At 48.4% G+C, this 142820-nt stretch overlaps 2 protein-coding genes and 1 long non-coding RNA gene across 19 annotated transcripts; 2 read left to right on the top strand and 1 right to left on the bottom strand.

Moving 5' to 3' along the window:
* Positions 1-261: 261 nt before the first annotated feature.
* PDYN (prodynorphin) lies at positions 262-14316 on the top strand. Of its 3 annotated transcripts, none has more exons than XM_019733709.2 (4): positions 262-417; positions 1634-1705; positions 10575-10718; positions 12093-14316. In XM_019733709.2, the coding sequence occupies exons 3-4, from the start codon at positions 10590-10592 to the stop codon at positions 12732-12734; spliced, it is 771 nt and encodes a 256-aa protein (XP_019589268.2). In that variant the 5' UTR covers positions 262-417; positions 1634-1705; positions 10575-10589; the 3' UTR covers positions 12735-14316. The 3 variants fall into 3 exon arrangements, with proteins under 3 accessions (XP_019589268.2, XP_019589269.2, XP_074173802.1); XM_019733710.2 differs by having other exon boundaries at positions 282-417; positions 1598-1705; XM_074317701.1 differs by lacking the exon at positions 262-417 and adding an exon at positions 569-640.
* A 41242-nt stretch (positions 14317-55558) lies between these two features.
* LOC109448419 (tyrosine-protein phosphatase non-receptor type substrate 1) lies at positions 55559-95603 on the bottom strand. 13 transcript variants are annotated; one of them, XM_074318028.1, is made up of 9 exons: positions 95215-95603; positions 94126-94216; positions 75461-75826; positions 73086-73406; positions 72175-72504; positions 69953-70057; positions 66945-66969; positions 60663-60702; positions 55559-58155 (listed from the first exon to the last, which is right to left on the bottom strand). In XM_074318028.1, exons 2-9 carry the CDS (start codon positions 94205-94207, stop codon positions 57901-57903), a joined length of 1524 nt encoding a protein of 507 aa, XP_074174129.1. In that variant the 5' UTR covers positions 94208-94216; positions 95215-95603; the 3' UTR covers positions 55559-57900. The 13 variants fall into 13 exon arrangements, with proteins under 13 accessions (XP_074174129.1, XP_074174125.1, XP_074174124.1 ...); XM_074318024.1 differs by having other exon boundaries at positions 60651-60702; positions 95215-95586; XM_074318023.1 differs by lacking the exon at positions 95215-95603 and adding an exon at positions 94738-95192 and having other exon boundaries at positions 60651-60702.
* A 302-nt stretch (positions 95604-95905) lies between these two features.
* LOC141568279 (uncharacterized) lies at positions 95906-113358 on the top strand. 3 transcript variants are annotated; one of them, XR_012491401.1, is made up of 4 exons: positions 95906-99893; positions 109232-109346; positions 110515-110604; positions 112713-113358. It is a non-coding gene; the product is annotated as an uncharacterized LOC141568279 (long non-coding RNA). The 3 variants fall into 3 exon arrangements; XR_012491399.1 differs by lacking the exon at positions 109232-109346; XR_012491400.1 differs by lacking the exons at positions 95906-99893; positions 109232-109346 and adding an exon at positions 108161-108311.
* The last annotated feature ends 29462 nt before the right edge of the window (positions 113359-142820 follow it).

Raw genomic sequence — 142820 nt, 5'->3', positions numbered from 1 at the left:
GCCGGATTTCAAGTGACAAACAGCACTACACCCAGAATCCACCCCACCCCCCCTCCCAGCGTGGCTGCTTCCTCCTCCACATCCCCTGTCACGAAGCCTATTGTGTCGGGCCCAGGGAGTTCGAGTTGAAGGGCCCTGGGGTCTGCGCCTCTGACTGCTCAGAGCTACTTCCCCATTGGCTCCCAGCAGCTTGTGCTCAGCAAAGGCTGAGCAACAGGGGGAGGCTCTCGTCCATAAAAGGGGGGGCGAGGCACCAGAACTGCCATTCTAAGGGGCTTTGGTGGCGCTCACAGCCACCTCTTTGGCACCTCCTTCCAGACCGGAGTCAGAGTGGCCCTTGGGTCTTGGGCCAGCCGCTTGCTACCAACCCTCTGATCTACTCAGGCAGAAGCTGACCAGGGACAAAGAAGAATACAGGTAAATCCAGAGGGGCGCTGGGATGGGATCTCTCTCGGTTTTATTTGTTTTTCTTGGTCCTCTGGACGTGGAGGTGGTGGGAGCTCAGGCTAGGGCATTTCAGGTTTGGGTCTGATTACAGCAGACGTAGTTATAGTTAAGAGGCTAGTTTACAAAAGACAGAGCAGTGGAAGACGGACTGCGCTTCGGAATTTCCCTCTCTGTACAGCCCTGGCTTAAACAGGTGGGTTGCTCTCTCCCAGGAGGACCACTCCTCGGTTTTAGCCTCATGGTCTTCTTGGTCCTGCGACACCCTGGGTGGAAGAAGTGAGAGTTTGAGCTAATCAGGGTGATTTTAAAGGTCAGTGATTCTCACTGGACTTAGAGAACAACGGCTTGGGGACGTTAATGAGATTCAGGGCTCTGGCATTTACCGTGAATCATGTACATCAATGTACAACCAAGTTGAGCCTTTTCATTTTTTATGGATCGTGGTTAATTGCTGACAGAGTGCTGGTTTGAGTGGCTTCTTTTGATGTCATTCTACATAGAAATGAAGTTTGGGGCTGTTTTATTGGGAAGGGATGGGGAACGAGAGTGACAACATGCCAGGAGACCCAGGCTTAGCAGGGCTTTTCTTATCAATTTTACTTTGAAAGGACTTGTTGCTCTCATGTAAATTACAGCCAGAGGAGTCTAACAGGTAGGCAAGAAGCTCTCATGGGAACGCCATTTGCTGCCTGGTAAAGATATTCACATTCAAAGAAAGTATTATAGAATCTCAAAGTTTGACTCTAGCAAAAAGAGCCGGTGAGTTTCAGGGGAAAAAAGCCTGCCGACGACTCTGAGGTCGAATAGTAAATTCTGCCATCTCCTACTTTTTCCTGGGTATCCTTTATGTAGAATCTTTACAAACATTCACTAATTAAGCTTCCAAGCTTCTCAGGGGGAACAAGATCTTCAGGTTATTGGATCTGATTTTAAGTCCCTTGTCATAGATCGAAGGCTTCATTATCTTTCTTCCAAGGGTTGGTGAAATAGACAAGGCTTGTCTTTCTAATTTGACAGGCATTCCAGCCAAGATCCCCTGCAAAACGTTTCAGAATGTCAATCCTTTTCTCTTCATATTCTCCCCCGGGTCTCCCCTCCCACCGCTGCACCTTCTATCTCGTTTCTCCTCACCTTCTCCCCCACCCCCCAGCCCCACCTCTTCTTGCCTTTTGTTCTATTTTTGCAGGTCATTTACCTCCAGGCTTTGAGATCTGCGTGGGGAGCTGTTGGTGGGGAGCTGTTGCTGCAGCCCAAGCAGGTGAGTTACACTGCCTGGAGGAGGTTTGCGTTTGCTGAAGGGATCTCAAGCTCACTGTTTTGCACCAGATGGGCTAGAGGTGTGATGGGTGGCCTGCGAATCCTGCGATCCGCTGGCAGCTGGGAGTGGGATGTCGCAGTGGTTCCTGAGGAACCCAGAGCATCTTAGCAGAGCAGGCAAAGGGACCAACTCTGGGGCTGTTTGAGAAACTTGCAATCCCCTTAAAACACATGGAAAGGGATTAGGTTCTTGATGTAATTCCTGGGAGCCAGGGATGTTTCATCTATCATGTAAATGTGTGTCTCACAACACTCCAGACAGTGCTGGGTTCTAGTCCCATCACTCATTTGCTGTGTGATTTTGGGATAGTAGCTGTCCCTGTCTGAGCATTAATTTCCTCACCTGTATAATATGAATAATAATATTCACCTCCTGTTATTCTGAGGTTATTCTGAGACTCTTTTGGGATACTGTAATATACGTGGCATTTAGTAGGTACTCAATAAATACTAGTATGACTACTAAAGTTTTTAACTGTTCTGAGTGGCAGGCGGACCCCTTCCCTTCCTCCCAATCTATTGTAATATCCCTGATCATCTCATTCCATTATGCTGTGTGCAATATCCAGGAAATAGGATCTAACGTCCACTCTTTCTGTTTGTGGGGCAGACACCACTCTCCCCTCCCCACCCCATTCTCTCCACATAACAGAAGACTTTATATCTTCATTTGATCGATCCTCCCTGATTCCCCCTGACTGCCCACCTGCAAGGGTCATTCTCTCACAATTGTTGTATTTATTAGATGTCTTCCATCAATCTGAGCAGGATCAATAGCTGGTGGTTTGATTTCAAAGCGTGTCTGAGAAAGTGCCGTCCGCTAGCTGATTTCTCTCACTGTTTTCACGCGTCTCAGACCATACTCGCAAATGTTGGTTAATCTCACTGGTCTGAAAAAAGGCTAAAATGATATCACTGAGACAGAGCTGGCCATTGTGGCAGGCACTAAACCTTGCTGGAGACACCCAGGTTCACCCAGGATCAGGCCCTGGAGATGGAGAGGTGTGCCTAGGTCCTTTGAAGTTGGACCTCATGAATCCCTCCCAGGCTGGGTTCAAATCAGTGCTTCTGGCAGGAGGGTGAATGGCCCAGGTCCAGGAGGAACATCCCCTAGCTCAGCCACCCTGACACTGTCCAGCCACCCTAGTGGCCAGAGCAGTCAGCTACAAGCTGTAGGCCTATTCACCAGATGGCAATTTGTCCACTGTCGTTTGGATCCTTGACCTATTGTTGGGCAGTTCAGTTAAACGTGATAAGGGTTTACTGAGCAGTTGTTATGTGGTTGGGTGTCTGGCCCACTGGTAGGAGGAGAGAATTGGTACTTGTGATGCACAGAGTAGGTCAAGCTCCTGAATCAAAGTCCACTTCCTCTCTTACCTTCTCACTGTCATTTTGTTCCCTTCCCTCTTTTTCCTCCTCTCCTCTCTCTCCTCTTCGGTTTCTTCATACCTTCTCCTTCTTCTCATTCCCAGTCACCCTCTCTCCATCTCTATTTCTCATCTTTATTTTATTTTCCCACGTGGTCTATCATCTCTCTCATGCTCTGAGTTTCTAGGTATCATCTCTCTCTGAGATGGCAAGTCACATCTCTGCCTCCCCATTTAGTCCCCTGCCCATCCCCCCTTTCTCTTTCTCTTCACTGCCATCTCTCTCTGGGCCACCTTCCTTTGCTTTTCTCCCCATCCCATAATTGCATCAAGTAACAAAGGGTGGGCGTTCCATGTGAATCCTGCTCTTGAAATACATTCTTTTAGAAATGCCGTTGACGATGCCACCGTGACCATCAACTGCAAAACCATCGTTCACTCTGGTCTCAGCACAACAAATGGCCCCAGAGAGGTGGCTGACCCTGGCATGGGCCCTCGTCCTATGTTCTGGGATTTGATTCTTGCTGGACTAAATGGGGGCTTCACTTTCCTTTCAGACCTGGGCCCTCCATCCCCCTAAATTGGTAATCCATTCTCTGGTAAGGATGCTGAAGGCCTAAAAGATCACTCTTGCTCTAGTTTTTGGGATCTCCCTTTGTCAGCCCACTAGAGACCCACAAAGAACTTTATATATTTTTGGGTGAGGTAAAACTCTTGAAACAGTTTCCTTTTCAGGAATTTGAGAGTCTCGTGGGGGGATCTGATGGACATTTAGCGGGTACCCAGACCTCAGGGATGGTTTGTGGAGGGGAGTCACAGGCTGACTGTGACGTCCACTTCTGTGTCCTGGCCTCTTCACCTCGACCCAATCATTTTGCTTTTCTGAGTCTGTTTCCTCATCTAGACAATGGGGCTAAGAGTGCCCAGGCTACTGGATTCTCCTGAGGTGAAAATGCAATAATTGAGATAAAATGCATAGCAATGAGCTTGGTCCTGGAGCTGTGCCTTAAACAGTGGATGCTCTGGACTCAGAGAATATCAAATCTGCCACGTCTGTGCTTGGGAACTTGGGGGTGCTTTGTCACTTGGTTCTCACCCCTCCTACCTGGAAGGGGTTTGCTTTCCATCTCTCACTTGTAATTACAGCACCTGTCCTGTAAGCTTCATGGGAGACCCTGGGACCTGGCACAGAGCAGCAGTGCAGTGCTTGTTGGTTGTTGTGATGTGTGTTGTTGGCGGGTCATTGAAAGGACACCATCTCCTCAGTTCAATTCATACCTGGGTGTGGGAGGCCCCCAGCTCTGTCTCCATTTCCCTCCTGACTCATGATGTGACCTTAAACAAGTGACTTCATTTCTCCCTTTTCCCATTTCCTCTCTTATCAAATAGGGATAATCATATGCAATAAAGTGCTTGGAGAGATAATTGCGATGTTAAATCAAGCCATTATTATTCCATGCTGGCTTTTTAAATAAAAACGCTTGCTGCTCCTCCGAGTCCGCAGACTACAATGTAGAAATAGCATCAAGAGGAGATAATAGGGCAAGTGGTCTCTTCCCTTTCAAGGAGCTCTGGGCCCTGGGTGAAAAAAGGGCCTACTATGTGGTGGCCCTATATTGGATGCTGTCTTAGTCTGTTGTTATGGAGACCTGGCAGGAAGGTGACACCATCCCATTCACAGATGAGAAGACCGAGGCTTAGAGAGGAGAGTGATTGATTCCCCTCTGATTTTCCAAGATCAGCTTCAAGACTATTAGAATAATTAGAGTTATAAAACGATTATAAAAGTAACGAAGACAGGGTTCAGCAAACTTGTTCCTTAAAATGCCAGGTAGTAAGCATGTTTGGCATTCTGGCCCTGACACTCCCTGTTTCAACACTCTGCTCTGCTTTCGTAGCGTGAAGGCAGCCGCAGACAGTACGTGAACAAATGGGATGGGTGTTGTGTGAGTCAGGGCTCTCCAGAGAAACGGGAACAATAGAATATGTACATGTAGAGAAAGAGATTAATTATAAGGAATGGGATCTCGTGATTATGGAGGCTGGTGAGTCCAAAATTTCCTTTCCTCTGAGGGGAGACTCACCCACCCTCCTCCACCAGCCCATGCTTCCCTCACGGGGCTGTCACAAAGCACCATAAGGCAGTGGCTGAGGAAATGCTTCAGAAACTTGCAAATGTGGAGGGTTTTTCTTAGGGGGAGCCATTGGGAGGCCCCCTGGCCTGCCAAGTCCATGAAAGAAGCCCCTCCACTGGGGTCTGTGTGCTGCTGCCGCCCTTCTAGCTCACTAAGGGGTTTGCTTTCCACCTCTCACATCGATGAATGGCCAAGTTCCTCTTCTCAGCTCATCCCAAATCAGAAATGACAAGAAGTCATGGCTACCTCTGATGTATGACTTCCAAGCAAATCCTCACAGCAAAAGAGAAAATGCTCCCCCTGGGTCCCATCTCAATAATCTGCTCAGTAATTTGTTTATTTTACAAAAGGAAGGAAGTAGGCTTTCTCAGGAAAATCTCAGAGCTGATGTGTCTCTATTAGAGTCACCTTTTAACCCAGAGACATCTGGTAGGAAGCCTAGCTCTCATTTAAAAGCCAAGTGAACTTCTCCCCCAGTCTCAGTCTTGTCCCCTTCACATTGGGTATAAAGACACTCCCTCTGGGTTGTTGTGAGGATTAGAATAATATGTGTGAAGTGATAGCACACAGCCTGGCACCTAGAAAGCTCTTGAGAAGTGGTGGCTGTTACTGGATTGATATGACCATGAATAAGGAACACTTGGCTCCACCTGGCACATAGTAGGCCCTCTGCATATGGCAGCTAATTCATTCAACAGTTTGTTTGTAGTTCCCCCTCTTGTTTTCCCATCTCCTGTAGCCCCAGTACTATTGGAATGGAGCCTTCATACTCTACTATTTAAAGCACCTACTATGTGCCAGGCATTCCATACATGATCGCTTATTTAATTACTACACCAACCTTCTGAAGCATTATTATTAGTCCCATTTTATAGCTGAGAAAACTGAGGCACAACAGAGTTAAGTAATTTTCCCAAACTGGTGATAAGTGGTGGGATTTGAATCCACATTACAAAACACTTGTTGACCTTGCTTCTGGGTCAGAAAGAAATTGGAGGTCTCACTTCTCCTTTCTCACCATCTGTACCTCCCACCCCATACCACTTCTCCAGGTTGTTAGAGTTATTGGGCAATCCAGGGGTTGCAAACCCAAATGTCTATCAGGTGCTCTGCAGGGGCAGACATGAGGGAAGCCACAGGGTGGGGACAATGATGACAAGGTCACATGTGTCCCCTCTGTGACTGATTAGAATGCAGGCCTCATGTCTCCAAGGCTCTTGATTTTTAAAGATATTTGGAAATTGAGACTTTTAAAATGTAAAACTTTCCCAATTTAAAAATGCTGGCAGCAAAAATTTAAAAATTTTTAAAAAAATTAAAAAAATTTTTTTTAAATCCCTGTACAAGTCAGAATACCCTCTGCCTATTTGCTGAGTTTGTCCTGCAAGCAGCCAGTTTGCACCTCTGGACACTTGCCATGTGCTAGGCTGGGAGGAGGAAGCCAGACGCCTCAGCCCCACCTGACCCTGCACAACCCCCAATGTCTCCATCTCTGTCCTTGAGAAAAAGGTAATTATGTGATAGAGCCAGCACAGGTGATTGTGGGAGCTCAGAGGAGGGGCCTAATCCAGACAGACTTCCTGGAAGAGGCAACTGAGACTGAGTTTTGAAGGACAAATAAGAGTCAGTCAGGTCAGAAGGAGATGGGAGTGGATGGGTGGGGTGAGAAACATGTTCCAGGCAGATGGAACCCCATGTGCAAAAGCTTGGCAGATGGGGCGCTTGGGGAATTCTTTGGAATTAGAGATGGTGTGGTCAGGCTCAGGTCAGATGGAGCTCATACCCAGTCTGGGTGCTGTGCATTTGTTGGCTTATGTTAGACAGGTGGTGCAATCTCTCTGTACCTCTGTTTCCTCATCTGTAGAATGGGGGAAATATTAGTCCCAGACTTATAAGGTTGTTATAAAGACCCCTTGCATTAAGATGCACATGGGACTCAGCACAAGGCCTGGCATACCATGAGCCCTGGTCAATTTCCTTCTCAGTAGGAAAGCCCTTGAGGCCCCAGCTATGGGGTGCACTTCCTCTCAAAAGCCATGGAGAGCTGGGATACAAAGCAGGGCGGCAGTCAGATTGCCGTTTCAGAATTGTCCTCTGACTGCTGTGTGGAGGGTATCTTAGAGGCAACATGAGGTTCAGGAGCCAGGAGGAGGCTGATACGGACCCCTGGAGGGAGAAGCAGGAGGCTGGGGAGGGGTGGATTGGAGGGACCTGGGCCATGCACCCTGGTGAAGAAGGTGGGCTCTGGAGGCAGACTGCCTGGGTACAAATCCCACCTTGGCCACTTACTAGCCTTAGAATCTTGGCAGGTGTCTTAATTCATTTTCCTCATCTATAAAATGGGCATGACAATAGTTCTCACCCCATGGAGTTGCTATGAGTATAAATGAGTTCATCCTGAGAGTTGCTGAGAATATTTGAAATGCTTAACAACCATTGGACCAGCTAGAATTGTTATTATTAAATATAAAGGTAATGGATGAAAGGAAAGGATGTTGGCACTATTTTTGCCCAGGACAAAGCGGTCTCAAAAAGGGCCTCCTACTGCAACAGCCACGCTGTGTGGGAAGCCTCTGGCCAGGAGTGAGAGATTGGTAGAGGTTTCCCTCCCCAGCTGGTTAATTCACTGCTAATCTTGCAACAGGCCAGCCCAGCCGTCGCTGGCTTCAGAGAAAACACGAACTGCCTGCTTTGTATCTGCATATAAGTGGTACAGCTCTCTCTCCTGGAACCCAAATCCGCTTGGCAGCTGGCAGAGCGTGAGAGAAACTCGAGGACAGGAGAGAGACGTGGGATGGACACAGGCCACTTACCTGAGTTTTCTTCTTTGAGCCTCCTGCTTAGGGGAGCAGACCTTGTCTCGCTTCCCACACAGCGTGGCTGTTGCAGTAGGAGGCCCTTTTTGAGACCGCTTTGTCCTGGGCAAAAATAGTGCCAACATCCTTTCCTTTCATCCATTACCTTTATATTTAATAATAATAATTCTAGCTGGTCCATTGGTTGAACTCAGACAGACCTGAGTTCTCATTTCTAATTGCTCTGCAACCTCAGGAGATTTACCAAACTTCTCAGAACACCAGTTTTCTCATTTATAAAGCGGGGATAACGATGCCCACCTCTCTGAGTTGGTGGGTGGATTGAGAACAATATACAAGTCAAAGACCTGTGCATCGAGCCCTCTGGGCTTCATGGGGGGGCGGGGTCTCAGCTGATAGTGAATCAGGTGTCCTAGAAATTGTAATCATTAAAGGCACATGTGTGAGGCGTCAGACAAAATGGCCTTGCACCCCAGCTTCACCACTCGCGGGAGGGATGGGCAATTCACAGAACCGGAAGTGCCCACTTCACTGGGGAGGAATAAATGAGATGATGGATTTAGGGCCTTAGCTCCAGGCCTGAAACACAGTAGGGGCTTCATACATGGTGGCTGCGATCACTGCCAGGTTCTGGTGGAAGAACCTACTGTGGGTTCTAAGGAGGGACACTGGCTCTGGGCTACAGCACGGGGCTCAGAGGCCACGTGGTGGAATCTTCTAAACCCCTTAAACACATGAGCAAACAGGGCAGTTGGCAGGAATGGGGCATATGGAGGAGGGAAGGAGGATAGCCATCCTTGATAGCAGCATTAGAAGAAGCAGGTTACAGGACCAGGCGGGGAGGAGTGAGGAACCCTGCTCCAGGCAGGTGTCTTGTGGGGTGCCCCATTTCCAGTTCGGAGAACTGCCTTGTGCCCTCATTTGAATGGCTCTGGCTTTTCATATTGGGTTTATAAGGAGTTAACTATGAAAGGGACAGTTTTTAACAGACTATTTGTAAAGCATTAATTCATCTGCCTAAGTATTTATTAAGGGCCTACTATGTATTAGTCAGGATTGTAGGTGCTAGGATACAGCAGGGACTGTGACCGTTAGCGTCGGTGCCCCTAAGGAGCTAACATTCGAGTGGGGGACATGATAGCAAACAACGACAGTAACAAACATCAAACAACAGGACAGTATGAGACAGTGATGCCAATGAAACAAGAGTGATGTGAGACCCAGGAAACCCCGTTAAATACAGGAGTCAGCCCACACCTCCTGGGTGATGTGACCTTGAATGCACTTGATTATAAGAAGGAGCGAGACATGGGAAAATCAGGTCAGGGTGCAGCAGACAGAGCAACAGAAAATGCGAAGGCCCTGAGGTAGGAGCCACATGGTATGTTTGAGGAACGCAGAGAGAACATTTCAGAGACGAAGACAAGACAAAGTCTAAAGTCTTCATGGGAATGAAGTCTAAAGCCACATACAACTGATTACCAAATAGTGGAATGTTTTGATTGGAGGAGGCACAAGGTGCTGGGAGAATTCAAAGGAGGAGATTCCCACCCAGTGTAGGATATCAGGGAAAGCTGCCTGGACAAAGTGATATCTAATCTAGGACGTAAATGACAGGTAATAGAGGAGGACAGGAAGGGTTTTCCAGGCAGAGGGAACAGCCTGTGCAACGGCCCAGAGGTGGGACAGGGCCTGATAGATTCATTAGGGGAATTGAAAATAGATGGATATGATTGGAACCCAGACCTGAAGTATTGGGGTGTAGGGATGGGATTGAAGGTGTCCTTAACATTTAGGAGAAGGGTCAGGTATGACCCATCCCAACATGTCTGATCACAGAATTGATATGCTGAGCAGGGCAGGAGGAATCAGAGAAGGAACTGGAGGCAGGGAAGCCAGCATGGAGATGGATGGAGGTGGAACTATGTCCAGGGTGAGTAGAACTGCTGGGGCGGAAAAGGCAAATTCCAGGGACATTACACCACAGAAAGGACTGGCCTGGGGATAGCTTAAGGAGCAAGGGACAAAGGGAGGTGGATGGAAGCCTCAGAGAACTCAGAAGAGTGGATGGCTGAGTACTTCTGGCTTGGCGGGTGATCAAAGTGGGCTTTGAAGGATGACTGACCCAGGTCAAGTCCTGGCCTGTCCACTGCCCAATGGTATGGACTGTCACTCCCCCTCGCTGAGTCTCAATTTCTCCATCTGTCCAGTGGCACAAGCTACCTTAAGAGCTGTTGCGCAGACTGAGTGTGAATGTGTAGGAAATTTCCTAGCACAGAGCAGGCACTCAGCGCATGTTAATTCCTTCATTGACCCTTGGCCTTGGGCACCCACTGTGCCTCTCTAGGCCTCTTTTCCCACCTGTAGAATGGGAACCAGGATGCTTGCCTTGTGGTGCTGCCAGCAGGCATTGGTGAGATGACTGAAGGCTCAGGATACACCCCAGAGCAGATCACAGATTTCATAATTTTCTCTTTCTCCCTCCCCTGCAGGAAGAGCCAAGAAGAATGGTGTGGCAGGGGCTGGTGCTGGCTGCTGGCCTCCTCATGCTCTCCTCTGCCACAGCGGACTGCCCATCGCACTGCTCCTTGTGTGCTGTGAAGACCCAGGATGGACCCAACCCCATCAACCCCTTGGTAGGTTTCAGGCAAGGCTTCTGGATGGCCAATCCTTGGGGGTTGTGTACAGAAGGGACCATCAGTGTGTGAAGCTCAGAGAGGGAAGATAGAGGCCTGGGTAGCAGTATGCCAGTCCTGTATACTCGTCCCACTTGTCCAGGGCATGTCCTGCCCTGTGGTCAGTTTTGGTATCCAGGGGCTGCTGTTTTCCAACTCTTAGCCCCTCTCCAGACCTCACCACCATGGGTTTGCTCAGGTTTGAGACAGAGACTCTGGTTTCCAGGGACCCTGATGCCTGGCAACAAGGAGAGTCATTCATGGGGTGTGCTGACTTCGAGAGTCAACAGGCCTAGAGTAACTTTTCAGGGCTTCTTAGCACCAGGATGATGGGCACCTCCAAATCTAGTCATTCTCATGGAAGGAGCTCATTCTACCACATCTAAATACCAGGATCTGGTTGATGGGATCCAAGCTTTGACACCACTCCTGGGTCTTAGCATCTCTTGCCTCAGCCTTATGGGCTTTGTTTTGAGTCAAGCTTCCCCACGTTCCTCACCTGTGAGAGCAGGTGGGCTGGAGTAGAGGCACTAAGGGTATGGTGGACAGAATGGAGACTTTGGAGCTGCCACTTTCTATTAATAGTTCCATGACTCTGGACCCCTCTCTCTGAGCCTTAGTTTCCTCATCTGCAAAATGGGGTGATTCCACGAGATGATGATGCAAAGTAGTAAATGTACAATTCTAGCCACTCTGCTGAGATGAGCCCAGCTTGCCGGGCGCTGTCCATCCATACGTGATCTCAGGACAGAACAGTGGTTAAGCGTGAGGACTCCTGGCATTAAACTGCCTCGGTCCAAATTCCAGAATTGTCCAGTATTCCTATCACTGCCATCATCATTATCATCATTGTGATGTTTGAATTCTCCCAACACCCCCAGATTTGAGGTCCCTTCATGTGTTCTTTCCACCGTTATGCATTGTTTTTGTCCTGCTCTATGAAGTGTTTGCAGCATCCTTCCAAGGGAAGGTTGGGAGAACCAACTACCTCCTCTGGAGTCAGAAGTAGAAATGATGGGTGAGCTCAGCAGAGCACTCTGGGAAGATCTCACTTCCAAATTTGGCATTGCCACCTGTAGCCATGTGCCTTTGGGAAAGCTGTTTCACTTTTCCATGTCTATTTCCTCATTTTTTTCATGTGCACGATATCACCTACCTTTATGTACCATTGGAAGCATGAAAGTGGGCAGCTGGGGGCAGGGGGCTTAGTGATCGCAGCTAATTTTGATTTTCTCAGACATTGGGCAGAGGACTCTCTGGGGCATGGGAGTACATGTGCTTTGACAGTTTGATGGGGCTGACATTGCTACTGTGGTCTTTTGGGGTCTTTTGCAGATTTGCTCCCTGGAATGCCAGGCTGCCCTGCTGCCTGCTGAGGAGTGGGAGAGGTGCCAGGGCCTTCTGTCTTTTTTCACCCCCTTCCCCCTTGCGCTCAATGGCAAGGAAGACTTGGAGAGCAAGAGAGCTCTGGAAGAACCCAGTAGTGAGCTGGCCACGCACACGGGGCCCTTCCTGAAAGAGCTGGAGAAAAACAGATTCCTCCTCAGCACTCCAACAGAGGGGAAATCTCCAAGCAGGAGCCTCGCAGAGAAGCTCAGAGGTCTTTCTGGCAGGTTGGGGGAGGGAGTGGAGTCAGAGCTGGTGGGGGACACCCAGCTGAATGATGGCGCCATAGAAGCTGGAACATTGGATTCTGCTGAGGGGAACCCGAAGGAGCAGGTCAAACGCTATGGGGGCTTCTTGCGCAAATACCCCAAGAGGAGCTCAGAGGTGGCTGGGGCTGGGGACGGGGATGGGGATAGGGTGGGCCACGAGGACCTGTACAAACGCTATGGAGGTTTCTTGAGGCGCATCCGTCCCAAACTCAAGTGGGACAACCAGAAGCGCTATGGCGGTTTTCTCCGGCGGCAGTTCAAGGTGGTAACTCGGTCTCAGGAAGACCCTCTTGCCTACTCTAGAGAGCTTTTTGATGCTTAAACACCCCCCTCCGCCTTATGGACGTGAGTCAGGAGCTTCTCCTGACCCCCTTCCAGACTGGAGTGCACTCATTCTTCCTCCCTACATTGCCTGTCCCCGTGCTCAGTTCAGCATTGCCTACAAAACCTCCAAACCCAGCCTGTCTCTCTTCTGCCTGGAGTGCAGTATCTGTCTGGGGTCAGTGCAGGGGAAAGATGGAGGTTCCTCTCTCCAATAGGCTTAGTGCTTAGCTCAGACCCAAATCTCTAAACTACCACCAGGAGCAGCTTTTGATACCAATCCCTCCACCCCATTCACATGACTCCCCAATTCCATTAATCTAGGCTGACTTGTTCTTCGTCCCTCTAGACCTATTGTCTCCAAGCTTTGCTGATCACATGCCCTTCTCAGAAGAAAAATGAGCATACCCACATGCAGATACATTCATTTAGATAGTATATGCATGTATCATAAAACATACAAAAGGTTGAAATGAAAAGATAAATAGACAAATAGAAATCCTTATATTTTATTCCTAAACCTCAAAGTATTTCCTGTGAACCCCACTTTGGAGACTATGCTTTAGGTAAAATGCTCAGACACTGCCTTTTATTGGAGCAGGAATGTTGACACTAGAAAGTTCAGTCTTCCAGTGGGTTACATGTTCAGTCAAGGTACTCTGAGTTCTCATTGTTTAGAAACACACATCTCACAGAACTGAGTTCCTGAACTCCGGTCCATCTCAGTACCCTGGACAGCGCCCAGCTCCTCACAGGAGAGGAGTCTGCGTTGACAACCCATTTCCCAAATGGTTAAAGAGAGCAGTTTTCCCTTTGAGTGCTAAAATGATCGAGGAGGGAGTGAGGCAAACCAATCTGTTCTGTGCAACAAATTCAAAATGTGGACCAGTTCCCTCAGCCCTCATTAAACTAATTAATGTGATCAGTATCACGCTCCTACCCCAGGATGAACTGAAGCTGAGTCAAGTTGCTGAGGTTAAGCACAGCCGTGTTCTTGAGCAGCTGAATCGGCTGCCAGGAGTCCGAGCCATCTGGCCAAGCATATGCAAGTGGGCATTGAGTAAGGGAATCCAGAGAAACCATGAGAAAAAGGCCCTCCTCAAACCCCCGTAGTGATTCTTTCCTTTTAATGTCTCACAATGAAACCACAAAGAGAGCTGCAATGATTAAGTGCTTGATGCCGAATGAGTTCCCTTGATTCAAATAACCCAGAATCAGAGGCGGAGATCTCCTGATGCCTTGGTTTCAATCACAGTTCCCTCTGTCTCTATCTCTCTGTCTCTCTTGCTTATTTGTCCTCAAGCTCTGTAGTAAGGTTTGTGGGTCCAGGAGGCTGAGCTGGACAGGAGAAGAAATGGACTTGAATTTGGTTATTTTGTATAAGATCTTACTGAGCACCTCTTCATGCGCAAACCCCAGCTGGCTCATGATGTTCTGAAATGTATCGATTGTTTTAGGGTTACTTTGTGTGCTTTTTAAAAATCCCATTTATGCAATTTACTTGGAATTTGCTTAATCCTTAATAGGCCTGTGTTATTTCCCACTCCTCCCGTACAATAAATAAATAAAATTGCTGATGACTTGGGGGCTGTGTATGTGTATGCCTCAGTCCCCAGAGAGGGAAAAAACCATTTGCAGAAAAGAGTGTTAGGGAATGAAAAATATACATGTGCACGTGGGCGCACGTGCGCGCGCACACACACACACACACATTTTTCATTTTTGAAAATCAAATATAGAATAATAGAAAGAGCACATAGAGTGCCATAGCCTTTAATCTCACATCTGTGTGACCTTGGGTAAATCACTTGACCTCTCTGAGCCTTAATTCAGTAAAATAAAGACTAATAAAATCAAGACTGAGAGTACCAACTCTGTAAGGTGTCTGTGAGAATTACATGTGCTCATCTATGCAAAGCTCCTAGAACGTAGTAGGTGCTCAGTAAATGAGGATTTCCTTTCTGCATTGTCTGATGGCACGGTGGCAAAGCTCAGGCACCCAGCCACACAGTGGGGAGAGCAATGGGAGGTGCTGCAGAGGGAGCCTGAGCCCCACAAACTCCCAGGGGCTGTCTCCTGTGCTGCATGACCAGGGCACGAGAAAAAATGTCCCTGGACAAGGTGAGTGGGCCAGGCCAGAAGAGCACTCTGGAGAATGGGTGGCATAACGTCCTTTACTGAAATGACATCCTTCATTAAATGGCATAAATAGGCCTTGTGTGAAAGACTCAGTGACTCCAGACCATGTGGGTTCCATTTGGACCCTGGCTTTCTGAGAGACTTCTTGGAAAACACAGAATCTGGGAGGCCTTATTCATTCTCACATTCATTCAACAAAGTGTTAATTGAAGGCCTCCTGTGTGGTAGGCCTTGTGCTAGGTGCTGGAGGTACAGAAAAAGAAAATGGAGATGGTTTCTGTGCTTATGGAACTTACAGTCCAGTGGAGGAAGAAAGCAGTAAACAAGTAAACAAAAATGTAAATGTGAAATTAAAAATAAAACTAAATACATTTAAATTTTAAATAAAAATTTAAATAGGTGTAATCGTTGTGAAGAAAACAGTTGGTATTTAGTAATAATGGATAATAGGGGGAGGGTAAAAATCTCCCTGGGATGTTCAAGAAATCCTTCTTGAGGAATATCCCGTTCTTGATATTCATTGGGTCATCAGGTTGGAAGGAACATGGTTGGGGTTATCTCCTCCATCCACCTACGTTGTGCCAAATTTGACGCATTGATAATAAATTTTCATCTGCTTGAATGCATTCATTGACTTGGATTTCACAACGTATTGCTACTCCTTAATGATTCAGTGTTGGGAATTCCATCTTCATGTTGGGTTAAAATTTAGGTTTCTGTCACTTTTACATATTGGGTCCTGTTCCTGCTGTCTGCTAGCCCAGAAGCTTCTTTAGGGAAGATTTTTCTGCTACTTGCAAACAAATGGCTCCTAACTATCTCAAATAATTTAAAGATACAAACAAACAAACAACAAATAATTTGTTGGCTCGCATAAATGGAGAATATAGATATTAGCTTCAGGTAGAGCTTGATCAAGGGGCTCAATAAGGACACCAGGACCTCTCCATTACTAGGCTCTTTTTTCTTCTGTGTTGGCTTAATTCTAAGACTCCACATGCTTTTGAGGTGTCTGACAGCAGCTCCAGGCTACACCATGCAACTTCAAATCCAGTATGCTATTTTCACAGCAAATCCCAATCAAAGTTTCAATGCACCTCATTGGCTCTAATGGGGTCATATGTCCAATCCTAAGATGATGCAATCATTGTGGATAGATTAATATGACGCTATGATTGGTGAGGACTGAACCACTCCTGGATACCAGAGTGGGATTAGGAGTGGGAAATGAGGTGGTTCTCAAGAGGAAAATTGGAGCATGGTTCCCAGTAGGAGAACAAATGAATGCCAGCCCACCAAACAGTAGATGGTCACCCCCTAGTGAGTGAAGGTGGCTGGGTGCCCACTGGGGCAAACGAGAGTGTACACCATGGGGAATGTGGGCCCAGAGTAGCCAGATCTGATTTTTAAGAGACCGCAGAAATCTGGGTTTGCATTTTTTTCAATGTAGGCAAGTAATATTTTTTTAAAAGTACTGAACAGGACAAACAACAGTATGTTTGGGATAAGACACGTCGCTCTCTCACCACTATTTTGTGACCTTTTTTACGAGAAACACTCTTTTGGGGGTTAAAAAATTTCCCCCGATATGCTATGGATTCCTATATTTCCCCCCTGCCATGGAATGCAATCGTTCTGGACTTCCTTCTCTGGACGCATTTCACTTGGTCAAGGAGGCATGCCCATACAAGGTGGAAAGAGCTTGGCTAGGGGTCCTACAGACTTGGGTTCAGATGCCCCTTTCCTGGGTGGCTCTGCACTTCACTGAGCCTCAGTTTCCAATCTGTCAAATGGGGAGAAAAAGACGGCGCTCTCTGCCCAGAGGTGAGGATTCAGTAATATAAAGTCTGTGATGTACCGACATACAAGAGGTGCATGACACAAGTTGCTGTCCCTTCTTATCAGGTGGTGCCTCTGATCATGGCATTCCAGTTGTCACCTGAGTGAGGCACACACCTGTTGAAAGGACAAAATCCTCCTGGTGGTAAGAAAACGATGAAATTAAAAAAAAAAATTTTAATCGACTAAACATATGTGCTGTAAAGTGTACTGAATCTTAAGTGTGTGGCTCAATGGATTCTTACATATGTCTACACCTGTGTGACCCCCCACTCAGATCACACTATAGAACAGTTTCAGCACCCCAAAGGGGTGATCATTTTTTTATGAGCTGTTTGTGGGGATGAAGAGAAAGCCAGAGGAAGAATTGGAATAAAAACATCACAGGCCTTGCAGAGCACTGATTCTTTGTCTGTGTCACCAAGGCCACTGTGGAGTGATCGCAGAGCAGGCGTGGGTTAAGGGATGCCAACGTCTCGGTAACCTTAAAATAGTGTGTTATTAATAAGCACGCGGTTTCCACGACAACGCCGTACACCATCGTCAGCGAGGAAAGTCTTGTCATAATGATCATGACGATCAGAACGGTCCCTCGGATTCAGATCACCCCTCCCCACCCCAACCCCAAGCCCTCCACACAAGCGGGCCCAGTGACAGCGCTCGTCTGTTCATTAAAGGCCCCAATGCAAAGACCACAAAAATCCCGACGACAGTGTCAGGAACAATGGTGCCCTAATAGATGCCATTTTGACATTCTCAATTCATGTCGCCTCTCATTATAGCTGTGGAGATTTATAACACAGATTTATAATTACTCTTCTAATACGTAAATGTGCACATAAGTTGCATTCCCACCCCATTTGTCTTGTCTCTGTCTACCTCAGTCCAAGTCCCATTGTTCTTTGTCCCCAGGGCTCCCCTCATCCTTAATCTCCTTTGACATGATGTTTGCCATCTGAAAATGTCCACCCGTCTCACTCTTAAACCCCTATTATACCAGCGTAGCTCCTTAGGGACCTGCCCTGGCGTTGGGGAAAGCCCAGAGTGCTTTTCTGTCACTGGTAAGATCCGTGCAGCATTTGGACTCGGAGAAGGAATACTGCACTGAGAGTCTGGAGACCTGGGGACCTGGATGTGGTCCCGGCTCTGCTAATTGGCCATGGGAGGGGGGCTTTGAGTTATTCAGGACACAGTTTTCTCATTTGTAAAACATGTGGATAAATATCATAAGGGCTTTTGTCCTTTCAAGAGCTGGCATCTAATACCTGCTCTCCAACGGAACAAGGGACCTTTGGCTTCTGCATCTGGAAATGGGGCTGACGAATTCCTCCCTGGCAGGTAGTGGGGGAGGGTCCCCATGAGAAAACACAGGGACTCTGCCTGGCCCAAGGTTGTTCCATAATCAGTGCTAATGCCCTCCCCTTCCGAGCTCATCCAATCGATCACTTGGTAGTTTGTGCAGCCCCTGCTGTGCACCCTGCACTGCAGGTGGGACGGGATTCAGCAGTGATTAAGCAGAGTCTCTGCTTCACAGGGCTCACTTTCTGGGGGTGGCGAGAGACCAATTACCTATAAGTGAACAAATGGGTCAGTGGTTCACGTGGCTATGAGTGACAGCAGCAAGGGGTGCCACTCAGAGATGTCACGAAGCCCTCTCTGAAGGGTGATATTTGGCCAGAGCTGTGTAGGAGGTGGGGAAGAGCCTTGTGGGTGTCTGAGTGGAGTGTGGGGGACAGCATTTCAGGCAGGGGGAACAGCAAGTGCAAAGGCCCAGAGGAGGGCTCGTTGGTGTGTAAAGAAGAGTAAGGAAGCTGAGGGGACAAGTGCGGGCAGATGGTAGGAAACAGGTTATAGACACAGACGGGGCTCCTGGGACACAACACTGTCTCATTTCTGCTGTTACCTCTTGGGATTAGTAGAACCTCCTTTTCTTGCAATTGTTGCCCAATTTATGGGCCATGAAAAGGACCGATTTTTGCTCTGAGTGAGATGGGAGCACTCGAGGGTTTTAAGCTCAGGAGAGACATTATCTGACATGAATTTAAATGGATCAGGGTGGCTGCTGTGTGGAGAGCAGGCTGCAGGGAGCATGAAGGACCATTGTGTGGTCCTGTCAGTGAATGGCACCCTCCAAAGATGGAGGATACCAGGAATGAGGCCCCAGGCACCATATCCTGTCCTTAAGAGGCAGTGGTGGGCATCTGGGGGCATCAGGGCCATGGTCAGGCAGAGGCCAGCTCTCAGGACGCAGCCAGCGGTGGTGGTGAATTGCACTTAAGAAATCAGTCTGCAGAAGCCAACTCCCAGAAAACCCCTCCCTGCCCTTTCCCCAACCCCCTCTTATCTCAGCCTTGAAAAAATGGGAGTCTCAGTGGTTTGAGCTTCACGATTTTAGGAAGAAAAGCCCCTGAATTGGGACTTGCTTTACATAAAAGATGCATCATTGGAAAGTATATAAATAAAATTTTTGCACATCAAATTGTATTTTAGTGCACTAGGGAATATTGTTGTTCAATTGCCTTATAGATTTTATAGATTACAACTGTGTCTCTTGCCCACTTAGGCACATTTGAAAACTCAGAAAATCATTAGGGAGCTCATGTGAAATGACCCAACAGTCAGGGTTCAGATATCAAGTGTTTACTGAGCCCCTGCCCTGGGCCAAGGCACATGCATAACCTTTGCCCTCAAGGAAGACCTCAGCAGGGAAAACCTCATAATACAAATAACTATGAAAAATAAACAATGATTTACTCCTGGGAGGAGTTTGTAACAAAGGGAGCTGCAGGTGTGGAGAACAGGGGGCTGGCCCCACGGAGGCTCTGAGAAGTGTTCCAGAAGATGTGACTTTGAAGCTTAGGTCTGAAGGAGGAGCAGAATTTAGCCGAATGTGAGTGCGGGTGAGAGCAGAGAGGGTTTTCAGTGAAGGACCAGCATGGGCAGACGTCCAGCGGTGGAGGGAACATTGTGTGTGTAAGAGTCTAGAGGAAAGCCAGGGTGACTGAGCAGAAACACGGAGATGGAGCTTGATCATGGAGACAGAGCGAGACCAGGAGGCCATGTTGTGATGCGTGGCTTGATGTCAGAATGAGGGAAGCAAATGGAGGATTTCAGGCAAAGAAGCGACATGGTCAGATATGCTGAGCCAGAGTTTCCTGAAACCAGGTGAGGCATAAATATTTATACATAAACCTACCACAAAGAAAATATCACCTTTGATCCCACCTCTTAGAGAAAGCTGGATGTTTCCGCTTGTCTCCTTCTGGGGTAGTTGGTGTCTCTGCTTGTCTCTGAACGCTGGCCGACATGCTTTCCTCGTTTAGCATTAGATGTCTTACGCACTTTCTACACATTCTTCTTGTGTCGTTTATAAGTCTACATAATCATCACAGTTCACAAACTGGATAGACCATAATTTACTCAAGTATCTTCTGATGGGGAGAGAGACTGATCATTCCCAATTGCCTGGAATAGTCCCAAGATGGTACCTTAGCTTTGGTACGACCTTAGATTCAAACGTATCTGGTCATGCTTCCTTCGGGATAAACATTCGAGTTGCTTGCGTTATTATGAATATGACTGTTACTGCTGTTATAAATAACCCCGTGATGAATGTATGTCAGCTAATTGGCTTAAGTAAACCATGTAAAGTCACAACAGTCCTCGCTGAAAGGACCCTTAGACTTCATCTTGTCGTGTTTCTCAGACTTCAGACATACACGTGCATTCTGCCACAGCCACACACCACCGACACTAACACTTTTTTTTTTATAAATCAACTTACTTTTTAAAATCTTCTGAGAATGAATCGATTGGTGAAGGAAACTTGATGTTGCTACCCTGAGTGGAAAGCCAGTATTGTATTCTATTAATAGAAGCGGCGTAACAATGAATTTAAGGAACAATGTTACCAGGGACCAGCTCTGGCCTGAAGCCTGCTCCGGACTGGAGGAAAGAAAAGCATTGCAAGCATAACAGGGATGTTAAAGACTCTAGCATCAGAGGAGCCTTTCTCTTTAACAGAATCAAAATGTTTCAAAGAGCGTTTCTCCCTCTGGGGTTTCTGGTGGCAAAGCTGAACCCAGTATCATCATTGAGGGCTGAGGTAGCTTCAGATAATGGCTTTGTGCGTGGTAATGAGTTTGGAATTTATTTCAAGGGTTTTAAGTATGAGAGGGGTGTGGAGATACTCTATTTTCATGTAAGGAAGGCTGCTCTGTGCCAAGCCCTGAGCTGTCAATTGACTCACTAAGTCCCTCATTCATTCATGTGAGTCTGGGGACCCACAGGCTCGCTTCCTAGTCTCCTGCAGTTCACGTTCTAGAGGATGAGACAGTGATAAATCAAGCCCCACTTCAACTTTATACGTATAGGTTAAATGCCACAAGAGCTTTAAGGTGTCTTTTTTTAAATTATAGACTTCATTTTTGAGTTTTAGGTTTAAAGGATAATTGAAGGAAAGTACATAGAGTTTCCATATACCTCTTCACCTCCCCCAATACATCCAGTTTCCCCAGTTATTAATATCTTGCGTTAGTATGATGCATTTGTAACAATTTGAGGTAATGTCGATGCATTATTATTTGAGTTCATTCTTTGTGCTGTATATTCTATGGTTTTTTACAAATGTATAATGACATGTTAGCACCATTACAGTAGCATATGGAATAATGGCTTCACTGCCCTAAAAATCCCCTGTATTCCATCTATTCACCCCTCCATCCTTCCCTCCCTTCACCCTTGACACCCACTGGTCTTTTATTGTCTCCCTAGTCATGTCTTTTCCAGAATGTTTTATCGGTAGAATCGTACAGTGTATAGTCTTTTTAGACTGGCTTCTTTCACTTGGTCATATGCATTTAAGCTTCCTTCATGTCTTTTTATGGCTTGATAGCTCATTTCTTCTTAGCACTAAATAATATTCTATTATCTGGATGTACCACAATTTATTTATCCATTCACCTACTGAAGGACATCTTGGTTGCTTGCAAGTTTTAGCAATTATGACTAGAGCTGCTATAAACTTCCCTCTGCAGATCTGTGTGGGTGTAAGCTTTCAACTAAGGGCTCTACTTTTTATTAAACTTATAATTTCATTATTAGTTAAAATTATTTTTATTACCTTTGATGTGTAGGGGTAAGACGGGATAGGCTGGCTCTTTCACAACATGCTCAGGGGAGAGGACTTTCTAAATAAGACCTGAAGGGTGAAGAAGGAGCCGGCCATGGGCGAGCTGAGGGGAGAGCATCCCCGGCAGAGGGAAGAGCTAGGCACAGGCCTTGAGGTGGTGACACACAGAGCCTTGGGGAGTGGCATGAAGCCAGGTTGGCTGGTGTGGAGTGGAGAGGTGGAGAGCCACGCAGGCCTCCAGGCCACAGTGAGCATCTGAGATTTTATTACCAGTGCTCTGGGAAGTCATCTGGGGCCTTAAAGCAAGGAGTGAAGGGGCTGAGAACTGCAAGGTGTTTGCAGGCATTAACTCGGGGGTGTCCCCACCACCCCATGAGGTCGGAACACTGTCTCCTGTTGCATATCAGAAAACTGAGGCTCAGAGCCAGAGAAGGCCCACGGTCTCTGTCTCACTCAACTTCAGGAATGTTGCAGCACCAAGCGTGGAAAGAGAGATGCAGAATCCGAAAGGGCGCCTCCGAATATCTATCAGAGTGGCAATCTGGGCAGACAGCAAGGGTAAGAAAGAGCTTCATAATTCAATTAGACTGTAAGGACATTAGTGAAGGAAGTCGGCTTTGACCTCAGGGCAGCCGGTGGGCAAGGCGAGGGGAGTGTGGGGGGCGGGGGTGTAGTTTCAGATCAGGCAGAAGAATTAGGTAATGGGTATGGCCAGAATCTAATTGTTCAGGAGACTAACCTCTTTAGAGGAAATTGAGTCCCTTGTTGTCATGGCAACCAATTAAGAAAGAGCTCAGATGTCCGTCAGCAGAAGAGAGAATCACCCTGGACACTGAGTGATCAAGTCCCAGCAAGAATCTCTGGTTTATGGGTGCACCAGAATTTCGTTCAGCCAAGACCCCCAACAACGATGGCTTAAATAAGATCAAAGTTTCTTTCTCATTCAGAAGTCAGAGGTGGGCAGCCTAGGGCTGTGTTTTCTTTAGCTTTTGCTGCACAAACAAACTGCCCTACAACTTAGTGGCTGAAAACAGTGACAGTTTATTTCTCCTACTCTGTGCGTTGGTGGAGTGTCTCTCCTGCAGGTTTCAGCTGGGCTCAGCTGGAGGGTTGTCTGGGCGGGAGGTTCCACTTGGCCTTATTCTCATGCCTGGCAGCTGGTGCTTCTGGCTGGAACCCTCACCCTGTGGTAGGCAACACAGACTTCCTCACATGGGGTCTCGGCTCACATGGGGTCTCGGCTCACAGACTTCCTCACATGGGGTCTCGGCTCAGCACTCCAAAAGGACACATGTGGAAGCTGTGTGGCCTGATGGTGTAGTCTCAGAAGTCACCAATGTCAATTCTGCCACATATGACTGATCAAAGCAAGTCACCAAACCAGTCCAGGTTCAGGGGAGGAAAACAGACTTCATCTCTCACTGGGAAGAGGACAGAGTCACATTGCAAAGAGGCACTGGGGTGGAAGGGATCTTTCCAAATAATCTATCACAGGCTGAAATGGATGCTGTGCTCCATGAAGCCATCAGAATCTGGGATCCTGCCAGCTCACCATCCCTAGAGTGGGACCCTGGTCCTCCAGGTCTAAGAGAGTAGCTAGAGGCCAACCATCACACCCACGGTCCAGGTGGCAAGATGGAGAAATGGACAACAAAGGGGGCAAAAGACACACACACCAGCTGTCTTTTCAGAAAGGTTTCTGAAACATTTCTGCTTGCATCTCACTGGCCAGATCATAGTCACATGGCCACACTTAGCTGCAAGGGAAGCTGGGAAATACTGTCATTATTCCAGGTGGCCAAATGCTCATTTAGAATCTGAAGTTCTAGTTCTAAGGAAGAAGGGGAGCATGGATATTGAGACCCAACAGTTTCTGTCCCAATATGAAACCTTTGCCCCCGAGATAGTACAGTGTATTGAAGGAAGTCACCCCATCCCACTTAGGATGGAGAAATGTCTCCTTATTAGGCAAATGCCTGCGACCCTAAAAAGGTTTAGAAGTCAAACCCATATCATTGTGTATTTTGTATTTAAAGTACTCATAACATTGAAGAGACTTTTTTTGGCATATTAGAGAATGAACAAATTAGCCTTGTGACTCCAATTTAAAATGCGTAATTGATTTTAGACTTGTGATTCTTCTGTTGAGAAGCATATGAATCTTCTTATATTAAACTTATAAATGATACCAGAATGTGTAAGAGAACTTGAGATTCGTTGGATGTATAAGGTTTTAAATTATATTTTCCAAAGTGGTTTAAGTACTTTGAAAAGTTTTGCTTGACAAGTCAGGCAATGGAAGTGTTTAAAAAAGGAAACTGCATGTGTTAAATTAGCAAGTCCTGTGTAAAATGTTGAAGATAATTTAATTAACAAGTTTGCAAATGGATGGATCATGTAACTCAGTTTGAGTGGACTGACCATTAATCAAAAGCCCCTTGAAACTGACTGCATAGAAATAGAATAATGGTTTGTAAATTGAACTTAAAGGCTTGAGAATGACTAGGTGTTTTTTTTTTTAAAGCTACTGTAATACATTGAATGTTAATTAAATAACAAGCACTGGCAAGGAACTTTTCTGTATGTTAAAAAATCTCCCCCACACTGACATTCCCAACCTCACACAGGAGTTAAGTTGGGATTTCTTTGGGTGACCCAAAGTCCCTGCTTGTGCCCTGGCCACAGTGATGCCAGCCTGGGTGGGGAATTGGCAGGACGTGACACAACTGGATGGGGGAGGGCAACAGAAGAGGTATCGAGAATGAACTGCCCACAGGTCGGGCACAGGTGTGTGTGCTCAGGGAGCCCATGCTGGCTGCAGGAGCCCCTCGGAGGACTCCCACGTCCCCATCCCACTCACCTCAGCCTCCTAAGTTTACACATTGATTTTCATTGGAGACTTACCTTTGGAGAGAGGAAGGAGGTCCCGGGAGACACTCATGAAAGAGTCAGGGCTGACACTGAGGCCCTTGGAGGAGTTGTGGGAGAGAGGGCTTCTCTCCAAGTCATCTCCACACTTTGTGCCTAGGAAGGGATGAATTATCATAATAATCTGAATCAATCATTACTGACTTTGGTAGTCAGTGCTGTGGGAGCCACGCCCAGATCCCCAATTTTGGCTGCTGCACCCTCCCCTGTTGTCTTAATACTGGGCTCTTACCATCACTGTCCTCTCAGAAAGTTGGCCTCTCCTCAGTGAGTCTACCCTCCCCCAATTCGGACTGGGGTTGCGAAACACCAGTCTCTCACCTTGTGCCAGTGTCATTCACGCTCCAGGGCTCACCTGGGATCAGGCTGGAGATATCCACAGCTGAGATGAGACCACTTTCTTACTTAGCAGCAAGTGGAAAGTGGTGCTGGCCACTAGCAAAAGACATCTGAGAGTCAAGTTTCCTCCTTGATCCTCAGCTTCCTCCCAATACTGGGAAGCCATTACCAAAGCCCCTCTGTATTTGTGAAGGATTTGAGTTATGTGCAGCACATAGTAGGCCCTCAGTTTAGTTACCGTTGCCTCGCCAGAGACCCAGTCTCTTTTTAGTGATCCAGGGAAATTTCAAGGAACATCCTGTTCCTCTGTAGTGACCTTGCTCCAGCCGTCAGGGATGCACCTGGCCTTCACAGAGATCTGAAGGGGCCAGGAGGCCATTGGTCCAGCTCTTTTGGGTAGGTTTGCAAAGATGCTACATCCACACGAGGTGGCAGCAGCGAGGCAGGTGGCTGGCAGTTACCCGTGTCTGATCTGGGAGCGCCCCCTCGTGGCGATACAGAACAATACATGTTGAGGGAGGTTTTCCCACCCTCCAGGTGGTCTTGTGATTCAAATTCCAGGAGACAAAAGAAAATGAGGATTTAAGGCGGGAGCTCAGGAACCTATTTAATATAAATGGGCAGTCATTAACGTTAAGATGAGAAATTTTCTCTGTACTTCCTATAAGACACTTCAGTGCTGTCTTTTCTCTTTGGCCGCAAATGATTAAGCAATTTCCTCACTGCAAAGAAAAGGAAATAAGGCTTGCCTTAGCTCTCCTCTGCACCAGTGGCTTTCAGAAATTCAAGCCTCACTCCAGAACAAAGCACTTTACTTTCTCCACCCATTCCCTATTTGCTCCACTCAAAATTTAAAATGAAGATAAAAACAGGCCCAACTTTTGGGTCACCTAGACTTTCCTGAAGCTCTGGGAGAAATTTTAAATAAGAATGAGGATGATAAAAGCAACAATAATAAACTATAAATGCTGAGGGCTCTCAAATAAGATTGAAATGACTTAGTGGAAGAGCATTTCATGAGTCCATGAAATGGGCATTTCATGATTGCTTGTGTAAGGGTGATGGTGTACTTTTCAAGATTTAACAATTTAATTTATTTTTCTTTATATTTTTCTTTTTCCTTTCCTTCCTACCTGATTCAATCACTGTGCTTTTTTGAGGCTACATGCATACCTCGTTAATCTGATTAATTGCCACAATGCTGACTTAAAAGAAACCGATTCAGCCCTCTGACATCTGGACACCAGCAATCACGCTGCAATTCTGGACTGCAATTTTCCGTCAGATGATATATTAATCACTCCTATGACCGGGTTTGAGACAACCATCGTGGAACAAACCAGACCCCAGGAGATGTTCTTGCAGACCTCAGCCCTAAGGAGTCACATGCCTATCTCCCCCTCTCTTTTGTTCTGCCCCTTCTTGTGTACCTATAAAACTCCTTGACCCGTCTAGGAACGTGGAAGGTGGCCTTCGAGATGTCAGTCCGTCATCTTCCCGGAATGTTGGCAGTTTGAATAAACCTACTTTTCTTTCCATCAACCCTTGTCTCTCGATCATTAGCTTACGAACAGCAAGCAGCTGTATCTGAGTTGGTAACACTTGGATGGCCCAGATTACCCAGGGCATTTCCTCACTTACCACGTTTGTTCATTGACTCATTGACCCATCTACTTGTTCTTCATTTCATTCATGCAAAGAGTTTCCTGATTTATTTATTCATTCATTCTCTCCGTCACTTATTTCCTCATTTACTTATTCACTCACCTCCTCATTTATCAATTCACTTGCTCGTTCATTCTTAGGGCTGTTTATTTATTTATTTACCTGGTCATTATTTGTTCTTTTTCATACTATGCTGATCATTTCCCTATTTACTCATTTCTTCACTGATTCCACATGTACACATTTATCTGTACATCTCTTTGTCCATGCATCCATTCCTCTGCCTATCCCTCACATATCCGTCTATCTCTCCATCTATCCATATCTCCCTCCATCCTGCCTGCCATCTATCCATCCATTCATTCCCTCATCCTTTCTGCCATCAATCCCTCCCCCCATCCACCCATGCCTGCATCCACCTATCCATCTTTTCAGGCCTCAGGTTGACCCTGAAAATTACGTGGATAAAACCTAGTTTCAACCTCTGAGGCACATGGTGGTGAATAAGAAGAAAGAACACCATTTCATTGTCATTAGAACTATGCCAAGGGGTTGACAGAGCACAAAGGAATCCTAAATCACCGGGGGTGGGGGGTGGGGGGGGCAATTTTGGAGGAGATCAAGGCCAAGCCCTAAAGGAAGAATTAGCCAATTGGAGTAGGATGCAGGCAGTAGGAATTTCAGGCAGAGGGAATAACATGTACAGTAAATCCTCACTTAACATCATCAATAGGTTCTATGACTTTAAGCGAAAGGACGCATGACAAAACCAAGTTTACCACAGGCTCATTGATATACACAAGAGTTAAGTTCCTATGGCATCTCATCAACGTTATAATGACATGACATTGAAGGAAATGACGTTATTGGAGGACCTGCTATACACGTGCTTGGAGACAGAGCAGGCAGAGTGATTGGGGACCAGCAAGTATGGCTGGAAATTAGAAACAACCAGAAGGAAGGGTAGGGAGGCAGTGGGTCTGACCGCCTGGGATCACACTCACTTCTCTGCAGTATTAACTCTTAAGACTTTTAGCTTTGTGCATCGTGAGGATGGCTGTTAGCTCTGTCTGCCCTAATCCCCTTCTGGCCTCCATCAGCTCTGAGAGAACAGCCCTGCAGGACTGCAAGAAATACAGGCTCCCCCACAGTGTCCTTGGTGACAGAGCCCACCTCCGCTGATCACTGTCAGGGGCGAAGTCACCCTTAGCCCTCCCCTCTCTCTGTGGTCATACTCTGGGCAATTCGCTTCCACAGAAATATACTCATAGCTCAACTCCCGCACAGCTGTCCCCAGCTTCCACTTCCTCCCCCAAGGCTGATAGGTTTCCAGGCCCTGCCCGGCCCACCTCTTCACTTCATCCACCCCCTCCCTGTCAGCCAGATTGACACTTACTTATACAGACCCCCATTATCTCTTGCCAGCATCTCCCTCCCAGCACTTCCTCTCATCTTCTCACTTCTAGTGGCTTGCCCAGCCCCCACATGGCCATTCCTCTGCCTCCAGAGTGGCCCCTCTGAAACGCCAATATTTTGATGTCATCCACCTGCATCACACCCTCAAGACAACCTTGTTCCAAGCCAGGGGGTCACATCCAAACTCCCTGGCCAGGCGTTAAAAATCCTTTCCTGCCTGGCTCATTCTATGTCTCCAGGCTTGCCTGGCTCCACCTCCTCACAAAGCCTCAGGACTCGCCACATGCCCCGCCCCTACTCACCTCTCCCTCTGCAACTTCTCCTCTGCCTACCAGGGCCTTCTCTGCTCTGTCTTCCCAGAAACCTCCTGTTCACCCTTCAAAACATGGTTGAGTACATCCATTATATCTTGTCATGCTGCTATTTCAGCAGTCCTCATTCTTTGCAAAGACTTATTTTCCATCTGTCTGTCTGTCTCCCTCCACTAGACTGTGACCCCCTGGGAGGCCGGAATCTTTTCACAGTCTTTGCTGCATTCTCAGAGCTGAGAACAGTGCCTGGCACACAGAAAGTGCTGTGTAAATCTTTTATGGAAGGAAGGGATGAATGAACAAAACATCTCTGTGGATGTCTGGGTCTGGATTAGACTGATAACTCCTCCTGGTCCTGAAAGGTTTGTGTCCAGCCTAGCCATTTATCCTGCTGTGAGAACAGCTCGGAAGATCTTTGACAAACGCCCACCTCGCATCCGCTGGAGCAGCTAGGATAATCTGGTTGCTTGGCATTTGGGACCGGTTTCCAAGGGCTTGTCTTCCCAAAGAGATCTTGACGCTAATGCTGACTGGCAGAACAAGATCCTGAGGGTGGGATGGGCCAGCCAACGATTATCCAGGTGCTGGGCTGTCAGTCAGCTGAACTCTGGAATCAGAACCAAGGCCCTGGGAGAGGAGGTGGTGGCAGATGAAAATTCATTCTGAGGGGCTGGCAGCTGTTTTCCAAGGCTAACTTACTCCAGCTCTGCGCGGACATTCCCGTAGCACATGCTGGGATGTGATCCCCATTCTCAGCCCCCAGCACAGATGGTCCTGCCTTCTGCTTTGGGAAGGGACCACACATCCAAGAGGCAGCAGAGTGGGAAGTTAGAGCACAGCTGCTGGGCTGCCCAGCTCCACCTCTGACGAGGAGGTGAACCTGACAAGTTCCTTCACTTCTTTCAGCCTCAGTGTATAACCTCAGTTTAACACACAGGTGACATTAGTACCTACCTCATGGGGCTGTTGAGGATTAGATGAGTTAATATTAATACATCTCAAGCCCTTCAAACACTTCCTGGCATACAGGAAACATTCAATGAGAGGTACCATTTCCTGTGTCTTGACTACAAGGGCAGCAAACTCAAGAGCCTAAAGACATCAAGCATATGATGGGGTCTTGATTTTTAATCCAATCTGACCCCTTTAAGTGGAGTATTTAGACCGTCTAAATGTAATGTGTAAATCGATATAGTTGGATTTAAATCCACCATCTTGCTATGTGTTTTCTATTTGTCCCATTTGTTGTTTCCTTTTTTTTCTTTGTATTAAACGTTTCTTATGATTTCATTTTATCTCCTTTGTTGGCTTATTAGCTAAAATTTCTTTCATATTCAAAGTATTTTTTAGAGCAGTTTCAGGTTCACAGCAAAATTGAGAGGAAGGTGCAGAGATTTCTCATATGCACCCTTCTCTGACACAGGCACCGCCTCCCCCATGATCGACAGCTCCCACCAGAGGGGGACATTGGTTCCAACTGATGAACCTACACTGACACATCATTGTCACCCAAAGTCCATAGTTTACATTCGGATTTACTCTTGGTGGTGTACATTCTATGGCTTTGGACAAATATGTAATGATATTTATCCACCATTATAATATCATGTAGAGTAGTGTCACTGTCCTCTGTGCTCCGCTTATTCATTCCTTCATCCCACCTACCTCACCCCTGAAAGCCACTGATCTTTTTACTGTCTCCATAGCTGTGACTTTTCCAGAAGATCACACAGTATGTAGCCTTTTCAGACTGGTTTCTTTCTCTTAGTCATACGCGTTTAGGTTCCTCTATATCTTTTCATGGCTTGTGAGCTCATTTCTTTTTAGTGCTGAATAACAGTCTACTATCTGGAAGTGCCACAGTTTATTTATCCATTCACCTACTGAACGACACCTTTGTTCCTTCTAAGTTTTTGGCAATCATGAATAAAGCAGCTACAAACATCTGTGTATAGGTGTTTCTGTGGATTTCAGTTTTCAACTCCTTTGGGTAAATACCAAGGAGTGTGATTGGTGGATCTTATGGTAAGAACATATTTAGTTTTGTAAGAAACTGCCAAACTGTCTTCCAAAGTGGCCGTACCATTGTGCATTTTCACCAGCAATGGGGGAGAGTTCTCGTTGCTCCACATCCGTCAGTATTTCGTGTTGTCAGTGTTCTGGATTTGGGCCGTTTTAATAGGTGTGTAGTGGTATCTCATTGTTGTTTTAATTTGCATTTCTTTGATGACATGATGCAGAACATCTTTTCATGTTCTTATTTGCCATCTATATCTTCTTTGGTGAGGTGTCTGTTAAGGTCTTTGGCCCATTTCTTAATCAGGTTGTTGAGTTATTTTAATGGTTGTTTTGAAATTTATAGTATACACATCTTTAAATTATCATATTCCATGTTCAGGTGATAAGATACCATTGCACATATGAAAACCTTACAACATTACACTCCCATTTCTCCTCTTTCTTTTTTTTTTGTTTTGTTTTTTTCATTTTTATTCTTTTTTCTCCTCTTCTTTTGTTGTTATATATAGTGTTGCTATATATATGAAAACCCCCACAGCACACTGTTATTTACTTTGGCTTTAAGCAATCAACTTATTTTAGAGATGTAAAACAAATTTTTAAAATAAAAAACAAAACAAATGCATAACCCAAATATATAGGAAAACTATTGTAGAGGTATGTCAGGGAGTTCATTAACATAAATGTGTTATATTTTCTGGATTTTGTGATGTTCGAGGTGATTATTAGCTTTTATTATTTTAAATTGTGAGGTTTCTCATTTTGAATAAATCTTCGTGTGTGTACTAAACAAAAAAACGAATGTTTAAAAATATTATTCTTTGCCCAGGTAGTTGCCATTTCAGTGCTTTTCATTCATTGTTTTTTTTTTAGAAAAAATAAAATAATATTTTTATTTATTAATGACTATCAAACCTCTAAACCACTTTTCTACCACATTTTTGCCACATAATCTTTGCATCATTATGTGACTATTATAATATTCTTTTTTGTGAGAAAATAAAGATATTTCTATTCCTTGTGAGCTTGAAAGATAATTCAGTTTTTTCTGACTATGTATTTTAATCGGTGTCATTGAGGTATAATTAACACACTATTTAATTTCTCATTGTGAGTGCACACAGTTTGGTGATTTTTAGTAAATTTATATAGTTGTACAGCATGTTTTAAAACATCTTCATCAACCCATAAAGTTCTCTCGTTCCCATTTGCACTTGTCTTATTAAATTAATTCTTTAGGCTTTTCATTCCTTTGTGTAGATCCAGACTCTTCTTGGTGTCTTCTTTCTACTTGATGAGGGATTTCATCAGCATTTCACATTGTACAGGTACGCTGGTCCTGAATTCTTTCAGCTTTTGTACATCTGAAAATATTTTTATTTTGCTTTCATTAAAAAATTTTTTTAAAAGACATGTTTGCTGGATGTAAAACTCTAGGTTGACTTTTTTTCTTCCAGCACTTTAAAGATGCTACTCCTCTATCTTCTCATTTGTCTTGTTTCTTTTGAGAAATCTGATCCCATCCTTACATTTGTTCTTCTGTATGTAATATGTTCTCCTCACCCCCTGCTGCTTTTTAGAGGTTTCTTTTTATCCAGTTTTGAGCAGTTTGATTAAAAAGGCCTTGTTATTTTCTTTATGTTTCTTTAAGGCCAGGAGGGGAAAATGGGAGTATAATGTTATCAGATTCTTGAGTGCAATGTAAGGTTCTCATGTTGTATGTAAAGTGGTATGTCACTTGGAAATAGGAAATAGGTTCTGATAAGTTAATGTGTGGGTTCACTGAACTTTTTGGATCTGTGGGTTTATAGTTTTCATCAAATTTGGAAAAATGTCAACCTTTATTTCCCTTGCAGAACTCCAAATTATCTATCTGTCTGTCTGTTTGTCTGTCTGTCTGTCTGTCTGTCTGTCTGTCTATCTATCTGTCTATCTATCTATCTGTCATCTTGACTTGAAGTTGTCCCACAGCTCGCTGGTGCTCTGCTCATTTTTATTTTCAGTCTTTTCCCCACCCTGTATTACATTTTGGATAATTTCTATTTCTTTAAGTTCACTAATCTTTTTGATTTGAGTACTTTTAATATCGTTCATATCACAATTTAACATGTTCAATGTTTCCTCTAACATCTTGAACATAGAAAATACAGCTATAATTATAGTTCTAATGCCTTTGTCCATCAATTCTATTATCTATGTTTTCTCTGGGTCAATTTCTGATGATTGAATTCTTTCCTCATTAAAGTGTTGAATTTCCCTGCTTCTTTGAGTGCCTGGTAATTTCTTATTAGATACCAGGCATTATGAATTTCACATTGTTAAATGCTAGCTTTTTTTCTTTTCGTTCTTTTTTTGTATTTCTACAAACATAGAACTTTTTCCAGGGATGCAGTTAAATTATTTGAAGTCAGTTTAATCTTTGCTTTTAATCTTTTTAAAGATGGGACCAGAGCAATGTTTAGTTTAGAGCTAATTTTGTGCCACTACTGAAGCATAAACCTCATGAATACTCTGCCTATTGCCCTATGAATTATGAGATTTTTGTTTTTACTCTGGCCTCCTGGGCTTGTTTCCTCTAATCTTGTCAGATGGTTCTTTGCTGGCCTTAGGTAGTTTCATGTTGTGATAGTAAATTTAATGTGTCAACTTGACTGACTTAAGGGATGCCTAAATAGCTGGTAAAACATTATTTCTGAGTGTGTCTGTGAGGGTGTCTCTAGAAGGATTAGCATTCAAATCCTTAGACTGAGCAAAGAAGTTTGCCCTCACTAATATGGGTGGGCCTCATCCAATCTGCTGAGGGCCTGACTAGAAATAAATGTGCAGGCAGGATGAATTGGCTCTTTGCTTGAGCTGGAACATCCATCTTCTCTTGCCCTCAGATATTGGTGCTTTTGGTTCTCAGCTTTTGGACTTGGATCAGATACCATCTATCCCCACTCATCCCCTAATTCTTGGGGCTTTGGCCTCAGAATGAATTACACCACCAGCTTTCCTAGTGGGTCTTCTTAGCCTCCATAATCACATGAGCTAATTCCTATAATAAATCCCCCTCTCTTTTCTGTCTGTCTGTCTCTGTCTCTCTCTCTCTGTCTCTCTCTCTGTCTCTCTCTCTCTCTTCTCTCTCTCTCCACACACACACACACACACACACACACACACACACAGTGCCAAAAAATGTATATACATTTTAGAAAGGAAACTCTGTGTGTGTGTGTGTGTAGTTTCTCTGGAGAGCCCTAACACAGATGATTTTGGTAGCAAGACTGGTTCTAGAGGAACAACATTTTAAGGATCAGTTTTCTGAATTGGTTCTGGGGTTTCTGGAATAGGTACTCTGATATGCTTAGATATATAGATGCAAATGACTCTATATCCAATAGTACAGAGGGCTCTGATAGGCCATGGTGTCAACAGTTTCTCGAGATACACAAACTATCTGCATGGGGTACGCCTAATCGACCTATTTAACAAGAAGCAAGGAGCTGGGTGACTGCATTTAACACTTTCAAACATTTTTGGAAACAGGACTATAATGACATTTGTTGGTTGTTCCTAGCGTTGCTGAACAAAGTGCTGAAGGAAAAGGATGAGCTCAGGGATTCAAATTCCCAGCTCAAGCCCAGCAAAGATGACCTAAGAGCTTCTATGTGTACCCTGAAGGAGAGCCTTATCTCCTGTAGCCACGGCTGAAATTGCTGAAAATCAAATACAAAACCTCATCCTGCAATTGGCTGAATTACAACACAAGTTAAATTCCCAGTCTCACAGGGTGTCTGCTGCTAAAGTGAGGGCACTGATTAGGAAAGAATAGGATCCTACAAGTTGGGATGTGGGCTGTGGGAAGGCCTTGATGAAGCTGGGGACACTGAATCCTTAAATTCTGATGAGTCTTCTTCACCAGTGGAAGAGATTTCCCTACCCCCAGGAGAATTGCTTCCCCAGCATAGGTGGCCTCCCCAGCCCCAGTGGTATCTGCCTTTCCACCTTTGCTGAGGGAATTAACCCTGTATCACCTAAGGAAATGGTAATGACCTTCCTGAGGCAGTTGCCATGCAACACAATGCCGATTCTCCCCAGGATTCACCACTATCACCCCTCTTTGCTTATAGATCTGTAGCTAGACTTATATCCCAGCAGGTCTCCACACTTGAGGTACGAGGTGAGATACACTCCAGAAGAACTACTTGAGTTTTCTAATTTGTACAGACAGAAATCCCAGGAACATGTGTGGGAACGATCCTAAGGGTGAGGCATAATGGTGGAAGGAAGAGAAAGTTGGGTCAGGATAAATTTACTGACATGGGCTCACTAAGTAAGCAGAGAGTCTCCATTTACCATTGAGGCTCAGGAAGTCAAGAAGGGCTCTCATAGTCTATTTGGTTGATTGGCTGAAACATGGACCAAAAGACGGCCCATGGAGTGAAATGGAAATGCTTGACCTCCCACGGTTTAAAGCAGAGGAAGGGATTCAGAGGTGTAGGGAGATTAGAATGTTAGAGTGGATCTTTCATTTAAGATCTACTGGCTCACATTGGGAGGGTCCAGAACACACACCTTTTATCAATACTTTGAGAGATAAATTCATGGGATGGGTCCCAGCATCCTTGAGGAGCTCTGTGTTCACTCTTCTCAGTAGGGCAGACCTCACAGTGGGAAATAAAGACCATCAATTGGAAAACCTAAATGCAATGGAAGTAATTGGATCCTGGGGTGATAGGAGCCAAGCAGCTGCACTCAACCACCAAAGGCAAGGTGGACATGGTTACCACAACGGACAGCAGAATCAAAGCAGCAATCAGACTAGTGTGGCTTGCATCGATGGGTGACACTGGCTAGTTAATGGCAGTGTTTGAAGAAGCAGAATCGATTGGAAGCCTACTAAATTTTTACTTGATCTGTATAAGCAGAAGAGTGCTAGGTCAAATGAACAAAAGTCAAAACTGAATCATAAAAACAGAGTCATGGCCCCTCAAGTAATTCCCGGACTTAAGCCAGTTAACAGACCCAGAACCCCCTGAATGAAATGGGGGTGAGGTCCTCTTGAGGAAAGATCCCAGGATACTACCGAAAATTTATACTGTTAATCCCAGCCTTCCCAAAGAGACCCATGGCCTTTTACCAGGGTAACTGTACATTAGGAAAAAGGAAATAATCAGAACTTTTAGGGTCTACTGGACACTGGCTCTGAACTGACATTAAATCCAGGAGGCCCACCAGTCAGAGCAGGGACTTATGGAGGTCAGGTAGCAATGGAATTTTAGCTCAGATCCATCCCACAGTGGGTCCCCAGACCCATCCTGTGGTTACGTCTCTGGGTCTAAAATACTGGAATTAACATACTTAGCAGCTTGCAGAATCCCCGCACTGGTTCCCTGACCTGTGGAGTGCAGTCTATTGTGGTGGGGAAGGTCAAGTGGAAGCCATTAGAACTGTCTCAACTTAGGAAGATAGTGAATTAAAGGCAATACCACATTCCTGGAGGGACTGCAGAGCTGAGTGCCACCTCCAAGGATTTGAAAGATGCAAGAGTGGTGATTCCCACCACATGTCCATTCAATTCTCCTATTTGGCTGGTGCAAAAGACAGATGGATCTTGGAGAATGACAACGGATTGTCAGAGCTTAACCAAGGGGTGACTTGAATTTCAGCTGCTGTACCAGCTGTGGTTTTATTCCTTGAGCAAATTAACACATCCCCTGGTACCTAATAAGCAGTTATTGATCTAACAAATGCCTTTTTATTCATACACATCTATACGTTTCAACAGAAGCAGCTTGTTTTCAGCTGGCAAGGCCAACAGTACACTTTCACTGCCCTGTCACTTTCTCTGGAGAATCCTGGCTAATATCAACCCTCAAGGCCTATGTCATAATTTACTTCGCAGGGATCTTGGTTGTCTTTCCTCTTTACACGACATCACACTGATCCATATTGATGATATGATGCTGATTGGACCCTGTGAACAGGAAGTAGCAACTATTTTATACTTATTGGTAAGAGATTTATGTGTCAGACTGTGAGAAATAAGTGTGACAAAAATTTAGGGGCCTCCTACCTCAGTGAAATTTCTGGGGATCCAGTGATGTGGGGCATGCGGAGATATTCCTTCTAAGGTCAAGGGTAAGTTGTTGCATCTGGCCCTTTCTACAACCAAAAAAGAGGCATGATGCCTAGTGGGCCTCTTTGGATTTTGACGGCAACATATTCCTCATTTGGGTGTATTACTCCAGCCCATTCATTGAGTGAGTTGAAAAGCTGCTAGTTTTGAGCGGAGCCCAGAGCAGGAGAAGGTGTGCCACAGGTCCTGGCTGCTGTGCAAACTGCTTTGCCACTGGGCCATGAGATCCAGCAGATCTGGTTACAGAAACAAGGACTGACTGCCATGAGCATTTCCTCCTTATCTTGTTAGGAACACGTTTGTGTGTACATATGCAAATATTAAATAAATAGCTTTGTTTTCTTTCTTCTCTTGTTACCGTATCATGTTAAGATGTATTGACTTTATATTAGTATTTAAGTATTGTTAATTTTACATGATAGTGTTTAAGTTATGGGGTATCAGGTGAAGAGTAAATATCACTCAAGGATTTTATCTCTTCTTCTAGGGGAGGGATTAGTGCATTTTGGGTTGTACGCAGGGTAATTTTATCATGTCATAAGGTATTATGACCTTTTGTTGTCTTTATGTGGAGCTTAAGTACGGTTTAAGGAGATGTGTATGTGTGCCAGATTGACAAGGGGTAGACTTATGATGGCTATGGATCTCAGGTAGCTTCCACACATATTGTGATGGTTAATTTTATGTATCTACTTTACTGGGCTAAGGGATGCCCAGAGAGCTGGTAAAACATAATTTCTCCTGTCTGTGGGGATGTTTCTGACTGAGATTAGCATTTAAATTGGTAGACTGAGTAGAGAAGATAGCCCTCACCGTTGTGGGTCAGCCTCATCCAATCCCTTGAGGGCCTGACTAGAATGGACAGGTGGAGGAAGGGTGAATTTGTTCTTTGCTAAAGCTGGGCCAACCATCTTTCCCTGCCTTTGGAAATCAGAGATCCACTGTCGGGCTGGAGACCCTGCTCGCTGCGCCATTTGTCATGCAGGGAGGCCTGCGGGGTCTCTGCTCCCACTCCCCACAGAAGAACGCAGAATATGGTGAGGCCAAAAAGGAACACCCACGGAGCCATAGGTAGGGGAGTCATACCACTATATTCTCTCTGGCGGCACTATACTCTCACTGGAGGCTGGATCGACACTGTCTGCAAACCGCCATCCACACTTGCCAGCCCAGCCGCCATCTTCTTGCTAGCCCCATTCTTCTCTCTCTCTTCTCTTTTCCTCCCTCTCTCTGCTAGCGTAGCCACAGCAGTTATATTAGTGGCCAATGGCTCACTGGTTACAGCTGACGGCCAACTAGCCACAGCTGATGGCCATGCAATCACAGTTGATGGCCATTTACTACCTGAGCCAGCACCTGTCTATGTGAGGCCGAGAGCCTGGAAACTACTTTCTGGGGCTCTGCCCCCACACCCACACTCCTGGTTCTCAGGCCTTTAGACTCAGACTGAATCACAGCACTGGCTTTCCTGGGTTTTCAGCTTGTAGATAGTAGATTGTGGGACTTCTAGGCCTCCATAATTGTGTGAGTCGATTCCTATACAGTAGTCCTCTCTTATTCATGGGAGGTATGTTCCAAGAACCCCCAGTGAATGGTTGAAACTGAGGATAGTACGGAACCCCATTGTCATGTGGGGTCTCTGGTCCTGCTCCGCACATAAGAACGCAGGACATGGTGAGGCCAAAAAGGAACACCCACGGAGCCATAGATAGGGGAGTCATACCACTATAGTCTCGCTGGCGTCTGGGTTGGGGACACAGGAAGCAGGAGCCACACGAGCCGCAACCTGCCGTCCACTTGTCTCTGCCAACCCACCTCACTTGCTAACTGCAATCCGCCTCTCTGCAATCTGCAATCCACACTCCACCACGCCACACCACTACACCACCAGACCTTGTTAGCTTGGCTACGGCAGTTATATCAGTGGCTAATGGCTAACTGGTAACAGCTGATGGCCAACTAGTCACAAGTGATGACCATCTACTACCGGAGCCAGCACCTTTCAATGTGAGGCCGAGAGCCTGGAAACTGCTCTCTGGGGCTCTGTCCCCACACCTACATATGCCGTTGTTTTTTTCCTATGCATACATATACTTCACAGCTTCTCTCTGGCATATTCAAGTTGCCAGCATCACCACTCTAGCAATTCAGGGCCATTATTAAGTAAAGTAAGGGTTACTTGAACACAAGCACTGTGATACCATGACAGCCAATCTGATAGCCGAGACGGCTGCTAAGTGACTAACGGGCAGGGAGCATATATAGCTGGATGAAGTGATGATTCATGCCCCCAGAGGGACGGAGTGGGATGGTGTGAGATTTCATCATGCTATGGAGAACAGTGCGCACTTTAAAACATGAATTGTTTATTTCTGAAACTTTCATGAAATATTTTCGAACTACGGTTGACCGCTGGTAACTGAAACCATGGAAAATAAAGCTGCAGATACGGGGGGACTGCCATATACATTTCTTCCCCCATTGGTTCCGTTTCTCTGGAGAATCCTGGCTAATGCAATGCTCATCAGTCCTCAGAAGAAGACCCTCGGGGTCCTCTGCAGATCTCCTGAGCTGGTTCATGGTCTCTTTCTCTCTTTGTCTCTCAGTCCCTCTCTCTTTCTTTCTTTTTCTGTCCAGCTTGCTCCTCAGTGAATTCTGGCCACCTTTGCTCCCTAGCTGCATGTCCTCAACTCGGGGAGACCACTGGGCTCCACTTAGGTTCCCCCTCTTGCACCGTGGTCTGAAAAAATCTTTCCAGATAGTAAGCTGGGGGCAATCACAGGACTCCCCTCTTTGGTTTTTCTATCGCTCAGGAATCACTGCCTTTGTTGTCTGATGTCCAGTGTCTTGAAAACGGTTGTTTTATATATTTTGCCCATTTTTGTTTGTTTGTTTCAGGTGAGAGAATAAACACATTCCTTGTTACTCCATCTTGGCCAGAATGAAAGTCAACGAATGAGCCCAGATCTCTTCTCAAGGAACCACTATATCTCCAGGTGTTTCTGTTGGGCAGTTATGATGGAGAACTATTGGTCTTAGTCGTCCTAATTCCTCTTTAAAGTTCTTTTAAAAAACACTGGGTGGACCAAACAATTCCTTCTATAGGCTATATTTGGCCCTTTGCTTGCCATTTTGGTACTTATGCTCTATCTGTTTCCAGATGTATTTTACTTGTCATTTTAACTCGTTTACACCTCAAAATGGACATTCTTTACGTTTTGCATGTACAGAAATTGACTCAGAGAGGTTAGTCAACCTGCCTAAAGTTAGGAGCTGGAAGAGGCAGGATTTGAACCTGGGTCCTCTCTGACTTCAAAACCAGTGCCACTTCTTGTATGAAATTCCTACCCCTTCGTTCTCATCTGCACCATTACATTTCATATTGTTTTTGTGTATTTACTACATGCTTCTTCCCTCTCCCCCTGGGCTTTGAGACTTCCGTGTCTTTTCATCCCCATTCCACTATGTTTAGCAGAGGGCCTGACCCGAGGGAGATGCTGAGGGAAATTTTGTTAAATAAATGACTGCTTTCCATATGTTTGCCCTCTTAATGTTTCATACTTTCTCTAGTCCACACCTGTCTATTAAATGGGAGGTACATTACCAGTAGCACAGGTGGCATTTAAATCAGGCAGCTGGTACCTGTGAGATGATGCCTCTGCTCCCGCAGGGGAGTGATGCTAAGACAGAGTGAGATCATTTGAAGGGAAAAGGGCTGGTTGGCTTCATGTAAACACAAACTTTGAGGGACTGAAAAAATTTTTTAAGTCCTAAGATATTGGAGGGGGGATATTCAACTTCTGTAGTAATCAAAAAAATTCAAATTAACAAACAAAATATTAGCATAATCTAAAATATACCACAACACAGGTACTGATGAAAATATAAGGAAAAGATGCTCTCACACGCTGCTGATGGCATTATAAATCAGTATAATTTTTCTGAAAGGCCATTTAGCAAAACTTATCAAATGCCTTAAAATGTTCATATTGTTTGACCAAGCAATTTCAGATCTAGAACATTCTATCCTTAGGAGCTAATCGGACAGGTGCACTATAATTTATCCATGAGAATGCTTACTGTAGCACTTGTTCATATTGTATTAGTCAAAAACGAAGGACTTGATAAATGCATCAATTCCAAAGAACACCCCACAGCCTTTAAAAACAAATATGCAAAAGAGTAATGATTTGAAAATGCTTATGAACAATTGTTGGTTGAGAAAACTCAATTATAAAATTATGTGCATTTAATAATGATCAATACCTCCTGTGTGCTTTACTTATCTCATTAACTCATTTGGTCCCTACAATGATCTTATGAGGCAGGTACTTCCTTTGTGGATGTAAGAATGGAGTATGGAGAGGCCAACGGACTTCTCCACAGGTAGGTGGCAGGTGGCAGAGCCAGGTCCACGACCTTCCCAGCCACACCAGCAGTTCTCAAAATGTGGTCCCTGGCCCAGCAGCTCTGCATCTCCTGGAAACTGTTAGAAATGCTAACTCCCAGGCCTTCAGGCCAGAATCTCTGGGGTGGGGCCCAGCCACAGGTGTTGGAGCAAACCTTCCAGGTGAGTTCACGCTAAATTTGGAGAACCGCCACTTTACAGTAATCCAACTTTTCTTGAAATTTTGTTCAGTGAATGTATATGTTGGTATAAAAACATTTCTGATGAATTAGTCACTAAAATATTTACAGCCTCATCTCTGGATGGTGAGATTTGGGGTGATTGTTTCCTTGTGAATTTTTTTTTTTTTTTTTTTTCCATTTTCAAAAGTTACACGATGAACATTTGTGACCAGGGGAAAAAAAGTGTTCTTAAAAAAAAGGTCCCCAGGGAGAAGGAACTCTGTCTAAATCTCAGTGAGTGGGTATATATTTGTGGGGTAGGAAATGTAAAGTGGGGAATAGTGTCCTAAGTCAGGTAGACGCTCAGGCAGTGCTCCTCAAGTGTGCATGAATCCCCAGACGGTCCTGTTAAAATGCAGACTCTGACTCAGCAGGTCAAGGAGGCTGAGATGCTGGATTTCCAACCAGCTCCCAGGTGCTGCAGATCTAGGGACCACACTTGGAGAAACAAGTGACCAGAGAGGTGTATGTTCTCAACTCTCAGAATGTAGGCTCCACAGGGGAACCTTTTTTGGTTCAATGATGTGGTCCCAGTGCTGAGAACAGAACAAGGAAGAGTTATCAAATACATGCATGGAGACCCTGAAAGCCGAGGGTCCTGCTGGGGATTCAGGAAACTGGGTTTTGATTGTGGTCCTGTATCTGCCGCCGGCTCCCTCCTGGGCAAGCTGTGGCCTCTCGATATTCACTGGGCAGGGTGACAGCTCTGGGCCCTCTTTTTCTATGATGTGTAAATCCCGCTCGGCCTGGGCCAGGACTGCCTGACATTTCAGCCTATTCGAAACGGAGTATCAGGAACTTGGCAACTTGTGACCTGTGCTCTGAGAGGCCCAAGGAAAGAAGTTAGAAATGAAGAAATCTCCAAGTTGAGGTTTCTGTAGAAACATTAACTCATTCACACAGTCTACATGCTGTAATTGGATTACAGGTTAGGCTCGTAGCCTGAAATAAATTATATACTCTCCGTATTATTCAGCACTGTACTGTATAATAATAAATTATACAGTTATAGGCCTCAGCCCAAGTTATATCAAATTATACCACAGTGTATAATTACCCTGCACTGCACCATGTAATAATAAATTAGACAGCTACAAACCTAAGTTGTGATTCCAGAAAGAGATATGAGAATGAGCAGGGGCTGTTGATCCATTCCTCTGATTGGAACCTTGTCAGACAAGCCAGGGGCCAAAGGAGAAAGGGGATGGTCCTTCTTCCTTCTCTCTCTCCCTTTCTTCCTTTTCCTTCCTTCCTTCCCTCCCACCTTCCTTCCTTCCTTCCCCCACATCCTCCCTTCCACATAGATACCTCCTTGATTCTGAGTATAGACTTGACCTTGGAAACCTGGACTAATTGAAACTAATAACCATCCTCAAGGGTTCCCAGGTTGTGGAGAAAACCACATGTAAACATGAATAATAAAATAATGAAAGCATCCAGGTATCAAATGTGTCAGCACAGGTGTTAACTCCTCATAGCCCCGTGACGTGGGTTTCATCATCTCCGTCTGACAGGTGAAATGAGCAAGGCTGAAGTGACTTGCTCAAGGTCATACAACTGGAAATGGCAGAATGGGATTTTAGCCCAGGACTATCTTCTGGTTGTATTCTTTTGAGGGTCCTCTTCAATGGAATCAACCTGGAAAGTAATAATCAAGTATAATAAAAACTGACATGTCCTTCGGAGACACCACGTTGGAGACTGACATATCATCTCCTGGTGAGCTGAGCACAGGCAGGTTTCTCTGTAGCACGGGGTCAGGCTGCTCTTCCTTCCTGGGAGCTCCTGGGCCTGGTGTAACATGTGATTGTAATGTTAGTGGGTATGAGGCACTGCTGTGAGCACTCTACATATTGTAAACTTAGCTTATCCTCTCAACAACAATCTTATGAAGAACGCACTCTTCTTATGCCCATTTTACAGATGAGGAGCCCGAGGCAACAAGGGGTTAACAACTTGTTCAAGGTCACACAGCTAGAAAGTGGCAGAGCTGGAATCTGAACTTAGCCAAGTCTGGTCTGCCAAATCCCTCATTCTTGACCACTATACTGTTAATTAAAAAAACCCAAAAAACCAAAAACCAAAAAAAAAAAATCCCCCCAAACCCACATTTATCTTTAAAGTTGAAACTTATCCTCAGGTAGTTGTAGGATGAGAGGCCCTGGGGGACTGAACCCCACATATACATTGTGTTGAAATGTATTGAATATTTCATTCCAATACATATGTGTCATGCTATTTTTTGTAAGTAAATGATGTAATAAGTGAAAAACCTGAATGTGCATGGTTTAAAAAAGGATTCTCACAGATTCTCACATGTATCTCATATCCACTCAGGGTGTGCATGTGCCCATTGGGCCACTGGTGCGTTATTTAATTATTTATATTTCTTTCTTTTTCTTTTTGTCCTAAGAGCATATTAAACATGCATAAGCTGTGGTTCCATTGTAATCTAAGTGTGAAAGAAGCCCAAAGGGACAGAGAAGTGAAGGCAGGTGCCTCTCTGCCTGTAGTAGTCAGGGAAGGCTCCTGGGAGGAGGTAGCATTAACATGTAAAGGGTGAATAGGAGTTTAAAGGGCATTCAAGGAGGGAGAGGCATTCCACGCAGGGAAAAGAGTAAAGGTAAAGCCCTACAGGTGAGAAGTGATTGTCTTCGGGGGAATCCTAGTCCTTCTAGGTAGTTGTGTGAGCTGGGCAGGTGGCAAGGTGGGGTGGCAGGCTGGGTCTTTGGATGCTTCACTAAGGAACTGAGACTTTATCCTGAAGGCAGTGATGATCCATGTGGTAGAGTCGGGGTTCCTTGGGGACTTCCCAGCTTTTCAAGGTAGCCCAGCAGGGGGAAACTGAGGCCCTGCAAGGACTACCCTCAGCCTGTCCTACTCCAGCGTGCAAGGCTCTCACATTCTGATCGAGTGTTTACTCAAATGTTCTTATCATGTCCGGCAAATAGTAGAGGCTTGGTTATGTGGGTCTCCCTGGAAGGGCATCTATTGGGGGTGGGGCGGGGGGGTGGAGATAGGGTGGCCAGATAAAATCCAGGATGCCCATGCCCAGTTAAATTTGAATTTCAGATAAACAACAAATACATTTTTAGTATAAGTATGTCCCAAATATTGCATGAGTTATACTTACACTAAAAAAGTGTTCATTATTTGTGTGAAATTCAAATTCAATTGGGTATCCTGTATTTTTATTTGCAAACTCTGTCAAATCTAGGTGGAGGGGAGCTGGCCACTTTCTATATAAAATTCAAACCCCTGTGCATCATCTGTCAGGGTCCCATCAGAGAAGAAGAGCCTTTACGAGTGATCTGGAAAGAGGGAATCCTCACAGGGCTGTGTGAACTCATGCAGTGAGGGAGCTGGGCAAGGCTATGTGTGCCAGCGGTTGCCCCTGCATATAGTATGAGCTGGAAGTTTCTACGGGTCAGCAGGACCAGCAGTTGGAAAGGAGAGCTGCTGTGGGCAAGAGCAGGACAAACCGGAAGCAGCGTCTGTCTGTCTCTATGTCCAATCTCAATGCTGCAATGACCTGCAGGAGAACCACAGGCCCTTCCCACGGCACTGCACGCGTACCTGACCCAGGACTCAGGGAAGCTGAGGGCGATCCCATGGGAGCTGTGGATCTGAGTGCTGCCGCCCATGCCAAGGAGATGGACAGCAGGTCACCAACAGCATGCATGAGTGGTCTCTCTGCCTGGCGACATTCATAGTGTAAAACGATGGTGGTGTCTTCACTTGTGCCTTTGAAACCTGAAGTAAAATGTTGCACATGGCCAACACCAACCCAGAACCACGTGGGAAAGGGATTCTGGGACATGCAGCTCCAGTTTGGCTAGGATGAGACAGTTTAAAGCCCTGTCATCTGCGCAAACCACAATTACAAAGGAAGGGAGTACTGGGTTTGCTCCTTGACTAGCTCCGCAATCTTGGGTAAGTTAACTTCTCAATGCCTCGGTTTCTTCACCTGTAAAATGTTTACAAACTCATACCTCCTTGGTAGAATTACTGAGAAGATAAAATGAAACAATGAATCCAATCTGACAGCTGACACCTCATCAGCAGTTAATGAATAATAATGACTACTTGTTTCAAAGAGGTTGCTATCCATCTATTTTGCTATGGGAAAAAGAAAAAAGTCACTTGTCTTAAAAGATAAAATATTAAGAAACAGTATGTTGCAAAGTCCTTTCCCAATTAAGTAACTCACCAGGTCAGTCTTGGAAAGATAACATACACCTTCTTCAAAGCGTCTCTAAATGCCAAGATTAAAATCAGATACCACATGCAGACTAGTTATAAAGCGCCACGCTTTCAGCAACCCTTTCTCTTCTCCAAAATAAACAACACAAATAAACCTTAAGTGATGAGAAAACAGTAAAAATTATGCCTCAACACTGCTGCAGATGCTGTGGTTGCTGATTAAAAGAAAATGCTTTCTTTGAAAAGGCCACTCATGAAAAGGAAAGTCTGGCAGTGGAGCAGACGTGGAATGGAAGCTGGGAGGCTGGTCTGCAGGTGGTGGTCACCACCAGGGGACACTGACAAGGCCAGGAGGGAGCTCAGAGGGATGAGAGGCAAAGGGCTCAGAGGATAGATAGCAGCTCTCTCCATTTCTCGTGCTCAAAGAGTGACAAAGAGAAGCGTTTTCCAACTGGCCCTTCATCATTTGTAAACTCAGGGCCTGTTTTCACTGCCATCTCAGTGCCATGCCTTATTTTCACAGTTGAAAAGAAAAAAGAAAAAAAAAAAAAAGAAGCAACTTCACCGTGGTTGGAAGAATAGGGGTAAATTGGCCATCTTTGGAACGCTGGAGGCCTCTCTCTGACTCCCATTGGAAAAGGCAGCCCCTGGGCAGTCTTTTTAGCCACTTAGTCTGATTCTGAGATTTCCCTTTTAACGACTTGTAATTTCAGATTGCAACAAGAAATGTGAATGCATTCAGGACTCGTGGGCTTGTGCCAGGACTGGAGAGGTTGGGGAAAGTGTTCCCAGGAGCAAAGCAGGTGGCGAAAGTTCAGAGTGGAAACTGGAAGTCCTGCATGTATGTACGGCAGGAGTGAATCGGAAGGCAATGGGGCAATAAGGAGATGATAAAAAAAACAAACGTTCGCCTGTTAAATCCGACCGTTCCACTTCTAGGAATTTCTGTGCAATGATGTTTATTGCAAAATTGTTTGCAAAGAGGGAAAAAATAGAAACAGCTCTAACCTCCTTTAATGGGGAATTCATGACCTCCCTCATTCTTCCATTAGTGCCCCTCCAATCCTTTCCTACCCAGCAGCCAGAATGGGTTGTAAAAATTCATATTAGAGCAGGCGGTTCCCCTGCTCCAATGTCTTCCTATTTCTGTCAGGATAAAAGCCAAGCTCCGCATCGTGGCCCTACCTCCTGGGGCCCCAGCTGGCCTCTCCACCATCATTTCAAAAATGCTCATTCTCTACCTCCAGTCAAGTCACTCTGAGCTTGGTCCAGCCTCACAGCCCAAATTTGCCCTTGCTCATCCCTCTGCCTGAAATAGTCCAGCCCAGGTTCTTCCCTTGCCCTCCCTCTTCTCTTTCTGTTGGTGGCGGTATGAATGTCATCTCCTCAGGGAGTTAGAACACTGTATCTAAATTGCTCTCCCTCCCCTACTCAGTATCTCTCCATTACTTTGTCCCATCTTCTTTTCTTCGTAACACTCAGCAGAAGGTGAAATGATTTCGATTATTTATTTGTGCATTTGTTAATTGCCTCTCCCACTGGAACGGAGAGCAAGGGCTTAATGTGTTGTGTGTCCTTGCCTGGCATAGAGAAGCTGCCGCTACATGCAAGCTTGGCAAATGAATGGATGAATGAACGAATGAATTAAGAAGCCTGTGAAGCTATTTAAAAGAATGAAGTAGATCTCTATGTGTTACTTAGAAAGGTGCCCCAAACATATAAAGTAGTTGGAGATGAGCCTATTTATGTAAAAACAAAGCTTATACAATAAGAAGAGCTACCAGTTTGTGTGGACTCACAATCATCTGGGCCCAGTTGTAACCACTTTTACATTTATTGGCTTGTCTCATTTGAGCTTCACAGCCACTCTTTGGGAGATGTTCTAGGCTCCATTCTACGGAGGAGGAAACTGACACAGAGAGGTTAAGAAACTTGCCCAAGGTCACACAGCTGGAAAGTAGGGCAGCCAGAAAATGAATCCAGAGTCTGACTTCTAAAACTCTATTCACTAAATGGTGTAGAGTGATTACCTTAGGGGATGGAGAGAGGCTGAGGTGAGATTCAGGAGCTCCTGGGTTTTGGGGGAGAGGGCCAGATTCCAATTCAATGCTTATAGCACTGTGTGATCTTGGGCAAATCACTGCCCTTTTCTGTGCTTACCTGGGAGCCCAGGTGGTGGTCCGGAGCTACTGAGAGGAATAAATTACGTAGGAATCCAAGTGCCCAGCTCGGATCCTCAACACCTGGAAGCTATCAGCAAAGGGTTGTGAGCGTTTGGGAATAGGCCTAAACTCCTCTGCCTGAAAACCCTGTTCCATTTCTTGGAACCGAGGCCAGACAGAGTTTCCATAAGGCCTGGGTGCTTGGCTCAAGGCAAGGGTCTTTCCTCAGGGCCGCAGGCACCTCCAGCTGTCCCCAGCATGCTGCTCCAACTGCAGAGGAATGTGACTCCCTGGGCGGCCCAGCAGGGGAATGCACAGGGGGCATTCCTAAAATAGCTGAGCTCCAAGCTCAAGGTGCTAAGAACAGGGCAGGCAGGATTTCAAAGGGCCTTTGCCACATTGTGAAAGACAAGACTTTAAAACTTGTCCTGCATCAGCAGAATGGCAGCTTGGAAGGGAAATCAAGTTAACAGCAGGTGGCTCGGGAATTTTATGCAAGCAAGGGCAGCACTGTTTCCACTGGAGGGTGTGGTCTTGGGCTGTGGATTGTGCCTTTGGGTTCCCTGTAACCTCCCCTTCTGAGCACTCCTCACCGACTGCAAGTTCACGTTCAGTTTTGTGATTATTTGGTGATCTTGTCCCCACCTGCCCTTCACCCCCTCCTGTCCATAGTATGCTTCCCATGTGTCCACAGTGTGACCTACAGTAGATGCTGGGTAAATAGCTCTTGAATGAAGTTTCCCCTTCTGCCAGTTTTGTCATATTAGAAAGGCCCTGGGATTTAATTCTGCAGCTCTAGGACTAAGTATCTGGGTAACTTTGACCTTTGCTTTCAAAGCTATGAGACTCCGGAGTCAACCTGTCTGGATTTGAAACCAGGCTCTGTCTCCTACTAGCTGTGTCACCTTGGGAAACTTTCTTAACTTCTCTGTGCCTCAGTTTCCTCATCTAGGAATCTGTGACTACATCATAGATTGCATGAAGGATAAATGGCTCAACACATGGAAGGTGCTTACAATAAGGACTGGGATGGAGCAAGGTCTAGATAAATATTAACTTGTATTATTTTTTAATTATGTGTAAATCAACTTTATTAAAGTATAACTTACAAACAACAAAATGGACTCATTTTAAGACTCCTGTTCTGTGAGTTTTGGTAGCTATATACACTCCTGTAAGCACCACCTCACCTCGATCAAGATAAAGGACATTTCCATCTTCCTAAGAGTTCCCTCTGCCCCTTCAGTCAATCCGCTTCTCTACTTTCTGTCATGATAGATTCGTTTCGCCGGTTCTAGAACCTCATATAAACGGAATCACACCGTGTGCACTCTTTAGCATCTGGCTGCTTTTGCCAAGCATAATGTGTTTTTGAGAGTCATCCACGTTGCTTGTGTATCGGTAGTTTGTTCCTTTTTATTGCTGGAACTCATGTTATTAGCAATTGTTTTCTCAGTCTCAGTTTTCTCATCTGTAAAATGAGGTTCATAATTTCCACCTCACAGAATGTGGTGAAGAACTAACAGGAGTGTGAATAATGCTGCTGCCACATTGATTCCCCCACAGAGGACCCAGCATCCCACACTCAAGCATGCTCTCCCCACCCCCGCCCCCTTACCCCCTGAGCAGGGCCCCTTCCCCTGTTCCAGGGACCCTGGGGCCCAAAGGGTCAGGGCCTTGTGGAGTTGATGGGGGGAGAAACCTTGTGAATAGATGCACAGGCCAAGATGATGGCCATGTTTATAAAGCAGACTGCTATTTTTTTAATACTTTGCCTTGTGTCCTTTCCCCTACTTCCCTCTTCTACGGATAATTAAAATGCAAGCTGGCACTCCCTGTGAGGAGACAGCTGAAGATTTAATTGCCCCAAGAAAAATTTTCCAGCGAAAGGTCCTGTGGTAATGGCAGCTCCCGGCCTGGCCGCCCCAGCGCCTTTGCATTCTGCACATAATATTAGCGGTAATGTGTTAATCTGCATGAGCAAGGGTCCATTTACTGGCACCAAGGGACTCGGGGCTGAACGGAGCTGACAGCCTCAGTCAGGCCACAGCCTTCTCGCCACTGAACTCTCACCCAGCCTCATTCTGGAGACAGGTCTGTGGCCCAGATCCATGCGACCAGCTGCCACACCAGCTGACCCTGCTCAGGGTGGACTGCGGGAGCAGAAGGCCGGGGTGGCTGGGAACGGCACCTTCCACCATGAGGTCTTGGCCTGTTGTCCTTGAAGCGGGACCCAGAGAACATGTCTGCAAAGCGGTCAAACCCCACCGGCTCTAGAAGTTGGGCCATCTACAAGGGGCGCCAGGGTTGTGCAATTTCAGGACAGAGAAAGGCCTTCACAGTCTCTCATCCTGCTTTCTAAATATGGCCCCGGTTTCCCCAGATGAGGCATCAAAGGCTCAGACAAGGGTCAACGGCTCCTTGCCTACTGGGGAGCATGCATCAACTTTCAAAAAAGTGACAGCTCTGAACCCAGGCTCATGATGGAAGACAGACTATCTCAGTGGAGAAAGTCAGTTAGACAGGGGTTTGAATCCCAGTTCTAAACCTGCCAGCTGGGGAACTTTCAATTCTCCTAAGACGCCACACCGTCTTCAACTTCTATGCTTTTTTACATTCTCTTCATGTTCTTCTTTCCCACATTTCCTTCCTCCTTCTCTCCCTCCCTCCCTTCCTCCCTTCCTTCTTTCCCTCTGACCCATCCACCCATCCTCCCATGCATCTATCCATCCAGCCATTCAACCTCTCTCCCTCTTTCCCATCCATCCATCTATCCATCCATCTTCCCATTAATTCATCCTCTCATCTTCCATCCTCCCATCCCTCCATTCCTCCTCTCACCTATCCAAAAAATATTTATTGGATGCATCCTATGGACTGCGCACAGGATAAGTGAGCAAAGCCAACCCCTTGCTTGCCCTGAGTCAGCTCCCAGGGCAATGGAGGTCAAGTAATCACAGCGTGAATGTACAATTACACATGGTGACAAGGGTTACCAAAGGAGAAGTTCTGGGCAGGGTTGTTACGATGGTGTTTAACAAAGGGCCCAGTCTTTGGATTGGAGGACAAGCAGGAAAGACCCAGGAAGTATTCCAAGCAGAGGGAGCAGCATATGCAAAGGCCCTGTGGTTCATTCCAGGAATTGTCAGGGCACTGTTGTTGCAGGGAGTGATGGAGAGAGTAGTACAAGAAAAGTCTGCAGAACTTGGCAGGGGCCAGCCCACATGGGGAAGGCTTGCTTCTGCCTGGCACTGCCTCCTCCATACTCTCCATTTGGCTCATTCATACCCATCCTTTAGGTCTCAGCTCAGGGATTTCCTTTTTAGAAAGCCTTTTCTGCCCTATGTGGGCTAAGTGAGGCCAATGTACTTTCTCCTAATAAGAAAAAATATCCAAAATTTAGAAAAAAGGCAAAAGGAAGTGGCACTTCCTTTCAGTGCCATAGTGGGGCATTGTTTAAAAAGGTCCACTAGAGTTAATTTTATGGAGAATACACCTGAATTGGACTTTGCTATTTGATTAGGGCCCAGATTTTATAAAGTTACATGCTAATCTGTAGATTTTTATCTAGAAGAGGTACAACTGACTTCTGTCTGGTAGAAAAGTTAACTCCAAAAGTATGGTTTAATTGTCCTGAAGAACATTAACCAGTTTTACATGTAACCTAAACATCTTATTCTCACATTCCTTTTCCGAAAGCCTGTAAATACCCATTTATTCTTGGAATCAGCTTTTGCCTCCTGCTGGCGCCCTCATTAATGTGTTCATTCTGTATTTGTATGTATCATGTTTTATAACTTCCTGCAAATCACACGCTGACACCCGCTTGTCCTAGCAGCACTCGTGCACATGTTGGGGGTACCAGATGCTCTGGCTCCCTCACATCCCATGAGCTCGCAAGAGTGGCCCCTCGTTTGTCAACATTGAATCTTCAGAATTTTGTACAGGGCCAGGCTCATAGTGGGCTCTTGAGAAATAATTATGGGCTGAATGAGAGATCTTGAACGCATCTCTTTACCTCGGTTTTCATATCTGTGAAATGGACATCAGAGCACCCATCTTCAAAGGATGTAAAGGTTCAGTGAAGTAAAGAATTCAAGTGCCCAGGATCCTGTCTGGCCCATGGTGGGCTTCAATCCCCTTTCCCCAGGGGCTGGATCTCAAAGGTAGGACATGAAGTTCTGGGGTTGAGAGATTGTGGTCTGGTTTGGGGGGAGCGTGACTAAGTCACTGGGAGGTGACTCACTGTGGAGTGAGGGTGTTCACATGTGGCTCCACCTGGTGTTTGGTGGGCTAGGAAGACTAGGGAGTCCAGTCTGAGCTGGGGAGGAGCAGGAAGCGTCCTGTAAAAGGTCACGTGGGGGATAAGGAAGAGAACCCTGAAAACCAGGCGGGGGTGCTCGATTCTCCAAAGTTGGTAAGAGGGAGCCATCCAGGCTAAGGAGGGAGGGAGGGACCTGATGACATGATTTCAGCCAGGAGAGGTGATCTGTCATGGTTGAGCTTCTCCGAGAACCTAGCATTGGTGCATGCATGTGAATGTATGTATGAGTATGTGAGTGTAAATATGTGCGTGTGTGGGTGTGAATGCGAGAGTGCGCTTGTGTGCAAATGTGTGTGAATGTGTGAAATATGTGCAAGTGTGGGGGTATGGATGTGTGTATGTGTGAATGTGTGTGGGGTGTAAGAGTTTGCATGTGTGTGATTGTGTGTGGGTGTGAGAGTGAGTGTGAGTGAATATGTGTGGGTATGTCTGTGTGTGTTGACTGCTGTCTGCCTCACTCTGTTGCAGTCTTAGATCTAGTGTCTATTTAACCTGCACTAGAAGCATCCGAAGTGAAGACATCTACTGACCCATTTCCCAGGTGACCAAACCAAGGCTCAGAGGTGAAGCAATTTGCCCGAGGTCACAGGGTGAGACTGTGTGTGCAGCTGCTTCTATAACGCTGGGTAGAGGGTGGAGAGGTGTGGGTATAGGGTGAGTGGGAAGTGGGGGAGATTCTCAGTAAATAAAGAGATGACAGATAAATGGTTTATCCTTGTAGCCAGCCTTGGTCTTCATGCCCAGTTCGGCACTTTTTCTTTCACCATTTTATGTGCTATTTTGGTAGCTGGAATGCTATCTTTCAAATGAACTCAGCAACGCTCCCTGAGTCCCTCACCTGAGCCAGGCCCTGGGCTGGGTTTGGGAACCAAAGGTGAGGCATGGACACCATCTTTGTCAGGTTGGGGCAGGCATCAAAGTTGGGGGGTTGAATTCCCAGTCTTTTTAACCCTTGGAGGTGAAACTTATACCCAGGGAGATGCAGACGTGTTAAGTCCGCACTGATGGATTTTTATACCTGCAGGCCTACACGTAACCACCCCTCAGACAAACAGAACATCCCATTGTCCAGAGGGCCCCTCTGGCTACTCGCCATCACTGCTCCCTCCAAGGCTAGCCCCCTTCTGCCACCAGGTTTGTCCTGTTTCTGAACATCTGGGGCACATGTGTTTGGGGAAAGCATTTTCAATTTTACAATCTTGCATTCAGAAAACAAACCCAGACCGTGGTCAAGCACAAAGCCATGGTTAAGGGGTGGGTGCAGTGGGGACCCCAGTGGCGGCAGGCTGGACCCTGGGGAGGCCCAAGGGTACATCTGCTGGCTGGTGATCAGACAGGTGACCAGGACTGCCCTGACGCTGACACTTTGGGAGTGAGACCACGTGGTGTTTCCTGGCTCCTTATGGAGCTCAGTGTACCCCAACACTGTCTGTAGACCCCGCTGTCTCTTCAGCAACCCCCAGGCCCCCATCTTGCCCATCCACTGCTCACTTACACGCACAGACACAGCACTTCCTCGATGGCGGCCCTTGAACAAGATGGGTAATCTCTCTGTGCTTCACGTTGTCTGCTAAACAGGGGATAATTATAGTCCTACCTTGCAGGTTTGTTAAGAGGATGGAGTGAATTGATATTAAATAAGTTCATATTAGTACAGAATTTAAGAGCCTGTTGATACATAGTAAGCGCTTATGTAAAAATAAAATAAAATAAATAAATTTGATCCAATCTTGGCTGGTGGGAATATGCTAGAAGACACGGGCTTTTCCAGTTGGGCATTAGGATCTTGAGGAGGGGGCAGAGATTTTCCTGATCATTGTGTAAAGTGGGCGGGGGCTGCAACTGGTCTCTGGATCCTCATGGAGGAGGTGGTTCCTATCCTTCTCGATGCCCAAGGAACCCAGTGGAGATGCCCAATAAATGCCAAGTGCCTGACTGATTTCCTGGCGGGCAGGAAGAGGGTCACTTGGCTTCTATCAACTTTCATTTTGCCTGCCAACCACCAGCCCTGGAGATTCTGGCCATGGAGGAGCCAGACCCAGGTGCTGCATGAAATACATCCCCAAGTCTCCTTGCTTGGACACGGAGTCCTTCATCCCCCACCTTCCCAGAAAACAGAAGGCATTTCTCCGCCCACTCAGCCTGGATTCATGCCTTGAATACCTCATCCTCACAAGTGGCACACTTGATTTCACAGAGAACTGAGTTCTCCGTGATAGCCAAGGTCCTGGCCTGTGAGGCAGGTGAACTCTCAGCCCTGCAGGAGGCTCCTTGCCTCAGGTGTCTCTGATCACATGGACCAGGTCAAGGGCTCAGTGATGGTCCTGGGTGCGCTTGTGGAACAGAGCACAAGTCACAGCTCAATTAGAGATTTGTTGTGTGAGATTGGCCAGGTCACGTGCACATCCTGAGCCTCAGCTTTCCTTCTCTGCAAAATGGGCACAAACACCACTGACAGCAATGAGAATTAAACGAGGCAGTACAGGGTGGTGGGGAAGAGCCAGACTCCTTGGATTCAAACCTTGGCTCTGCCATGGGACACTGAGGAAATCACTTAACCTCTTTGTGCCTTGGTTTACTCATCTGTAAAATAGGGATAACAAGAGTTCCTACCTTACATGGTGGTTGGGAGATTAAATGAGCTAATAACTGTAAAGCACTTAGCATATTACATAGTCAGTAACAATACATGATGTATTGATATTAGCTCAGGGGTTAGAAGTTGGGCACTGAAGTCAGACAGCTAAAGTTTGAGTCCCAGCAACATCATTCATTAGCTGTGTGACCCTGTATAAATTACACCACATCTCTGTGCTTTGTCTATAAAATGAAGTCAATAATATTATTATAAATAAAGTCAATAATATTATAATAAATGAAGTCAATAATCGAGTTGTGAGGTTTATGAGTTAATCAATGAAAAAGGCCAACACATAGTAAATACCAAATATTATATAATTGTCATTTATATTATTTATATACTAATGGAGGGGAGGTAAGGAAGCTAATATTTATTGAGCACCTACTATATACTAACACTCGACATGAATCGTCTGGCAAGGATGATTTCTAGGACAAGCACATTAGGTTTCTGCATTCAGTAGAGGAGGAAAGTGAGGTCTTGCTTGTTCAAGATCCCATGGGCTGTAAGGGGTGACCAGACCCCACTGTGCAAATGTTTAGGGCGGGAAGGAAAGACCCAATGTTTAGAGAAGGACTGCATGTGCCACGCATGGGGCTTGGGACCCCATGACCCCCTTTAATCCCCACATAAACCTTGGGACATTATTGTCCCCACTGTACTGATGACAGGCCTGAGACTCTAGGTGAGTGGATTGAATTCCCACAGCTATGAAGTGGTAGAGCTGATTCAAACTCGGTTGTCTGTCAGAATTTTACTTATGAAGGTGTCCTGGGCTCCTTACAATGATTCCCTCTGAGCCAGAGAAACAAAGTCTTTGTGTCTATTTAAAACCCAAGAGAGAGGGCCAAACGCGGAGATCATTGCCAAGCTGTAGGGCCACAGGTAGTCCTCTCCTAGGCTTCTGGGGACAGGGTGACACACTCACAGAGACAAGGACACTCAACACCCACAGGGGTCATTGTTACCCAGAAATCTTTATTACAAAAATATTTTGCAAGCCAAAAAGTTTAAGTTGCAACTATATACAAAATGGGGCCTGTTTCCTTCCCAGCAGTTTTAAAATAAACTCCCCCAACCACGCTCCTTCCGCACTGTTGTTTTAACCTCTTCCTTTTCCTGGGGTTCGATACACAAGGTACGAGAATCTCCAGGCTGCCAGGCTGGAGCTACATCTACACGGCTTCCTCGGCCTCATTCCTTAACTCCCCTTCCAAAATTCAAAATAAAATAAAATTAAAATGGCACCAAGAAAACATTCTTTTAAGATTCTATGTGCATGTGTGTATGTGCGTGTGTGTGTGCTCACGCACATGTGCTCTCTCTGGGCAGAAGAGAGCGAGATGAAGGGTTACAAGCCAACGTTTTGGAATTTGGAAATAGCCCGAGCCAGGTGGCTGGGCCACTGCTCTCCCAGATGCCACAGAGAAACTCTGGCTTGTTGGGCCAAAGCTGCCCACATGGCCTGTTGGCTCAGCTCATTCCTGGATGTCATCATGTAAAACACCAAATCACTGTCCCCCAGAGAGCTGGGTCTATGCTAAGCTCCCGGAGTTCCACCTGCAGGACGTGCTGACAGGCAGGATGGCTCAGCTTCTCGCTCTGATCATCCCTTGGGTACCAAATGGCTGGACCCGGGTGGGTAGGGGGGTGGGGCAGTGAAGATTAGTGTCTCAGCTCTAAGAGCTGATCAGTTATATGTGAAGACTGAACACACACAGCGTGCAACATTTGCTTGCCCTCGGCCCAGCCAGGCCCCCACACCTAATTGGAAGGGTCGGGGTCAGAGGATAATGGGTCACAGCCTCTGCTCAACCTCCTGAGACAGAGGGACAGAAAGACAGGTCAGTCCTGGCTTCACAGCTGCCCAATCCTCCTGGCTGTCTTGGATTTATTCCAGTTCGATCCCAATAGGGTTTGAGAGCAGAAATGCAGGATTTTTCCTGCAGAGAACAGCTCAGAGAGCTGGAATGGGAGAAGGTCTCTAAAGGAGTGGGGGTAATGGCCAGGCAGGGCTTCCTTCCCTGCGTGGCTCTAAAGTGCTTGTGAGCAATGGTGGGGGAGGGCAGGGGGAAGGCATCTTTCCTCTCCCCTCCTTCTAGGTGAGAAGACTGAGGCATTAGGTCTCGACAAGACTGCATGGTGAAGGAGGCAGCCCGGAGAAGCACTGGCAGATTTGGACTTACCATGCTGGGGGCAGGAAGGCAGTAGTACCAGCCACGTGGCTCGGCTGAGAACGTGGCCAACTTAGTCCTGGAGAGAAGGCTAAGCATCTCCATGAAGCAGCCAAACTGGAACCTTCTTCCCCATCCTCAGGGCCCTGGGATATGGAGGAAGTCAGTTTCTGCTTGTAGGCTATTCCCTCCAGGAAACCAGCTGCTAAACCTTAAACGGCACAAGACCCAACCAGGTACTTCAACACATGACAAAGAGCCAAGATAACACTGCCGTTGTTTTAAGAAAAAAAAGAAAAAAACAAACAAAAAACAAAACACCACAGATCAAATTTTCTAACACCTCAGTTTCAAGATTGCACGTTTCACATTTCTCAATAATTTACAGGCGTCCGCAGCGAGATGTTGCTGAGTTAGTGCTAGCTGGAGGAAGCAAGCTCGGGTCTAGAAAGGAGAGGCAGGTCCACGTGGAATGTCACCGTCAGGACGCTGGGTCTTCAAGGAGTCTCAGAGGGCAGGAGGAGGAGGGTCTTATTACTCAGTCCTTGTGATGGTGGAGGATTCTCGGAGGTTCCTTTCCTCCCGGGGATGGGGGAGGCCAGGGCTGTGGGCAGCCACCTCACCGAGTCTCCGGATGAGGTCTCAGATTTTTTCATTGTTCCAGCTTCTCCATGGATGGGGCAGTTCAATCGAAAGAGAAAAGTTTTCCCAAAACCACAGTTGGGTGGCGGTGGTGGGAGGAGGAGGTGGGGATTTTCTCCCTCCTCACCCTGGAAGATCAGGCTACAGAGCATCAAGGAGGCAGTCAAGGGTCATCGAGAACATGACCAAGACCCACGATTGATGGAGAGAGGCATGAGAGTTCTTGGTTCCCCGGCAGCTCTGGCCAGTTCCCAGGCTGGTCTGGCAATATCAGTTTCCATGTGTGGCAATGCGGGGGTTGTGGTCACCCTGGAAATGCTAGAGAGCCAAGTGGGTTGGGGAGATAAGAGCCAGCCTCATCCTTGGGCCCAGGACCTGTGCCACCCTGGCCCTCTGGAAACTGGGCTAGCTGTCCTCATTGCGCCTGCCCCACATGGGACAGGAAGGCTCATGGGCACAGACCCAGAGACAATGCAGGCCCTGTTTACTTCCTCTGGACCTGGACGCTGGCATACTCTGAGTAGGATGGCTCGGGCTTGGGGGCTGGCTGCTTATGGGCCCGGTTGAGGTGGACCATGTCCAGGTCAGCATAAGTGAGGGTGTCCTCAGGCTTGGGCGGCGGGACAGCCTGAATGCTGGCGTACTCCGTGTGGTTGTTTGGCTCAGCAGCCCGGGGGGCCGACTTCTTCCTCTTAGGCAGGTTCAGGTCTGCGTATGTGATGTCATTGTTGTCCTGGATCTAAATGAGGCAGAAAGAAGGTCATTCTGGAGCCCCAGCCTCTCACCCACTCTTGGTACTAAGTCTGGATGCTTCTGTCTCCTCTTGGCCTCCACTGGCTCAGCTCTAATTCATACCCAGCTCTTCTTTGACCAAGGTTACCTTCCTCCAGTCTTATCCTTCCAATCCACCTCCCTCCTCACACAGCCTGAAGGATCTTCCTAAATGCTAGTCACCTCAAAAGCCCGGACTCAGCGTCACCTCCTCCCACAGTTCTGTCCTGCCTTATCAACGCTCCTCCATCTGCCCAGCAGCCACTCTACTCCTACTCACAATGACACCCAATCTATTCTGTACATTTAAGCACAAGCATCACTTCTTCCTAAAACCTTCCCATCGTCTGGGTTCAGGGCTCCTTCTCTGTGCTTCCTCAGCCAATGTTTCTCCATCACAGCACCCACCATCTAGGACTGTGTCTGTTTGGGGGTTTGAGTAGATGCTGATCCCCCAGTGGGTGGGGACATGCTTTCATTTACTCATTTATTCAACAAGTATTCACTAGGCAGAAACCAAGGTTGGCACAGAAGAAGCCTGATTGGTGTTGAATGAAGAAAGAATGAATGAATGGCAACAATTTCAGCCCCACTGGGGACTTGGAAGCAGAGAATAGGGACATGTGAGAATGAGACACAAGTTAGCAGGGTAGTAAAGGTTCTGAAATCAGAAGACTAGAATTTGAATCGTGCTTCTCTCTAGCTGAGGAACTTCGGGTAATTCACTTAACCTTTCTGGGCCTCAGTGTCCCCATCTGTAAAGTGGGGACAATAATCGTATCTACCACCAGGGTAACCGTGAGATGAGATCATCCAGGGAAAGCTCTTAGAATGGAGACTGGCACCTACTGAAAGAGCACATATGTTCGATAAATGGTTGTAATCAACAGCCACCCAGTGACCCTGAACATCTATCTCCTATGTACTAATCTATCCCATCCACCACTGAGCCTTAAAATTACCCATCAGGAATGATAAACTTTGCTCGTTCTGTGCCTGGCACCTGTGCTGCAGAAGCAGAGAGGAGCTACCAACGATGGGAACTCCTGGTTGGTGCACAACAATAACCACAGATTTCATCCCAACAGCTTATTAGTACCATGCTAACACCTGGATCACCTTATTTAGCACCTGTCACAATGCTGTTTGGTAGGAATTTTGTACCCCATTTTACAGGTGAAGAAACTGAGACCCAGGGAGGTTAAATAATTTGGTCAAAGTCCCACAGCTGGAGAAGAAACAAAGTCAGTTAGACTCTAAAGCTGTGGTCTGACCACACAGCTCCTTTGTCCCAAACCGTGCACGTTCACACTTCTCTCTCAGAAAACCACACCAACAACATTAAATCCTCTCCCTGGCAAGGGCTGGCACCTGGCATCAGGAATCCCAGACACAAGGATGGAAGTGCCACAAGAGCTGGGTTGTGACTGCCCTGCTCACTGCCCAGGGCCGTGCACATAGTAGGTGCTCAGTAAGTCTTTGCTGATTGAATTTTATACAGGTTTCAGTTACCAGTTCTTTTTACTATCATGCTTTCCCTGGAAAGTTCCAGAAAGAAGTCGAGAGGTAAAATGACTAAGAAGGTCCCCCTCTCCCATAATTGGAAATTGTCTTGTTTTTCTAATTACCTCCCGAGTTCATGGTCAGGGCCACTGGGGGGCCGCACTGAATCAGGAGCGTAACCAGTGTTTTGGCCTACAAACATTGTGCCTTTTACCAGCCCTGACTCTCTTCAACAGATTACATCTAAAACGATGACAACAGCCAGGGAAATGTCAAGGACAGCTGGCGCTCTCTTGTTCCAGGTTCAGGGCAGGTCCTGTCTTGTTACAAGACGGAGGGGAGCCCTCTGCCTCCGAGGTCTGACAACGTTAGCCGGTAAGGAGCAAAGGCTAGGTTTCTCGGAAACAGGCCAACCATGCTGCCTGTGAAATCTCCTCAGCAATGATGAGGAGACACTGCCAGCTGGAGGGAGTGTGTCCTTGCAGGAGGTAATTAATGACACAGGGTCTTTCCATCAGCAAAGGCAAGAGAGACTCTGGCAGCACTGTGTACTGCGTGTAAGGAACAAGGCGGAGGTAGGGGCGAGCTGGGCAGGTTGCTCCTGGTGGAGGGACCGGCCTTGGCAAATGCACGGAGGCAGGATGGCACAGTCCACACTAAGCAAGGCTGCAGCCTGACTCCATTTACACAGAATACGTTGTGAAGGGCGCCCCCCCCTCCCCCTTCCCCCCAATTGTGCGATGGGTGGTGCTGACTCAAGGAGACAGAGACAGACTCTCCTGGCTGGAGCAGAGGGAGAGAATGTGCAGAGAACAAGGGAAAAGGAGGAATGTAGAGATAGATCCTCCACCCTCCGCACCCTCCCGCCCTGAGGAAGGAGTCTTAATTTAGAACAAGATCTGCAACTCTGGTTGATGCAAGAAAATCACACCATCGCGTTTCCCAGGAAAGGCACCTCACCAAAGATTGTACCTGGGTTACTTCTCTGGCGTTCTTCTCGGGCTCATGCAACCTAAAAAGGAAAGAGACACAGAGATAAAAATATCCTCCCTATCTCAAACACTCATGGGAATTGGTAAGCATAACATCGAGGCTCCACTTCCTATCTGGGTGGAGGACATGATGAGAGGTTCACAACAGACACGCAACTGCTTATCACATGTTTGGACGAAAGGGTCAGGCTCACGAAAAAGGAGTTTTAAGCAATGCACTATCAATTTGGTTTTTTAAACCTACTGTATTGGCAAGGATCTTTTAAAATGATAATACTCGGTGTTGGGGAAGGTATGGTGACACTGGCACACTCATACATTGCTGGTGGGCGGGGCACGTTCATACCTTTGGTACCAATCTTTTGGGAAGCAACTTAGCCAAATCAAGACTTGGAAGGTATCCTCATCTTTTGACTCATAATGGTATTTTACGGGGGTGGGGGGCGATTCAAAATATAGAAAAAGGTTTATGCACAGAGGCATCTATTCCAGGGCAGGGTGGGGGAGGGACGTCTACATCTTATAGCTCTGCCAATTGTGACTGGTTAAAGAAATTAGGAGAGATAGACTCATAGATAAAGATTTAAAAGGTTTATGAAGAGGTTTCTTTTTTAATTACAGATGATTACATTGAAAAGATGAACGGAAAAGCAAAATTCTCAGTGGAATGATCTCAATTATGAAAAATGTGTAGCTAACACTGGAAAGAAACACAGTAAAATGCTAACAGCGTGGTCTTTGGGTGGTATTTTTTCCTTTCTTTTTTTTCAATTTCCCATATTCTCCAAATGTTCTATATTCTACACATCTACGTGTTACCATTAGAAAAAGAAAAGAGAAGAACCAAGTGCCCTGGTTAATGAAAGAAGCTGTTCACGAGTTTGATTCTGTAATTGGAGGCCGTGGCTTGGCTCACTGCAGGTTCATGGTCAAGGTGGTGAGCAAACCAGAGCCACTGGTTCTGCGGGAGCTGTGTGAAATCTCCAGCCGGCCACGCCAGAGATGTGAGCCTGGATAATGTCATAAATGAGCAATGGAGCTTGGCAGCGGGGTTATTAATGGATTTGGCATGAGTGCTTGGCTCAGAAAGCAGTTCTGCGGCATGACTGGCCCCATGTGGCCACAGAAATGGCCCCCCAGGAGCAGGGACACTGTCTGGTAAGGCAGATCACGCAGATCTATATACACCCCTCCTGTTTCCAACCCTTCTGGAACTCTCACTGCCTTGGGATTGAGTCCAACTCCTCACCCTGCTTGTAAGCCCCATGTGGTCTGACCTCTGCTGACCCCCCCACCCCCCCAGGCCATCCACTCCTCTGCCCTCATTTACTCACTTATCCACCCACCAAATACTTCAAGGTGGCTACTTAATGCGATGCATTTTATGTGTCAACAACCGCCTTGAATGACCCTCTTGACCACTTTTTCTCTTGGTTAACTTTTGTGTACCCTTCAAGTCTTAGCTATGGAGTCACGTCCTTGGGGAGGCTTCTCTGATAGTGCTGGGCTGGCTGGGCCGCTCCTCCATGACAATTTCAAACCTCCTTGCATATTTTCTCATCTGGTGTATATGTCTGTCTGTCTGCCTGCCATGCTTCTTTACCACGTGGGGGCTCAAAAAGTGTTCAAACGCAACTAGGAATGAATACCAGTCAGACTGCCCCAGGGCCTTTGCACAGTCAGTCTTCCTTACCTCTTCATCTAGTTCACTCCTCTTCCCTCAGATCCTGTTTCAAATAGTCCTTTCTTGAGAAAACCTTCACTGAACCTCCATGCTCCATTCTCAGAACACTGGGCTCCTTTCTTTCAGAGCAATATTTCCAACAGGAAGAAATATCCACTTTTTTTCGTGTCTGTTTCTCCTCTGGTCTCTCCTGTCTCAGTGAGTGGCACTGCTATTACTCACTAGTGCTCGGGCTAAGGAAGTGGGAACCCTCCCCGAGTCTCCTCATTCCTCCTTTACAACCCATGTCTAATCCACCACAAGGCTTGTTGACTTTGCCTCCAAAGTACACATCAAACCCACCACTCCATTACCTCCACCATCCCAGCTCCCTAGATTCCTGAGGTGCCTCCCTGTGTCCCTGTTTCTTCTATTCCTGCCCCCTTGTGCTCCATTCCACGTGTAAAATGCATAAGCGATGTCACATCTCTTCTCTGCTCAAAGCCCTACCCACTTTTCCCCATACCCTGAAGTCCATCTCCGTATCCTGACTGGTGAGGCCTGCATGACTGGCTTCTACCAACTGCTCTGGGCTCCTGTCTCTCTTCCCCTCGCTCACGCCACTCCAGCTGCCCTGGCCTCCTCCATGTTCATCAACATGTCCAGTTGCTCCTGCCTCGAGGCCTTGGCACTGGCTGTTCCCTCTGCCTCGTCTACTCTTGCCCCAGATATCCGCATGGCTGGAGCCTTCTCACCCGTCAGCTATCTTCTAAATGTCACCTTCTCAGACAAGCCTTCCCTGTCGTCCACTGCACCCCACCTCCTGCTCTGCTCCGTACCCAGCTTTATTTTATTTAGTCAGCACCTGCATCACGCTGTGTATTAACCTCCTGGCTTGTCTGCCTTCCGCCCGATGGACCGTGAGCTCAGTGTGGGCAGGGACTATGCCCACCTCCTTCACCACTGGAGCCCTGACACCTGGTAATGGGCTGGTGCCTCGTCAGCTCACCATAGATATTTGTGCAGTGAATGAATGAATAAACACCTCTCTCATGGCATCAAAAGTGCCATGAGACCAGAGCTTGTGTCTTTTTTGCTGCCCTTTGCAATCCCCCAGCTTAAGGCCTGGCGCTGAGCTGGGCTCAATCAGATGAATAAATGAAAGAATCAGGGAAGCCCTAAATATTCCAAGAATAAACGCAGTGAATGTCTGACAAGCGAACAAGTAGCCAACCGAATGAACCCCAGTGCCCAATTAAGGGAGCAGACACATTTTTCTGTCGTCTGAGCTGGGGAAGATTACAGACGATGTTCTGCCTGTATGTTCCAAACCCAGGGAGTTGGAAACCGCCAGTCCCTCCGCTGGCCCTGCAGCCGGAAGGGCCCTTTGAGCTCAAAGCTGCGGCACCCCCCTTGGCCCCCTCCCTGTGGTGCTCAGTGTTACCCATACCACTGCCACCATCCTCTGGAAAGCGTCTGATCCCAGCCAGCCGAGCGGAAGCAGCTGCTACATGGGAAACCACCATTACTGCTCACTAGCTGTTGCTTTGCTTTAGAGAGATGAAAGGGAGCAAGCGATCTCACGGCTCCCTGGGTAGGCTCACGCTGGAAAAATAAAATAACAGGCAGAAAACGGTTGGCTTCTCTGGGGAAGAAGAAACAGGCAGCAAGAAGCCTGGGCACAGATGAAGAGTGTCAGCTTCAGTGTCAGAGAAATGTGGGTGGGAGTCGCAGTGCCAGCACTTACGAGCTGTGGGACCTTAGGGATGTCACACGACTTCTCTGAGCCTCAGTTTCCTCAACCACACACAGGGACAATAATAACTTTCCAGAACAGGGGTTCTCAAAAGTCTGGCTTGGGAGCCGTGGTATCCGCACCACCTGACAGCTTGCTAGAAATACAAATTCTGCATCAGAAACTCTGGGGGGTGGGGCCCAGAAATCTGAGTTTTAACAAACCCTCCAGAGGATTCCGCTACACACTCAAGTTTGAGACCCACTGTTCAATTAAATTGGGATAATAGTAAATCATAGGGTCTTTTGTGATCATTTAAAATCACAATGGGCTGATAAAGGTAAAAGCATAGGTTGGTTCCTGGAATCCAGTGAGTCCTCTACAGATGTGAGCTGCTGATGCTATTGTCATTATTACTGCTGACATTGCCCTTTTCTTCCAGAACTTACTGTCTAATTGGGGAGATAAGACAACGAAAAAATAATGACAACAATAAAAAGAAAACAAAAAAGAAAGATATTTGGATATTTGGGACCGTGAAGCCACTGAGAGGGAGAGTTTTAGGGATTCAGAGATGGAGATTGCTGCAGTAATTTGGCATGGCATTCATTCATTCATTCATTTGTTCATCACTGAGCATCTATTCCATTCCAGGTACGGTGCCTTGTTCAGCAGCTATGAGCAGTGAACACGAGGGAAATGGTCCTTGCCCTCAAGAGGAATGGGTTATAACCTGGGGACAAGTGCAGAGACAGCTTGAACGCATCAGGATGTTAATGCAGGGCACCAGGAGAGCTCACATGAGGGGCTTCTGGTCCTGAAGGAGGTAACGCCCTTGCTGAGCCCAGAAGGAACAGCAGGAGGTAACCAGGTGAAAGGAGGGGTGCCTGCTCTAGCTTCCAAGTCTCACAACTCCAGGGGGCGCTGTTCACAGAGCCCACTGGCACTGCTGCCCCCTGGAGTGGTGGAGACCTAGGGTGGTGCCTGAGCAGGGGGGGGGGGGGGAGCACATCTCAGGGAGCTGGGCCAGCACACAAGGGCTAGGAGGAGAGCGAGGCTGCAACACGTGGGAGTGAAGGGAGGGCAGCACGGCTGAGCCACAGAATTTGAACACTGGGGAGTGGCTGGAAGTGAAACTGTCCAAGTCAGCAGGGGCTGGACCACGAGGGTTTGAGGATCTCAGGCGGGCATCTGGACTATCCTGAGGGCCACGAGAACCACTGAAGGTTTGTAGGCAGAGGATGGAGCCACGTCTTGCCCTTGGAAAAGAGTGCACTTGCTGTGCACACACGCACACAGTACTTCTATCGCCCCAACTTTGGGATTGTTCTCGACTCTACATCCAATCTATCAGCAAGTTCTCTTGGCTCTACCCCCAAAATGTATCCAGAATCTGACCATTTCTCAGCCCTTCCCACCACCCGGGTCCAGGCCACCATCATCTGCTTGGACCATTACAGCAGCCTCCGCCCTGGCTTCTCTGCCAACATCCTCACCTTCTACAGCCTGATCCGTACACGGCACTCAGGGAGATACTTTTTAAAAAAAAGTCAGATCATCTTCCGTCTACGGCTCCTCATCCCACTGGGAATAAAACCCCAAGTTCTAACTGCCACAGGCCCTACTAGAACACCGGCTTTCACTCTAGATTTCTCAGTTCCTGCTCTGGAATTCGGAACTCCACAAAGCTCTGAAAAATTCAAAGATGGGCAAAACCCATTTGGTGGCAAAATCTGAACCAACAGGAAGCTATTTACAGTTTTTGGGGTTTTTTAATCACCCTTAGTGTGGATGTTTGTATACTTCCAAGCAGGCACATTCACGTGGTAGATTATGGGATGCTGCTTCTACTCTACCGGGGTGAATATCGGGGGCCTTCCTAAAAGCTGAAAAGTCTGTATGAATCACACATCCAGCTGCATGGGCTTCAGCTGAGAGGCCGTGGGGTGCAGCTCCCTGCCCTCATCTCCTGCCCTTCCTCGTTCCTTCTGCCCCAGCCGCACCGGCCTCCTCTGTCCCTTCTGGTACTCCTCATCTTGGGCCTTAGCCACGCCTGCTCTCTCACGCAGCACACACCGCTGCATCATAGTTCTCTAGCTCAGGACCCTGCTCACATCCCCTCTTCAGAGGAGGCCCCTTCACCTGCCTAAGGTAGCCATGCAATAAATCTCCATCCCTTCACTGTGCTTGCTTTGTCACCACCTGACATGGCACTATGTATCACTTTGCCTCTACTCTTACTGACGGCTGCTTCTCTCTAGTGTCTGAGCCTCATTTAGGCCCGGACTGATTCTTGTTCACTGCTGTATCCCCATCACCCAGAACAGAGCTGGCACATAGTAGGGACTCAGTAAAAATCACTGACAATATGAATCAACAAACTAATGCACCATCTGTGACGTAATATCATCGCCTTAGCCTCTAACCAGGGCACGGGTTTCAGGAGGGCACCCATGCTTTCTATCCTACTCACTCAGCATTCCCAGGGCCACCCATGCCAAGGTACTCAATAAATATTTAACGAATGAAGGAAAGAACAAAGTATACAACTTGGATCTGAGGGCAGCATGTACAGGAGGTGGCTTCTGCCAGAGTCCAAACAGGATTTGATAAGAGTCTTGCTGTCTGTGGACATCACACATGAAATCAGTGCCTCTATGCACAGAAATCCCCTTAAATCCCCTCACTTGAGACCATAATTAAAAATGGGCCTGGCATGAGGAGCTTACAAAGGAAAGACGTAGAAAGGCTGGCTGGCACAAGTGTGAGGGTCAGTGGGTGTGGATTATGCTTTGCAGCGTTGGGGGCTGTCAAAACAACTAAATAACAATTGCCAAAGCATCCCAGTACAGCGATGCACTTACCTTGTAGAAGAAGTGGAGCCCTTGGCTGAAAGTGAAAAGAAACAAAAGCTGGTTATTTAACTTAGAAACATACTTTTCTTATGTAACATTTTTGGGGGAGGGCAAAGGTTTGCCTACAGTGACATTGGGAGAAATTGTTGAAATCATGTCCTTCCAACCATAGGAAACCCCAGTGAGATGGTCCATTATCTTCCATCCAGGAAGACCAGTGGCTGGGCCTTCCTGCATTCTCACCTCCGGGAATTGCCAAAGGTCAGATCCAAAAGCAGCCCTCAACCCTACCCCTGTGTGGGCCTCACTTCCATTCACTACACACCTTACCTGAGCAAGCCTGGGTCCCAGTCAGGGCCGTTCATTGCTGGACAACGTATTCTAGCAGGGCTGCGAGCTGGGGAAGCAGGTATGAATCCCACTTCTGTCACCAACTCGCTTGCCACGTGACCCTGAATGGATCATTGTCCCTCTCTGAGCTTGGATTTCAGCTCTCTAACTCACAGGATTGTGCTGGACATGCATTCATTTTCATGTGACCTCTTTCCAAAAACAGATCTTGGGAGGACATAAAGGGTTCATCTGGTTCAGAGATTTTTAAACCTGTGATACAAGGCACCCTGCAGAGAAACCACCAGGGTTCAGCCACTATTTGACTCGAATTTCACTGCAAAATTGTAATTAAAAAGCAACATGCACACTCACATGTGCTCGGCACCACATGTCAACAGGCTGGAGGCCGCCACAATGCAAGAATTCTCACTGCCAGGTTAACACTTGGTGCCTGGGCATGTATTGGATTTTCAGGTGAGTGGGTACCCATTGCAGCTTACCATCTAATGTTTGAATAAGAGGCTGGTAAATTGAAAAGTGCTAGGACACGAGTCATCTCATGACAGGACACTGATGCTCCCGTTTTATACCAAAGAGACTGAGTGACTCCTTAGGGTCACAGACCCCGTAAGTGGCAGAGTTGAAACTAGGGTATTTTACTATGAGTACTGAGCTAGAGGATGGGGAGACCCATCCAGGGACCAATGAGGAAGAAGGGGGTATGTCATTAGGGTGGAAGTGATGTGCAGTGATTAGGGTCCCTGGAGATCCACTGCCACAGTTTGAATCCTGGCCCCACCACTTACCAGTTGTGAGGCCCTGAGCAAGCTTTATAAGTTTCCCGTGCCTCAGTTTCCTCATATGTAGATGGGGTTAGTAATACTACTGCAGAGGTCTGTGGTGAGAACAGTGCCTGGCACATCAGATCTGAGTGAGTGCTAGTTGTCACTGTCACTAGAGCCCATGTGTGAGAGCCGGGCTCTGCACATATACAGACCTGCCACTCAGGGGCTGGGTGGCTTGAACCCGTGTCTGCAGCTCTCCGAACCCCCATTCCTCCTCTAGAACACCCGGTTGCTTGAGCCTAAGCCCATAGTAATGAGCTCACATGTACCGGGAAGGATTTGGTGCTCAGGGACGAGCCTCTAAGGGGGACTGAGATTTCACTAACGGCCACCGTGAACGCTCCATCTGATGGGCTGGCTTGTCACCTGTGGTAGGCAAAGGACCCTGCTTTCCCATTCAAGCAGGGGCTCTCCAGGAACTTCAGAGAAACCACCAGGCAGGCCACTTGGCAGATCCTGTTCCAGATTCCAGAGACGTGGGGCCTGACTCTAGCCCTCCTGGACGGGGAACTTGCGGCTCGGTCAGTATTCACAGCTAAGTCTTTCCAGCCAGCCCTGGAGGGAGGGACGCTGGGGGGCAGAGATGAGGGGGGTGCAGAAGGGACGGGATGTGTGACTGATGCACAAATGCCCACTCAAGCTGAGCCTGTGGGTCGGGCAGCAGCTCAGGATAGTGCTTCACACTTTGCTGGCTGTGGCACATGATACTTCCCAACAGCATTTTTAAGACAACTTAGTATAGAATATGACAAAAAAGAAAATATCAGAGTTCTAATTTTATCTATAGGGTGTGTGTGAGTGTGTGTGTGTGTACGTGTGTGCGTGTGTGTGTTGGGTTCAGATGTGAAATGTATTTCTATCACTTGTAGTCAAGGAAGTTTCAGAAAGACTGGCTTAAAATTGTTTCCTCTGAGAGTGGGAAAGAGAACTTGTATTTTTTGAAGTCTAAGAATGTGTCAGAGCTGTTATCTCACATGAGCTTCTTTGATTTCATAACTATCCTTCAACATAGGCATCACTATACCCATTTTACAGGTGAGGAAACTAAGGCTCGTGGAAGCCCAAATGATTGTTTAGAGCCTATAACAACACTGGTTTGTCTGATTCCAAAGTCAGAGGCCTTGTCATAGCAGCAACCTCTCTCTCTCTCTCTCTCTCTCTCTCTCTCACACACACACACACACACACACACACACACACACACAATGCCCTGGATTTGAACCTGTACCCTCCTTCTGTGCAGTCAAAGACTGCACACCTTGCCACTGTGAGGGGAGCTTTCCAGGGAGGTGGCTTATGTTTCTGGCCTCACATATTATATAATGCTGACAACAGGAGCTAACATTTTTTGAGTACTTGCTGTGTGCCAGGTACTTTCCTAACCTTTTACATGTTGTCACCCACTTAATCCTCCCAACAGCCTTGCAGGTAGGTTGTGGTATTATCCCCACTCCCTTCCAGCCTCCTGCCCAAGGGCTGCACACATAACCTGGGCAGGTAAGAGGAAAACAGAAGTTTTCCAGAGGGTTGCTGGGAAATATCATTTCCTCCTGAGACTCTCTTGCCACCCTGACAGTTCCCTGCTTGCTGCCTCGATAGTGGTCCTGTGAGGATGTGAGGCCTGGAGCAGTGATGGCCATCTTGCCACCAAGAGGGGAAGGCTGGTGAAGGTGCCACACCAGCCATGGCACTGCTACCTGTGGACTTCTTGTTACTGGAAGTGACTGGACGTCCTTCCAGCTTAAGCTACGTGTAGCTCAAAGTACTCGAGCGGCCTCTCCCTCTGGGAAGGAGAGTCCAGAGGCAAACTCTCGGGGAGGAAGCAGGGAATTCACCCACCTTTCTTCTGTCGAACTCGGAGGAGGTAGAGGGCTGCGATCAGCAAGGCCACCAGCAAAGCACACACCACGCCCACCGCAATAAAGATATTATTCAAGCTGCCACCTAGGGATCAGACAGAAGAGAGGCTTCATGCATGCAAATGAAAAACAGAGAAAATCAGAACCCGCCACCTCGTTTCACCACTAGGCGGGCATCATTAACTGAGACTATCTGGCTGGGCCTTCTCAGAGGTTTCGAGCCACATGGGCACAGTGATGGGTCTGCACACACTTCCCCACATGAGTCACCCCCAGGCAGCGCAAAAACCATACCAAGGTGCCAGGAGGGAAACTTGGTGCTGACAGCCATGGTGGAACCCTGGCTGCCGGGTGTGGGCAGAACTCTCACTCCTGAGGAGCAGAAATGTGTTCCTGCTCATCTGAGTGAACCCGATGGCCACCGTGTCAGCACAGGTCCATCCAAAACTCTGAATTTCGATTGGGTGTCACACAGCAGCGTCACACAGGGCGTGGGGGAAGGGACAGTGAGGAATGGCAGACGCAGAACTGACTAATGGACTCTTCAGTGCTCTTAGGGGCTGTCCATGGATCTGTGCCCGGGACCTGGGCATAGGAGCTCTGAACCAGGACACTTGAAATGAAGACAAGCACTTTGGTGCCCCCAGGGCACGGGTAGGGAATCCCATACTAGAGCACAGTGGATGGTCGAGAGCAGGGCTCTGAGCCAGGGGAACATGGGTTCAAATCAATTCCCCTAGTTGTGTAACCTTGAGCAAGTCATTTAAACCTCGCTCCACACACTGGCTTCCTCTTGTGTTACTGAAGCCAAAAATAATCTCTACCTCATTGAATAGCTCTGAGGATTAACTCACTAACTAACCAATCAACCAACTAACCCATCCTTTCATTCTTCTTAAAAGCATTTCCTGAGAGCCTACAATGTGCCAGTCTGTGTGCCAGGTCCTGAAGCTATAATGCTGAGGAAGATAGCCGTGGTCCTCAGCAGCTGAGACTCAAAGCTGAGGATCAGAAAGCTCATCTCCTTCAACACCGCCACGAGCAAGTGAAGAGGCCAGAGAGAGGCACTGACTTGTTCAAGGTCACCCAGCAAGTCTGTGACAGAGCCAGAGATTTATCCACATGTCCTGTCTCCCAGTGCAGGGCTCATCCTATAAAAAGCAGGCATTGGTGACATTAAAGCGACACCCAGACAGGACCGTAAGGCTTTAGAGTTTCCCTGTTCCCTTGAAGGATGGATGAAGGAAACAAATGGGCTCTATTCTAATCCATTCAGAAGGTCTGCTATGTACAAGGCACAGCCACGCTAATGACGGGTGATGGAAGATTCCACAGTGGCACCAAAATGCCAACTAGTGCTGCCATTTTGAAGAAAGAAGAGATATTGACCACAGGTTCGAAGGGGGCAGAGAAAATGATACTCTGACACCTTTTATTTTCCCAGAAGAGTGGCAGCATTACCATCATCTTAAATGGGCATAGACTTTGGCCCAGACATGCTCTTTGGGAAACTGTCCCACACAAATAGTTGTACATGGAACAGAATATGCACAAGAACATTTACTGAAACAGTGATTATTATACTTGAGAAAAGCACAAACATCCTGAAGCCCCTGCCCCACTCCCACTAGAGCAGGCTTGTAGTGGCAGCCAGGGAGACGAGGCAGCAGTTAGAAAGAGCAAGGGGGCGGGGGAGGGCTGATGTGGAAAAGTGAAAACAGTAACCGTTAGGCGAAGAAAGCAAGAGGCAGGGTGCTGTGAACAGATATCTACCTCCGCTTTTCTCTCTTTCTTCAATGTATATTGATGTCAAAAGATCTATAAGAATATGTACTACTGTATTTCCCTGAAAATAAGACCTAGCCGGACCATCAGCTCTAATGCATCTTTTGGAGCAAAAATTGATATAAGACCCAGTCTTATATTATGTTACATAAGACCGGGTCTTATAGAAAAATAAGACCGGATCTTACATTAATTTTTGCTCCAAAAGATGTATTAGAGCTGATGGTTTGGCTAGGTCTTATTTTCAGGGAAACACAATAACTCTTACTGGTGGTGACTCTTGGAGCTCACTGCAAACTTCTGCTTTCTATCTATAGACTTCTAGCCTAATCTATAGTATGCATGAATTACTGATCTTAACATTAATAAAAAAAATAATAATTTAAAAATCCGGGTCAGTTGGAGTGGAGGCCTCACCAGGGAGTTCATCCGTGCTCTGGTCCTTCTGGTGGACAGAGGCCTGCACGGTAAGGTTTTTGATGACCGCCGGCTGCCCATCGTGCTCCACCTGGCAGGTGAGCACCACGTCCTCCCTGTGGGCAGATAAATTCACGAGGAGCCAGCTCATCTGGGTAAAGGTTCCGTCCTTGTTCTCTGTGAGGGTCGTGGCTGTTTCTGATCGGGACAAGTTTCCATTCTCCAACCAGCTCAGCTGTAGGCGCTGGGGGTAGAACTTCTTCACAAGGCAGGTGACGTTCACCATGTTCCCTGCCATGGAGTGTTGGGTAACCTCCAGGGTGGGCGGAACTGAAAGAACACAGGGCAGAAGCTCTGACCTCAAGGAACAGACAGATCACAGGGGAGGGCTCCATAACTTAGCTCCTCCCCCCACAGCAAGGGGACCAACCAGGACACTGCCAGGCATACAGCAGGCGCTTAAACACTGAGGGAACTCCTTGCATATGTATGAAATCACTAAGCACAGTGCCAGACACACAGTAAGTGCTCAAGGACTGGTAACTCCTATTAGGGTAATTCACTCCTATGAGTGAATTCAACAAACACAGCCCCTGGCATGCATTTGGAACGTACTAACTGTGGCAAAATAAATGAAATCACCAAACACACAGGGACCTCGCTCACAGTAGGTGCTCAGTAATTGGAGTTGCTATTGGTAAAGCAATGAAAGTGCCTCCACAGTAGTAGGTGTTACATGGCAGCTGCCATTAAACAGTAGTGAGTGACCAGCACACACAGGTGCCTGGGGATGGGAAGGACTGTCAGGAATTAGATTCCAGGCAATTCCAGGCCTGGAGCAAAAGCAGGGGTGGAGCAGGCTTGGAGGTTGGGGGTCAGGTGTGGGCTCGTCTGGGTGGGAGGGGATCTACCTCGGATGGTCTCAGACAAGTTGGCAGTCCCACGAAGAGGAGGGCCCCCCTGCAGGGTGACATGGTCAACCTCGCAGACCAGCTGAGAGCGAACGTCCCCCGGGGCCAGCAGCAGACTGGCTGTGCTGGAGATGCTGTAGGAAGCGCTGTCTCCCTCTGGGTCCATGGTGGTCTGGGAGGCTGGGAGCTCATTCCCATCTTTGAACCATTTCAGGGTGATCTTTCGGGGGGAGAAGCCATGGGACTCACAGGTGAAGCTCACCGTCTGCTTAGGCGAGGCCCTCCCTTTGGGGCCTGATACCACAGGGGGAGAGGGTTTGGCTACAAAAGGAACAAAATGAACAATAACCATGATTGTGGTTATCACCACTAAGGATAAGCATGCGACACTGTTAAAGAAGCCTCACATATATTATTTTTGAATCCTTAATAATGCTGGGAGGACAATGTCAACATTTTCATCTTACAGAGGAAGATACACATGTCCTCAGAGTTCACCTCTTAGTGAGGGGCAGGGCTGGCATGCAATTCCAGGCCTGAATTCAAAGTCCACCTTCTTTTCTCTGCTGGGTGATTTCACACCAGTCTGGACACGGGAACAAAATTACTGATCGATCTCCCTCTTCGCATTAACTGTTCCTAGGTGGCCTCCCCTGGAAAGCTTCCCAACTTCAGGGAAAGCGTTTACAGAAGTAAATGCAGGGGAAGCAGTGACGTGCGGGACCACTGTGAAAGCAGGAACCAGGCCAGCCAGCTGACCAGAGGGGTGACTGGGGCACATTCCAGCTCATTCTGAGAAATGGGACAGCAGGCATTTCTCCTTCCCGGGGCTGCAATGAGGGTAAATCAGGCAGGGGAAGCATTGTTGCTTTGAGTTAAACAGAAGATGCTTCCCCAAAATAAACAAACACAGGACTATCTGGAACCCAGACTTCATTTATATCCAGAGCTCTTCCCTTAGGAATTTATTGATTTACTCCATAGTTTTTATCCTTTCCACAGATATTCCAGTGGGGCTAATCTGTGCCAATCCCTGAATTTGAAGGGATGTTTTTCCGAATCTGGGTTCTTCTCTGGGGTCAGTTTTGGGTGGAAAACAAAGATCACTGAGTGCTGAGAAAGCCAAAGGTGGATAATTTCTTAATCATTATTAAAGTAGAAGAGATGCAGACACAGGCCTAGAAGCAGGCAGGACTCCCGTGTCCTGAAAGCATCCGCACATCAATGAGTCAACAGTGAGGGCAGTTTCTCCCTGTAAAAGGAAGGGTTCTATAGAGTGTGTCCAAATTGTTCATTATTACCCAACACCGCTGTAACTGGGCAGACAGCAAATATGACAAACATTTGCATTGTAAATATTTCACCTACTTCCTAAAACTCATCAAACATTTTGAGGACATAGTAACGGGGTGTCACTTGAATAAGTCAAGTCATAAAAACACCAGCAGCTGGACTTCCCTAAAGGGATGAGACGCTGGGATCAGTTACCATTTATTGAGAACGTCTCAGGAGCCCGACACTCGGCCGATCCCTCCATGCCCCTCAGCTACTTCACCCTTTGAGGGAGGCCTGTGTGGTCCCACTTACGGATGAGGCTCAGGGAGGAACGCAGCTGGCCGGGAGCACATAGCGAGTAAAGGGCAGAGCTCATCTCACTGCACACAGGACTGACTGGCTTTAGCATCTCTGCTCTTCATCCATGAGCCTCAGTGTCTGTTTCTGTACAAAGTGGATCAAAACACCACCCTGGTACGATGAGTGAGGATGTATGTAAAACTCAGAGTCTGGCATATAGTAGGCGCTTAATAAATAATACCTATGACTGTTGTCACAAGATCTGGTCTTACTGGTACTGAAACTACCGGTTTGCGCCATAGGCAGTAAGAAAGCAAAAGCATAGAGGAAACATGAAGAAGAGTCAAATCCTGCTCCCTGCAGCTGCTGTGCAAAAAATTCCAAATGATAGAAGCAGAGAAACCACTGAATTATGATTCTCTCCCTCTTTCTAAAATAATCCCCTTAGGAAACAAGTTTGGCGAATTGGCTTGCAAAACACAAATGAAATCTCTTGGTTCCCTCATCCCTGGAACCAAGGAGCTGAAGGGATTGGAAAAGGCACAGGCTGTGGAGCCAGGCAGACGGGGGTTCCAGACTGTTCCCACCATTTACCAGCTGTGGGGCCTGAGCAAATAGCATAACCTTTCCAGGCCTCAGTGTCCCTGATCTGCAGAAGAGGCGAAATCAGGTCATGACTCAGATCATGTATGTAAGCCCCCTCTCGGCACCTGATTCTTAGTTGTTGCTCAAAGAATGGAGGTCGTTCTTACTGACTTGTTGTCACACATCAGGGACGAAGGATCCCACACTATACTCACCACTCACTGTGAGCCGAGTGCCCACTCCAGACTTAAACTCCATGTCTTCAGGGTCTTGCCTCTGGAACTTCACACAGTAGTAGGTGCCGGTGTCTGCGGGGGTGATGTTACTGATACGGATGGAAAAGTCCATGTTGTTTCTCCTTGTGGCGTCTGCAACAGCTGTTACTCGAGGGAAGCGGGCTCCCTCATTTCCTTCCAAGCTGTAGATTAGCTCCCGGCCTGGCCCTGTCCCCCTGAACCACCGAAGGGGCCCCACAGGATGCAGGGAGGTCACGGTGCAGGGCAGAGTGGCCGTCTCTCCAGCTGCGACCGACACTGACTTCTCAGGCTGAATCACCTGCAGCTCCTTCTCACCTGCCCCTCCTGGAGGGAAACAAAGCAGTTATTTATTCATCCTTATGGGCTCCTGTAGGTTTTGTCGAGTGTTTATCAATAACCATTTTTATTGACTGAGCCCACAGTGTGAGTGGGCCTTGAGCTCAGCACATTGCATGTGTCGTCATGTGTAACCCTCACAACAAGCCTATAAGTGAAACCCTATAACAAATGAGGAAACTGAGGCACAGAGAGGTTAAGTGATGGGCAGAGAGTGGGTGTGAGTGTCTGAGCCCTCTCTGGAAGGGTCATGTCTGAGCTGGGCTCTGAATTCAAATCTGAATTTACCAGGTAGTGAGGGGCACAGTGTTCCTGACAGAGGGAATAGCCTGGACAAAGGCTCAGAGGTGGATGGAGCGTGGTGTGTGGATGGTTCTATGAGAGTTTAGAGTCTGTTTCAGGCTGGCCTAGGAAGCTGGCCCTGAGCAGGGAAGCTGTTCTCAGCAGGTGGGCCTCATCCCAGCTGTGGAGAGTGAAGCAGGAGTTGGGTTTCAGTCCTGGCTCAGGGCTTACTGCTCCATGAGCTTGGCTATCGCTTGGGCCACAGAGAAGATCCAATGAGCATTCCCGCGTGTGCTCTCAGTACTGCCAAGCACCACAGGTGAGTGCCACCCTTTATTTGGGCAGGTCCCTTTACTGCCCTCTGAGCCTCAGTCTCATCTGTCAAAAGTTAAATGACCCTGTCTTGATGGATCTCTGGTAGGACAAACCAACAAGCCTGGGCCAGGAAGCGGCTGGTCTTTGGAGATGTCTGACGTGGTTTGAAACCTGGCTCACCTTCTAGTCATATGTGACCTAGTTTATCCACTGGTTCTGAGCCTCAGTTTCCTCATCTATAAGATGGGTGGATATCCCCTAACCCTCTGCCTTAAGTCACTTAGCACCAAGCTGGGCACAGGAAGGCTACTGTCATTACACAATGAATAAATGAGGGAGGGTCTGTTGTTCAAACTTCATTTCTTCCAACCCTTGCTGAGCGTCCTGCAGGCCAGGCCTGTGCTAGGTGCTGGGGACACACAGGAGATGGAACCAGTTCAGGCCTCAAGGACTCCCGGTGGTACAGCTGGAAGGAGTCATGAAGGTCAGTGGGGGCGGGGGAGGAAGGGCCTGAGCCCCAAACTGGAGAGGACTGGAGCACATAAGACAGGGGCTCTGGGTAGAGAGGATGGGGAGGAGGTGAGGACACAGGTAGAGGAAGACGAAGAGGCAGGTGAAGTTGTGTGAGGTGTGCTGCAGGTGCTCAGAGCAAGGCACAGCCAGAACCCCAATTCTGAGCAAGGTGGAGGTGGGGAGAAAGGACATCATAAAGACTTCGGAGAAACAGAGAGGTGCAGGGAGAGAGGAAGAGACAGAGAACCACAGAGACAGGCCGTGGGAGAAGCAGGCAGAGACAGAGAGAAACTGAGACAGAGACGTGGAGTGGCGGCAGCCTGGGGTAGGAGCAGATGGGCCGTGTAAACTGGGTGCTCCACTGACCTATGATGTGACCTTGTCCTGTCCTGACCTAGGCCACCTTTGCCTTGTACATCAGACAGGGTTGCAGCTGATGCCCTGAGCAGCCCCCTCTGGCTCTGGCAGGGCAGGAGAGAGACCTCGTGAATTTGCCCACCAGCCTGTGGCCTGGGACCACCTCACTGGCAGGGGCAGGGCACCAGAGAGAAGGGAGGCCCCTGGACTCCAGTCTGCCCTCACTGTGGGCAAGCCCAGGGCCTCAGAACAGGTCCGTCATCCCCATGCCTGTTGTCTCAGCCCTGACTCCCAGGCTGGGCCCACCTGCTTCCCATGGCAGATGAGTGGAGACTCGGAGTGCTAGCCTGAGGATGGTCCAACCCTCATAGTGCCGGGAAGAAACCAGAGCTCACAGAGCACAGGGGCTTGTGTGGAGCCAGTGGGCAAGTGAGAGGCACACAGGCCAAAAGAGGCCGGCAGTGACCCAGAGACATCTGAGGCAGCATCAGCAACTGCCAACAGCATCCAGCCAGGAACACTCCCAATGGGTCTGCATTCCAGCGTGGAGACCGGACGAACTAGAAATGCCTCCTGGAGGCAGCCCAGGCTGCAACAAGCAGGACTGGGGGGAGCACGGGATCCCCCTTAGCCAGCTCAGCAACCGTCCTCCCTGGGCCTCTACTTCACCTTCCATAAAGTGGGGTGCCACCCCCCACCCCCCGTATAGTCATGAGGACTGTGACACTGTTGGACGTAAACACCTGCCACAGAGGTACTGGTTAAATTTTAGATTCTGTTCCCATTGTGATCACAGATAAATTATTTACTTGATTTTCTCTACATTGTCATGTCCCCCCATCGAGAACGTAGGATCCACAAGTGACTGTTTCTAACCCCTTGCCTACACCAGTGTCTGGCACACACCGGGCCCTCAATAAATACACGTTGAATGAATGCAAAATAAATGATTAAAGGAGGGCTTTTACTTGCTCCCGGGCAAATGCCCTCTCTGAGCCTCTTTCCTTAGTCTGTTCATGGAGCTGCTACAGGCATATACACCCAGACCACAGGCAGCCTGCAGCCTGGGACCGCGCCTGGCCCACAGAAGATGCCTGTAAAATATGGCAGTTATTATTATCCTTATCAATAACACCCCACAGGGCTGTGAGTCAGCAGTTGTGAGGGGTGTGATGTGAGCAGGAGAGGAGGCTGCAGAGTCAGGCGTGTCGGAGCAGGGCTATTCTCGTGGTGCAGCCGGAGGCCTGCAATCACACCCGGGCAGGTGACAATAAAATCTGGAGCCCTGTAGGGCTGCCCCCACCTCTTTTTTTTAAGTTCTCTCCACCAACTGCAGCCAGATTTAGGTGGCTTAATTAATTAGCTAGTGTTTATAAAGTGTTTGAAGAATTTTAAAGTGCGGCATAAGTGCCAAATATTATTTTAATCTGTGTACATGTGTGTTTTTTCAAGCGTTTTTTTTTTTTTTCCCCCTGCTTGCTTGGTTTTCTTTTTCTCTCCAGGTTTTGTTTTGGGAACCTGGTTTGTTAAAACTCATTCCTGCGGTTCTGCCCCTGGGGTCATCACGCTGGCATTGCCAACAAAACCGTTTCCTGCTCTCTCCTGCCCTCCTGGCAGAGAGAGCGACTGTCCAGGGGCCTGAACCGTCCGTCTCCAGGAGAGAAGGGCGGCTGGGCCGGCATTCTCACACGCTGCTGGTGGGAGTGGAAATTGGAACATCCTTTCGGGAAAGCTGTTTGGCAGGATGTACCAAAGGTGTGAAAGCTGTTTGGAGCGGGGATCTTGTGTAACAATCTTGCAAAAGTTGGAAAAGAACCCAAACAGCCAAAGACAGGGGATGGTTAAGTGAATTATGGCCTATCCCCTAGATGGAATGACAGGTAGCCATACAAAGCCATCACCATGAAAACTGGTGATCTGGAAATTTTTGCATGGTGTAATTGTAAATGAGGTTGTGATTATGCAAATAAAACCTGTTCATTGCAAAGCATGTAGAGAAAACAAAAAGGTGTAAAAACAAAATAATGATCTCATAGAATACCATCAAAGACAACTGGGATCAACATTTTGATGTAGTTACAATATGAGTGAATAAAAACACTGTAAAATCATACTCAGATAAGAATATGTACAAACATTTGGCTTCGTTCATTTGATTCTTATAAAAATAAAAAATTGGAAATATCCTAATGTTCAAGAAAGGGAGACTGTTTGATCCTGTGATGTTGGACCCACATGATAATCAAAGCCATGAAAATGACGGTGTAGAATTATAATTATCGATGCAGAGATATATTAGGAATTCAGAGTCAGTTACTCAGCGACATTTTCAGTGTGATCCCAAACTCTATAGTTTTTTTTTCTAAATGATGTATGATACTAAAGATTAGCAGTGATTAATTGTAAGTAGTAGATTTACAAGGGGTTTTGTTTTTATATGTTCTGTCTGCATTACTTGTGCAATAAAAAAGAAGGAAAAACTATATTTTCAGTACGATCATGACTTTGTAAAATAAAATAAAACTATATGCAAATACACAACTACAAGGAATTATACAAAGCGATAAAACACAACTCTCTTCGGATCATGAATCTAAAGCTGATGGGTTTTTCTTTTTTTATCTTTCTGTTTTGGGGATATTTCATTTTCTAAACTGCATGAATATTAAAGAATTTTTACAGTATCCCATTGTGTAATATGCAAATCTATACATGCAATATGTATGTTACATATGTGCTTATTGTTTGAATGAGCCTCCCCTCCAAGTTTGTCTGTTTTGTTCAATGCTATTCCTCAGCTCCTGATACAGCGCTTGGCACAGAGTAGATGCTCAGTAAATATTTGCAGACTGACTGACCAATCAAATGTCTAGAGAAAAAGGTCTAGAATAATAAACACCATAACTAACGTTGAAGTGTGTTACGTCTGGGAAATGGGACCAAGGGTGGGCACATTTTCTTTTTACTTTATAGTGAACAATATATTGAAGTCTTTTTTCTTTTTTCAGAGAGCATTTACTGCTTTGGAAAAAAATTAAAGGAATGAAATAAAATCTATGAGTAAGGGTTCTAATGGGAGAAACCAGCAGAGTGGGAGGTACCCGCCCGGTGTATTTGTTGTAAGAGGAAATCAGTGTCTACGGGATGAGGGACAGGGCTCCCACAGCACAGGGCTGGGCAGTGAGGAATTACTGGAATCTACTGTGCGACAGGCCCTGAGGAACTTCCGGCCGTGTCCCTGGCCTCGTGGAGCTTGCCCACGAGCGAAGACAGACTTGAAGGAAATAAATCAAGTGATTACATTTGGAATTAACACCAACGCCTTAGACAAGTGGCTCCTGCTGGTATCTCTGACTCCATCTCCCACCCCCTCCCAGTGACCAGCTCCTACCACCCCAGGCTTTTGTGTCTTTCTCAGACAGGCCAAGAAGGGTGTGAGAGATGCACTAAGATGGGGGCTGAGAACTGACCATCAATTGGAAATATATATGCATTTTCCATGAAACACACACACACACACACACACGATTCCCCAAAAAGTATACACATTTTAAGAAAGGAAAGAACTGCATTAAAATTATAATACTCAATATCGATACAACACTCAATACCGATAACAAAAGATCAATACAAGTCACGTTTGGCTTCTGCAATTATAAGAGGTGCTCAAAGTGGTTACCATCAGCGTCCAGACACTTCTGATTACAGCAAACTACTGCTTGAGCAACATTGACCAAAGTGTCCACTTGTATACATTTTTTTGTCATATAATATATAATATATTATATATTATATTATATATATATATATATATATATATATATATATATATATATATATATATATAAATTTTCCATGTCCATGTGTAGCTTTTGAGTTAAGAAAAGATGAAAACAATTTTCATTAGAAGTGAAAAAACAAGCACAGATGCTTTTCTAGTGTTAATAACAAATAAACTTAGAACTAAAACTTGCCGGGAGGGAAACAGGGTCTCTGTGATCCCTGGGTGTGATTCCTCTAGAGGCCTGCTTCATCAGGGTACAGAGAACAAAGCTGAGATGGACATTTCCCAAGAGCCAACCTTGCCCAGATGGCACTCACTGTGACTCACGTGGGAACCTGCCCATCCCCCAGAGCAGTGGACCACGAGAGCAAGGGGCGCGGGGACAGGCTGGAGGCCACCCATCAGGTTTCCACAAACTCAAGCAGCCCAGGGCCTGGGAGGCTATGGCTGGAGCTCTGCAGTGCCCGAGGCTCAGCCTCACAGGATAGGTGGGATGACACCCCGGCCCCACAGCAGGGGCAGCGCGGCACCCCGTTCCCTGACCATAGTCATGATCATTACTGGCCATGCCAGGGGGGCTGCTTGTTTATTACTTTAGGAGCACAGCAGCTCCTCGTCAGGTGCCGCCTTTGGTGTCTTCTGGATTATGATTTGATGGCTGTGGGTGAGAGTGGGTAGTGCAGGAATGTGGAGGACAGTACGCACACAGGAGTGAAAGAGCAGATGTGGAAGTATGCACAGACGTGCCTGAGTGTGCCGAGTGCAAGCATTCACACACATGTGCATGGGTGGGGCCTCGGGGCCGTGTACACAGTGAGCGTGTGCATGTGTGCAGGAATGTGTGACAGGTCAGCTCAGAGGGTGTCTTCATGCCAGTGAACAGGCTGAAGGGTAAGAAGGAGCATATCTGAATCATGGGCGTCCTGTGTGAGTGAGCATGTCAGTGGCGTGAGAGGGGGTGTCTGTGCCTGAGGGTGTGACGAGATGTCTGGGAGGGGTGTGAGCTTTGGGGTGCACATGAACGTGTGTGGGGAAGGGGAGTACAGGAGAGACAGGCACGTGGGGGGATGTGTACATGAGAGTGTGTGTGTGTGTGTGTGTGTGTGTGTGTACAGGGTGTGTGCACAGGGGGGCATGTGTGCCGTGGGTGTGGTATACGCATGAGTGTGAATGTGACAGGGTACGCTGGCATAAGTGCTGGGGAGCGGGGACGGCAGCGTCTCTGTACATCCTGCGTGTCTACGTGCCAGCTGAGAACACACCTGGCTTGTGTGAGTTTCCACGCACACAGGTGTGGAGAAGAAGGAGGCTAGGAGCGACACTTCCCTCGTCTGTCATCAGGTCCTGGCGGGCACAGCTCTGCGTGGCACCTGGCACAGGGTCCTGCCCTTGCGGAGGCTCAAACCTTTACTGACACCTACTTGCTATGTGTGGCCACAGGGCACAGTGGTGAAGGGGCCAGCCCAGACTGCTCTGCTGGAGCTCACGACCCTGGGTGGGGGACAGATGGCTTCTGGGCTGATCCTGGAGGGGGCTGCACAGGTGGATGGCTATGAGGACTCTGCAGTTCCCAAGCGAGCTCGGGGCTCCGAAGCAGGTGTACTGGGGCTCCGATAGCCGCAGCTAGGCATTGCTTTTCCCTGGAGTCAGACTGATTCATTCATGCCCTCTCAAATTGCGCTCTGCTGCCAGGCCCTGTCCTAGATACCACAGGACACAGAGCCAAGTAAGATGAATCCCTGCCCTTGTCTTGAACATGGGCAATAACCACATGCAGAGCAATCAGTGAGCAAGTAGAGGCTTGGCGATGGGGTCTTGGAAAAAGGGTGGAACCTGAGAAGACGTCCTGGAGGTGGTGGCCCCTGACCTCGGTCTTGAAGGCTAACAGAGGCTGGGGAGGAGGGAAGGCATTCCAGGAGAGGGGAACCACATGAGCAAAGGTGCAGAGGAGAGAAAAGGGCTCTGGACAATCCAAGGACCAGGACAGAGTCCTTGGGACATGCGTGTTGACAGTGAGCAAGCTGGGATACGGCAAGCCGGGGACTGGGCTAACCTAGCACATTAAAGGATGGCTTCCGTTGCCATCTGAAGAACAGTCCACTGCTACCATTGTATAAACCCATCGTGCAGAGACACACCAGGTGCTGTGGTAGAAGCTACCATCTGCATTGGAGCCAGCAAAAAAGAGGATGCATGTCGCCTTGTAAATAAGGTGGGGGTGTTCTCTCCCTACCCCCACACCAGGCAACTCAGGGAACTGGGCAGCGCATCATATGCTTGCAGGGAAAGGGGAGACCTTGGTAGCCCCTCAAGGTAGCAAGAAAACTTCTAAGATACCAACACAGCCTAAAGCTTGGGCTCTGGGGCCAAAAGACCCATATGTCTCCTCCCTAGCAGGGTGACTTGGCAATGTCACTTTTCTCTCAGCCTCCACTTTTTCATCTGTAAACAAAGGAATACCACCATCTCTTCCCCAAGGTCAGGGTGGTACAGTGATCAGAAGAGTTCAGTGATCAGAGGGTCAGTCAGCGATCAGAAAAGCTGGACTGAGAACTCTACATGCGTTTCCTCAACTCCCCTCTCCCCCCACGTCCCATCTATTAGCAGATCCTGCCAGCTCAACTTCCAAGATTTGGCCAGGCTCTGACCTCTTCTTACCACCTCTTCTGCACCATCATTCCTCACCTGGATCCTTACCTCAGTTTCTAACCTGGCCTCCCCACCTCCACTTCACCTCTCTCCAACACATACGCCCTCAGTAGCCAGGGGAGCCTCTGAAACCTGAGCCAGGTAACAGCCTTCCTTTGCTCAAAACACTCCTACAGCCCCCACTGCACTGCGAGTGAGACCCAGAATCCTTCCAGTGGCCTCCAGGACCCCACCACCTTGTTCTTAGTTATGCCAGATTCTCCACTCACCTCAGGGCCTTTGCACTTGCCATTGCCTCTATCTGACACTCTCATCCCCTAGATATCTACACACTGGCTCCCTTACCTCCTTCGGGCGTATCTGAGAGGTCTTCCCTGGCCACCCTGTATAAAATACTACCCCCTCAATGACCCTTGGTCTGCTTCATTTTTCTCATAGCACACACCACCAAACATATTATGTATTTGTTAATTTCTTTAGTGTCCATCTTCCCAAGCTAGATTACTTATGAGCCCTTTGAGAACAGGGACTTAGTTTTGTTCCCTGTGGTACCCTCCAGGTTTATACCAGTGCCTGGCATTTGTTGAATATAGTTTTGGTTTGGATTTCAACTTTGCCACTTGACACGACCACAAGAAATGTCTAAACCCCTCTGGACCTCTGCTTTCTCATCGGCAGAATAGGGATGATGATGGTAATGGCACTAATAACTGGGGTTGTTCTGAGGATGAAACAGACTAATGTACGTAAAGATCTCAGCGCCATGCCTGGCACAGAGCACTCAATGCAGGGCAGCTGTTATGTACCACATAGCAGATATTTCAGGATGAAGGGGATGACACATGATCAAAGCCTTAAGCCTGAGGAGCTAAGGATTCTCTCCGAGGCAGAACAAGCTCTGCCCCAACGTATGCATGAGAACACTCAGAGCAGGACGTGCGAGCAGGCTGAGCATGCTGTTGGCAAGGAGGCCAGGAGGCAGGGAGGGCCAAAGGCCCTGGTGGGTGCTGGTGGGGTTTAGGCTGGACCCAGAGGTGATGCAGAAATGCTTGCAATATGGTTTTTTTGCAAAGTAGGAGGGAAACAACTACTACCTCTGTGTGTGTGCTGTAAATGCCCTTTGTATTTACCTGGCCTAGAGGGACCAGGTGAGGATGAGAGAGCATGCAGGGACACTAATACCCACCATTCACTTGGTGCCTCGACAATCTTAGGAGCATCTTCCCACCTCCCCATTTTGCAGAGGGAGAAACTGAGACCTGGAAAGACTGAGATCCCAGGTGGTGTTCTTCCAACCTCTAGGCTCAACTACTCCTCTAGGACAGGCCCTGGTGCTGCCCAGCCATGCTCTTGTGGGTACAAGGTGTGGGTCAGGCCAGATAATGGAAAGTCCTCATTTAACTGTCATCACAGCCAAGTGGGGCGAGGGCTGTTGTCACCATCCCCTTCCTACAGGTGAGAAAGCTGAGACGCTGAGAGGCAGGGAAGGGGCAGAGGCAGGACTCAACCACAGACATCTGCCACCACCATCGTCTGCCATCAGAGCTCGTGTGTGATCACTTCTCCCAGTGACGGGGGTCCCCTCCAGCTCAAGCTTCTGGATTCTCAGGCTGCCAAGGACGCGCACGCATTTTCCCAGCTGAGATAAAGGCCCCCTTAAAAGCGACACACATTTATTAAATGGCATTTGCCAAGGTTTCAGCACACTCTGCTGCCGACAGCAGACAGTCTCTGGATAAGATTTTTCCCCGACCTGACACTATTCACTGATGTCTTTTATAGCACTTTTTGCAACTTGCAAAAGCACTTTCTATGGCTCTTAATTCCCTTAACCCTCAATAGTTCCCATGCGGGAGGAAACAGTGGTAATGTTTCCATTTTGCAGATGGGGAAACTGAGGCTCAGAGCAGGGCAGACACTTGCTCCAGAGCACATAGCTAGTAAGCAGCACATATTGGATTCATAATTCAGGAATGTAACCCAAAGTGCGTACCCATTTCACTGCCTTCCCTGCTAGAGAGGGGTTCTGGAGTGTCATGGAGATGGGTATCCGGCCTGGAGCATTAAGGCTGGAAGAGACCTGCAGGAGAACAGTCAAGCTCTCCCAGAATGGGAAACAGAGGCCCAGAGGGGCAGCGTAGTAAGTGTCAGGTCTCCTGGCCTGTAAGAGATGGAGCCAGAGCTCCACCTGCTCTTTCTAAACCTAAACCATGAAACGATGATCACACACAGTAACAGTAACAGTAACAGTGATACTGGCTAACAAGCATCGAGCACCGACATTACTAGGAGCATGACAGGCCTCTCCAAATCTCCATAGGAACCAGCAAGACAAGGTTGTCACTACCCCCATTTCACAGAGGACAAGACTGAGGCTCAGGGAGGTACAACCACTTGGCCAAGGTCATGGCTGACTTCACTTGTGTCTTCACCCACAGTACCAGATGGCTTCATGCAAAGAAGGACCAGTCTGGGGGGGCCTGACCCTGAGGCAGGCCCTCCAGACCAAACCCTGGCTGAGTGTGGCACTGATTGTGTCATGTTTCATGGTCTGTCTGCTCATTTTGTGTGGCCACAATTTTAAGTACAAATTCTGGGGATTCTCTCCCCAGCCGACATTATTTTTGTACTTCCTGATATTCCAAGGACCCTATGTCACTGTGATGGGCAGGGATTTGTGATTTGGCCATGGCCCTGGTCACAAAGGTACTACATAGCAGTTAGAGCACAACTCTGCTTTTGGCCCAGGGTACCTGCCTGTGTGACCTCGTAGCTCTGAGCTTCTTCCTTAAAATGGGGATCTTAGTACCCTCTGTTCCCCTCATTCAACCAATATGTATTAACCCACCCACTGTTGCCAGGCCCTTTGCTAAGGTCCCAGGATGCCCGTCAGTGAGTAAGACAGACATTGTCCCTACTCTCACATAGCTTATATCCCAGTAGGGGAGACAGGGCTAAAGTAATGAAACAAATAGAGAAAAGGCTAGGAGTGCTAGGAAACAAATTTGGTGCCATGATAGAGAATAAGGGGAAACTGCTTTGAGATTGGGGTGGCTGGGAAAGGCATCTCTGAGGAGGTGAGATTGCAGCTGAAACATGAAGGAAGCAAAGGCCAGGGAAGGTGTTCCACCAGTAGAGAGCAGCAAGTGCAAAGGCCCTGAGGTAGGAAAGAAGCTGGTATGTCTGAGGGCCAGAAAGAAGGCTACTATGGCTGCAACTCACAGAGGAAGGAGAGTGTGGTATGAGAGGAGGCTGCAGAGTAAGATGGGGTCCAGAGAATGCCATGCCTCATGAGTAAGGAATTTGATTTTATTTTAAGGGCAGTGGGAACCACTGAAGAGAGCCAGAATGGAAGCAGGAAAGCAGTGATGAGGGTGCTGCAGCATTTACAGGCCTGGGCTCAAATCCTAGCTCTGCACCTACAAGGTGTGTGACCCTGGGCAAGTCACTTTACCTCTCTGAATCTCAGTTTCTTCATCTGTCCAATGGGTATAATAATAGTTCCCATCTCAAGAACCGTGGTAAGGATTAAATGAGATAATGTACAAAGTAATGATCCAATCACATGTCCTGATGCGTTCAATGTCAGGTGTTCAATGAACCAGATCCTACTTGCTCTAGCCCTGACCTCTCCTCATTTCCTCTCCCCTTGTCTCCCTTCACTCCAGCCTCACGGGTCTCCTTGCTATTCCTGAAACATAGCAAACTTGTTTTAGTCTCAGGGCCTTTGTACTTGCTATTCCTTCGATGTGGAGTACTCGTCCCCTGTATTCCCACAGCTGCTCCCTCTGTTTCATTCAGGCCTCTCTCCTCAGAGGGGCCTTCTGTCTGTCCCCACCTAACATCCTATTCCCTAGTCCTGCCTTAGGTTTCTTCATGGCCCTTGTCTCTACCTGATGTAATGTTTACTTAGGTCTGTTTCTATTTCCTCACTAGAGTGTCAGCAACATGAGAGCAGGTGTTTTTGTCCGTCTGGTCCACAGTTGTATCACCACCACCTAGAGCTTGTCCTGACACATAGAATATGCTCAAAAGTATTTGTTGAATGAATATTTATAATTAAAATGACCGCAATAAGGACAGCAGAGTGGTTAAGAGTAAACCGAAGCTTGGGTCAGACTTTAACTCTCATTGGTTATGTGGCCTTGGGAGGAGCCTAACTTGGCTTTGGGAGCCTCAGTTTCCTTGTCTGTAAAATGGGGATGAAAGACTCCATGCTTTTTGGCTCATTGAGAGGATTACACAACAATGCGCATCAAAGTAGTGATGGATGAAATGACACCCGATGTGTAGCATTTGCTTTACAACACCACTCCCAGCAAGGTGCAGGCAGGTGAAACAAACACGGCAGGTCAATGTTGAAGCTGGGTTCCCTTCACCATTCCTTCCCATTTTGCAAATGTTTGAAATTTTCTAAAATAAAATGATGAGGAAAAGACAGTCCAGATTCAAGGCCCAGCTTTGTGCCTCGCACCCAGCGCATTATTTCCCCTCACCACGAGCTTCCATTTCTGAAGGACACTGTGCACTTGAAGAATGGGGCACTAGAGATGGCCCAGCACCCATGGCCTCAGCACCCACACATGCTGGCTGTCCCACGGGCTGGAAGCTCCTCACTCAGTCCCTGATTCCAATCTCCCTCCAGCTCCTGATCTGACACCTGATCTCCTCTGGCTCTTGGCGCTAATCTGCAGCCATCTAACACCCTGCGCCCTCAAATGGATGGGCCAGGAAATCGTACCGACACAGACAACCAATTCTGTATCATTTCCGACTTCCACCTTTGCTGTTTTGCATCTCTCTGGACTGAAGGCCTGGCAGGACACCTGGCAGAGAAAATCCACCTTGTGGAGGGCTCCGGCAGAAGGCCTGCTCAGGGACACCCAAGTTAACAGGAAAGCAGTTTCAGCTGTGAAAATAGATGCTTCCTTCTCCAGCATGGGACGGAAACACATCTTAGGAACACCTGACTCCTCTGCCTCCCCGGAGGATACACTGATTGACAGAAATATGAGGCGTGCCAAGAAGGCAGGATGCCAGCATCCCTGGGCCTCAGTTTCCCTACCTGTCAAACAGGGCTAAGTGCTGTCTAGTTAACAGCGTGGACTGTGCGATTGTTCTGACTCTGACACTTATTGCGTGGCCTTGGGCAAGTTGCTCTGCTTTGAGTCTTGTTTCCTCATTGGTCAAAGGGCTCTAATGGTAACTGTGCGCACCAACCAGGGTTACTGGCAGTCCCATTGGGATCAGACATGCCAAGTGCCGGGCCAGATAAGTGGCCAGAAATGATGGCTCCCATTATTATTACTTTAGTATGTTCCCATGCAATTCGGGATCCTGTCGGATTTCTAACTTTAACAGTGGAAACTTAGAGTACACCCCTGTTTTAACAAGCCTCGCCCTGGACCACAGGGGACTTGGCATCCCACCCTTGCTGTTTTGCATCTCTCCGGACTGAGGGCCTTGCCATGGATCTGCTGTGTGAGCCCACCAGTCCCTTCCTCTCCTCAGGCATCGGTATTCTCAGTGTTGCACAGGATGAGAGGACTGACCGCTCTCTCAGGCCCCCTCCAGCTTTCCATCTCTGGGAATCCACAATTCCAGACCTGTGGATCAGGACAGAGACACCTAGAGGCAGGCTGTGTCCACAGCACTCAGTTGCACTAACAGACAATTAAATCACACAGCCTGGGTTTCTGCTCAACTTGTCTACCTCCCGCTGGCATGAAAGCTACAGGGAAAAACCTCAGGCTGATGACATTCACTCCCCTATCTGCTTTGTTGTTCTGTGAGTACCCACTCTGTGCAAGGAGCTGTGCTATGTAGGTGCGTTAGAGTCAGTCCTGCTTTTACAGATGAGGAAATCCACGCAGAACAAAACTGATGATGACGCTGACTAATGTGTACTGAGTGCCCACTATGTGCCAGGCACAGCCTCAAACACCATCCATGCAGTCATTGACCAATCCTCGAAACATAGCTGTTGATGTCATCTCTGTTTTAGAGATGAGCAAATTGAGATGCCGTTCAGTGCATTGTCCAAGGAGATAGTGGAGCTGGGAATTCACTCCCAGGGGTCTGGCTCCCAAGCCTGTGACTCCCTGGGCTATGCTGTGTCTCTACATGGAAAGGCTAAAAGACCACCACGTTGCAGGAAAACCATGCCAACCAGGTGCTAGAGTTAAACATGCATACCTATGGTGATAAAACAAAGGGAAAGCAATACATAGCCTCAGGAAGGATCAGGTACAATCCTGTTGGAGGGTTCAGAGCAGGAAGAGATCCCTTGGAGCATGAAGGATGAGTAGGATTGGGGCATATGGAGATAAGGGGGTGCAGGGAAGGGCCTCTCTGATGGCAGGAACAGCATAAGCGAAGGCACAGACATGAGTGAGTTTAGCTAAGGGCATGGATTTGTACAAAAGCATTCACCAAACGGGTTTAGGCTGCATGTTCATGGGTGTTATACAAACCAAATGCATCTTGGTACAGGGTAGCATGTTTGGGGAACATGGAAGTAAATAGGGTCTGACTAGAGATTCTACAACTGTGGGCCTTCTCAAGGTCTTTTAGGTACTAAGGTGCTTGAGTAGCCAGGAAAGCTTTGGCCTGCAGGGAGGAAGCCTGGTTATCTAGCAGCATTTCAATAGGTCAGCTCTTTGGAAAACGTGGCTGAGAAATAAGTCCTGTCATGGGAGGAAGCTCCGGCCCTGGTGCATTTTTTTTTTCTTTAAAGAAAATTTGGACCCACTCAACAGTTTTGAGCAGGGGAGTGACATGATCCGAGTTGTGTTGACAGGCCAAAAATCTGAGCATATTTAACAAGGGGGGTGGGGGTGGGGGAACCTTCCGTCAGTCTAAGACTACAAATAAAAAAATAACCTGTCGCACGGAGCCATTGGAAGCAGCAAGCGAGTGAGTGTGGGATCTGTACAACAGTTTTAGACTGCCTTCCTCTCATACACCCCCTCTCCATCTGTCGCAAAGGGCACCAGGAAGATAGATGCAAGGAGGAATATTCCAGCTCTGGGGGCTCCAGAGCTCAGCAGCCCAGATGGGGGGCTCTGACGGGAGCCACATCGTTCCCATGAGTTGTCATTGGTGAGGGCCAAGGGGCTGTCAGTGTTTCCATCCTCAGTGTATTTTCAGAGAAATGACTGTGACTCAGTTAAAAACTTCTGTCCCAGAAAGAACCTTTCTACAAACCTCCATCTAAGCCTGGACGGGGCACCTCTCACTCCCTCCAGCTTGGACTAAGTAATCCTGAGTAAGTCAGTGAACTTCTTCTCTTAGAGGCTACCCAGCTAGGAGGCTGGGATTCAAAATCCAGGCTCCCTACCACTTACTCCTTGGACAAGTTACTTCTCCAGTTTTGGACTCTGTTTTCCTCATCTGCAAAATGAGGATAATAGCCAACTCAAGCTTTGCTTTGCTGATGGGTAAGATTACACAGATAGGCAGTCAGCACACAGCCACGAATACAGTGAACAGTCAAAGAACATTGGGTCTCCTCGCTTCTCTCAACACACGGTTCACATCAGGACTTCATACGTGCAGAGTGACTGCAAGTTGAGGAATGAATCACACCCTGAGTCTCCATAGGGTTGGTAAAGGAATCATTAATGGCCAGAAAATACCCAGAGAACACATGGCTTTAAGGACAGTCCAATAGCCTGAGTTCATCACGGCCAAAGCCCCCCCACCCCCCACCCCATGCCCTTCTCTTTTTGTGAAAGAGGAAGTGAGATTAACTTTACCACTTAGGAAAGTACAGCGGAGCCACCAGCATGCTACCCTCTACCAAAGAGTCAGAAGGTTCATCAGAGGGCCCAGCTGTCCCCCAAAGCCTGAACTCCAACTTGGCCTGGCCTTCTCCAAGCGAGAGCAAGGAGTGCACGGCAGCTCATCTAGGACCGGCCGGTTAGATGACGCCTACATCCCAAGACGCAGGTGGGGCTAAACCAGGAGCCAGGTGCTACTGCTGGTGCAGAATCAGGCTACCCAGGTGTCCCCAAGCCCTGGTCCCCTCCCTTCTCTCAGTCTCAGAATCTCCCTCAGTGAAGCTGTTTTAAGAAACAGGCGTCACATTGACTCCAAGACACAGGTTGGTGACTTCACTGGCATGGTTTTAGACTTTCCCTGTGGCGGCATTTGTACTGAAAGCAATCTTTAGAAACTTTTCCCCCTGCCTCCCCCAACCAAGATAATTCCCATGACCAGCCCCCGCTAAAGAGTGACCATGTGAAGCCACAGCAGTCATGTGACACCTCCCAAGCTGACAGTTCTGGCTGAGACACTACTAGTCATTCAATCCAGAGCCGCCTTCCTAAGCCTGACATTTGAGTTTCTCACTCAAACAAATCCATTTTCTTAGAGAATTGGACAACTGCCTCCTTCTACCTTCCTGCCCTCTGTCCTGCCTGTTCTGCTTTGTCATAATTTCCACGCTTAGAGCAACTGAGGAAGGGGCCTGAAGCCCATCCTTTAGCCAAACCTGGTGAATTCCAGGCCAGAGCCCAGAGCACGACCAGGACCCCGTAGAAGTGAAGGATGCTGGGAGGCTTCAGCTATGTTGGCGACTCCCTATCCCTTCCCCACCACACTCAGCCAAGAAATTTGTTCTCACCTCCTAAGATTTATTTATTTCAAAGTTAATCTTGGCCCCTCTGCTGCTCCCACTTTTTCAGGCTATTGATGCTGAATGGATTGGAACGGAAGTTTTATGGCCTAATCTTTACCATTTTATAGATTGTTTTTTATAGATAAAAGGGGGAGATTTGCTCACAAGAAGGGTGGTGGTATTCCCAGCCAGCGCCCCGGGAAAGGCAGGCTGTCCATCTGAACACTTGTTAACCAGTGTCACCGCTCATTTGCCAGAAACTGAACCACAGGGTCCTGGTTGGAGAAGGGTCTGGAACAGATATTTAGAAATTAGCTTGGGCCCAGTTCCCTGCTTTAGGAAAATTAAGCACCTGTGAGAGACACTCACGAATTTCCAGGCCTGGAAGAATGAATGGTAAGGCAGGAACTGGGACTTTGCACGGTGTACACGGCCAGCTCAGGCAGGAAGGAGCAGATAGGAGATGCCACTCACCAGAGAGACATGAAATATATCCGTGCTTCCTTCTGCCCAGCAAGGACCCAGCTATAACTGAAAGACCCAGGGATGGAGTTGGGGGAGGCCTACGTGCATCCCCTGGGTTCAGGGGAAGCTGTAGAGCAGAGAAAAGCAGCTGTTTAGCCCTACTTCTCCCTCCACCCACTCTGCTAGTTCTCCCTTTCTCACTGCTTTCAGATGGTTACCAGTCTCTAGGCAAATGGAAGCGGGGGGAGAGATACTGAGCTTATTTTTGCCTCCTTCCTCAAGAGAGGGAGGCGCAGAGACCCCTCTGCCAACGACAACACAGCTTCAATAAACCGAAAAACAAGATGCCCATTTCTCTCCCGCCCCCCCCCCTACTCCTTCAACGCCAGTTCTCAGCCTTCTCCGTGCCCTCCCAGGAGACCCAGGGTTTTGCAAAACCCCTTTAAGAAGCAGGACTCCTGAATGATGACCTCACCCCTTGGTGAACACATGCTAGCTTTCAGAGCCTGCCTGCTGGAGAGAGACAGGTGTTTGATGTAGGCCAACAAAAAGACATGCTCAGAGCCACAGGTAATAGCCCCACAGAGCCCCTGAACTGCAGGGAGCTGCCTGGCAGCCTGGGGAAGGCAGGAGGAAGTGGTGTGGTGGGGCAGGAGAGGAGCAAGGAGCATGGCCATCCGGTGAGAGGCTCTGGCAACTCCAGGGAAAATTCAGTGTTTTCATATCAGGATCTGTTGATCGCAGCAGCTTACCCCAGGGTTACCTGTGGCCTCCCTTCTCTCTCCCGATACACACACTAACACTGTTTTATTCTGTGTGCCAGAGGGAATGCTCCTGCTTCCCTTATTGCAAGTCTGCTTCTGTTCCATCCCAGGCAGTACCTGGAAGACCTCTGCCCCCACCCCTTCTTTCAGACCCTGAAGTCAAACAAGTGGAAAGCATCAGTCCAGGGAGAGAGCTTCTAGGGAAGCCAGGGGTGCCTTGCTCTGAAAGATGCTGACAGCCTGCCTCCCCCTCCAGATTGGGCAGGGGCCGGGTGAAGCAACTCGTCTGGGTATGTCTGTCCCAGTGCCCAGCTCAGTGCCACGCAGTCAGAGTCGGGAGAGACTAGGTTCTACCCTTGGCTGTGTGACCTTGGACAAGTTGCTGGCCCTCTCTGGGCCTCAGTTTCCGCTCCTGTAACCCTGGTTGCAGGCATCTCTACCCCTATTACTGCTAACATTGCCGAGTGGCTCCCGGTGGCAGGCTGAGGGGCCTGAGCCCGCAGTTTAGGGGACAGCAGCGGGGTGGGAGGGCGCTTACCTACTGTACTGAAGCAGGACACGGCGATCAGCAGGCAGAGCAGCGGCCTGAGGCGGCCGGGGGCCAAGCCGGCGGGCTCCATGGGCCGCGGCTGAGGAGCGAGGAGGGAGAGCGGCCGTGAGTGCGCGCTCGGGCGGGCGCGGGCTGGAGTGGGGAAATGACTAAGGCTCCCCCCCCTTCCCCTCCCCTCTCTCTCCTACTGGCCGGGCTTCCCCCCCTCACCGGAATGAGCGCCCGGAGCGGCTTAGGAGCTGCCGTCACGGCGGCGATTTTCGGAGAACGCCCCCCTACCCCCCGAAGAGATCGAGAGATAGAGAAGGGGACAGACCCCTAGCGCGCCAGAAAGAAAGCCCGGGCGGCCGGAGAGAGGCGGCAGGAGAGGGAAACAGACCCAGGGGAGCCAGGGAGAGAGCCAGCGGCACAGAGAGGCGAGAGAGGGGGAGAAAGGGGGGGGAGAAAGAGGGAGAGAGAGAGAGAGAGAGAGAGAGAGAGAGAGAGAGAGAGAGAGAGAGAGAGAGGCGGCGCGCCGATCGAGACAGACAGCGCGGGAGAGAGGAGGACCCCGAGCCAGGGCGGAGGGCAGCCCCGCTAGCCGCCCCCACCGCTGCCCACCTGCCCCGCCCGGGATCCTAGCGGCGTCGGCGACTCGCCTCTCTCCTGGCCACAGTCCGGGCCGCGGCCCCCACCCGCCCGGCCGCGGCCCCCTCTCGCCTCCCGGCTCCTCTCCTCTCTCCTGCCCTCGCAGGGGGGCTGCAGGTCTCTGGCTGCGCCGGCACCCTCTCGGAGAGCGCCCTACAGCAGCGCGCCCCGGGGAGGGAGGGAGCGAGGGCTGGTGTCGAGCGCCGGGTCAGGAGGCCAGCGTCGCTCCTCGCCCGCGCTGCCGCCCGGGCACCCAACCCCCTCCCGGGCCCACGGCTGCAGCCCCGGGAGGCGGCCCGCCAGCCCCCGCCGCCGGCCCACCGCGCTCGGGCTGGGGACTGGACCAGCCTCCGCCTCCAACAATGTGCCAGTTCAGAAGCCCGAGCGGCTGTCACCAGTCCCCAGCCGCTCCCTTCCCTGTCCCCCTCCCACTGCCAGCCCGGCTCGGACCTGCGCCGCCAGCGAGCGCTGGAAGGCTGTGGAAGCGCCGCTGGGGCTGCCCAGGGCCGGGCCCCCCGCTCCACTTTGCGCAAACTTGTTTGTCTAAGGTCAGCGCCGCGAGCTGGCTACATCGTCCTCTTAAGGTGGACTGGGGAAGTTGCGCCCGGCCTCCCCTGCCTCCGGACTCCGTCGCGGTCAGTCCCTGCTTCCCTTTAGCGAGAAGCTGGAAGCCGCGAAAGAGTGGGGGAATAAAGGGGGGATGGGAGTGCTGCCTTTTCCCCTCCCCAGGTGGCCCGGACCCTGTGCCCCAAAGCTGAAGGCCCCTCTTTGGGGTGGGCTTGGGCCAAAGGGGTCCCGATTCTTTCAGAGCTGGGCCGAGGTGACGGAAAAGCAGGAAGTAAGTGAATGTAGGGGGAAGGGGGAGAGGAAGGAGAGAGTGATCTTACAAAAATAGCGTGTGTGTAGGAAGGACTTGGTGCCGCCTGGAAAAGAGGCGCAGGGAGGAGAATGAGTGAGAAGAGGGGCTGTGGCCCGGGAGACTAGAGGGGAAGGGTCTGGCCTCCCTAGGGAGGCGGGCTCTCTCTGGCAAGTGCCTCTCTCAGGGGTGGCAGATTTAGGGTGTGGAGGAGAGAGAGGATTTGAAGGTCTGGGCTCTGGGAAAATGACAGACAATGAGGAAGGTGAGAGGAAAGGAGGGGAACAGAGGCAAGAGGCCTGGAGTCTTCAGAGAGGACAGAGCCTCTATCTATCTATCTATCTATCTATCTATCTATCTATCTATCTATCTATCTATCTATCTATCTATCTATCCATCCATCCATCCATCCATCCATCCATCCATCCATCCATCCATCCATCCATCCATCCATCTATCATCTATCTATCTAATCTATCCATCCAACCATCTATCTACCTACCTACCTACCTACCTACCTACTACCTATCTATCTACCTATCTACCATCCCAGGTCAGTGATAGGCAGTGGGAGGGCTGGTTACCCGGCAAAAGGTAACTCCAGACTGTGGGAGGGAAAGGAGTCCAAGACCCTCTGCTAATTGGAGGGTTTGGGACTTGGAAATACACAACAACCAATTTCGCTTCATGAGTCTGTTAAGAGCATATGAATGAAGCAACAAAAGGGAGTTGAGGCCCAGAGAGGAAGTGGACTTGTCTAAGGCCACAGAGTAAGGCCTGGGGTAGAAACAAGGTTTGAATTTCTGATTCCCAGGCTAAATAAAATGAAGACTTTTGCAAAGTGACACCCCCACTCCCACCCCAGCCTCCCTGTCAGATGCCTGGTGTGTTAAGACAGGGAGGCAGGAAGGGTGCAGCTGCTGAGCGCATGGGCCAGACTCCTTGGATTCAAATCCTGCCAGCTACCTCTTATGAGCTGTGTAGACTTGGAAAAATAGCTTATCCTGTCTGTGCCTCAGTTTCCTCATCTGAAATTAGGCCAACATGAGTATCAACCTGAAAAAGCTGGTGTGAGGATTGGATGCATTAATATTTGTACACTTTAGAGAGTGCTTAGCATGTCCTAAGTGCTACATAACATTTGATAAATAAGTGAAGTGTTTGGCGACAGTCCTTGGGGAGCCCACAGGATTCTAGACAGTATTTGAAGTACAAGGGAAATTTTTTTTCTTTGGGTGTGGGAGATACAGCAGGGAATCATACAAGGTCCCTGTCCACAAGACATTTACATTCTAGTGGGAAGACAGATAAGTCGACAAGTAGAAATAATTAATGAACAACAGAAGATTGAGCTCAGAGAGTGAGAAGGAAAACCCTCATTTAGATAAGGGTAAGTCTTCCCTGAGAAGCTGGGAGCTGAATCGTAAGAAGGGGCAACAAAGTGAGGATTTGAGGAAGAGGGAACAGCACATATAAAGGCCCTGGGGCAAGTGTGGCTGGAGGGAATGTGCGATGGATGGGGGAGAGGGGTTCAGCTTGGTAAAGTGCCTGCATTTATTCTGCAGGTAGGAAATCATTGAAGGGTTTAAGCAGGGGAGCCCCATGGTCTGATTCATGCATTTAAAAGGCCACTCTGGCTGCTAGTGGAGAGTGGGCTGCAGGAAGGGGAGCGTGGAATCGGCACCAGTAAGGAGGTGGTTCTGGGGTCCTCCTAGTATTTGAAGTGGGAGGTAGGGAACCTCTAACTCTTTAGGCCACATCTGGCCAAGACCATGAAGGTGACCAGCTGAGAGTCCTGGGAAAATCCATCATTGGAATCCACCTGGTGTAGGAGTGGGGGCAAAGGCAGCTGGTGAAGGTCAGCGATGAGGCAGACTCCTGGCCTGGGATTCCAGAAGTTTCTGCCATCCATTCACTATTTCCCAGGATACACACACGCACACACGTGCACACACACACACACACACACACACACTCACTGGAGACCTGCCTGGGATTAGGAAATTGAGGATTATGGAAGGATTATTATTGAACCACCTGCTGTTTATATATAGCACTTTGGCACAGGCACCCAGCAGGGCTTCCTAACACCAAGGCCCTTTCATCCTCACCTCCACCCCAGGAGGAGACCTGGGCCTTGTTCTCCTGATTCAGTCCACAGAAAAATCACCCTTGGCTGACCATCATGCCTGGGAGGTCACTGAGACCAATCAGGCAGCTGGGTATACTGAGGATGGAGGTCAATTTGTCTGAGGTCACACAGCGAGATTATGGCAGATAAGTGAAGAGAATCAGCCACCTCCATAGGAAGCATCCTGGGCTGCCCTGGATTAAAACTGAATTGCCTTCATACATATAGCATTCATTCATGCACTTAACAGTATTTATTACACACCTACTGTATGCCTGGCACTGAGCTAAGCACTGAGGATGAAGCAGGTGAGAAAAAACAGACAAAACCCCCTGCCCCAAGGAGCTGACATTCTAGTGGGAGTGAATAAACAAACCAGTACATAAAATATTTAGTCTGTCAGACATGGATAAAGCTATATGAGGAAATAAAGCAGGAAAGGGGACCAGGAGGGCCTATGAGAGGGGAGAGGGTCAGGGAAGGCCTCAGAGGAGGTGATGTTTGAGTGAAGATCTGAAAGACTTGAGATGGAAAGCCAGAGGTGGCTCCATCCTGCATGGCTCCCAACTCTTCTGTCACTCGCCGTGTGCAATCTGTCAGCCGCACATCCCACTGGCTGGACCTTCTCTTCACATCTAGAACCAAACCACTTCTCAGCATCTCTGCTGCCGCTACTGCCCTAGTCTAAGCCTCCACCATCTCCCACCAGGGCACTCTCTTTCCACGTTTCCCCCCACTTCCTCCATCTATTCTCCACTCAGCAACCAGAAGGGATCCTTTGATAGAAGTCAGATCATATCCCTTCCTGTTGCCCAAGACCTGCTGGGAAGAAGACTAGAATGAGCTCAAGGAAGGGAGGGTCAGGGGTTTCAAAGCCAAGATGCTGCCAATTTAACTTCTGTGATTAGGGAAAATGTGTTTGTTTTTTTTTAAATGAGCCTCAGTCTCTTCATCTGTGAAATGGGAATAACCAGGTCTACCCTGATCCCAGAGATAGTAGTGGCACAGGTGTGAAAGCAACCATGGCGGGAGCATATCTGGATTTTGCCTCTGCAGGTGGGGTGATGGTTCCTCTGTGTGTGCCAGGCCCCTCCATATGCGTTGTCTCACTGAAGCCTCAGCAACTTCACTATGTTCCCAAAGGTGGGGAAACAAGACCAGAGGCAGAACACAACTCGACCAGGGTCACTTTGCCAGGGCATGCTGGAACCTGCAGGGACCCAGCTCTGCCTGGCACCAGCCCTGCCTGGGCTCAGCTCCTCACTTCCCGTAACCCTGGACTGGCGTCAGCAGGCAGGCCCGCCAGGCTGCCTTTGTGTGGGGCCTGTCAGGAGGCTGGAGCTGCCAACGACCTATTTTTCTGGGCAAGAGGAACCATTTGGAGTGAGAGGCCTCAGCTTTGGAGCCAGAACAATAAAAATAAAAACAGCAAGGTCTCCTGGGCAGCTTGGACCAGGGAACCAACAGCCCCAGAGAGGAGCTGCTGACAGGCTAGAGAGAAAGTGGGGTGGGGACATGAGGTGGGAGTGCCCTTACCGCACCCCTGCTCTGTTCTCTGATCTGTATGTGGGTTATCGCCAAGGCTCCCGGCAGCCATTTTATAGCTGCAGAAACCAAAGTTCAGAAGGATGGAGTCACTTGCCATGGACACTCAGCTAGTGAGGGGCCGAGCCAGTTAGGATTTGAACTTAGTTCTTCGAATAACAACCGTTCCTATTTGTTCAACATCTACTATACTTTCACAGGCATGTTCTCGCGACATAGTCACAGCGTACCTGGGAGGGGGTGCTATTAATGCACTTTACAGAAAGAACGCTGCCTTAGAGAAGTCTTTGCTCACAGGTCACCTCCTCAGAGAGGCCTTGCCAGACCACCTTGTTAAAATACCCCCACTCCAACCCACCCCAATGGACTCTATCCCTTTCCCTACATTATTTTATTTCAAAGCACGCGTCACGACCTGCCAGTGTTATGTGTCTTTATTGCATTTTGTCTGTTTTCCTTAACTAGCCACAAACCAGCCCAGCCCAGTGGCCCAGTGCCTAACTCTGGAAGCACATCTATGGCTCAAACCCCAGTACTGCCTCAGACTAGCCCTGGAGCACGTTACTTTGACCATCTGTACATCACCCACCAGTTCAGGTAATGATAGAACGGTGCCTAAAGGTTTCTTGTAAGGGTTAAATGAGTGAATATAAGTAAAGATGTTGGGTATTGCCACTGTTTTCTTCCACCACTGAAGCCTAGGGCTTTCAGCAGTAAACAGTAGGTTGTCAATAAATATGTATTCAATGTAAAAAATGACCTGCCCCAAACCACACAAGACATTGGCAGAGCCTGGATTTGAAGACAGATCTCTCTGAGCCTGGGCTTCAATGCACCCCATGTTATAATCACCTCTTCACAGCATGCCCCCCTTCCACCATAGCTGCACAGGACTCAAAGCTGTGGTTCCCCAATTGAGCAGGCATGAGCGTAGCTTGGAGGGATTGTTAAACAGGGATTTCAGGGCCCCACCCCCAGAATTGCTGATTCAGCAGGCCTCCGGCAAGGTCTGAAAATCAGTGCTTCTAACAGGCTCCCAGGTGCTGTTGATGTTGCTGGTCGGGAGACCACACTTTGAGAACCACTGAACAGACTGTGGTTTATGAGCCCAGCCCCAGTTTTCCTATTGGTTGATCTGTCTATCCTCTGTTTTCTGTCCTGACCTCCCCAGGGGAAGCAAAGTGGGTGACAGCACTGGCTCAGAAACAGCAGCCAGTGCCCCGAAGCTGAGAGGCAGTGACAGATCACAGAGCCAAGGCTGTGGGGGGAGCCATGCTGTAATTAGTGCTTTCCTGGGGAAGTTAGCGACTAAGCGACTCAGCAGGCAAACAAGCATCTCTTCGAGCTTGTCAGGGGTGGGACTGTGCTGTCAGGCCCTAAACACTGCTCTCAGGCTCTGGGGATCTGGCTCTGCCAGAAACTGAGCCCAGCTGTGCAGAGCTGATGCTCCCCACACAGCCCTGGGTAGTGATGCAAGGGCTGTCATCAGGACAGACAGCTGATTGCCTCAGCGTACACTGAGAGACCTGAGTTCAAGTGCTGTCTCTGCCTGATAATAATACTAATAATAGCAAAAATGTAGGCGCGCTTATTAAGCCCCAAGCCAGAAGGATTGCAGCGGATGCTCTCATGCTTCTTAGTCCCTCTTTTATGCGGATATAATTCTTATTCCTATTTCTCAGATGAGAAAACTGAAGCACAGAGAGGTTAAGGGGCTTGTGCAAGAGCACGCAGCCTGCGAGCTGCAGAGTTTGGCTTTGAATCCAGGCTTTTTCATTACTCAGTCTCTGCTGCCAACCTCTGCACATTCTGATTTCTACTTTGCTGTGTATGAGTCTGGGTGGCCCCACAGTGCCCTTTCTGAGTCTCCCTCACCGCCCAGGGGCTGGCTTGATGATTTTCAGGCCCCGCTGTGGCTCAGCACCCACTCGCTGATGTACTGTAGGCACGGGAGGATCAGGTGAATGAAATAATGAATGAACAGATGACTCTAACTCTTCCCAGTGGTGATGGGACAACAGAGCTCAGTGGCTGAGAGCTTGCCCCTCGTTAGCTGTGCAATCTTGGGTGGGTCTCAGCCTCAGTTTCCTCATCTGAAAACAGGTTGAGGGCAGGATTAATGGATAAAAAGAGTGGCAGGGGAGAGCTTGAGATAGAGATAGAGAGAGAGAGAGAGAGAGAGAGAGACGCAGACAACAGCTGAGAACCATGGTTGACGCTTGCCTCTGTCCCATCTTCTCCATCTCAGTTCCGCTCTTGCCGTTCTCAGGTAAAATTGCTTGGTATCCTTGAGCCCTCTCTTTTTCTTCCTCTCCGCTCACAGTATTGCCAGCCAATCTTCTTGGCTTTACCTTCACAATAAACCCAGAATCTGACCACTCCTTACCACCTGTATCACCCTTTAATCCCACCCACCTCCATCTCTCACCTGGATTAGTGCAATCACCTCCTCACTACCTTCCTGCTTCCTCACAGCACTTCCCATTTTGTCCCTCCTACAGCCTACACCTCCCAATAGCCTTGCCTCTCATCTCTTGGAATAAAACCCCAAGCTCTCAATGTGACCCACAAGGCCTCACGTGATCCCACCCACCACCCCCTCTCTGACCTTTCCTCCCCACTCTTTCCCCAGCTCACTCTACTTGAACAAGCCTCGCAGGTGCCCACCTCAGGGCCTTTGCACTTGCTGCTCCCTGTGCCCAGAACCCTCTCTTCCCAGCTGGCTGCCTGCTGCCTGGCTTGTCCTGTCCCTTCCTTTGAATCTTTGCTCAAATGTCCCTTCCTTGGAGAAGCCTGTCCCGACCACTCTATCTAAAAGTGGCCTGTCATTTCTTACCCTACTTTATGTTCCTGATGGCATTTAAATATGATATACTTCTTGGTTGCTGTGGCTTTCCTCACTCCAATGTGAGCTTCATGCAGTGTCTTTGTTCTCCAGCACCTGGAGCCATGCCTACACAGAGCAGAGGCTCAGTAAACAGTTGCTGACAGGGTGAAAGAAGGAGCTGAGAGGGAGCAGCTCTGTCCATGAGGTGCCTGCAGCTGGACTGAGGGTGCAGGCTCCTTTGCCCTGGTGGCTCGGCTTGGCTTGTGTTTCTTGGAGGAATACATGTCCTCATTGAACTTGGGTTTCCTTCCCAGGCAGGGAGACCAGGACTCTACTTGGCCTCATTCCTGTTCCTGAGAGGAAGTATCTATCCCAGGGCAGCATCCAGTCTGGCTCTTAGGGAAAGCCAAAGCCACACAAACCACTTTCTATGCTCCCAGCTTCTGAGGAGACAGCACTGGGGCCTTGGGGGCAGTGGGAGGCCATGCCTGCCTCCGTGCTGCCACTGCCACTGGGAAAGGAGGAAGGTGGGGTGCCTCTCTCCCCCAAGCTCATTTCCAGAGCTCTTTGGTCTGTTACTTCAAAGGAGCCTCACAGCCTGCTGTGTGAAACCTGGGCTTGGATGCCAGCCTCGCCTGGCTAGAGTTTGTGCCACTCACGTCCACCCATTGTACAGATGAGCAAACAGAGGCTCTCTGAGGGACAGGGGCTGCCTGGGTGACATATTGGGCCAGTGCAAGCAAGAGAGATGAATCCATATCTTTTGATACCAAATTCCTTTTCCTCCTCTTTATCCTCAATCCACATTCCTCCCTGTCCCACCCCACAAATGCCTGGGGGCACTGGGTGGTTTACACCAACCATCCCACCACTGGAGTTCTTTCTCACTGAGTCTCATTCCCTGCCCTGCATAAACAGCAGTAACTGTCCCTTGGAATGGTAAGACAACCAAGGCACAGAGAAGGAAAGAAGGTAGTCCCAAGACTCACTGCCTAGAAGTGTGACTGGCCAAATCAGAACATGTTAGTGTGTTTGTTCTCCTAGTGTTTTTTCTCATCAGTTTCAAGCAATTAACTGTGTTTAGTAAATAGGTACTGTGGGGATTTTGGCAGAAGAGCCCTGTTGATTTTTTGGTAAAGTCTAGAACCGAAGGAATTATCAGTGAGACTTGGGAGAGGCTGGGGGGAGGCAGAACATGTTGGAGAAGATGGAGGGTCCCAGATTGGAGGGAAATGCTGCCCTTTCCCCTCCACCGAGGCGTGGGGACATGGCTTGGGTCAGGCCTCATGGTGTCCCCAGAGAATCAAACCTGGGTTCCAAGGCCTCTGCCTCACCACAGGCCCCAAGCCTCTGCAGTGCAGCTGAGCCAGTGGGAGCCCACTGGTGGGACAATGGGCATAGCCTTCATCCAGTCTACAGATATTTATTGAGCACCTACTATGGGCTGGGGCTGTGCTGGGTGCCAGAGGCATTCACATTCTAGTGGGAGCGATGAAAAAATAAACACATGAGTTATGCACCATGGTGTATATACTATGTAGGCAGTGATAGCTGCTGAGAAAGAGGAAGCAGGGTGAGGGACAGAGATGGATGATGGCGGGGTGAGGGGAGGCTGCTGTTCTGTACAGGGTGACAGTGAGGGTCTTGCTCAGGGAATGGTATTTCCTGAAGGAAGTGAAAGGGAGAGCCACAGGAATATCGGCAAAAGGAACAACTTGTGCAAAAACCCTGGGGTGGCCTGTTCAAGGACAGTGGAGCATCCGGGAAACTAGAGCAGAGAGAGTGAGGGGAGTGTGGGGGCAGGCGAGCTAGGAGAGGAAACACGGCCCAATCCTCTCAGCCCCACAGGCCAAGGCAGGGCCTTCGACTTTTCTTAGAGGAAAATGGGCTCAGGAGCTACGGGGAAAATCATGTAGACAGATTCCTGGAAGCCACCTCAGATTTTCCTGGATTCTCTGACTCTGGAACTGAGCAAACTCTGGAGATGAGGGAGACACAGAACGACCAAGGTTGGGCTTGCTTCCCATCACCCCAAAGGGATCGGATCACAGACCTAATCCAGGACATCTCAAACCTTAACTTTGTTTGTAATAGAGTCTGACTTAGCAGGTCTGGGGTGGGGCCTGAGACTCTGCATTTCTTGTTTTTTTAAAAATTAGTTTCAGGTCTACAAAACAGCATAATAATTAGACATTTACACCTCTCACAAAGTGATACCCCCCCAATCTACTACCCCTCTGACATCGTATATAGCTGTTACAATTCCATTGACTCTATTCCCTATGCTGTACTTTATATCCTGTAACATATATATATATATATATGTAATTATAGTTGACATTCAGTATTATTCTACTTCAGCTTCAGGTGTACAGCGCAGTGGTCAGGCATCTACACAGTCTATGAAGTGGTCCCCCTGATAAGCCCAGTGCCCATCTGACACCCTACATAATCTATACAACATTATTGATTATATTCCCCATACCGTATTTCATGCATTTCTAAACAAACTTCCAGGTAAAGCTGAAGCTGCTGGCCCACAGATCACACTTTGAGTAGCGAGGCATTGTGTCTTGCCCAACTGTGCCTGTGGCCTGAGAATCCTACCTGCTGCTCAGTTTCAAGCCCAAATCCTTGGGGATGTCATGAGTGGCTCTTGACAAATTTTGCAGCCCTTCACGCTCAACTGAGGGCTGGAACCTTGCAAAGGTTGCCTACCAGAGAAACGAAGGGGTCTCCCCTCATTCCACCCTCTTGCAAGTCCCACCCCTTCCCTGCAAAACCTGGGAGCGTGGAGTGTAGCACCAGCCTGCTTTGATCCAGATTCTAGCCCTGCCAGCTGCAGGCGGTGTGACTTTGGGAAACAACATTTGCCACTCTGTGCTTCAGCTTCTCATCTTTAAGAAGGAAAAAACAACAGCTCTTTTCAGGACTATTTTGAAGATGCAAGAAACAATATTTATCAGAAGCCTGGCACACGGGAGGTACTCAGTAAACACTGCATCACTCTCCCTCCAATTCCCCCTGTCTTTTAAGGGAGCCATCTATGTATTTTCATCTCATTATTTTAAATTTTTCTATTTTTGTGTCTGTTTTATGAAGTAGATATTAGTCCCAAAGTATATAATACATTTATAAAAAAACAAATAAGCATACACTGGGAGTGCGTGTTTACAATTTTTTTGCTGATAGGGAACATGATTAAAAAATTTTTGAAGCCCAGTGGAATTGATAGAAAGAATGTTAGAGCTGGAAGGGATTTTAAAGACTTTCAGTTCCCTCCAGCACTCCCTCTTTATGTAAGGCGTGAACCTCTCTGCTATACTAGATTGCCTCTAGCAATGGGGAGCTTACTACTTTTCAGGGCAATCCATTTTGTACAGCTCTGGGAACGGTTTCCCGAACTCACTGCCTATATGTGTTGCAGCTGCTTCTGAACTGCCATGGCCTAACTGAACTGCTCCCTCCCACTCCACTGTGTCATAGCTCTGGGATGTCCCCAGGGCCTAACGCCATGCTGTATGCATAGTAGGCCTTCAATAATGAGTGGGGTGGCAGAAGAATGAGAAGGGGATGAAAAGGGTGAATTTCCTGCCAATTATCATTTGGAAGGTACACTGACAACTCAGTGCTGTGTCCTCCTGGAAGTGTGTTAGTCTATGCCACATGCATCTGTTTGTTTGGGTTTATTTACATGTGTTTGTCTGCACATATGTGTATGTGTGCGTGCCGCTGTGTGTTTCTCCATGTGGCTTTGTCTCTATGGATGTGTGTGCGCCTGTGTGTGTTGTACCGCAAATATTCATGTGTACTCTGCACGTCTTTCCCTGGGTCTTTGCATGTCTGTGTGTTTGGGGGGTGTCACTGTGGGGTTGTGTCTGCCTGTATGTGTTTGGTTTGCTTGCATGTGCTATGTACAGATGTCCATGTGTGGTGTACATGTCTCTCTCTCTTTGTATGTCTTTGTATGTCTGTGTGCCAGGGGCCTTTCTTTGTGTATTTCTGTGTGTGTGTGTGTGTGTGTGTGTGTGTATCTGCCTGAGTGTGTCTCCCCTTTCCTGCTCAGCCCTTTTGGGGGTGACTCCTTGCAGCCTGGTTGACTTAAGGCCGTCTGACTAGCAGGCAGCAAGGGCCCACACCCCTCCTCCCCTGCTCGGCTGTGCTAATCACGGGGTTATATGCAGATGGCAAATGTGCAGCTGCCAGGCTTGGAGGAGGGACTGGGGAGAGGTGTGTAGAGGAACAGACACGAAGAAGCGAGAAGACAATTTGGAGGCAGAAAAGGGGAAAGCGAGCCTGGCTGTCTTTGGAGGTAGGGTGTGAGGTTCTCTCCAGAGGCATGAATTCTATAAAGAGGATGTGATGTTTTTCTTCCCCAGTCAAACTAGTCTTAGAATCGCAGGATTCTAGAATCCTAGAATTTTAGATCTAGAGAATTCTAGAATCTCATCCTCCTGTAACTCTAGAGACTCTTAGGACCACATCCAAGGCCTCAAATCTTCCTGTGCTCTTAACATCTTCAAATGCAGTTTTCTTCTTTCCCCTTTTCTCGCCTTTCTTTGTATAGAATGATGGCCGGGGAATGACCTTGAAAGTTCATCCCGGCCACCCTCTGGCTTGGGCAGGACAGTGGAGAGAGAGGCCCAGTCAGCTGCGACATTCTTAGGGATGTTGACCTGGAATCTTTCCTTGGCAAAAATTTGTCTCCGGACTGGTCTAGGCTCTCATATTACCCACTCTACCTTCTGCAGGAGACAAAGGTGCTTATGTTCCCAGGATATGTTTTCAGCCATTCAGGAGCGGGCATAACAGACTGCAGGTGTGAGGACTGCCATGGGGTGGGCCTCCTCCAAGGCCCTCAGCAGAGGAGGTATAGTAACCCAGCCTGGGGTGGGGTAGACGGCTAACCAGGCAGCCACCTCCCCCAGGATGTCCACTGGGGTGTTTCCTTCCTCTCACGGCTCTCAGGTTGGTGGCTTAAAAGGCCAGACTCGTCCTATCCCAGGGACCCTAGGAGCCATGGACTGTCCCTGAGAGAGGTCAGTCCACTGTGCTTTGACTTCTGCCAGGACTCACCCAAATGCTTCAGTGTGGCAGCTTCTCAGGCCTTGACTACTAGCCATCCCATCCCTCCCTCTCACACGTGTCCAGCCACACTTGAACTCCCCACTCACCTCAATGTATTTCACTTCTTTGTGCCTCCAAATCTTTGCATGGGCTTTTCCTTTCTGCCTCTTTTCTGTGGTGCAAACTCTTGTCCATCTGTGGACTGCAAGCTCCCACTCAATTGTAAGAGCCATGAGAGGAGAGTTTTGACTTACTTAATACTTTATTTCCTAGAATTTACCATAATGTTTGATACATAAAAGATATTCAATAAATGTTTGTTGAGTGATGAACAGATTCAAAGTTTCCCCTATGAAGCCTCTACTCCCCAGTCCCTCATAGGTGTTTCCTTGGGGCCTGCACCACACTTAGGGTTACCTGTGAGCCAGAACTTACCACCCTAGGCCATGGGTCTTTGCTTGATTAATCTGTCCTCTTTGCCAGACTGGGAGCCCCTTGAAGCTGAGACCATGTCTGGTCAATCTTTGTACCTGTAGCATCCGGTTCAGAGCCTGGCACCCAGCAGGTGTCTAGCAAATGCAGGGCAGTTGCCAGCAGTCCAGCTTGGGGACTTGAAATCTCCTGTTGGTCCCAACTGTGAACGCTGGTCCAAGCTGTTGGCAACATCTGCTTCAAAGTCTCATTTGCAATTATACGTTCCCAAGCTCTTGCCTCTTAATATTTAATAACCAGGCAGCTAGCCTTCTCTGGCAGCCACTTAAGCCCCTGATTGCCTCTTGTCTGAACTTGGCCCTGAGTGAAGCAGGAACCACACTGGGGTTAAATATAAAACCCATATCTCGAGTCTGGGGCCAGTATAAGGCTGGAGCCTCAGGGACACAAGGAAGGAACACCCTGGCTGGAGGCTCCTGGATGGCCTTACCAGGCAAGGCACGTGGGGCATTGGCTCCAGCTGGTGCCACCTCTGCTCCCTGCCATGTAAGGCTGTGTCTATGCATGCCCTTGTGCGCTGGGGAGAAGGAGAGAGGAAAAATGTCAGTGGGATCTTCCCTGACTCACATCCGAGCTGGGAGAGAAGGAAGAAAGGGAGATTCCGCCTGGGCTGTGTCCCAGCAGGAAAGGTGGGTCTATCCTGTATGGCTTGGACCCCAGGAGCCAGTAGCAGTCTGCGTGGGGGCCTGAAGTGCCACAAAGTGGGTGCTGGCAGCCAGAGGACTGGGAGGCTTTCCAAGTCGGCAGAGATGAGACAATACTAATGACCTGACCCTCTGGGTTGCCTAAGCTGCTGCCCCGCGCTGGGAAACCCTGCAGGCCCAGCGAGGCCAGTGTCAACTCTGCAGGCTGACCTCTGCAGGACTGCTGGGCCAAGAGGGTAAAGCACAGTCCTGGGAAGGTTCGGGAAAAGGGAATAGCAAGTGCAAAGGCTATGAGGTGGGACTGCTGGCACTGCTGACGCCTAGGGCTCCAGAGAAGGGCCAGGAAACAGGCTTTGGAGGCAGCTTCACAGCAGATGCTGAAGGAAGGTGCTGCTGGAATTCCCATGTGGGAAATCAGACTTGTCACATCCCCAAGGGGATTTTACAGCCCCAGGAGACTTGGTTCATGGCTCTTGCTCTGCTCCTGACAAGCCCAGGGATGCTGGGCGTGTCCCTGCCTGGTGCTCATGCCATCGCTGCACACAGTGAAAAGCATGACTGCCCAACCCTCCCCATGTGGAGAGTCCCCTGTTTTCCCCACAGAGGTCATCTGGCCCAACCCAGGACACTGAGACCAGAAACGCCACCCTGCAAGCCCTTCAGGGCTGATCCTAGGAGACGGCTGGCCGTGGTGCAGAATTCTTTGCTCTTATGAGGGGCAGTATTTACTGAGCATGTGCAAGGTGCTGTGCTAAATAAACCCTTTCCCCACATACATAATCTCATTTAATCTCTGTCATCCTCATCTCTTCTTTTTCCCTCACCCCCTTATCCATTCTCAAGTCCTGTCCACAGCACCTTTAAAACGCAGTTCCAGTCCATTTACCTCCTTCTGCTTCCCCCAGGACTACCCTCACTGACCACCATCAGTGCTTGCACCCGGACACTGGACTAGCCTCCTGTCAACTCTCCTGCTTCCATCCTGGCCCCTGCAAACTATCACCAGCCAGCAGCCAGCAGGTCTTTGAACAATCTACATCAGTCCACGTCCCTCCCCTGCTTTTGAACCTCCAGGGGCAGCCATGGCGCTTAAAATCAAACCCAAATCCTACAGCTGACACTGCTCTGTCTGCCCGGTCCCTCCTTGCTCTCCCTCCCTATTCATCCTCAACTGCCCACTCTGCTGTAGCCACACTGGCCTCCTTCCTGTCCTCTGTGTGTGGTCAAGTCCAATCTGGGGCCTCTGTGCTTGCTGTCCCCTCTTCCTGAGACCTTCTCCTGATGGTGGGTGCCATGGTGTCAGGGATGTGCTTCTATTTTGCTCCCAGCTGTGTCTCCTGCCTTGAGGCTGGGGACTGGGGACCTACGATGAAGCCGGGCTTCACCCACACCCCTCCACCCAAAGGCCACCCCCTGAAGCTCCTGTACAGGCTGCCAAGCTCCCTGGAAGCCCCAGTCTTGTTGCTGGTCAGCGATCTCAGCCTCCGCCACCCTGTGGGTTTCCAACGCTCCCTTCCCTCTGCGGCAGTCAGTCGTTGCTACATAAGTTAATGGAATAACAAGACACTTTACCCATTGTCTGATGCAAATACCTTTTGTTGCCAGCGCCAGCCCACAGCTCAGATCTCCCTGAGATCTGGCCACCTCCCAACCCAGGCTCCAGCCTGGGCCAGGCCAGGGCACTGGCCACCCTCAGCAGCAGCCCCTGCTGTCCTTGGGCCCAGGAAGGCCCTGTCCTTGTCACACCTACCTTACAGCACTGCCCTCTGTGTGCAGACCTTTTGCATGTTTAATTTTTACATGATTGTGTTCAATTTTGATCCCCATTGTGCAGTGATAGAGATGGAAGTCTGTGTTGCCCTCCAATGGGGGTCCAGTGGGGTTTGGGCACAGACTCCAGGGTTTACCCATCCCCCAGCCATTCCTTAGGGCTTCGTCCACGGGATCCCTTTAGACCAGGGGTGTCCAAACTGCGACCCATGATCCATTGTTAATTGGCCTGCAGCAAATTCCAAAAATTTATTTAGTTTACTTAAATAAACCAGGTGAGGCAATACTAGTGAGTGGCCCGGCTGTTTGTGTATTTCACCGCATATGGCCTTTGGTAAAAAGCGTTGAAAAAAGTTTTGACACCCCTGCTTTAGACCTTCATTCCCTATTAGTTACATATTAACATCTCTATTTACAGATGAAGATGAGGAGGGTGGTGATTTGCTTACAGCCACACTGGCGATAAGCGGAACTCTGCCCTTGCCAGGGAGCCCAGCAAGGTGGATATGTGAGTATGGGGGTGCACTGAACGTAGAGAGCTCCCAAAGCTCACTCCCTCGGAAGCTTCCATCCGTGACCCCACACCACCGAAACATGCCTGGCTTAGTTCACGTGTGGTGCCTCAAACGTGTACAGGGCACCCGGAAGGAGCTGGGGTCACTCAGAGGGAAGACGGACTTCCCCCAGGTGATTATTTGAGTCTCAGAGGACAGCAGGATAAGCGGCAGCTTCCCATCACCCCCCAGCTGAGGACATGGGGAGGAGAGAATAGGTGTGTCGTAGGCAGGAGAGAGGTCTGGTCAAGGAAGGACACCTGGTGTGGTCAAAGGCTGGGAGCCTGCGATGGAGGGACTGTCCCTCTCACATCACCTCTCATCAGGTGACCTCAGCCACCCTCAAACTTGAAGCTCCGCCCCACCCTGATGACTCCCACCCAAGTCGGAGGTCTTCTTCCTGGACCTCCATCCTGAATGCCCCGCTGGCCCTCAGACTCAACGTGCCTGTAAAGAAACTCTTCATCTTCCCTACTTGCTCTCCTCCTCCTGGGTGCCTTTATCCCACCAGTTCCCAGAATTTTCACACACCCTTGGCCTGCCTCCCCGTCCCTCCATCTCTGTAGCCACCCAGCCTTAGTCCTGTCTGGTCTCTCTCACAGGTGTGTCTCCCGTCAGTTCGGTCTGCTCCCATTCTCAGTGTTGCTATCCTCTCTCAGCTTCACCTGTCACCTGAACCATGGATGTTCCTGCCTCCAGTCTCTCCTCCTGCAACCCAGCCCGCCCATGCCACAGGATGGGCTTTCCAAATGCAAAGACAGTGTCCTCTGCCCTTCAGGGGCACCTATGCCATCTGACGCCTCAGTCAGGACTTGAAGGCCTTTCTTAGTCACCAAGTGCTCCCCCAGCCATACGTGGCTGTCCCATGACAATTCTCTGAGCACGCCTCCAGGTGTCTGCCTGGCATGCTCCTGTTTAATTGTCAGACAGAGCCCGACCCTCAAGGGCCTCCTCTAAGGAGGCGTTTCCAGCAAGCACCTTCTTCTGGGTCAGGTGTCCCTTTCCTGTGTCTCCTCAGCCCCTCCCTTAGTGAACGTCCCCATGAAGTTCACAACCTGTGCATGCTCTTCCTTTCCTGTAAGACTGGGGCTTCCAGAACGGGGGTGAGGTGGGTGGGCTGAGTGGGTAGAGATAGGACCCTGACTTTAGTTTAGCAGTAAGAGGACAGGCTCTGGAACCTTCACCTGAATGGACCTGGGTTCAAATCCTGGCTCTGCCCGTTTCTAGCTATGCGATCTTGTACAAGGGAACTTAGGCTCCCCATGCCTCAGGTTTCTCATCTGTGAAATGGGCAAAATAATTATATTACCTCCTCTATTTGGTTGTTTGGAGGATGAAATGGACATGGGCCACTTAGAAGAGGACCTACCTACCACATAGTAAATGATCAATAAACAGTTCTTCTTATCACCTCCAGATCCCACTTTGACAGCTCTTATAAAGGTCTATTCACCTAACAAACAAACAACTAGTTCTGTATAGGTCGGAATTGTCTCTAAGACAATAGTTCCCAAACTCAGGTGAGCATCAGAATCAATGAGAATCATGGGGAAAGGTAGATTATCCTGTCCCAGGAGGTCCAGGGTGGGCCTGGGAACGAGCCTTCTAGCAAGCTCCCTGCATCCCCTTCTGATGTGGGTGGTCCAAGGCCAGACTCATACTCACAGCTGGGAGGTGGGGAGGGTGCATCAAATGAGGGCTTTGCCATGGAAACATGACTCCAGTGACCAGCCCTCCTCCCCCACATCAGCTGTCCCTGCAAGGAAGGTTCAGGATGTGACAGAACAGTCAGGGCCTTGCCTCTGGGGCCAGGAGGCCTCGGTCTTAACCCTGATTTCTCTCTTCTGGGCAGGTGGCTTCCCCTCCCTGTGCCCCATTCCCTTCTCTGACAAGTAGAGAACCCCCAAGTTCCCTGTTGTGAGAGGTGCGTAAGTCCCCATGTGGAGCTGCCCCCAAGAGTGAGACATAGTGAAAGCTCAGGAAGCATGGCTATTACCCTCGGCCTGCAGCCGTTTGTCTTCTGAGGCCTGCTCTCCCTGAGTGTTTTATTTTCTCATGATAGATTCCAGCTCATGTTCGGGGCCTCCACCTGCATACAAATGCCAAGAGGACAGGCGGCCCTCGGGATCTGTCCTCGCCTGCTCTCCGCCAAGCATCAGGCTGTGAGTTCCCAACAGGCCCGGAAGTCCCAGGGCCTCCTGCGAGGCCGGGACCGCCATGCCCTGTCGTGGCCGGAAGCAGCCGGGCTGCCGGGCCCTTTGAGAGTGGTAGTCTCTGCGAAAGAGCGGCCGCTGGGAGGTCTTCATGGCACTTGGGAGTTGCTGGAACAATTGGTTGCTGTTTGGGGGAGGGAGGTTGGCAGGCTCTTGCCCCTCGGCACTGAGCCCCTGCCAAGCCCCTGCCAAGCCTGGGTCTGGTTTTCCACTGCCTGCCAGTTCCAGGGTGTTCAGGGAGGGGCCAGAGGCATTCACTGCCCCTCTCTCCAGAGTCTTGGCTGTGGTCAAGGAGGAGGCCTGAGCAGGTTTGCAGAGCAGGGGACGTGCACTGCCCAGGCCTTGCTTCTGCCAGGCTAAGAGCAGAATGCTTAGAACTAGCCCCCCACAGACACATTCCCTGGGCTGCTAGGGGACTGCACTGCCACAGGGACACAGAAGGCCTGTGTGGTCCTAGTCAAGTGCCTTGGCTGGGGAAACAACAGTGAATAAAACAACGTCTCTGCACCCGTGTAGCCTGTTCTTGCGCAGAGAGATGGGAATAAAAGCTGGAGATAGCGCAAGGGAGAAAAATAAAGCAGCGTGAAGGGATGCAAGGTGATGGTGCAGGAGTTCGTTTTGCCAGGATGACGGTCTCTCTGAAAAGGTGATATTTGAGCAGAGGCCCAAAGGGCCGAGTGAAGTGAGAGAGACATGTGGCTGTCTGGAGGAAAAGTGTTCAGGCAGAGGGAACAGCCTGTGCAAAGCTGTGAGCAGGGAGAGGACCTGGCATGTTTGACAAGACCCTGGAAGCCAGTGTGATTGGCATAGAGGATCCAACAAGCCCAGAGGGGTGAAACTCCTCACAACCCTCCCTGTGATGGTCCTACCATCATGCTCATCTTACTAAGCTCAGAGAGGTTGGACAACGTGCCTGAGGCCATGCGGCTGATAACGCAGGTACCTGGCTGGACACCCACTCATTCTGATGCCAGAGCCTCTTATCACCATGTTACTAAGTTGTACAGGAGGCACCTTATAACCAGCAGCCTGGGCTTACTGGATACTGGCTATTTGTTTCCCCTTCACATTCAGTGGGGCTGTGTGCCGGGAAACTGGGAGTGGGGCCATCTCTAAGGCCCTTCCTGGAGATCTGGGGTCTGGCAGGCCTGGGTTCTTCTCCCCGCTCTGCCCTCACTGGTCATTGGGCTTTTCTGGGCCGTGGCTTGCTTGCCTATAAACTGGGGCTAATTCTCCCTACCGCAGAGGCCTGGCAAGAGCTCAGGACGTGGTGGATGGTTAGAAAACATTTACCCCCACCCCCTCTAGGCCTCTAAAGCTGTGTTTCTTACACCTCAGAATGGCCTTCCCTGGGCATGTGTTCAGGAGGAAGCATGCCCGGATAGTCTGCAGGCCTGGGGGCTGGACCAGGCTTTCTAGGGGGTTCTGAAGCAGGGGGCTGGAGGAACCGTGCTCTCCCCCCCGTCAAGGCTGCTATAAAACCTTGTACAAGTGGGAGAAATTGGCGGCCCCCTCTTGTCGCCTCCTAGGGCTCTCTCTGCTTTTCTTCTGTGGCATCCATCACGCTTTTAATTACGTGTTTAGCATCTGTCTGCTTCTCTGGGCTGTGTGCTCCACTACTCGGCTGGCCTTGTTCATGTCTGGGTCCCCAGCACCAAGCAGCCTGCCTGGGGTGTAATAAGTGTTTGCTGGGAAAACAAACAAACAAACGCCTGGCTGGGTGAGTGAATGCATGGATGCTCTTTGGAACAGCTGGACTCAGTGTCCCCCCGGAGGCCTGTGCTCTAACACAGGCTCTGCGGCCTCACACTTCCTGTGTGATCTTGGGCAAGACACAGTGTGCTCTGGAAAATTAGATTGATTAGTGAGGAGGGGTGGGGTGTGGGGGATCCCAGAGAGTTCTGGGGGAACGTGTGGGAATGGATTCCAGGGAGGGGTAACTGCATGAGCAAAGGCTGGGTCAGAGGGACCCATAGCCAGATGTCCACGGGACCAGGGCTCCTCATTCCCCGTGGCGTGTGTGTTTGTTAGGGAGTGTATAGGAGTGCGGGGTGTGTCTCAGTGACTGAGGAAGCTAAGGCACAGAGAGGGGAAAGCCCTCACCTGATATCCCTTAGGGGTGGGTGGCAGGTAGTTCCCACTCACCTTATCGGGACCAAGTTGGGGGGTGGTGACGCCATGGAGCAGGGGAACAGGACAGGTTTTCGGGGGGGAGCCTTTCAGGCCTGTGTTGTGGGCTTCAAACGTCAGGCTGATGAGCCCAGACTTCGGCTGGAGGCCCCAGGAGCCCAGGGGCCCCAGGAGGTATGCAGGAGGGAAATGCACGGTCACAGAATTACCCTGGCTACTGGTGCTGTGGCAGCAACTACAGATGGTGTAATCACTCAAAACCTCCTGCTCACTTCTCCTCTTTCTCACAGAGGAACCACAGCGTGAGGGTGTCTCAGTGGGGTCAGGGATTGTTTGGGCAGCTTAGCTTAGTGGCTGGTGTGTGTGTGTGTGTGTGTGTATGTGTGTGTGTGTGTGTGTGTTCAAGGGTGACTCAGAGTGGACCCTGCGCCTCTTAGAGAGGGAATTCTATCATGAAAATCATTTGGTGGCCCTCAGGTGGCACGGGGTCGCACAGCAAGCTGGCACTAGAATATTTTGAGCTCACAGTAATGAAAGCAAATGGCAATTTGGCGTGTCTTCAGGCTTGAAAGCTGCAGTGCGTGTTCAGTCATTGGCGGCCGTTATTACCCACTGCTAATGGGGACTGCTGCTCCCAGGCTGGTGAGGGAGAGAGGGCTCAGAGAGGTTAAGTGACTTGCCCAGCGTCACACGGCAGGTAATGGGAGGGCAAGGTTTAAGGCGCAGAGTTTGGCCTCTCCCCCTCCCCCAAGGCCAGGCTGCTCCCTGGAATGGATCAGCTCTGAGCTGTTTCTAAGCACTGGTTTCCATAGCAGCAGGGCCATTCCTGCACAATGGATCCCCCATCTTCCCTGGGATTTGCTGCTGTGGGGCTGCAGGGGTGGAAGATGCTCTGACTTGGGGGACAGCTGGGATGTGAGGCCGGGAGGAGGTGACAGGCCATTTGGACCATCTTGGGGCCCTCAGCCCTTACCAAAATTCTTCCATTGGCTCTGGGGTTGGGTTCACTTTCAGGTAGAAGGTAGGGAGAGAGAGTAGAGAGAAAGAAATAAGAAAACACCAGAAACAGAATTGGGGGGTAGGGGGGATAGAGACAAAAGGAATTATACAAAAGCCAAGACAAAATGAAAAAAAACAAAGAAGCATGCACTGCTTTCCAGACAAATAATTTAATTTCACCTTTACAGCCTTGGAGGTGGGTGGGTTCTGTTTAGTCCCGTTTTACAGATGAGGAAACTGAGGGCAATGCAGTGCTTCTCAAAGTTTAGTCCAAGAGCCAGCCTGTCTCACCTAGGAGTTGGGGGGATTGTGCTGGTTAAAATGCAGCTTCCCTGACCCTATCTTGGACCTATGAAATCAGGATCTCTGGAGTGGGGCCAGAAATCTGCATTTGGTGAATTCCCCAGGAGAATTTTCTAGAGAGTAAAGTTTGAGAGTATCCACACACATGCCGATAGCTGCTCTGCCCTCTACTTAAGTGTATGCAGCACATAAATGCAGAGCCAGGATTTAGGACCCAGAAGGGAGCAAGGAAGAGAGGAAAGTGACAAAGAGAAGCTTTTCAAAGCAAGACAGATATGTCTCAGAAGAGCAGGCAGAGAGCAAGAGAGAGAAATAAGGTAGAAAGAGACACGTGGGGAGAAGTCCACAGAATTAAGAGAAGGAGCAACCTGGTGGGACCACAGGGAGCTTTATTGACTATGACCACCTGTCACTCTAAATGCAGCCCCTCACTTGGTTTTCACAATAGCCTGATGAGGTCCTACCGCTCCCATTTTCTGGATGAGGAAACTGAGGCATGGAGAACAAAGGTGCACAGCCAGCCTTTGAGCCCTGGTGCCTGGCTTTGAAAGAGGTCATGGCTCTAGCCACCAGGTTAGGTTGCCTCTGAACTGGAAAACTACTATGGAGAGAGAAGAAACCAGGTGGATATTTAAGCATTAGCTCCGAGGGGCAGCAGAGCTCACCCTTATCCCCAGAGTGGACTCTGACAACCCAGGCTGGAGTCTGGGCTCCATCTGAAGTCCTGGAGGTCCAGGCTGCAGAGAGATGCAGACTGGTGGCCTGTGTGCTTTCGCTAACCCACCAGGCAAACAGAACAGGGGCTTAGACTTGGGCCTAAATCTTGGCTCCATCACTTACTCCCTGTGTGACTCTGGGCAAGCTATTTAGCTTTTCTGTGCCTCACTTTCCCCACCTGCAAATTGAAGATACTAATCAGGTCTACCTCACAGAGTTATTAAGAGGCCTCACCTGAGATGGAACATGAGAAGTGCACAGAGCAGTAGCTGGTGCTAGTAAGTGCTCGATAAAAGCTGTGAGGAATCACCGAGAAGCCCAGGGGGTCATATAGAGGTCCTCACAAATGGTGGGTCTCCTGGAGCTCTATTGGCCCTGAACTGGGGCAGGGGAGGAGGAGAGGTTCCCAATGAGTCCTGCCCTTCTCTGAACCCAGGGGAAACCTACCAAACACAGAATCATTGATGGAACAGAAACAATGGCTCCATTCATGTACCCACCTGCTGCTACAGGCCCCGGCCCTGAGAGTATCTCCAGGTCTTACTGGGAGCTTTCGGCCCGTGACTCACCCGAGCTCACACCCACATCAGCTCTGCCCAGATGCTGCCATGGCTCCATGGGCACCGCTATGTCCACTGGGTCCCTGCAGGTCTCCTCCAAGGTCTGGGCGAGATACACAGCCGAGGCATTGGAGCCCGGGGATGGATGCCCCATCTACCTCTGGGGGGAATGAGTCCTCCTATTTTATAGATGAGGAAACAGTGGCTCCGGGTAGGAGAGTGACTTGCCCTAGGCCACACACCAGGAAACGGTACAGCCAGAACACTCACCTACTTCTATCCACGCTCTGGCTGCCTCCAACCAGCAATTTTTGAGCCCTTGCTACATACAAGGCACTGGTGATACACACGGACATACTTGCATCCCTCTCACGGGCTGGGAGTAAGCCAAGGAGGGAGGAGGTCCTTCCCATGTGATGGGTGCTGTGGCAGCAGCTGGCATTTACCGAACATGCCAGGCACACTCCCAAGGATGTTTCCGGTACGGACTCATTACCCTCTCCACAGGTGGGTGGTGACGAGCAGCCAACCTTTGTCCGGCACCTGTTCTGAAATGTGGGCGCTCTCGGGTTGAGTGGGAAGTGCGGTGGGAGGTTAACAAATGAGCCTGTGACCATGGGCCTTTCTCCAGTGGTGGTGGGGAGTGTGAGTTTCGTCTCTTTTCTCTTGTGACAGCGCAGACCAGCTAAAAGCTCTGATGTTCATTAACCGTGTAATGGCACTGTGCTGCATTTTACATGATTGGATCTTTGGAATTCCACTGACTATGTGAGGGTGAGTCTGTTATCATTACTCCATCTTATAGATGAAGAACAGTGAGGAACAGGAATTCTAAGTCGAAAGAATTTGAACCTGGTACTGGGGTGCCACGACCTGTCCTTTGATCCTGCTTCTTGGTTCTCTGGGAAGGGAGGGGTAAGCACAGGTTAAGGTTATGGGCTGGCTTCCCAGAGGAGATGGAATATAGACTAGACCAGAATACAGGCCAGAGTCAAGACAGAGAAATGGGGGGAGAGAATGGGGAGGAAAGCCTTGGGCCTGGGAGTGTGGAGTGCTAGCAGGAGGGCAGAGTGAGCGGAGAGCATCTGCCAAGGCGGCAGGGCCCGTGAGTTCCTCCAAGTGTTCCTCTGCAGAGTGGGGGAGACTGCTACAATCTCATCTTGTCACCGAGTTACTTTCTGTCAGGAAAATGAAAGTGAGGTCGCGCCCTTCTCTGCTCAGAACACTCCTGTGGCTCCCCGTTGCTTGGAGAGAAAAGCTGAAGTCCTTACAGTTGCCAGCAAGGCCCTGCCCTGCTGACCCCTGCTGCTCCTCTGACCTCCCCGAGCCTGTCTCCCCTTGCTCACGTGGCTCCAGCCACATGTTCTAGAACATGGCAGGCACCCTTGTGGCCCTTTTGCCTGCAAAGCTCTTCTCTGAGTTACCTCTGTCGCCCCCTCACCTTGCCAAACTGTTTTTATAGAGAAGCGTTTCCCTGACCATCCTATTTTAAATTGCACCTACCTCACTCCCTACTCTTTTTTCTTGGTTTACTTATTACGTTTTCACAGCACTCATCACCATCAGTACACGATGTATTTTACTTATTTGTTTTGTGTATGGCTACCCCTGTGATGTCAGCTCCATCAGGACTGGGATCTTGTCTGTTTTGTTCACTGCTATATCCCCAGAGCCAAGCACAATGCCTAGCACATAGTAGGTGCACAATAAAAGCAATTGTTGAATAAATACAAATAGCAACAATGATCTCATTTCATCATCATCTGCAATTCATTTTCTCTGTTTTGTTGATGAGGAAATTGAGGCTCAGAGAAGGCAAAGGGCTTACCCAAGGTCACACAGCAAGTAAGGGGGCATGGTGGGTGCCAGCTTCTCAGTACGAAGAAGGACTTACTGTCCAGCTGCTGAAACACTGTGAATGGAATTCCAAAGATCCAATCATGTAAAATGCAATGCTGTGATTGCATTTTACATAGTGCAATCACAGAGTTAGTGAATATCAAAGCTTTTAATTGAACTGCATGGTCACAAGAGGAAAGGTGCAAAAATCACACTGCCCACCACCACCAGAGAAAGGCTCAGGAGTCACAAGGGTGTCATGCGTCTGACCTGTACTAAGTCATTTAATCTTCCCAACAACTCTCTATTATCATCCCACTTTACAGATGAAAAAACTGAGGCTCAGATGAGCTAAGTACCTAGTCCAAAGTCTCATAGCTAATGAGTAGCCAGAGCCAGGATATGAACCCAGACATTCTGACTCCAGAGCTCAATTGGTAACTACTACACATCCTGCTTGGGCACTCTACCCCCACTCCCCGCCCAGGCATGCAGTTTGGACGTTATCATAGGAGGCTTGAGCTAAATCCCTTCAGCCTGTCTCCACACATAGGACTGGATGCAAGGACTTAACCTTTCCTGAGATGAGATTTCAAACTGCAAAAGAGACACTTTACCCCAGAAGCACATCAGCATCCCACACTCACCTCCAGACTGAGACAAGAGTAGAATGTCTGCTCATACTGCAAAAGCCTTCAGCGTGTGATTTCCTAAAGTGTTGCCTCACCCCTACCAAAGCCCAAACCTCTGGGCCTGGGGCTTCCTCTGAGAAGCACTAGGTCCCCTTTCCTGTCCTGCTATACCTGGGCTCTGCCTTCTGCATGGAGCCTAGGGCCAGCCAGGGACCAGAGAGAAATGGCTCTGCAGGCTTCGGGGTAGGACCAGTCCTGGCTAAAGTCCGCCCTCCCTGTGAAAGTCTTCCCCATCCCACAGGTGTCTTTATTTAGCTCCTTTTTACTCCGGGGGTATTTGCTGAGGACCTACTGTGCACCATGTGGCATCCCAATCAGAACCTTTCTTAAGCATCACAACAATTTTGTGCACTTGGTCATTTTGCAAAGGCAATGAGTCAATATTTATTGAGTACTTACTGTGTTCCTGGCATGAAACTAGACACAACATAGAAGAAGACAGATAAGGACCTGGCTCTTGGGGATGTTATCCAGGTAGAGAAGACAGACAGATGAGGAAGGAGGCAATCGTGGGCAGAGTAGAATAAAGAGAAATGCTGGGGGACTCTGCAAGCACAGAATAGGAGCTCCGTATATATTCGTGCTCTACTGCAAAGCTCTGAGACTCCTGCAGGATCACAGCTTCTGGGTCGTTCTCGAAAGTGCTACCCTATTGTGCTAATCCGGGCTGGACAGCGGCTGTCACAAACATTCCCCCAAATCTCAGGGGCTCAATACAATCATGTTTATTTTCACTAAATCACAGTCCTGTATTGGTCAGCAGAGATGCAGGCCCTTCCATCCAGTAGCTCTGACATCCTTTGGGGTTTGAGGTTCTTTTTCTGGACCTTCTGCATCCCCCAGCGGAGGACAGAAAGGGTAGGGCACGGAGGACCATGTGGGAGGTTTTATGGGCTTGAAAGGGACTCATGGCCAACTCACCTGGTGTGTTTGGGGATTCAGGTAGTGACCTAGGGGTTACGGAGAGAGTGGTGTCAGCACCCAGCAATTCCTGCAGGTGTTTACAATGGGGGAGAGACAATTTTCCTAAACAAATAGGGTGCTTAGGAAGCGGGCATGGATTTGGGTGGCCACATACTTCTAACCAATAGACTTCCTTCCACTCCAGTCTGCTAGTCAGGATTCTTTCAGCTTCAATGGACAAAAACCCAATTCGAAATCACTTAAGGAAAAAAGGGAATGTGTTGGTTCTGGTCAGATAAGGCAGGTTTAGGAATGGCTGGACAGAGGGATTCAACAAAGTCATCTTTTCTGCTTGGCTTTATCCTACTAGCAGGCTCTCAATGTGTGGTAGGGAGGACAGTCACCAACGCGCAGGCTCAGATTCACACGCCCCAAGACCAGCAAGGCGGGTAGAAGAAAGGACTTCTTTCACCTACAAGTCAAATACAGAGGGTGCCAAAAAAATGTATGCACATGACTTGTATTCATCTTTTGTCATCAGTATATATTGAGTATTACAATTTTAATACAGAGTTTTTTCCTTTCTTAAAATGTGTATACATTGTTTTGGCATCCTCTGTCAATCCCAGAAAATCACCTTGGTCCTGCATGGGACCCAGGGGCACCCTTATTTGAGTCATCTTGATGGAGGCCCCATGAAGCCCACATGATGTTGGGTAAGGGCCATTTCCCAAAAAGGGACTCAGATAATGCCATCACGTTCACTACAGGGGAACTTATAAGAGTTTTCCAAGAGCATTGGGCTTATCACACTGTTCTGGATGTCAAAGGGGATAGGAAACTTGAGAAAAATCAGTGGCTAGTATCTTTATTATTAGCCAATTTCTGGGACTGAGGTGTGGAACTTGTGATTTTATAGTGTCAACCTAACTTTGCTTTTCCCCCAACTTAAGTTCAAAAAGAGTAGGAGATCCAGAAGGCAAGAGATGAAGGACAAACGTCAGCTTGTAGATAAAGCCGTGTAGAGAACATGGATGGGGCGCAAAGACAGACGGAACTGCTGGCACTGGTCTTCAGAACTGGACGGACTTGACTGTCCAGGCACAGGATTTGCGAACCAGCACAGACCATGAGGCAGAGCACGTCTTCACAGGCAGGCTGACAGGGAGCTCAACTCCCCTCCCTACTCCAGGATCAGTCAGTCAGGATTGTTGCTCTAATGGAGGGTCCCCCACCCCCATCCCAATAGTGCTCTGCCCCGGGACCCTGAAAGTACCAATGAGCATCCCCTAATGGGGGGAGCTCCTGCTTCCGGAGGCAGTAGATGAAATTTGTAAGGTGCAAGGAGTCAGAGAAAGAAGTATGTTTGTTTTCCTTTGAGTTTGGAAATTGACTGTTCAAATAATACAATGCACTGTGAAATTTTAAAAAAACAGCAACAGAAAATAATTGTTAAAACACAAGCCACCTTTAATTCCACCATCCAGGGTTAACTGTTATTACTTGTTGGTATATATCCCTCAGGCCTTTGTGAGTGTGAGTGTTTCAACAAAATTAGAAACACGCTTTATGCACAATCTCCTATCCTGCTCTCTTTAACATTCTATATAAAGCATTTCAGCATTTCCACAGGCTGCGGGCAGCACAAAGGGTAGAGGCAAGAACTGCGTCTGTTTGATGACCGTGGGGTCCCGGGCGCCTCGCATGTGTGCCATGCTCAAAAAATATCGTTGAAAATAACAGTGATAGGTAAAATATTTATTAGATGACTTTTAGGCATCACAAGACATCATCTAATTACATCCTCACACAAGCCTATGCCGTAAGCACTTCTGTGAAGCACATCTTATCACAGATGAGTAAACGGAGGCCAGGAGAGGTGAAGTCACTCACCCTAGGTCACACCTCTGTGCTCCATCTCTGCGTGAACACATGCTTGCACGTGTATTTTCCCATTTGACACGTGTTCTTGTCATTTTCCACTTTTAATCAGGGCTCATCTCTGTTTCCCTGAGACAGTACTCTCCATTTTTTTTTTTTTCTGTTTTTTTTTTTTTTTTTTGACTCTCCATTTGGAAAGAAAGGCTGGCCCACCCTGTGCAGGGCCCTGAGGACTGAGCTGGGACCTGCTGCCAGCAGTTGGTCAGTCCCCACTTAACCAGTCTTAGCCAGCCTGGATCTAGGATGGCCTTGGGTCCCTCCTTCCTTGAGGCATATTGACCTCTCCCCTGTACCAGGCTGCATGTGCCAGTGTGTCTGCCCATCATACCAGAAGCCGGGGTCTTCCATTATGCCTACTCGCTATCTTCTAGAACCTCACAGGGGCAAATGCTATTGAAGCCCCACCCAGATCCCTTTGGCCTTTCTTTCCTATTTCAGGGCACGCTGGTCCTGCGTCCAGCTGCCAACACATGAGTGGGGACTTTCTCTGGCTACTCTGAGTCTGCTCTACTCCCAAGCCTGCATGGCAGGTCAGAAGTGCCAGGGAACAGATGCTTCCTTGGAGCAGCCTTCAGCCAATTACTATTGCAATTGGCATTTAAATACCCCAGCGCCCTTGCCTTCAGGGGGTGCGACTCTGAGGCACTGGCTCCCAGAACTCCCCAGCAGAGCTCAGCCCCAGTTACTTGATAACAAACACTCATTGGCTTCCTTCCCCTCCGTGTGTCACTTCCCCACCCCCCATCAGTGCTTCCTGGGATTCCTCCCACATAAACTTGAATCCTTGGCTCAGGGTCTGTTTCTTAGGGAACCCAAACGAAGAGACCTACTCTCCCTTTCTTCCCCGCTGCCATCACCCTCTTTAGATCTCTCCCACCTGCATTCCCCACAGGCTGGGTCTCCACTCTCTCCCCTCCAATTCATTCCCCACACTTGTTCCCAGTCGCCTTTTTAAAATATGTTTTGGCCACCCTCACAACTCCATTGATGTCCTCTTGCCTCCAAGCGGAATCCTCAGCATAGCATTTCAGGCTCTGTGTTTCTACTCCACTGACCGCCCCAGCATCTCTCTAAGCCACACCCCTTGCCCTGCACAAGGGAGTGGAGGGGGTGGGGGTGGGGGTCACTAACCCGTCTCTCATGTCTCTGCCTTTGCACTTGCTCTTCCCTCCACCTGGCATGCCCTTTCCTATCTTGGTCACTCAGAAAACTTCTACTCATCCAGCAAGACCCACCTCAGAAATCACCTCCACTCTGAAGCCTTCCTAGAGCACCCCAGCTATGGACAACTCTTTCCTTCTTTTGTGTCTCATTAGTACATTATTTACTCCTTTTATTCAAGACTTGTCCTACTTTATTATAATGATCTGTTTATACCTCTGGCTCCCCTGCAGGACTGTAGCCTGCTTGAGGCTGGCTGAGTCCTCCTCAGCTCTCACCCCAATGCCTAGCCCTGGGACAAATTAGGTGTCTAATGAATATAGGTGTCCCTTGCTAGTCACACTCTTACTCCTAACTATTCAAAACTTAGGAACCAAATAGATGAGGATAACATGGTGTCCTCTCAGGATTCTGAACCCATCGTCCAACATCCTGAAACCTGAACTTAGGAGTGGTGTGAATTTGGGTGGCAAGAAATACTTGTCTATGAATGAATTAATCACTTAATGAATGAGGGAGTTCAAAGCTGAGAACGTTTATCAACTCTGGGCACAGACCTGTGGGAAGTTGGAAGAGAGAAGGCAAGGGGAGAACATGGAGATGCCGAGCCAGAGCCAAGAAAGTTGTTTTGCTTTGGAATATATTATTTTTGCAGGTTGCTATAGTTACCGCTGTGAAATTAAAAATTAAAACCTTGTGAAAGAGAGAGGGTTGACTGAGATGAGGCAGTTCCTTGACAGGCTGAGTTATTTATCTTTTCTCCATGTAACATCTGGTTATGTGCTTGCAAATTTATTTTTAATTCAGAGCTCTAAAAAGGATTTCGTGGTGGTACGAGGTGCTCAGATGATCGGCTCGGGAGGGGAAGGTGAAGCGGGTGAGATCCTGGGGCTGCCTGTGACCCCACCTTGTCTTCTGGCCCTCGCTACTACTTCTGACACAACCTCTAGGAACCAGGGGTAGCTCAAAGGTGTTCCGGACCCCCTGCCAATCAAAAGGCAGCCGTAACCATGGTTCCCAGATGCAGAGCCAGGATGGGGGCTGCTTTCTCCGTTTCCCGTGGTTCTCTGAGCAGGAGGACAAGCACGGCCGGGGAGGAGGGAGACTGAGTTTTTCTCTCCACTGTTCTGAACCTGTGTGGCCCTGTGCGTCTCCTGGGTTCTTCCTAAACACCTATATCTGACACCCGGAAAGGCGATGAATAATTTCATGAAGACAACATTGGCTGGCGTTAGGAGATGTGGGATCTGGGTCCAGTGCAGCCATTGCTGGCTGTGTGACCTTGGGGAACCCCCTTCCCTCTCTGGTCCCTAGTCTTCCCTCTCTGGACCTTGGGGAACCCCCTTCCCTCCCTGGTCTCCTCTCTTCACGGAAGGGCCAGAGTCTGGGATAACCCCTTAGGCACCTGTTCTAGGAATCTAAGACAGTCTAAGGGAGTTGCCAGGTATCATCGGTGCTTATTTTTGTGCTTTTGCTTGACTGCCCCTGGTGGCAGGTTGGAAACCTAGGGTAGGCTGCCGAGTGGGCTCCCTTTCCTTGCCAACCTACTTTCTGCCTCAGAGCTTTGCACCTACTGTTCTCTCTGCTTGGAGCCCTCTTTCCTCAGAAGTTCACAAGGCTCCCTTCCCCGTCCCACCTAGGTTTCTGCTTAAATGTCACCTTCTCATCAAAGCCAATCCAAAATGACCCTCCTGCCTCACTGTCTTCTAGCACCCACCATACCTGGGGGTATAGTATAATATTGATTGTCTTCCCTGTAGGATGAAAACTCCACGAGGGCAGGGACTTTATCTGTCTTGGTCCTAGCAGGTCCTGGCACACTGTAGGACTTAATAAATGTTCGTCTAGTAAGTGAATAAATGAATGAGTGGGTGAAGAAAACATTTATTGGATCCTGCCAAATGCCAGGCTAGGTTAAGACAGGTTAGGATAGGTTAGGACCCAGGGGAAATGAATGATATAAAAACTCACAGGTGAGGGAAAATGAGTGTCAAAGGCAACTCGGAGGGAGGAAATAAATTCTCTCCAAATACCTGGCATGTGCATGTGTGTGCGTGGTTGTGTGTGGTTGTGTGTGTGAGTGTGTGTGTGTGTGTGTGTCAGGGAGATACTTCTCTGCTGTGGTAAAAATGATCATACAAGGTGGATGAGAGAAAATAATTGTATATATAAAGCCCAAATTCTTTTATAATAACAAAAGTAATAATAACGACTATGTATCAAGACCTCATTACAGATGGGACACAGTGCTTTGCATAAATGAACTCCGAACTTTACAAAAGCCACACTGTGAGAGCAGGATCTTGTCCATTATTTCCACTCTGTGTCCCCAGTTTCTGGTGCATATTAGGGACCCGATACACATTTATGGGATGAATGAATCTCCATTTTATATTCAAGGTGCTTGATCAGGAAAGGTGAATGACTTGTCCAAGGACACACAACCAGCAAGTGACAAAGCCAACATTTAAGCCAGGTCCTTTTGGCTCTGTCCATGCTGAAAAAAGAGATCTTCCTGTCTGGTGGCTTCTTTGAGTCACTGTCTCCCGCTCATTCCCCTGGAAAAAATCATTCCCCCGCCCGCTCACCCATCACGAACCCTCACAACTTGCCTAACACTCTGCTTAGCTCAAAGTCCGAAAGACCTTGGTCTGAATGGAATGGAAATCAGGCTGAGGTTTAACCATTGAAATTGCAAACACAGCCCGGGCCCTGGTGTTGTTCTGAAGCATCCTGGCTCATCGAGCCTGACGGGGCTGGTGTGGGAGGGCCAGGGAACATTTTGTGGGCAGACAGATTCCAAACTTCTTGACAGGTCTGGACTCATTACTCAGGTTCCCCCCCATGCGTGAGTTCCAAAAAGCATGGCTGAAGCCCCGGGCCTGTGTGTTCAGCAGGGATAAATAATTAAAGAAGCATGAGTCGCCAACAGCCTGACAAGGGGGTTGTTGTGTAGCTAGCAAAACTGCGTCCCAGCCCACTCTGTTTTTGGGTTGAGGCCCTTGTTTCTGAAAGCTGTTTCGGTGGCGGTGGGAGCATCAGATCCCAATGGCAGAGGGGCCTGATTGCACTGTTCTAAGGGACGGAGGGCATGCCTGAGGGAGGGCAATTGCAGCCGACCAATCTAGGCTCAAACCCTTGCTGCCTGCTGGACATGGAGGTGAGGGTGGGGAAGTGTCTTCTTAGTTCCCGTTCAGTTCCGTTGTTTCATCTGTAAAATGGGAAAATGGCCCCTACTTTACTGGGTCGTTGTGTGGATGAAGGTGTTGATGTAAACTGTAAAGTGCCTTGTAAAGTATCAACAGGAATACATCCTCTCCCTTGCTCATTGTCCGCCTCGCTCGCGAGTCCGACGGCAGGGACTGTGCTGGCTTTGTTCACCTGTGAGCACCTGGAACTTGGCATGCCCGCAGTAAATTTGTTTAACAGTCAAATGAGTGATGGGTACATTTGGTAATTGTGAGTCACATCAAAGGTGGTGCCTGGGAGTTCAACTTGCTTGATACTTGAAAGCCTGGAATTTTCAAGGTAGGTGGATTCAGGGCAAGACCTCTACTCCTTAGAATTCTCAGATGGGTTCACATCGGCCGGTCTGGTGCCTGGTGACAATGTAATCTGAAGGGCAATTGCTCAATAGCCTTTCTGAACCCTGATCCAAGCAGAGGCCTGATGCTAGTGCATTTGGCTGGGGAGAGATAGAAAGGGAGAAAGTGTGGTCCCTGGAAGCAATGCGATTCCACAGAGAGAGCATGGGCTTGGGTCCTATCTCATTCCTACCATTAGGAAAGGGAGAAATACACTCAGCTGCAAATAACAGAAATCCTACTATAGAGGTATAACCTGGTTGGTGCTTATTGTCCTAGATGACAAGAAATCCAGGATAGGCCCCAGGACCCATGTGGCTCTCACTGATACCACTGGGGACTCAGGCTCTGCTTGCCAGTATCTTTGCCATCTTTAGCGTGTAGCCCTTTGTTCTCATTCCTGGTGCCTCATGGTTCCAAGATGGCTGCCAGATCTCAGGCATTGCATCTTTGTTCCATGTAGGAAGACAGAGATGGGATAAGTGCAAAAGAAAGGGCTTTGTAATAGTGGAGGAATGCTGTCTCTGGGATTTCTACCTTAATCTCATAGCCAGATCAGTGTCACATTCTACTCCTAGCCAAAAAGGAAGGCAGAATAATTAGCTTTGGGGAGTTTTTTGTAGCTAATGTGAGAGGAACTATTGGTTGTGTGGAAGGCACCTGCCCACACATGGTTTCAACAGTCTAGAATGGTTCCCCAAACTCTGAAGTCCCTCCATGCTCACTAATGCTTGAACTTCCGGAAAGAAGGGGGTCTCCCCTCTGACAGAATTGTGATCAAGATGGGGGCTGTGTAAGCCTGCTCTACCGAGTACCAACTGTGTGGTCTTAGGCAGGATCTGTAACTTCAATGTGCCTCAGTTTCCTCATCTGTAAAATGGGGACCATGGTCCTTCCTCATGGGGTTGTTTTATGCGGACTTAAAACTGTGCCTGCCCTATGGTACGCATTAAAAAAATGTAGTTCTGAAATTATTGTTATTATTATTACTATTATGACCGTCATTACTAGGATAAGGCTTTGATGACAGCGAAAACAATAAGGCTCCAAGTGTCTGAGGAGTGGTCCCATCTCTGCCCTGACTGGCTGTGTAACTTTGAATAAGTCCATCTCTGTGCTGGTGTCTCCTCTGTATAATGAGGATCGGGAGTCTGATGGTCTCCACAAGCCTCCCCTGATGGGACTCAGAAAGAATCCTATCCGACATCACACCTCAGGCCCCCTGTGATCATAGCTTCCCTGTGAGTGGGTCTCATTATGGAGACAGCAAACTCGAGGGCTGTTCTAGGCTTGCTCACTCCAGGTTCTCCCTCCCAGGTTTGGCTTTTGGTGCTGGGTGGAGCTTCTCTCTGTTTCTGGAAGTCCTGAGCTGTCACCCTGCACCCCCTCTTCCTCCAGTATCAACCTTCTCTTGCCACACTCACTCTCGGCCCTGTCAGCCCTCTTTCCTTCTCTAAATGTTACTTCCTCTTGCTGTCTTCCCAGCAGGGAACTGCTGAAGGCAGCTTCCTTGCAGTGGGAGGCCCTGCATTGGGAGGGGGCAGTGAGGAGGCTCCCAGGGCCCATCTGTGACGTAGAGTTTGTTTTTTTCTAGGAAGGGTGCTGAGAAGCCCCTCTGACCTCCTCAGGGATCTTATCCCTCAAATGGCTGGTGATCTCAGCAAGCTCCCGTCTGTGAAATATGGCAGCTGAATGCCATACTTTTGAGAGGCCTGAGCAGAGTGCATTTTGATAGCAGGAGCCTTTCAGAGCCTCTGAAGTGGGAGGCCTGTGGTGGCATAGACTGTCAGCCCATCTGCCCTTCAGACCCTTCATGTGGTGTGCAGGCTCCTATTGGAAGGGGGGCAGATCTGACGGGGCTCCTGTGCCCCCACTACCCACCTCCTCAGATGGCAGCTTCTCTTTGATGTGTTTCTTGTGTTGGCATCCACTGAAGTTTTGATTCGAAGATAGGACTCCAAAGAGAAAAGTAAAATTTGAAAGTGATAGCTAACTCCTTATAGACTTACCACGTGCAAGCTACTCAGCTAAACGCTTCACACATATTAACTTGTGTAATCTTACATCAATGTTATAAGATAGGTCCTATTACTGGTTCGGTTATAAAGGCAAAGGAATTGAGCAAAGATAAGTTTAGTAACCTGCCCAAGGTCACACTGCAAAGAAAGTGGGATTTGAACCCGGGCAGTCTGGCTCTTCACTGCTGTTTTCTCCGTAAGCCTCTGATTAGGTCATCCTCTCTCCCTCCCCATCTGGTGTTGGAATTCCTGCTACATTTCCCCAAATCTATTGTCTGGCATGAGCTTACACACCTGCAGGGATGGGGAGCTTACCACCTCTCTGGGGATCGGTGGTCAGCTGTACCAGTTTGAAAACTCTTTCCCAAGTTCATGGACTCCTTAAATAAGTCCACAGGGCTCAAGATGGTTTCCTGGGAAACACAGCAGCCGGCTCAGCCTGCAGAGACCTGGTGTGGTCTGGCTTACAGATGGAGAAATTTAGAAGGCGCCAACAAACCTCATGGTTTGGGGCCATGGGAGAAGATGTGGGGTGGACGTCAGCGTGATGGCTCAGAGCATGCGCTCTTGGCTCATTTCCCTCCCGCTGCCTTAATCTCATCTTCTATGAAAGGGCACCTACGATATCAGCCTCTCCCTCGGTTGGTGTGAGGGTAAAACAAGGTAATCCATGCTAAGTGCCTGCAGCACAGACAGTATTCAAACAACGTTAGTTAGTACTTGGTATATCATCATTGTCGTCATCATCACCTATAATCTATCTTCTCACTCCAGAGTTTAGGAATGACTTGCTCAGTGGTGGGAGCACAGAACTAGTGAGGTCGGGAACTTGATTCTTGGGTCCAAACCGTCCGCTTTGGCAGAGCGTCCCAGAGAAGGGCAGGGTTTTGCTTAAAGCTTCAGGCTAGTCAGTGGCAGAAAAACTAGAGTTCCATGTTGCAAAGTGAGAGGTGATGGGCCAGTCCCAATGGATGCTCCTGGAAATGCGAAGTCAAAGGTCAGATGAAGGCCCCGTGGGAGGGCAAAGCTGGCTCATGGGCACCTGGTTCTGGGAGGAGCAGAGAATTACCTTTACAGATGTAGCAGAGGTGGGATGCTCAGGTGTTCAAATCCAAACACCCAGATATGTTGTCTGACTAAGGGTCTTTATGCTACACGTAGGTATGAGACATAGTTTGGAGGGGTATAGCCTAGCCTGGCCTGAGGTATAACTATAGACTCTCTGGAATATTTTTAGGTGGTTTGGGGACACAAGAGGCAGGACACCTGAGTAGTCTAGTGGAGAAAGCAAGGACCCAGAAAATACATGTGGGCTTGAATCCCAGCTATTCCACCAACTTGCTCTATGACTGACCACTCTGAGCCTTAGTTTCTTAATCTAGAAGATGGATATGGGGTTGTTGAAAGAATTAAATGTGACAATGGCAGCTGAGTAGCTAAAAAAGTTGCCAACCCAGAATGTCTTAAGCATATTTAAAGATTAGGCGATTTGACACATCTAAACCCAGCTTGCTTCTATCTCTCAAACAATCAGAAAGACCCAGGCACTTTGAACCGCTATCTTGAGAGGCCACGCTGGGGCATCTCTGATTCCCTAGAGTTGGGGGGAGGAGCATGTGCTCTCTCGGCTGCCAATCTACCCCCGTGTCTCGTCAGAGGTCAGCTGGTCCACCCTCTTGCCCCTACAAGCCAGCCCCAGGCTGTGAAGGCAGCTGCCCTGGTCCGGGAGGAGAGATCCCTGGGAGAGAAAATTTCCCCACCCCTGGAGGTGTTTGCTCAGGGCTGCTACAGGATGAATATTTCCTTTCATAATGTTGCTAATCACTTTCCCCTCCAGGCAGGAGTGGAGCCTTTCCCAAGCTCCTCACAGCTGTGGTGCCCTGTGGGTTCTTAATCAATGTTACATGCTAATTAATAATAGATCCTTCTGCTCTAACTCCATCACTCCCAGCTACCCGCTCCCTCTGACAATCTGGCATCTTCTCGGCCAGATGAGGCTGAGATCAAAGGCCTGAAATTAGAGCAGAAAACTTTTCCTCCAATTCATTGTGGGAGGAGAGCTTGAACCCCTTGTCATGCGGGGTTTCTGGTCAAAAAGGAACACCCACGGAGCCGTGTAAGGGGCTCATACCACTACAGTCTCGGTGGCGGCTGGGTTGGAGACACAGGAAGCAGGCTCCACACAATGCACAATCCGCCGTCTGTTTTTCTGTCAACCAACCAACCCTGCTAGCTGCAATCTGCGCTTGCTAGCTTAGCCACAGCGGTTATATTAGTAGTTAATGGCTAACTGGTTACAACTGACGGCCAACTAGTCATAGCTGATGGCCGTCTACTACCCCGAGCCAGCACCTTTCCACGTGAGGTCGAAAGCCTGGAAACTGCTCTCTAGGACTCTGTCCCCACACCCCTGCTGGGCCCACTCGCTGCTCAGTGAGATTCTCACCATGACCCCACTGGATGATCACCCTGCTTTACTGATGGGACAACAGATTGGGGGCGTCCGTTCATTTATCCCCATGGTCAGTGTGGTTCAGTAGGTCTGCAGTGGGACCTCAGAATCAACACTTATAACAAGTTCCCAATGATGCTGCTGCTGCTGGTCCATGGGCCACACTTTGAGATACTAGTCGTGATATTAGTACCACTGATAATACTAATTAGTGAAATTAGTATTGTTTCACTAATACCCATCCGGGGCAAGTTACTTGGTGCCAGGCATAGGGAAACAGGATGAATAATGCAGATATAGCACCTACCCTCTCACTGGGTGGCATCCACCTCGAGTACCACGTGGTGGGCAGGGAAGTATGTTCTAGAATCACACATACTTGATTCAAGACCTGGCTCTGTTGGTTATACTCTCTGATTCTGGGCACATTACCTGAGTTTTTGGAACCTCAGTCTCCACAGCTATCTAATAGTGATAATTATGTTTCCTGCCTTGGATTGTTGGTGTGGGGATTTAACAAGGAAAGGGACATAAAATAAGTGCTCAGGAATGTTAGTTGAGCTAGCAATGTACCTTTAATGATTATGTTATTACTAATGTCGGGTCATCATCCAAGGTTGAGTAACGAGGTCCTGAGGGAGTTGAGATTCATTAATTCATTCATTATTTATTCATTAATTCACTTGCCACCTATGTGTTGAACATCAAGTATGTACCAGGTATTAGAAACAGAGGTGAACTCAAAAGCTAAACTCCGTACTCTCACCGAGCACACTTTCTTGCCATTAACAAATACATATACAGCAGGTCCTCAAACAACATTGTTTGGTTCAATGTTGTTTCATTATAACATTAATGAGAAAGAAAAATTGATTGCTGGCCAAGGCCACCGTCTGTGTAGAGTTTGCATGCTCTCCCGTGTCTGCATTTTCTCCAGGTACTCGGGTTTCCTCCCACATTCCGAAGATGTGCGCGTGAGGTGAACGGGTGTGTCTACACTGTCCCAGTCTGAGAGCGAGTGGGTGTGTGGGAGAGTGTGCCCTGTGATGGAAGAGCGTCCTGTCCAGGGTTGGTCCCTACCTTGCATCCTGAGCAACTGGGATAGACTCTGGCTCTCCGTGACCCTGAACGAGAATAAGCAGGCTAGAAAATAATTCTCTTGCTTGTTTTTATTCATCTTTCTTAGATGTATGTATAATTCACATTTATTCCAATACTTAATATTAAAAGTGTTTTGGGTCTTTATTTAGAAGTTGGTGATGTTTTTGTGATCAGAAATATGCCATAGGAACTTAATTCTTGTTGATATCAATTAGCTTAGGGTAAAAGCGGTTTCAATATACACTGTTTTGCTTAAAGTTGCAGTTTCCAAGAATTTATCAATGACATTAAACAAGGACTTATTGTCTAATAAGTGGGAGAGGTGATAAGTGTTATGAGGAGGAACCAAGCAGGGTGGGTTATAGATGTTGGGGGTGGGAGGTATAGGTTGGTGATGCTCTTTCAGGTACAGTAATCAGCTAAGGCCCCTCTGATAAGGGGACTTTGGAGCAGAAAGCTGATTGGGGAGAGAGAGCAAGCCAGTAGGTGTCTGCAAGGAGGGTGTTCCAGGCAGAGGGCACAGAAAGTGCAAAGATCAGGCGAGGACCGAGATCTGTGCATGCAACCCACCTGGATGTCTAATGGCATTGCATCCAGGGATTCTGGGCCTTTGTGCTTCGTAGCCCTCCCACAGCCTACATCTCTCTTCTCTACCACTCTCCTCGCCACCAAGGACTGGCCCACCACCGGTGCCATACCTTTGTACCCCAGGGAAGACTAGCCTGTTCCCAAGCACCACTGGCTTTGGAGCTGGGTGATCCTTCTATGACCTTGAACAGGTCACTTCCCTCTCTGAGCTCCATTTTACTCACTTACAAAATGGGAATGATTTTCTTACTGACACCTCAGGGTTGGTGATGGTCAGAAGATCTCCACACTGTAAAAATGCTTTGCAAGCTGGACACTTAGTAGGTACTTAGTAGATCGTAATGAGTAAATGCCATCTCTATTCCTTTCTCTTCCTCCTCCCTTCCCAGATCAGCTCAGTGAGACCCAGGAATACAAGTAGGAATCCAGGTGGGAGCTCAGACCCAGAATTCTCACTTAGCCAGAGAGTGTGTCTCATTTGCATAGATTTGCATAAGGCCTGGAATGGTGTGTACCTCTTCTTGCCTTTAGTTCCTGTGAGCGCACATCACTATTTAAAAATAGGGTGTTGATCTTCCCCTTTTCCCACCGCTCCCTTTGCCTGTTGAAAGAATTTCAAGCTATTAATCAAATATGCCAGGTTTGGAAGCTGTTTTCTTTTGGCCCATTGCAGAAGGGGGTCACTCACTCTGGGAAGCCCTTGATTATCTGCTTTACTGGAGGGGAGAGGACAGCAATGATCTCACACAGTGGAGGGTCCTGGAAGCTTTAAAAAGAAAAGTCAATTTTGTTCTTTCTGCTTACAAAAGCAGAACATATAGGCAAAATGGAAAAATATAGAACAGCAGGAAAAATCCCCCCCAAAGTACTCATAATAACCCCAACCAGGCACAATCGCTGTTAACATTTCAGTGTATTTCTTTCCTGGTTTATTTTTTCCTATGCAATTTTTATATAATTGAGATCATACCATATATATAAAATGTTACCGCCGGTGTCTCATTAACAACTATCATGAATATTTCCCTTTGGTATCACAAACTTTGTAAACATCATTTTCATGTCCATGTAATATTCCATTAAATAGTTTCTTAATCCTTCCCCTCCTGGAGGACATTTACATTTGTCCAGTTTTTTGTTGTTGTTTTTTTTTTGGTTTTCGGCTATTATATATGTGCCTGTGATAAAAATGTTTATGTTTTGGGCTTTTTCTCCTCTTACTTGGGTTCTTTTCTCAGGAGGGATCCCAGAAGTGAGATGACTAGGATGGAAGGGGAAGATACGTTTAAGGCTGTGGAAGATTTTGCTAAACCTCCAACCGGTACTGGGACTGAAGAATGTATTTTTGTGTTGGTGTCGCTGAAGGTCTCTGAAATCAGCCCAGGGCAATGCTGGGACACCCTGCAATGGTGGAGGCTGCCTTCTGTGGCCCACGGCTCCATAAATCCTGGCACCTCACTCAACACAGGAAACCCTCAACCTTCTGCTGGCCTGGATGCAAAGACTTTGATAATCTGCTTTCTCACAAACATTCCCTGGGGCAAAATGTGTTTCAGAAAGTATCTGGGATTCAATGAAACTTGAGCTGTGTCTCCAAGGCTGTCTCTATGAACTATAAGTCCTGGTTTGCACAAAATGACTTGGTTTTATGTCAGTTAGGAATGCCTTTGTCTTAAATATGAATTTCTAATTTTTTACTTAATAGTCCAAGGTAGGTACAGCTACCCAACTACGCTGTCTAGGCCTTAGGCTCCATCTTTCTGTTCTGCCATCTTTGGCACAGTGGCATTTGTTTTCACAGTTGTTGCCTCGTGGTCCCAAGATGGCTGCCACTCCTCCAGGTATCAAGTCCTCACTCTAGGTATGACTATGAAGGAATGGTAATGGGGCAAAGGGACATGCCAGCCAGGTCTGTTCTTTATGTCAAAAAGGTAAAATCTTTCCTAGTACCTTCACCTAGCAGATTTTTGCTTGCATGTCATTAGCCAGAACCAAGTCGTACAACTAGCTATTCCTGAACCAATTGTTAATGAAGATAAATAAGGTTATCTGGCCTTTGAACCAATTACGATTCACCCCCAGAGCTCAGGTAGAGGCCTATCCTCTCCCTCCTTGAGATCAGTGAATGACCAGTGCCATGGGAACAAATGAGTTTTCCTAGCAGAGAAAAATAGGGTGAAAGTAGGAGGGATGAGTGTTACTAGGAAGAGGACATTGCCGTAGGCTTGATTTCATTCCCAGGTTGGGCTCTTATTGGCTGATGCCTGTTCCTCTTGCCCTCAGAGCATCTTGGCTCAGGGATGAACACATGGTCTAAATAGGGCCAGGACATCCAGTCCACAATGGAGAAAAGAGAAGGCTCCCCTTTCTCTGTGGAGTGGGCACTCAGATATGATGCCCAGAACTGCTGCAGCTATTTTGTTGCCATGAGGGAAGTCAGTCTGAGAATGACGCTGACAAATACACAGGAGGGAATAGAAATTCAAAAGGAATTCCCAAGAAATTGGGTCAAGGCCTTGATCTAACTATACTCAAGGCCCTCATTACTTCTAGACTTTTTAGTCACAAAAGGTAACATACGATCCTTGTTATGTGAACTGGCTTAATTGAGGTTTCTGATGCAACTAAAAGAGCTGTAACTGATAGAGATACAAACAGGAACTTTGAAACGGAGGTTGTGTGGTTAAGTAAGTTTGAAGAACTGATTAAGCAAAGTTTGAAAAAATTTCTGCTTGAGTGGATTCTTTCATGTGCTGATATATACCGTGTTTCCCCCAAAATAAGACCTACCCAGACAATCAGCTTATATTGTATCATATAAGACCGGGTCTTATACTATAGTAAAATAAGACCAGGTCTTATATTAATTTTTGCTCCAAAAGACGCATTCGAGCTGATTGTCTGGCTAAGTCTTATTTTCGGGGAAACACGGTAATATGAAGCTTCATGAGGGGGAGATCTCACATAGCGTTTCCAGAACATATTATTTCATCATGGGACAGGGGATATCATTTTGGGAAATACTGTCAAGCCTAACCCCTACCCTATAAACCTCGTCTTTTGACCTGAGATGGAACATATATAGTTAATGTGGACGGAGCTGGGAGGAGAGTCAAGAGAGCAGGTTAAGGTTTCAGTTCCCCAAATTTTTTTCTGAGTGGTCTGTGAGTTTCCTCCTGAAGAAGGCCCAATGTCAAACAAGTCAGACACAAATGATAAGTAGAGTTTGGTACAAAGTCAATTCTAGGAAGTTCAATGTAGTTCGGAGAGCCTCAGCTGGGCGGGGGAGGTGGCGGGGGTCAGGGTTCTTGTCCTGGGTGGTGGGACTTGTCCTTCCAGGTAGTTTTAGGCAGATGCCTTCTCTCCAGACATGTTGAAATCTCTAGATCTGTGAAATGGGAGCGGGCTCAGTTCTCAGTGATGGTCTTCCTAGCTAGCTGCAGGCCACATTAGGACTGGGGGTAGGATAAGACTTTGAGAGCATCTCCCCATTGCCAGGCCCTCTGTGTGTCCTGTAGAAAGAGATGAAAGAGACACTTAACCCTGCCTTTCAGAAAGTCCTGATTTAAAGGTGTGTGTGCATGTGTCCCATTTAATTAACAGGCAGTTGGAGATTTTTTAAAAATAATAGGTTTTAAGCTATCTGTCCACCTCTTTCCGATTGCTGTTAGTCCTAGAATGCTGTGATCCTGAGGCTGTGTATCTAGGCTCAGAGGGGAAGAGCAGCCTGCTCATTTAGTGAGGTCTGCTGGGGACAGTGAGAAGGGAGGGCTACATGGGCTGCGTTTGTCTCGCCCTTGGAATACAATGCACATAGAATAAGGAGGACTGAGCATTGGAGTTGTGGGAGCCAGAAGGAGAACCCAGACTGGGTGTGGTTAAGGAAGGCCTTCTGGAGAAGAGAGCATTGACATTAGATGTGACAGACGAATGAGAGTTTGCCAAGTAGAGAAAGGTGGGAAGAGGATTCCGTGCTGTTATCATATTTTTCAGAAAGCCCTCTTTCCTGTTGTGCGTGGCAGTGGATGGAAGAGGGTGGGATGGATGCAGAGGAGCCGTGACAGCCAGCCAGGTGAAGGGCAAGGCCCAGACGAGGCAATGCTAGAGAAGGAGACGGAGGGCCTGAGGAATTGGACACGAGTCAGCTGTCTTGGAGATGCTGCCCCCTCTCTCCATGACGGTTCAGGAAGAGAGGTGGGCCACCTTGAGCGGCAGGGACCAGCTTCTCTAAATGAACCTGCTGTTAACATTTGCTGACTCTGAACAAACAAACAACAATCTTGAAGCCTTGGAGCTGGGGCTGCGTGGAGCAGATCTGAGTCTGCTGTCTGACCACCTGGGGCTGGCTGCGGGGCCTAAGAGCCTGTCCTGCCCAGCTCCCGGAGATTGTCCTTGGCAACTGGCCACCCAACAAGATCAATGAGATTCCTCTGGTAGGAGGGGCCAAGTGGGCCGCTTCACTCTTGCTCGTCTAGGTGATGACTCCCTGAAGAAACTTTGGGGGACCTGGTTAGCCCTAACAATAGCAACAATAACAATTATGACTCTCACAATATCAACCCAGCCTTCAAAATGCATCCCGAATCTAAAACCTGCCATGGTCTCCATTGCTGCCACCTTCATTCCAGTACTATAATCTCAGCTGCATCGGCACCGAGACTTCTCAGTGGCCTCTCTGCTTCTAGCTGGTCCCCTTTAGTCCACTGTCCACACAGTAGCTAGAGGGATCCCTTTAAAACAGAAGTTAGGTCGTCACTCCTCTGATTGAAATCCTCCAATGGCTCCCATCTCACTCACAGTTGAAGTAAAAAACCCTACATTCTCATCCGCATCCCTGCTGGTGGTCCCCTCACCTCCCATTTACCTCTCTGATCTTATTTCCCATTGTTTTTGATCATTCAGCTCTGGTAACCCTCGCCTTCTGGATTTTCCACTAACTGTTATGAGCACTCATACCCCAGGACCTTTGTACCAGCTGTCCATTCTGCCTGGAATGCTCTTCTAGATAATCACATGGTCCCCTCCATTACCTCCTTTAGGTCTTTGCTTATATATCACGTTCGTCTTGAGGCCTCCTTGACCACTCTACCTAAACTGCATCCCTTACCTCTACTTTCTCTGATCCCCTCCCGTGCTTTTGCTCCATAGGACATATTACCACCTAACATCCTAGATATATTACTTATTTATTAAAGGCAGAGACCTTTGTCTTTTGATCACTGTTGAGATCCCAGTCCTGAGAACACTGTCTGGTGGCTATCAGGAGCTCAATATATATTTGTTACATAAGTGAAGGAGTGATACCATTGAGCATCATGTGTCTGACGTGGGCTTCAGCCGTCTTACTTGACAGATCTAGGAAGCCTGCACTATGAATTTTTATTCTCATTTCTGTTTTTTTGTTTTTTGTTTTTTTTTACCTTGGTAAAGTTCATCACCAAGTGCACTGTGTCCAATCTGTTGATAATCTCAACAAAAGAATTCTTTCCCTCTGAGACCATATTTTTCTTTTCTGGGATGGTTCTAGCATTTCCAGTGGACTCTTTTTTAAAAATAGTTTCCTCCTCTCCCTGAAACGCCCCATCTGTTTATGCATGCTGTTTACCTTTTCCACTAGATCCTTTAATTGATTTATTTGAGTTTGAAAGTCCTTGTCTGATAGCAGATGATCGTTTGTTGGGTAGCGTGTCAGGCACTGGGCTAATGACATAACTTCAACAAGTTTCAGATGAGTAACTTGAGGTTCAATAAGAGGAAGTGACTTGCTTCAACGTCCCCTGGCCATCAAGTAAGGGCACTGTGCTTCCAATGCCAGAACGGCGGCAGAGATTTTGTTCTAACTAACTGTGTTAGTTCGCCTTCAGCCATGAGCTCTCCCAGAGACCTGGACTCAGCTCACCAATTTATCCACAAAGAAGGATCCAGGTGGCCCATCCCCATGGCACCTCAGTGTGGCCCGGCCTCTGAAGAGTGGAGCCAGCTCAGATTCAAGCCCCTCTGCTTGGCCTTTCAGACCCCCACCATCTGGCCCCATCCACCTTCCCCTCCCATCCCTAGGGCTTCCCAACAGGGTGACAAGCTGGTCCCCTCCTCTGCCAGAATCACTCGTCACTTTTTTCTCAACCTCTTCTTTCCACCCTGAAGATCGTTCTTCTGTCTCTTGTTCATTGATTCTCTCATTTAACATATACTCATTCAGTAAATGGAATTCCGTACATTTAACTCAATGAAAGATACGTGATATAAGATTGCAGCTTCTGGAGCTTGATAACCAGGTTTGAATTCTGGTCTCTCCACTCATCAGTTGTATGATTTAAGTAAGCAGTTCATTAGTCTGTGTCTCAGTTTTCCCATCTGTAAAGTGGGGATAACAGGAGGGCCTAGCTCAGAAAACCAAGGTGAGGATTCGGCTAGTTAGACCATGTATGAGTATTGACCAGGGCTTGACACTCAGCCAGCCCTCAGTAGTGTCAGCAGTCACTAACAGTGAATGCTGAAATGTAGGGACACAGAGGTGACTCAGACCTGACTCTGCCTTTTGGGATCCCCCAATCCCGAGGGGCATCAGATATGTAGACCCAATCTCTGTGGTCAGGGCTAGAGATGGCGCCAGCACAGGCCCAGGGTAGTTCAGGGGCGCGGCCCCTCTTTTGTCCGCCTGTCTAGCCGCTTGGTTGCTCAGAGAGACAGAGTCACTGGGCTGTGAAAGGTCCAGCTGGCCAGGCCGTGGTGGGAGCCTCCTCCTGCCAGACCTTTTCCCGGCCCCCATTCCACTCAGCATGTTTGCTCTCTTTGGCCAGAGAGGAGACTGAACACTGCAAACACAGGGCTGAGACTGAGTCTGCGCTCACAGACAGGGCATGCATTCAGACGTGCGTACCTGCCCGTTACTAGGCGCATAAATGTGAGCGAGCACACTCAGACACTCAGACACACGTGCAGACAGAGCCCTATCATAGTAACAGCTCACACATCATTCTTAGAATGTGTCAGGCATTCCAAATATTTCACATATATTAATTTATTTGCTCCTCACAATAACCTTATGATGTAGGTCTTATTAATATCCCCATTTTACTGACAGGGAAAGCGAGGAGGCAGAGAGAGGTAAGGTATTTGTCCAAGGTCATACCTAGTAAGTGGCAGAATCTAGATCCCAACCCAGGGAGTCACGCTACTATGGCACACGCTCAGGACGTGCATACACAATGTCATATTCTCAGTTTCAGACTTGCAGACGCAGACACATGCTCCCTGATGGACATGGAGCCCTTCTGGGATGCACAAACACTCACAGGGACCAGGCAAGGACGCCTGCAGTCCCTCACACTCACCCAGAGGTGGAGGGCTAAGTGAACCACTGTTTAACTCAAGACCCCGCACAGCCGCTTAGGAGCACATGCACTCGTGCAGACACGCTCTCGGGGTTAGGAAAACACATGCTGTGTGCACGTGTGCCTGGATTCCCCACCCCCACCCCATCAACACACACAGAAACGGAAAATAGCAATCACAGAGATTCTTGTAGAAATCGGCCTGGCTCTTGGCTGACTTCTCCGAGGCTCTTCTCTCTCCTTTGAAGTGGCAGCCCCAGGGGGATGAGGGCTTCACCTACGTGATTCCCCAACATGCCCAGGGCAGTGCCCGGTACTGAACACATGCTCGACCCTGAGACATCCCTCCCTCAGGAATAACATCCGTCCCTTTGTGATACAGAAGCCTGACTTCAGTCAGACGGGCCCAAGATTTTGCTCTTGACGGCCCTCTTACTTGTGAGGCCAGTGGCTTCAGCTTCCTGAGACCCCCTCCTCCTAGAGCAGAGCCCTGCCATAGACACCTCCTGGCTGGTGCGCCCGCATGGCCCAGGGCCGCTGCACTTGCCTTTGTCTGCGTGGGTCCATATGGCTCACTGCATCTCTCTCCCTCATTCAGGTCTTTGATGAAATGTCACCTTCCCAGTGAAAGTCTCCCTATTTCAGTTGCAACCCCTCCTCCACTTGCCTCCTCTGCTCTCCCCACTCCAGTCCTGTCGCTCTTTTATACCCATCCACATCATTCTTCCCCCACATACAAGTTTTATTTACCTGTATATTGTTTATCTCCACTAATGCATAAGCTCCACGAAGAGCGGATAGTTGCTTCCCTCTGGTGTCTGAGCCCAGAACAGTGCCTGGCGTGTAGCAGAAGCTCAGCCACAATCTGGGGAATGGAGAATGAGATTCAGTGTGAAATAGGGGTTGTAGTAACAATACCCTCCCCCCCCCCCACCTCCCAGGGGTTGTCGGGAAGGTTAGGCAAGAACATCACATGTGGGCACTTACTACACAGGACATACCACCACTACCTCAGAGCTTTTTAAAAAACATTCTGTAGATGCCACATGACTACGTTCTCTGCTGTAAGTCTCACACAATACCTGGGTGTATTGAGCGAACTGTGAATGGTCCTTTGCCAGCCACTGCCCGTAGCCCCCTCTGCCCATTCTGCCTCTTGGTGCCCTACTGTATGCTTGGTGGGCATCTTTCCAGGCCTTTCGTGGATGTTTACATGTGCGCAAATACCCTGTCTCCCCGAAAATAAGACCTAGCCTGACAATCAGCTCTAATGAATCTTTTGGAGCAAAAATTTGACTATAAGACACACTAGATCTGATTGTCCAGCGAGGTATGATTTCCGGGGAAGCACGGTATGTAAACATGGAAATACATAACAAAATATGCATGTCATAAACAAATACTGTACAGCAATGGGAACATCCTCCATTCATTCCACAGCTATTTACTGAGCACCTACTATGTGCCAGGTATTGTTCTAAAGGCCTACAAACGTGTGATGCTTCCCTCTGGAGCTGACCTCTCAATGAAGTAGACAGCAGATAAGGATTATTTCAGGTGCTGATAGATGCTATGAAGAGACAGAAATTCAGGTAAGGGGATAAAGAATGGCAGGAGTGGGGCTGGAGGTTGTTA

This window comes from Rhinolophus sinicus, linkage group LG13 (assembly GCF_036562045.2).
Source record: "Rhinolophus sinicus isolate RSC01 linkage group LG13, ASM3656204v1, whole genome shotgun sequence".
NCBI classification, from domain to species: Eukaryota; Metazoa; Chordata; class Mammalia; order Chiroptera; family Rhinolophidae; genus Rhinolophus; species Rhinolophus sinicus.
This window is presented reverse-complemented; position numbering and strand designations above follow the sequence as displayed.

What these genes read in the sequence shown, in the direction of transcription:
- LOC109448419 (XM_074318024.1), bottom strand. Translation starts at nt 94,207, where the DNA reads ATGGAGCCCGCCGGCTTGGCCCCCGGCCGCCTCAGGCCGCTGCTCTGC. An exon ending in CTTGTCTGAGACCATCCGAG is followed by an intron (nt 72,505 to 73,085) that starts GTAGATCCCCTC and finishes GTGTTCTTTCAG; the next exon opens with TTCCGCCCACCCTGGAGGTT. An exon ending in CCGAGTTCGACAGAAGAAAG is followed by an intron (nt 66,970 to 69,952) that starts GTGGGTGAATTC and finishes TTTCACTTTCAG; the next exon opens with CCAAGGGCTCCACTTCTTCT.
- PDYN (XM_019733709.2), top strand. Translation starts at nt 10,590, where the DNA reads ATGGTGTGGCAGGGGCTGGTGCTGGCTGCTGGCCTCCTCATGCTCTCC. An exon ending in CCAACCCCATCAACCCCTTG is followed by an intron (nt 10,719 to 12,092) that starts GTAGGTTTCAGG and finishes GGTCTTTTGCAG; the next exon opens with ATTTGCTCCCTGGAATGCCA.